This window comes from Ursus maritimus, unplaced genomic scaffold, assembly GCF_017311325.1.
Source record: "Ursus maritimus isolate PB19 unplaced genomic scaffold, ASM1731132v1 scaffold_13, whole genome shotgun sequence".
Taxonomy (NCBI): domain Eukaryota; kingdom Metazoa; phylum Chordata; class Mammalia; order Carnivora; family Ursidae; genus Ursus; species Ursus maritimus.
This window is the reverse complement of record NW_024423675.1, coordinates 43,731,804-43,875,982: the sequence shown is the minus strand read 5'-3', so window position 1 is coordinate 43,875,982 and position 144,179 is coordinate 43,731,804. Positions and strand designations below refer to the sequence as shown.

Here is a 144,179-nt window from a genome sequence, read left to right as displayed (position 1 = left end):
CTTCACTAAAAACGTCTGAAGTATGTTCTTTCAGAAGAAAAAAAATGATCTTGTTGCTGGGTGAACTGGAAAGACCTCAGGGCCTGAGGCCTGGACCCAGCTGGTTGCCAAAGGCTCTTGGTCTGGTCATGAGGAAGAATTCAGGGATAGACATGACTCAGCACACAAGTGAGATTTTATTAAAATGAAAGTGATGCAGTTTTTTTGGAGTAGTGCTGTTGGGGTCCAGAGCCCATGGCCAAGAAAGAATTCTTGAGATGTGTTCGGTGCAAAAAGGTGGATTTATTAAAGCATGGGGGCAGAAAGAGCTGCTGCTGAGGCTGCCTGCGGCCTCCTGGGGCCTAGGAATTGTGAGGAGCAACTGATTATATACCCTGGGGTTGGGGGACATAAAGATGAGGGAAATTTCAAAAGGACTTTCATGTGCTAAAGAAGGTTCTCAGGATCCTGGAGGAATGTTGTCATCTGCCAATCTCAAAAATTTGTCAATGAGCTGCAGGCTATAAGGACATTTAATTTTTTTAAAAGAATTTATTTATTTATATGTTGGAGAGAGAGAGAGAGCACAAGCAGGGGGAGTGGCAAGCCGGAGAAGCAGGCTCCCTGCTGAGCAGGGAGCCCCATGCGGAAATCAATCCCAAGACCTCAGATCATGACCTAAGCGGAAGGGAGACACTTAACCCACTGAGCCACCCAGGCGTCCCAGGACATTTAATTTTATCTACATTTCCTTCCGTCTTTGTTTCCCACATCAAAAGTACATTCTTGAAGTGGGAGAGTGGGTGAGTTCAAGAAAGAGAGCTGTGGCCCTGGGGTGTAGGTTTCTGTCTTTATTGACAGTTGTTAACCAGGGAGTGGACTGTTCATTACTTGGGGTGGGGATTTCTTGGAAGCAGGGTTTTGTGTCTTTGCTTCCTTATGTGATCAAGGATTTCCTGACTGGGCAGCGCCATCTTGGGTTTGTCTATTTTGATTTAGCTTCACGTGGAGTGCTGCCGGGACAGGCCTCTGACTTTCCCAGTCGCTGGCCATGACTTCCTTGTTGCTGGCCTCCCGGTATCCTGTTAGAACCTAACTAACTTCAGTTTCACAAGAAAGATCTCAGATGGAGGACGGAATGGTGAGTGAAGAAAATGATAGGTAGCTAAATCTAGAGACTCACTGATTACATAAAATAATAATATCAACAATGTCTGCTTTTCGCAAGTATAAAAATAAGGCCGAACCAAAATACTGGATAAAAATAGCATTGAAGTTGGGAAAGTGGTAATCAGGATAAGCATTCTAAGATGCTGGTGTTTAAAAGGAAGGTAAAGGTCTAAATTGAGATTTGTTAAGTTAAATAGGAATGTTAAAATTTCTAGACTAGCTATTAAACATATAAAAATAGGATGTATAAAAAAGAAACTTTTTCACACTGGAGCACATATGTTTAAGTCCCATTAATACTTAATACCTAAGGAGGGCACATGATGTGATGAGCACTGGGTGTTACATGCAATGGATGAATAACTGAACTCTACCTCTGAAACTAATGATACACTGTATGTTAATCAACTGAATTTAAATATAATAAAATTTTAAAAAATACTGAATACTTGGGGCGCCAGGGTAGTGCAGTGGTTAAGTATCTGCCTTCGGCTCAGGGCGTGATCCCAGTGTTCTGGGTTCGAGCCCCACATCAGGCTCCTCCACTAAGAGCCTGCTTCTTCCTCTCCCACTCCCCCTGCTTGTGTTCCCTCTCTCGCTGGCTGTCTCTCTCTGTCAAATAAATAAATAAAATCTTTTTTAAAAAAAATACTGAATACCTAACCTAATCGCACTTTCAGCCTCTTCCAAGAGTGGAATTTTAAATCAACCAATCTGGAATGTCTTCTGAGACCTAGTGAGATAATCTGCACGATAAGATCCCTCGCCTTTTCCCCAAAGAATGTGGCCTTGCTTGAAACAATCCTTCCTTTTCTTTTCTTTTTTTGCTAATAACTTTCTCATCCCACCCCATTTCTTCCTGTAAAATTCTTCCATTTTGAGCAACGTCTTGGAGTTTCTATTTACTTGCTAGGTAGTGTGCTGATGCATACATTGTTGAATAAAGCCAGTTAGACTTTAAAATTTACTCAGTTGAATTTTGTTGAACAAATGTATGATTTCCGAATTAGCAAAGGGCAAAAATGGAACATGGCAGGGGGAGACCTTAAATCAATGCATTTACAGGAGTTAAAAAGACAAAACTAAACAATATGTTTTAGCACACACACGTGGTCAAACTGCATATTTAAAAAACAAGGGAATGATGAACACAAATAGTTGGGTCCTTAAAGGAAACAGATGACACACTCAAATTAATTTGAGAGGAAGTTACTAATGGGATTACTTAGAAGGTAGGGGCAGTGTGTAGAAAAATAAGTTAATGCAATGTCCCATTGGCCAAAACCAACCAAAAATTGGAAGGCAGTGGAGACTAGGTTGAGGCCATGCAAGGCAGAGCACAGAGCGTGCTGGGCAGAGTGAACCAAGGAGGTCAAGGTGAAGGGCATATTGAAGATATCTACACAATAAGGCTTATTTCATTCTCCTCTTACATCAGTAAATGTGTTATTTATACCAGTTGATACACGTGATATATTTTACAGCTTAACAATGGGGAAAAATAGAATAAAAATAATGTGAGTTTTTTTTTTTCTCATCGAAAGATTACTTTAAAGATGTTTCAAAAGTAGAAATGGGGGAGGGGCACCTGGGTGGCACAGCGGTGAAGCGTCTGCCTTTGGCTCAGGGCGTGATCCCGACGTTGTGGGATCGAGCCCCACATCAGGCTCTTCCGCTATGAGCCTGCTTCTTCCTCCTCCACTCCCCCTGCTTGTGTTCCCTCTCTCGCTGGCTGTCTCTATCTCTGTTGAATAAATAAATAAAATCTTTAAAAAAAAAAAAAGTAGAAGTGGGGGCGTCTGGGGGCCCAGTTGGTTAATTGTCGGACTCTTGATTTCTGCTTGGGTCATGATCTCAGGGTCGTGAGAGGGAGCCCGGCCTCAGGCTCTGTGCTCAGTGCAGAGTTGGCTTGAGGTTCTTTCCCCCTCTCCCTCTGCCTCTTCCCATATAAATGAATAAATGCAATCTTTAAAAAAAACACAGAAGTGCGGAGCAAGGACAGTAAGAAGCATTGAAGTGACTAGCAGTAGGCATTATTTTTCCTTTGCTGTTAGCTAGCTCCTTTACTTCTATTTTTCCTCATTTGTAAAGAAGACAGCAAAATGTTTTAAGTTGTCGTGATCTCATTTATGAGATCAGCTGGCCAAGAAATACAGGTAATTTCCAAGTTTCCTACTGGGAAAACTCAGGGATAATGCTTTTCATTTTCAGGGAGGGCAGTGTCCTGGCTTAAAAGTGGCAGATTGGGAATAAATAAGATCCCGTTTACTGTGAAAATGATACATAACATAGATAAAAATTAAAAAAAACAGAAAGAGACAGTTTATTTTAATTTAATTTTATTTTTTTTAAAAGATTTTATTTATTTGATAGAGAGAGACAGCCACTGAGAGAGGGAACACAGGCAGGGGGAGTGGGAGAGGAAGAAGCAGTCTCCTAGCAGAGGAGCCTGATGTGGGGCTCGATCCCATAACGCCGGGATCACGCCCTGAGCCTTAGGCAGACTCTTAACGACTGTGCCACCCAGGTGCCCCCAGAAAGAGACAGTTTAAACATAAAGTTCAGCCATTGTAGAGAAAGTGCTTTCCAATTTTTTTTTAGTTTCAGCTGTCTTGACTATTAGAAAATTAGATGCAAAAGCATGATCAAGCAATAGTAATAACCAACAATTACGGAGTGTGTATTCTCTGTCGGGGAGTGTTATAAGAGCTGTGCACGTATTAAGCCATTTAATCATTACTGAAAACCCACCGGGTAGGATTATTAGTACCTTTTTACAGATGAGGATACTGATAAAAAAGGTTTTCTTGACAAAAAAGGTTTTTTTGATAAAAAAAATAATAAAATCACTGGACAGTGGAGTTGAGCTCACATTCTTCATGTCTGAGTCCCCAGCGCTGCCCCAGTTGAGATGTGGGGACGCCCAGCCAAAGTTCCATCCCTTCTGTCTTCTGTCCTAGCATCAGGGCACCCTTCGCAAGGGCCTACAGAGCTCCAAGTACTACAGAGAGTACAGTTTGAAACCTACCACCTTAAAGAGTGGGAAGCATATAAAAATATTTGAAGCTGTGTTAGAATTGAGTGTTTCATTTGATGCTAGGTTTCCTTAAAGTCAAGAAAAACTGGGAGATTAAGAAGGCTTATTGTGGGAGTTCTTAGCCTGTAGTTCATTGAAAGCTCTGACGTCAAAGGTTAACTCTTGGATCTGCATGTCATCTAAATATCCCAGACATCTGACCTATGAAATCAAGTTTCCCTTTAGCATCCAAGTCAGGAATAGTTGATCCCCAGCATGCTTGGTTGCAAAATCCAGTCTTTTTCTAGCTTTCTAGTAAAAGGATTTTCGGGATGTCCAGGCAAGCTTACAGGTGCCACAGATCATTCTAATCATACCTTGCCACCTCAAGCAAACTCCTAGCTCTGGAGTGTAGCTCATCCCATCTGCAGTTTATCTCTTACCAATTAATAAGGATACCTGATTGTTGGAATCCCTGCCTTAGGGAGACTGAGAAGCACAATAATATTGCAAAAACATAGGATAAGGGCTCAGACTTCAAGATCAAACAGGCCTGGAATTGAATCCTTTGTGCCGTGGACAAGTTGTTTAAGTTGGCCTTTGTTTTCTCATCTATACAAGGAAGATTCTAATACCCACTTAGCAAGTTTATAGTGAGAATTAAATTCACTAAAGCATGCACATAGAACATACAGTGTACTCTCTGAATGGTAGCTCTTGCTAGATTATTAATCCCTTGCAACAGAGACTTCTAAAAGTGTGCAAAAACCTTAATTCCACAGGACCATTTCTCATATCAACATTCAAGAATGCCAATGACAACAATCTTAAGTTACATTAGTAAAGGCAATTTTATAGAGAGTTACCCTAATTCAAACCAGATAATTTAATTTATAGTGATCTAATTGGATAAAGGGCTAGAACCAAATTCTTACAAAGAATATATGGTTACTATTTTATTTAAACTGATATATTCTCATGTATCAGGAACCTGAATGGTACTTTTTAAAAAATACTTATTTATTTATTTATTTGGGGGTTGTCGGGGGGAAGGGCAGAAGGAGAGGGAGAGAGAAATTCAAGCAGACTCTGAGCTGTGCATGGAGCCCGAGGCAGGGCTTGATACCAAGACCCATGAGATCATAACCTGATCAGAAACCAAGAGTCACACGCTTGACAGACTGGGCCATGCAGGGACCCCCTGAGTGGCACTTGTTGCATGAGTTAACTATGTCAACTCAAAACAAGTTTTCTGGTGAATTCATAGACACAGACCTTCTTTGTTCTTAACTGAGACTAGATCCCTAGACTTAAGTTATCAGATGTGTGCATGGCAAACTTTACTCCTTATTTGGAAATTATGGAGTACATTTTGCTTGCCAAATAAATGACTTGATCCACTCTCGCAAGGAGGTAAAAAACAAGGGTAAAGAAAATTCACTCCCACAGAGCACTTCTCCTTTTTCTTCCTAGAATATCACCAAGAAGAGCATGTGAACTTTCTTCAAAACAGGGTGACAGTTTTTGCCTCATGATCGAAACTTCTGCATTCAATTTTACAAAGCTCACTCACAAACAATTGGCATATTTTGGTCAGAATTGAGAAGTTGAAATGTTTTTGAAATCCCAAACTACAACTAAGTGTGTTCAAGGATTTGGTCAAAATTCACCTGATCTTTCTTCTCTCTGAACAAAGCATAACAGCCAAAGTACTAGGAAATAATGCTGTCACTGTGGCATGCAAACTACTCATGCCACTTATCCAAATTAATATTTATTTAGTGGTTATTTACTAAGTAGTTATTATGTGATAAATCATACTAATTTAAGTACAGTATATTATATTTTTATATTTATATTTTAAAACATACTTGTTCCTTGTCATGAACTTGGGAGTTAGGTGAGACAGGGCAGGTCAACGTTGCTACAAACATATCTTAAGCAGCTACTATCTATAAGGAAGCAAAGACACATAGGAATTCTAGTTCCTCAGAAGACGATGAATTAATGTTGAATGCCTTCACTCTACCCGGATTGAGCCCAGAAAGGCCATAGTGAAAAGAGAGTGGATGGATGAGAACAGAAAGACTTGGAACAGCCCCAGGCAAGCCAAAAGGGGCAGGATCCTAGTGTTGGAGCAGAAAAGACCAAGGGCCACAGAGCAGGGGACAGGCTCTGTGGCGCCTATTCTCTACCCTTCGAACCTTGGCTGGATCATTACCAGTCAGAATCCAGAGCACTTGTCAGGAGCTGTGGTGTCACATCAGGACAGCAGAGGAGCAGTTGCCATGGGGACAAATGGCAGCAGGCATTGGCAGACCAGCTGCCTCCAGATCATTTATCCTTCAGCCCTGCCCTGACACTCCTGGGGGGCAGGAGATAACAGCCCAGGCAAGGCAGCTTTGGGAAAAGGGCAGTGCTGGGCAGAGGCTGAAGGAAGTCCCCTGAGAGATGGGGTAATGGGAATTGGGGACACAATAAACGGGACCTCACATCAGTGCTCTCCAGGCTGAGGAAAGTGAGCGTGGGGACGTTCCCTCTTGAAATGTACTTGGAAGGGCAAAAGCTAGGAGCTGAGCCTTTGTCCCCTCCCCCAGGACACCAACCAGTAAAGGGCAACACTGTTAGCTTCCTGGGCAAGTAACAAGACTGTAAGCCCTAAGCATGTCTCCCAAATTGATCCATGGTTCCTTTATATATCTTGACACTAATTTGCATATGGCTGTCACATCTTCTTGATCTAAGGTTCTTTTTCCCCCATATTAATGTCTCTCTGACCTTTAGGATGTTTGTTGTCCTAAATTCTGTCTTAACCTAAAATTGTTATCTCAGCTTCCTTTAAATTCATGTTGTCCTGGTGTATCTTTTTCCATTCACTCCTTCCAACTTTTCTATATCCTTCTTTGCCACAGAATCTCTGGGCTTAGATCAATAAGTTTGAGTCTTTTGAATGTACTTACTATTGTACCAGAACTTTTTCTGTGGTTGTATTTTATACTTTCCATTGGCCATACTTTTTCTTTTTTATGCTTTTTTTCCCTTTTATGCTTTTTACTAGCTAGTTCAACCTTCTTGTTCAGAAATTTACACATTTTTTGTCTCTCCAGGGAGCACCCCTTATTCTCTAAGATGCCTATTTGTGTTTATTTTTCCTTGTTCAATTTCTTTATCAAGATCCATTTGTTTCTCTTGAACAAGGCACTTTTATCTTTTTCTGCTTCTACTCGTACATCCTATTACTTCTCACCACCTTGGTTTTATCTAACATTTGAATCAAGGATTGTTAGAGATTTGTCCAGGGAAGGGGTCATCTTTGCTGTTTTCTTTTAAGAGCTCAGGCATATTTAATCATGATATATTCTCATCACTTGATATGATCCTTTTCAGTTTTAAAATGTATATATCTGTATATTTACATTTTTAGAAATATAAAGAATACCCATGAACCATTACCCACGAATTAGAACATTGTAAATAATCTACGTCTTCGCATTTGCTCTGGCCATATCTTATCTCTATCTCCCGTCAGAGGGAATAGCTATCCTGAACTTTATGCTCATGCTTCCCTTGCTTTTTCTCTTTTACATTAGTATATGTGAACTAAAAGCATACAGGTGCATAAATATTATGCTATGCAATTTTAGCTACTTTTGAACTTTATACAAAGGGCATTATAGTATGTATTGTCTTTTTGGCTTTGAACTGTTGATTTAACACTATATTCTTAAAATTCATTCATATTGTTGCATCAATTGTACTTGATTCATTTCTAGTGTAATGTACTAGTCACAGTTTATTTATCTGTTGTCTGGCAGATGAACATTTGATTTGTTCACAAATTATTTGCTATTATAGCCCAAGTTTCTAGTAATGTTTTTTGTTTTCTCCCCAGATTCATATTGAACTTCGTATTGAAGTTTCTTATGTGCATACAACTAGGAGTGAAATGGCTGGAATGGGTTATACAAATGTTTAACTTTACATGATAAAGCTAAATTGTTTTCCAAGCTGTCACAAAAAATAGGACATAACGTAACCATAATTATGATAAATGAAAACAGCTTAAACTCACTTATCAGAAGATGGAATATCTCAAATTCAAGAAGCCAGAAGGGAGAAAAGGGAGTACAAGTGAATAAAAGTGAATAAAGGAACCATAGACATATTTAAAAAATCACAAAATACAGCAAAAAGGCAAAAAAATATTAACAAAATGAAAGTAAATGTTTATTTTTTAATGAATGCATAAGACAGACAACATCCCGCAAAGACTTTCAGAAAAACTCGCAGACAGGCAGGCACCTGGGGCCCTGCTCAAGGATGTACCACGGAGAAACGTTCTTGGTGTCATGGAGTCAGAGCCAGCCCAAGTATCCGTTACTGGTGGAACGGATGGAAAAGATATGCAGGAGGAATGCGATGTAAGGTTATACAGCAGAGGCAAAATAGATGCATCTTAAACATTCAACGCCTTATTATTTTTAAAAATCTCAAAAAATTAAGAATATAGAGAATTTTCTTAAGTGAAAAAAGACCAGCTAACAAAAATCTTTTACATATATCCTACCTAATGGAGAAACTTTGGACGCTTTCATGTTAAGATCGGGAACAACACCTTTGTCTTCTGTTGGAGTCAGGACTGAAGGCCTTAGCCAATGTGTCAAGGTAAGGATCCCTGGTTTAAGGACTGGAACAGAAGGGGTGAAACCGTTATTACTTGTAAGGGATATCATATTAAAAAAACCAAAAAATCTTACATAATCAACAGACGGACTCTAGGAAATAACAAGATTCAGTAAGGTTGCCAGAAATGAGGTCAATATACATTCCTTTACATGAGCAATTACCAAAGAGAAATATAATTGAAAATAATAGAGCAATAAAAAGAACAAAGGAAGTTTTATCTGGAGGAAAACGTAGCATTCTATTAAAGGACATCACAGAGAAGCCAATTTAACATTATTAAGATGTCCTTTCTCCACAAACGGACCTAATGCAATTCCAAAGTTCCAGCTGGATATTCTTGAAGGATGAAGCAAATGGATTTCTTTTTTTTTTTTTTAAGATTTTCTTTTTATTTATTTGAAAGAGAGAGAGAGAGAGAGCATTAGTGGGGTGGGGAGGCAGAGGGAGAGGGAGAAGCAGGCTCCCCACTGAGCAGGGACATGGGGCTGGATGTGGGGTTCGATCCCAGGACCCTGGGATCATGACCTGAGCTGAAGGCAGATGCTTAACTGACTGAGCTACCTAGGCGCCCCTACAAGAAACTGATTTCAAAAACTATATATGAAAGAATAAAAGATTGTGCACATCTAAAACAGTTTTGAGAAAGTAGAGCAAAGTGAGGGACTTCTCCCTAAGAGATAATAAGCATATTATAAAGCCATAGTAATGACTTTTTAAAAAGAACATAGCAGCAGAATAGAAAGCTCAGGAACAGACCTTTGTATACATTTAAATATTATAATGATGGATCATTTATTAGACGATGTTGGTAAGATTGGCTTTTTATGAGAAGAAGAAGAGACTCCTACTGTACGCCAAACATAAGGTTAGCTCCACGTGTTTTAAAGAACTATGAAAGGAAAACTGTAAAGGGAACAGAAAAAAATATATGAGAATATTTTTGCAGACTTAAAGTAGGAAGAAATATTTTAATGAGACCCACATACTCTAAGTCATAAGTACCACAGAGAGTACCACAGAGGAGATAAACTCATTGGTGATAGAATGGGAGAAAATATTTATGATACCTAAAGTCTAAAAGGGATTTATGTCTAGACCAGAGAAGGAATCTGTACAAATCAACAAGACAGGAAACAAAATAACAGACAAAGGATATGATGCAATTTACAGAAGGGGAAATACAAGAGGCTAACAAGTATATAGAAGCCAAAGCCTACTATTCCTTATGGACCTGCAAACTAAATGAGATCAAGCCCTAGGTAAATTTAGATAGATAAACTAAACAGCAGAAAGACAAAAATCAGGTAATCAGAAAATGCGAAGTTTTAGTAAAAATGGGGAAATAGGAATGATTATGCATCACAGGTGGAAATGTAGTGTTCTAGCCGTTCAGGAGAGCACACAACAGTACTCAGCAGACCCCATGAACAAGCAATCCTACTCCTGGGTGTAGTCCTACAGGTGCCTCCACACAGGCCCACAGACACGGGGCCTGCATGCAAGGACATCTCTAACAGAGCAGAAAGTTAAAAGCATTAAACATGTCCAATACTGGGGAAGAGATGGCTGAAATCTGGTATTTGTTATGAATGTCATGCTACAGTGAGAAAAAATATGGAATATTGAGTTTTAAATGTAAGAAAAAAGATCACTAGCACAATACTATTTAAATAAATTTTAAAAACATACCTATATGCAATCAGCAAGATATTTTGCAGATATATGTATCTGTACGTTTCTATTTGTGTGTTAAAAAAAAAAGCAACAACCAAGTTTGAGGACTAGTGAACCTAACTTGAGCTGCTACAAGTAAGAATCATGGTCTCACATCCAGCTCCCAGATCTGAGCCGGTCATAGATACAGAGTCCCTTCAATGAAGAGGTGTTAGAGTTCCCTTGAGGAAATATCTTTTATCATTGCCATAATTATACATTATATATCTCCTTTCTAAATCTTCAACAAAGAAGCATGTGGTCCTTTACCAGGGTGACTAAGCACTGGGAAATTGGAGCACATCTGACTGACCCCAGTCACTATGGAACCAGAATCCCTCTTTGGTCCGTCTGTCCAAGATGTCAAAGAGGCAGATGAAAATGAAGATTTGGCCTGAATTGCTCTTAAATAGTCTGCAAACTCAAACTGTGATGGTTTCTCCACTTCCTGAGTACCTAGTTCAAAGAGTTGTATCACATTCTCCAACCATGGAGTAAGGGATATTATGGTAGAAAAGACTAAACTAAGTGGGAACCCCTCTGACTGCCTCTTCCTTCCGAAATAACAACTGAAAACAATGGCATACGCCTAAGGAAATTACAGCGATCAGTTCCACCCACCATCATAAACTTGGAAAATGTAGGGTTTGGAGGCTGACTCCCCAACTTGATTCACTTGCCTGGCTTATATAAGAGTTACATGGGTCTTGGATTATCATAATTATCATAATTATTACATAGTATTACATAATTATCATAAATGTAATCACATGTGGAATGACTCTAAGTTAAGGTATTTTTACAAATGTGGTCTCTTTCCTGGAGTACATCAACTCAACTCAGCCCCTGCCAATTGCTGGGGGGCAGGAAGCAACTGTCAGGATTTTCATATTCAGTGACAAATTTTGTGGAAGACTGGAACAACTTGATAGAGATAGGACCACTAAGGGCTCAGACCCTTTAGGAACAATGGTAAAAAAAACACAACCAAATAAAAAAATCATTCAACCATACAAAGAATTCCAACCAGCTAAGGTGCTGGCTAAAGGCAAAGGGACATGAGTGGGTAAAGGAAGAAGAAAAGTATAAATATCACCTAGCCTTATGATAATTTGCAGAAAGAAGTATTAGACTACTCAGAATGTACTGGTTGCATGGTTGAGGAGGACACTCTTTCTCAGCTCTGAGTATCATCTGATCTATAGGATGTAGGCTGAGGATAATCCTATGTACTGTGCAAGGTGGTTCTCAGGTTTACAATCAATATACTAGTATTTTGCACTTGGTAGGAATTCAGCACTTGGTTGTCATCTGTTAGGGAGGCAATAGGAGCTAGTGTAAGGTGATTAAGAGCAGAGGCTTTGGAGTCAGAGTAGAGGTTAGAATCCCAGATGTTTACGGATCTGGAGCATGTTGATTAAGTTTTCAAAGTTTTAAATTTCCTCTTCTACAAAATGGAGTTAGATATACCTACTGAATGCTTTTCTTAAAAATATTCAATTAGGTAGAATAGGACACTTTATTTTTTTTATTTTTTATTTTTTTAAAGATTTTATTTATTTATTCGACAGAGATAGAGACAGCCAGCGAGAGAGGGAACACAAGCAGGGGGAGTGGGAGAGGAAGAAGCAGGCTCATAGCGGAGGAGCCTGATGTGGGGCTCGATCCCAGAACGCCGGGATCACGCCCTGAGCCGAAGGCAGACGCTTAACGACTGCGCCACCCAGGCGCCCCAGAATAGGACACTTTAAAGTACTAAAAAATAATAGCTATTATTTTTATGAAGTAGAGTCCACGTTTCCTAAATCTAGTGGGGAAAAAAACATACATAAGTAGATTTGTTCAATATAACGTGATAGGTGGGGAGAAACATAGATGTATGATGAGCGTGCAATGAGAACATAGCAAAGAGAAGACAGTGGAGGTATTTAATGCAGTCTGGTGGGCACGGTTAATGGATCTAAGTCCAGAAAGGTAAAAGTAACTTTGCTCGTGGTCACCGACATAATTAAGGAAAGAGCTGGGCCTAAAATCCAGAACTTCTAACTCTTGCACAGATTTATTTTTTTAAGGTTTTATTTATTTATTTGAGAGAGAGAGAGAGAGAGAGCAGGAGGGAGAGGGAGAGATAATCTGAAGCAGACTCCAAGCTGAGCACAGAGCCGGATCCCACGGGGCTCGATCCCACAGCCACGAGATCATGACCCGAGCCAAAACCAAGGGTTGGATGTTTGACTGAGCCATCCAGGCACCCTACATATTTCTTTTTTAGTGACAAAATGTGATATTCATATGACATATGAAATAAATATACCTTATTAACTTTCCTGTGCAGAATTCTCGGAACATAAGATATATCTACCACATAATTATATCTTTTTGTGAGTAATAGCTAAAGTGTATGAGTCTTTTATTGGGAACCTCTTACCTCTCATTCAAACCCATCTTTTAAACATAATACAGTATGGTATGACCACTAATATCTTTAGGAGGTACAAAGGAAGTAAAAGACATTAATTCACTCACTCAAGTCTTTTAACATCTTTCATGTGTCGTCATCTGTTCTAGGTGGTGAGAATACAGAAGCTGACAAAAACAGACAAAACTGGAGGGGAGAAAAGTAATAAATACCTAAGTGAAATATACAATACTGCATCTGCCTTCATGCGATAAAATGGGCCAGTATGGTGATATCCCTTATATATGTTTTCACATCTTACTGTTCAACAAAAAGTAGTGCTTAAATATACTTTTTTAAAAAGATTTTATTTATTTATTTGAGAGAGAGAGAGCATGGAGGGGGGGACGGGAGAAAGTGTCTCAAGCAGACTCCACGCTCAGCACAGAGCCCGACACGGGGGCTTGATCCCACGACCCTGAGATAGGACCCGAGCTGAAGTCAAGATTTGGGCACTCGACCAACTGCGCCACCCAGGCATCCCCAGGAGTGCTTAAATGTACTTTTTAAGGTGAGAATTTGTTATCACTGTGTTTTCTGTATCTCCCACCTCTGAGAGAAGTAGCCGGGAAGAGACTATTTGATGTGCATCAGGAAAATAATAAAGCAGGGGCTGAGGTTATGAGAAGAGAAAAAATATTTTTTGATTAGTTGGACATTATCTATAAGGTTTTATCCAGGCAACTGTAAAGCTCTTCATAGGCAGATAAAATCTCTCTTGTACTTCCCTGTGGGAACAAAGAAAAACAGAAATTTCCATAAGAGGGAATGAGAACCTCTAAAAATTACCTTAGAAGTAAACCTTGAGGGAGGGCTGGAAAAATAGGCAAGAATTTTAATACTCGGCAGCCAGAAAATTGCGAGAAAAATGTTAGGGATTTTGCCCCAAGGATTGGGTAGAATTTTCAAAGCCTGAAACTTCATAACATGTGGGAGTTTGGGGCATGGGAAGTATTGAGATTTAGAAAGAAATTTTTAAAGTATTTTTTCAATGAAGAAATGAAGAATGAATGAAAAAAGTACTTATGAAAGAAGGAAGAGAATGTTAATTATATCTAAGTATTTGTATACCTTTGATTCTTGTTCTAATTATATTTTTCAATCATAGTGACTAATAACTGTGCTCGTACTTAAAGTTTTATGATTTCCTTAGAAACATGTAACAAGAATAAGGCAGAGCTCTTATCTGAATCATAGTTCTAATAGGGCAACTGTTCATTTGGACCTTGAACCAAGGCACACTTGGTATATTCTCCTTTCAGTACGCGCTCCCAACACTGAGCTGGTAAATTGCAGCAACCATAGAGTGATAGCGATTATCACAGCCAGTCAAGAAAATCCACACGCAAAAAGAACTTCCAAGAAACCAACATAGTTCTATGATTTGTTCCCTCAAATATTTGACATTGCATACTAGGCATTGTAAGAATAAACAGTCCCACATTGTGATCTCCAGCTAGATGTGGAGCTCTTTCATAGCCAGTTACCATCCCTCTGGGTGGCTAGTTTGTGTCCCACATTCCGATCAGCCTCCTTTGGTGGTCGGTTTTCACAAGGATTACTAAGAAAAAGGATGGGTTAGTGAACATTCTTCTTCTTCTTCTTCTTCTTTTTTTAATCATGACCAGAAAAAAACCTCATATCCTGGGAATAATGAGTCAATAACAAAGACTTATTGGGGTGCCTAGGTGGCTCAATTGGTTAAGTGTCTAACTCTTGCTTTCAGTTTAGGTCATGATCTCAGGATCCTGAGATGGGCAGAGTGGGACTCTGTGTTCAGCATGGAGCCTGCTTGAGGTTCTCTCTCTCCCTCTCCCTGTGCCCCTCCCCCACTGCAAATAAATAAATAATTTTTTTAAAGACATCTTTAAAGAAAATTTATGTTGGATATCTTTCCAAAATCTGCACCTCATATCTTCTGAAATGAAAAGGTTCAAGAAGACTGAATAAGAGCATTTATCCTCTGTTTCTTGACAACCATGGCTAATAATAATAAAAAAAAGACTTCTCCCTGTATAGGACTTTCTGTCAAATAATAGATAACAAAACCATTCTCCAGTTTTTAATAAAGGGACATCCAGTGTCAGGATTAGAGGCCTCACTTTACAGGCAAAGGACACAAGAAAAATTGCATGTTCTAGTCTCTGAAATCAGAGGAATGGGCTGCCAACCCAAAGTATTTCTCACTGAATTCTAAAGAAAAAGAACAGCTCAACAACAATTGAGAAACATGCTAACTCTTCTCAATGCCCAGAAATTCCCATTTTTAAGCCATGCTTTAGGTTATTCAGAAATGTTCGACTCCTCATGACAACTTAGAAATTTCTTAAATGGTCAGCACAAATAAAGTAGGTTGTGCAACTTCCCCCTCAAACCACAATTACAGGATAAACAGTCATATCCTTAAAGGAGCAACTAAAAATAATAGATTCGATTTTGAGACTATGGAAGAGGGTCACTACTTCTGAAATGTAGCTTTATGTGTTTTTTTTGGATAAGGAATACTTTCTGTAAGGTATAGAAATAATAAATAACTGTTATTTACTATGTGCAAGATGTTGTACTGATTTACATGGGTTATCTCACAATTCTTCACACAATTCTATGAAAAAGTTACTAATTATTATCCCCTTTTTACAGGTGAGGAAAATAAGGCTTCTGGAGCAGGTGATGCGGCCCATGATGGTAGCAATAGGAGCAGATAGAAACGATCAGGTTCTGGGCCTATTTTAAAGGGAAAGCCAAAAGCATATGCTGATGAGTATGATGTGGACCTGAGAGGGAGAGAAGTCAAGGCTGAGCTCGTGATTTGGGGCCTGAGCATTTGGAATAAAAGAGGACAGAGCAGGAGACACAGGTTGGGGATTACAAAGACCAGGAGTCTGGCTGTGGATGTGCTAAGCTTGAGGTGCCTGTTAGACAGCAGAACGGAGGTCTTCAGTAGGTCCTTAGATCTGGGAGTCAGGTCCAAGGAAAAAGCACAGGCTCAAGATGTAAATACTCAGAGGTGGAGGTGCCAAGGAGGAGCCAACCAAGAAGTGAAGGAGAGGGCAGTATGACAGAAGACGCAACAGAGAGCGGCATCCCAAGGTTAAGAAAAGGACAAAGGGGCATCTGGTAGGTCAATTGATCTCTGTCTATTTTTCTAATAAGTCAGTGAAATGCATCTGGAGAACTGCCCAACCATTAGATTGAGCAAGATGGGGACTTCGTGAAATGATGTTTTTTGGCTACAAGGATCCTTCTCCTTATCATTTAAATGTGAAACGTCAAGCACATCAACTCGTTTATGTGCCCTCACACCAATCGTCAGCTACGAATTTATCCTATCTTTTTATGGTATCCATAACCATTCCTTTTTGGTGGGTTTTATTTTGTTTCATTTTGTTTTATTTTGTTTTGGTCATACTCAGCCTTTACTAATACTACAACCTACTTCAGACCTCTCTTAGCTCAGGGCTAGCTTACTATGTACCCTCTGAATCTGTCTCCCCGTTTCTGGTCTCCTCACCAGCAGTGCATCCTGATTAGTCATCCTGGAACAAAGCTTTCCTCAGGGATTCCCTAGGTTCTTTGGTTCTCATCAGAAATACACTAATGTGAGGCTTCTCTCACCTACTTCCCCAGCTCAATGCATGAGTATGCCCTCCTAAAACACAGTGTACCCCGACGTGCATGAGAACAGCAAAGCTCTGCCTAAACGCCACAGGAAAGAACCCACGATGAGAACCACCCGTCAGGATGATTGGGCCCCTCTATTTGTCATAACCTGATGGACTGATTCAGTCTCTTTCAATCTAAGGGGAAGTGTGGGAGACTGAAAAATACCAGCACTGATTAACTGGGCAAAAGACTGGTGCTTTCCAATACAATAGAAGCTCGCATACCTATTAGAGTGGTTAAAGTAAAATTAAAAAAACAAACTTCTACTGGGAAGGGCACTGGTGGGAATAAGGAGCAGCTGGAGCTCTCATTCACTGCTGGTGGGAATGCAAAATCATTTGGCCAACTGGGAAAATACTTTGGCAGTTTCTTATAAAGTTAAACAAATACTGAACATATGACGAGCAGTCCCATTCTTAGGTACTTACCCGAAAGAAACGACAACATATGTCCACACAAAATAACCTGTCAGTGGATGTTGCCAGCACCTTTATTCATAATAACCCCAAACTGGAAACAACGTAAATGGCCATCAAATGGCGAACAGCTAAACGCATTGTGGTGCATGCGTGAAATGGAATCCTACTCGAGAAGATAAAGGACAAATTCTCGACACATGCAACAACGTGGGTGAACCTCAAAGCATTATGCTAAGTGAGAAAAGCCAAACACCAAATGCTACCTACTGAATGTATCCAGGAAGAAGCTAAACTGTAGAGACAGAAAACAGATCAGTGTTTACCAAGGGCTGGGGGTGGGTAGAGGGTATGAGTATATAGGGCCTTTTGATTTTGATGATGAAAAATATACTATAACTTGATTGTGGTCGTAGTTACATAATTGTATAGGTTTGTCAAAATCATAGAACTGACACCTGAAAGGGGCAGATTTGACTGCATATAAATGATACTTCAATCAACCTGATTTCATAGAGAAAGTTCCACGGGGGCATGTATTTTTTTTTAAAGATGTATTTATTTATTTGAGAAAGAGAGAGAGCCCGAGGAGGGGGGGCAGAGGGAAAGAATCTTGAAGCAGACTCCCGGCTGAGTGCAGAGCCCAACATGGGGGGCTTGATTCCATGACCCTGAGATCATGACCTGAGGCAAACCAAGGGCGGGATGCTTAACCTACCTAGCCACTCAGGTACTGTGATTTTATTCACTGTTTTATCCCTAGCCACCAGAACAGTAACTGGAACATAGTAAGTGTGTACGGGAAGGAAGGAAAGAAGAAAGAAAGGAAGAAAGTGAGGGAGGAAAGAAGGGAGGGAGGGACAAAGGAATGGAGGAGGGAGAGAAAGAGGAAAAGAGGGAAAGGGAAAGAAAAGAGAAGAGGGGAAAGGAAAATCTAATTCTGAATTTTAGTCTGAACATTCTTTAGATTCTCTAATGCAAATACACCGGAAGTAATAGGTTACCCATCGTAAGAGCGCCAATTCATTAAACATTGGATTTCAAATTTCTTTTATAGCCTGAAGCAGAGGGTAAAGACTTATGGCTTGAATTTTGAAGCCCTTACAGCCTTCTTTCCAATGTCTAAAATACAAATAAGGATTAAGAAACTACATAAATTTCTGGATGAGATAAGACAGATATAAAACAAAAGAAGAAAATTTGCAATAAAACATTTTAAAAATTGATTTGGCATCAAGAAGAACATAGGACAAATTTACTTTTGCATAGAACTGTAGAATTTTCTCTTCAAATTATTTAAGTGAGGAGTTGAAAACCAGCCATTTAAATTTAGAATTCTCAGTACAGAATCATCAAAGTAAACATGAGTGAGTTCCAGTAGCAAAAAATAAAATCTGAAAGAGAACCTCCTTTAACCTCCCTTAATCTATCAGTGTGCTCTGTGTCAAACTTCCGGTATGTGAAGTTGAAGTGTAAAAGCAAGCTCTGTGTGGCCCCCAAGATATAGCGTATGGAGGACACCTCAGTTAGTAATAAGCTTTAAGAATAACAGCAGCCCGTACAGAGGGGAGGGGGGCTGGGGAATGGGATAGACCGGTGATGGGTAGTAAGGAGGGCACATATTGCATGGTGCACTGGGTGTTATACACAACTAATGAATCATCGAGCCTTACATCGAAAACCGGGGATGTACTGTATGGTGACTAACATAATATAATAAAAAATCATTATTAATAAAAAAAAAAAAAAAAAAAAAAAGAATAACAGCAGCCCGGCTTACCTGACATGAGATAAAGAACACACTGACAGGTGCTTGTGGCTTAATACTCTAAATAGCAATAAATGTGTTTAAAAATGATACCTTCCAAGATGTAGAAGGTTATATCACTATAGATTAAATCTTTGGTTAAAAATGGTATTAAGGGTGCCTGGGTGGCTCAGTCAGTTAAGCGTCTGCCTTCGGCTCAGGTCATGATCCCAGGGTCCCAGGGATCCCTGCTCCCACATCGGGCTCCCTGCTCAGCAAGGAGTCTGCTTCTCCCTCTGCCTCTCCCCCCTCTCATGCGCGCTCTCTCTCTCACTCTCTCTCTCTGAAATGAATAAATAAAAAATCTAAAAAAAAAAAAATGGTGTTCACTTCCTCTGATTCACTTCTCTTGGGTATCTTAGAATTTCTGAATGCCCCATCTTAGAATGGCTTATAATTACTAGCCTTTGTCTTTCAATGTCAACTACAGATCATCACTATGAAGTCTAGCCACCTCCCTTCCCTGGAAGCTACTTATTGTCTCCTATGCCAGACCCTTTCCCACAGTCTCTGAGGAGAGACAGCAACCCCCTCCTTTCTGAGATGAAGTAGTGAGAAAGAAATACACTAATCACGGTTAACAAATCCTACCATGGGACAAGAGAAATGTTTTGATTTTGCAACAGAAAAAATGCAAATGGCAAGTAAACAGGTGAGAAAATATTCAACTTCGCTTGAAGGTTGAATGGATTCAATTTTTTTCCCCCATTGAGCCAGAAACCTTTCTTAGTGATATAAGAAGCACCACTAAGAAGGACATACAGAAAAGGCACTTTCAGATGTTGCTTCTAGGAGTATAAGCAGGTACAATATTCCTGAAAATATTTTGGGAAATATTTATCAAGTACATCTAGAGCATTAGGACAGTTTGGCAAGTAACTTTACATCTAGATACCCACCTACAGTCAGAAGTGCCGGGAAAGACTCATGCATTAAAATGTCAACTGCCACCACATTTCATTGGTTGACAATTAAAAACAATCTAAAGATTCTCCCAGGAGAATGAGTAAGTACGTGATGGTTCATTTATGGAATAAGAGCATCTAGTCTTTAAAAATGATATTTATGAAGAGTCAGTAACAAAAAAAAATGCTAAAATACAATATTAAGCCAAAATAAGATAGATTACAAAGCTGAATACTCAGCACATCTTAGCTATGTCAATTTTTAGCACATTCTAGCTATTGATTTTTAAAACAGCTCATATAAAAAGGATTAGAAAGAGTAGCCAAAGTTTTTTTTTTTTTTTTAAGTTTTTGTTTATTTATTTGTCAGAGAGACAGAGAGAGCACAAGCAGGGGGAGCGGGCCAGCAGAGGGAGAAGCAGGCTCCCTGCTGCAGAAGGAGCCTGACCCGGGACTTAGTCCCAGAACCCTGGGATCATGACCTGAGCAGAAGGCAGACGCTTAATGGCAGAACCACCCAGACGCCCCAGTGATATAACCAAAGATTTAATCTAAAGTGATATAACCTTTTACATCTTGGAAGCTCCCATTTCTAAGCTCATTTCTAAACCATTTTTTTTTTCTTTCTCTTTCAGACAGGGAGCATGAGGGGAATTCGAGGGTGCTGTAACATTCTGTTCCTTCTAAGTCCTGGTTACTTAGTATATTCGATTTTTGAAAATGAATAATGTTGTAACATTGTCCAATTAATCTATTTTCTCAGTAGAGACCTTAATTCATCCCACTACAAAAAGCAATCAAGTAAAACATTGACAGTTCAGACCGTCTGGAGTTAAGAGTGAATGGAGGGCTCCATCCTTGCATTTTCCAGATTTATGTGGGGGTCCTCACTCCAATAAAGAGAACCAGAAGGAAAGTGGCAAGCACAAAACAGTTCATCAGAGCGAACAGACCCTCTCCAGGCGGGAGAGCAGATAGGTTCTGAAGCAGAACCAGCCTCTGGATTGTTTTGGGATTGGATATTATTGGGTCTTTCTGAGCTGGGAGGAGCTGGGAGGAACAGTGGGGTGGTCTCTAATGGAGGCTGCTTCCAATCATTTGGGAAACTCCTCCCACAGATTGGGAGGGGGAGTTTTTGGCTCTACAGTGTTTGTATTGTAACCATCACGGCAGCCTTTCTCAGTGGGGAAGGGGGGGAGCTGTGCCCGAGAGGCAAATGTATTGTAATGAGTCTAAAGGTTACCCTGGGGCAAATGTGGACAGGGAGCTTGTGTGCGTGTTCTGCACCTGTGACTCTTAATCTGTCAGGCCCAAGGTCTTGGAAGCCACAAGGTCAGGACGTTGTGCTTCCAGAGCTCTTAAGGTATAGCGTGTTTATCTATGTCCTTGCCTCCAGCTCATGTCTCTCTCATTCCCCTTTGAGGACTTGGGACTCTGCCTGGGGCGGTCCTTCCACTGTTCATATCTAGATTGTACCTAACAAGACCTTAATACTAACTAGTTCTCCAGATTCTCACAGATAGTGCTAAGTATCCCGCAAAACATTTAAAGGCTGGCAAGAAAATGTTTAAGAGGCATACATGCACAGAAAAAATTTAGGCTGTGAGTTTGACTCATCCGTGTGTGTCTACTGGTGAGAAATTTCATTGTTCTTTCCTTCCGGGCCAGCCAATAAGGACGCCTTTCAGAACTCTTTCTTGCAAGTGGGTAGAATACTGAAGAAGAATAAAAACGGCCAAGCAGAAAAGGAAGACAAAAGTGATAAACCTCAGTGAGGTTGTATTCAATTAAGGCCAGACCTGAATGTTGGTAGGAAAGGACTAGAAAAACTGCCTCCGTACAAGTACCACTCAAGAGGTCGTCTATGAAGGGTGTGCGTGCAAAGGAAACTACCACTTCGGGCATTTTTTAACAAGAAAGTGTTAAAATTAGTAAGAAGAGGGGCAGGTGGGAAATATAATAAGAATGTACCTCAAGAGGAAGAAGGGAAAATAAAAGCTTGAGGTCTGTTTTCCTCCCTCCCCTCGCTTATTTGTTTTTAACGTCAAGAAACTCATCCTCCTCCTGAAAAGTCCCCACGATACAATCTTTGCTTCCTCAATCCTGAAGCAATGACTCATCTGTTCAGTACAGCTCACCACTTTCCTCCTCCTGCCTCCAAAGCCCCTTTGATAAAAAGCAGACAAGATTTTTTGGCAACTTTTCAAGACAGGCTTTCAGCAAGATCAGAGCCAAGGGGGTTTTCCTGAGAAAAGAGAGTTGCCGGAAGCATGCAAGAGTGCAAAGCGTCCTGGACACCTGGCCAAGAGCCCAGCCTTCAGGATAAGTCCACCAAATCACCTGGCTTGGGACCTTGGGAGAGTCAGTTGGTCGGCACTTCTGTTACCGCATCTACAGAATGAAAACAAACAATATTGGTGCTCTCTAGAGCTGGCAGCTGGGAGAATTCAGTAATATAATGGCTGTTTAAAAGTGCTTCCTAAACCGTGAGGCAAACAAGTTCCTGTTCCTATTGTCATATGAGTCAGGATTGAGAGATGGCCCATATGCTCAGGCCTACGGCAATGTGAAAAATTAGAAGGATTATTAGATACAGTGCTAGACCAGAGCCCCAAGCTAGCCCTCTCCACTTTAGAATCAGACTGTGACAGGTGTCATTCTCCCTGTAGCTGAAAGGCCTCATGGGTAAAAATCAGAAGCCATCGAGGGGCCTCTTTAACCACGTGCGTGGAAACGGAAAAACAATGAAAGAACTCTCCCAAGTAGCCCAGGGTGCTCTCCTCGTCCCTGCCTCCTTTCCCAAGGCCCAGTCTTTGGACGTCTTGAGATGCCCTGGTATCGTTCCCAACAATTTCGATTTTTTGGACTAAAATAATAGATAATTTCGAAGCTTCACGGTATTGCAAAGGAAGAGCAGGCAGAAGACCTGAAAGCTCACACTTAGCAGGATGGAGTCATTATCAGTCTCAAGCACAGCAGGGACACGCTGACTGAAGAAGATCTGAGTAGGGAGGACTGCTGACAGAGTGAGGGAGGAACAACATGGCGGCAGATGGCAGGCTGTGGCAGGATCCAAGCAGGAGAGCCTGAGATCAACATGGTGACCCCGTGTGTGCAGAGAAGATGGCAGAAATGAACGACATCATTGTTTAGTCCCATAGATTTTAAAGTGAGCCACCTATGTGACTATAGCCACATTAAGGAAGTATAAAAAGGTATAAAGAAATAAGTATAATTTGTTTTGATAACCTATTTTATTTAACTCAGTATATTCAAAATATGACCCTTCAACAGCTAATCAATATTTTAAAAATATCAATGGTAGGTTTTACTTTTTTCTTTTGTATGGAGTCTTCCACAACCAGAATGGATTTCCTCTTACAGCGTATCTCTGTTTGGACGAGCCACGTTACAAGGGCCTGGTAGCCACATGGAGCTATTGGCAAGTCTAGACTCTTAAAACATCTTTTGATATTTCATAACCTCAAAACTGGACTGGGTTTACAGATTTTTAAATCCAAATCCTCATCTCTTAAAAATAGATTGCATGCCCAGTCCATTTTTTTTCAGACTCTTACAAGAGAAGTGTCTGCTGACAGTAATTTGGACTAAAGTGAGGTAAGGATTCTATCGACTATTCTAGCTAAGAACTACAATTGCGGTTCAGCAAGCTCCCCAGCTCCTCTTCGCTGCTGACTAATTAACACACACATTTTAAACCGCAGAGTTGAGAAAACAAATCTTTTGAAGTGATGATGAAGTAATGATTAGAATTTAACACCTTCTAGAAAGGAAACTCATCGCAATTAGCTGTTTAAATTTCCAGGCTCTGATTTAAAACCTCCCCAATTTTTTCCACAGAGAAAGTGAGAACCATGTTTACCATCCAAACATTGTTATTTCTGTATTTTCATTCCTTTCCCTAAAAGAAATACAAAAATAAATTTAATACCATCATCATGACAATAACCATTTTATAACGAAACTAATGAGTTGCTGAAAATTTTGAGACAGTGGTAAGAGATAAATTAGAAATCTGTTTCCCGTGAGCTTGAGCACCACCAACAAGGGCCTAAGGACTGGGGGGTGGGGGCTGTCTTCATCCTCACTCAGTCACATTCACCTCCTGAATGTCTCCTCTGATTTCCAGTTTTCCTGAGGTACTGTGCCTAGAATGTCTGCAAAAATTGTGCTGGACACCAACTGTCTTCTTCCTGAAGTGGATTTTACTAATTTGCCTTTTTCTGGATGTTTTGCTTCCCAGAAGTAGCTGGAGCCAAGTTCAACTGCGTGGCTAGGTAGTCAGGGCTGTTCTTACTCTCCCAGGCCTGCTTCTGGGAATTCGGTTTCGTGCCAGTCCCTACCTCCTTCCTTAGCCCACTCAGTGACAAGTACCCCCAAAAGGCATAGGAAGAACCAGTTCTGCCCATATCATAAGCCGGTACCTGACTAAGTGGGAAAATCCTATGTGCCAGTGGATGGTATTATCCTGAGAAAGTGCTTAGTCTACCTTCATATTTAGTATCTCTCTTGTCTAAAATGGGCATTTTTTTTGCTTTTGCAGAGCAAATACAGTAGTTGAGATGGTTAATTTGATGTATTAAGTTGGTTAGACCACAGTGTTCAGACAGTTGGTTAAATATTCTGGATGTTTCTGTGAGGGTGTTTTGGGATGAGATTTCCACTTAAATTTGAGTAGAGCATGGGCGATAGGTGGGTCTAGAGTGAGGCTGCAAGAATGCTGTGTAGCAGAGGAGGGCTGGTATGGATGCTGCAAGAGACAACTGTAATGTTCAGAGCAGGTCCTCACACTTTCCTAGCTTGGTCAGACAAGCTAGCCACATAGTCTATGAAATCACAAACTAAGCTTGGGAAACACCGAGCATGATTGTATAAATCAGGATTCTCCAGTAAAACAAAACCAGTAAGATGTGTGTGTGTGTGTTTGTATACATGTGTGTATACACAACATATGTGTATATAACAGATTATGTTCATATATGTTCATATTATGTATATATGGGGAGAGGGAGAGATTTATTTTAAGAAATTGGCTCACATGATTATGGAGGCTGATGAGTGTCAACTCTGCGGTGTGGGCTGGCAGCCTGGGGTCCCAAAGAAGAACTGATGTTGCAGTTCAAGTCCAAAAGCCATCTCCCAGCAGAATTCCTTTTTGCAGGGGGAGGTCAGTCATTGTTCTATGAGGACTTGCCACTGATTGAATGAGGCTCTCACTAATGGCCCAGGCCTGCTGCCTAGCATGGGTTCCTGTGCCATACTTCCCCCCAGAGTGATTTTCTCCCAGAGGTCTACTGCTTCTCTCTGTAGCACCTCATATCAGTGTCTATGTTTCTGAGTTCCAATGTCAGGCAGGGTTCAAGGTCATCAAGAGGTTCCTAGTCCTATGTAAATCAGAGATGTGGCTCTACCTGTTTAAGGTTCCTCAGCATTTCATGACAGTCAGCAAGTCCCCCATATTGTGTGACCATCGTCACCTTGTTTGTTCCATACACTCTGACGAGCTATAGTGTGTGGCTTCCTCTAACACCACCAGCCGGTGTCTCAGCTTCTGCCCCACTACATGACCAAAGTCAATGTCAGGAATGTCGGGATGGAGTAGGCTTGTGCCTAGAGTGTACTGGGACTGAAGGCCAGAGAAAAGAGGAGGAAAACTGTCGGTTCTGAGAAAAGAGAAAGGTGGCCTGTGATGTCTCACACACTGTCTCTGGGCCAAGTGCCACGCTACCCTGTCACATACATTCGCTGAATTCCCACATCTGCCCTGTCGAGGTGAGTATGACTCTTACCCACATTTCACCAATGAGGAAAGTGAGGCACACAGAGGGATAATAACTTGCCCAAGGTTCCACAGCTATTGGGTGGGACTGAGATTTGAACCCAGGCAGTCTGGCTTCCTAGCCCTGTTTTCTCCAGCAAAGGGACTGAATATGAGCATGATCAGGAAAGGACATCCTCTCTCTCCAAGACTCTATTGGAGACACACTGAATAATGTTGCCTCTCAGAATCCATGATTTTTCTGTGTTTCCATCATAACCATTCTTCTTCTTTGATGCGATTTTTAAAAATATACTAATGTCTCCACTTAGGTCATGATTAAAGTGTTCCTTCATCTTTTGGCTTAAGGGATAGTGTTGGCTTCATTATATTTTAATTTGAAAAAGCAAGCTCTTTAGTAGATGCAGATAACAGATTGGTAGTTGTGAGGGGAGCGTGGGGTGGGCAGAGGAAGTGAAATGGATGAAGGGGTTCAAAAAATACAAACTTTCAGCTATAAAATAAATGTCATGGGGACATAATATCCAGCACAGTGATGATAGTTAATAATACTGTATCTGAAAGTTGCTGAGACAGTAGATCTTAAAAGTTCTTATAAGAAAAAAACTGTAACTAGGTGTGGTGACAGATGTTAGCTAGATTTATTGCGGTGATTATTTCACAATATATACAAATATGGAATCATTACGCTGTACACCTGAAACTGATAAAATATTGTATACCAATTATACCTCGATTTAAAAAAAAAAAGCAAACTCTTGTTATGACCTTCTACCAACCTGCTGATGTACTTAAACCCGATACGAATGCCTAAGGAGTGGGGTGTGGTGGAGGTGCAGAGTTTGTGGGTCTGGATATGCTGGAGCTAGAAAGACAAAACAGGGGCAATGCAAGGTGATGATCTTACAGATTTGTTATTTGCAATCACTGAAATCTAAGCACTTTTTGTCAAAGATATAGTCATTTTCTATTAGTCTATAGAAAATAATACTTGTTGGGAAGGAAGAATTTCTTGTCCCCTTCAAGGTCCTTCCAGCCAACTAAGAATCAAATTGACATGAGACAGATAAACAGGAGAAAATCAAATTTAATTTTGTATGTATGAGGAATCCACACAGACACGGAAATTCCAAAGACATGGAGCACCTGGGAGGCTCAGTCGCTTAAGCTTCTGACTCTTGATTTCGGCTCAGATTGTGATCTCAAGGTCGTGAGATCAAGCCCCCTGTTGGGCTCTGCTTAATTAAGCATGGAGCTTGCTTAATTTCTCTCTCCTTCTCCCTCTGCACTCCACCCCACCAACGCACACTCACGCACACATTCACATGTGCACCCTCTAAAAAAAAAATTCCAAAGGCAGTCAGGCAAAATGAGGTATGTATGTCATTCCGAAGTAAGGAAAAGGAGGTAGAGATCTGGGGCTTCAAAGGGAAGGAATTCAGTTCGCAGGAATATGAGAAAGAGTAAACAGTAAGTTTGCTGGGCCTCTCAGAAACAAAGGGACATGAAAAACTAATCAAACATGTTCCTCCCTGTCTGCCACACCCAGTTCATGTCATGACATAGTTATTTATGGTGATAGCTCTCCTCCTGGAGCAGATCCTCTATCTCTATTCTTGTAGGCAGTTGTGCAGAGGTAAAGAGCTTTTCCTGAAACTGCTGGGTTTTGATTGCTTTTTAACTCAAAATTGTATTCATGCCAAAGTGGCATATCTTGGGACATCCCGCCTTTGACCACCATATACTGTTAAAAGTTGCTATTTTATTTTCTTCACCACTAGTTTTTGGTTGCTGGATTCCAAGGTGAGAATAGAAACTGGTTTCAAGATTTAGTTCAAAGGTCCACTCCTCTTGTAAGGAATTTCCAGGTCACTGGAATAGAACTAACATCCTTTCTGGGTTCTCACCACAGCTAAAACAAACTTCAATTACAAGACAAAGCTGTAATGCCATGTTTTAAAAAAATTTTATTTATTCATTTGCCAGAGAGAGCAAGTGAGAGAGAGAATACAAGCAGAGAGAGCAACAGGCAGAGGGAGAAGCAGTCTCCTTGCTGGCCCAATGCACGACTTGATCCCATTACCCTGGGATCATGACCTGAGCCAAAGGCAGATGCTTAACCCACTGAGCCAGCCAGGTGTCCCAATAATGCCATTTTTTATAAAGATTTTATTTATTTACTTATTATTTATTTAGAGTGTGAGAGGGGGTAGGGTGCGGCGGAAGGGCAGAGGGAGAGGGAGAGAATCTCAAGCAGATGCCATGCTGAGTGCAGGGAGCCAGCTACCAGCCTCCATCCCAGGACCCTGAGATCATGACCCGAGCCAAAACCAAGAGTCTGGTGCTTTAACTGACTGAGCCACCCAGGCCTCCCATGTAATAGCATTTTTTTGTTTATAATCCTCTGTCTCGTAGAATAAGTTCTGTCTGGAATTAATCATAGCTTATTCTTTAAATCACTGTGGCAGGGGCTAGCTAGAATATAATAATACACAGCTAATGTTTATCTACATATCTGTCAGGCATGGGGCTGAGCACTGTTCCAAATGATCTCATTTAACATTCACAATAATCCTACGTGGAATACATTATTCTACCTCCACTTTATAGGTAATGAAACTGAGGCACAGAGAGGTTTCCTTGTGTAGAGGGGTGCTTCCCAATATCAAGCAATTCTGTCAGTAGCAGGATGTGACAGTTCAACTAATTGATTCCATTTTGGGGTTGTGGTTTTAACAACCAAATACATAGTTTTCATAAATTGTAATATTGCAAGGTGACACTGTCATTCAGTGTATAGCAAGTAAAAAGAGATTATCCTTTCATTGGTTTGATTTCTAGTCTAAAAAAATCATAAATTCTTCACTTATGCAAACTTTTAATTCTCTTTTTAGAGGTCTGGATGATAGCACTTACACATTCTTTGATCAAACTATTGATTATGAGAGCTTGGCAAGGTATCATTCAAGGTTAATTAAATTAAAAGATGATATGAGGTAGAGGTTCCAAGATGGAGTTGCTTATGCTAGGTCAAGTCACCAAACTGGGGCTTAATACCTAACCTAATTGCAGTTTCAACCTCTGCCAGAAATGTAATTTTACTAATCAGTCAGCAATTTTCTGGTGAGTATCAATGAGGTAATCTTTCACATGGGCTCTCTTCATCCCTCCCAACCCCCCAAGGAAAAAGAGAGAATCCATCTAATAAGATCCCCTGCCCTTTCCCATAAGGGAACTTGACCTTGCCTGAAACAATCCTTTCTTTTCTTTTGCTAATAATTTCCTTGTCCACTCTCCTTCCTACAAAAACCTTCCATTTTATACAATTCCTTGGAGCTCCTCTCTGCTTCCTTGATTCGTGATGCTGCCCAATTCATGAATCACTTCATAGAGCCAATTAGATCTTCACATTTACTGAGTAGAGTGTGAGGTAATTAAGACAGGGGATCTGTGGTTCAACTGGGGAACAGCGGGCTGTAGAGAAAATTTGTATGTTTCTGTAGTTAATTTTCTGAGCAAATTTTATTGACCTTTGAGGTCTGAGCTAAAACAAGTCTGGAGGTAAATTTATGAATGTCTACTTAATGAGTATTCCAGAGAGATTTACCTCTCCAGAGCTTTTTTTCCCCTAATGTCAAAGAGTAGTAAACCCCTTCCAGGATCATGGAGACATCTCCTGGAGTAATCCTGGAGACTCCACTTTTATCCTCCCTGTGGAGGAATTTAGTTATATCCCAAAGGGTGAGAACCCAGGATTCTTTTTCTTTGTGTTCTAAGAGAGACTTAGCTCATAATGAGAAGCAAAAGAGTTCTCTTTGGGGCACCTGGGTGGCTCAATAGGTTAAGCATCAAACTCTTGATTTCAGATCAGGACCTGATCTCAGGGTCCTGAGATAGACCCCCATGTCAGCGGCAGGCTCAATGCTCAGTAGGGAGTCAGCTAGAGATTCTCTCCCGCTATCCCTGTCTCCCTCCCCTACTCATGGGCTCGAGCGCGCACTCTCTCTCTCTCTCAAGTAAATAAATAAACATTCCCCTTGTTTATCCCTCAGAAGGAGAGGAACATGCAGATTCATTTTGCAGAGAAACTTCCTTCCCTGCGGTAGTCCCTGTTATGACATATGGTTCTCATTACATTGTTCCAGGGGGAAGAATTAAGACAAAGGAGAGGGGCGCCTGGGTGGCGCAGTCGTTAAGCGTCTGCCTACGGCTCAGGGCATGATCCTGGGCGTTCTGGGATCAAGTCCCACAACAGGCTCCTCCGCCAGAAGCCTGCTTCTTCCTCTCCCACTCCCCCTGCTTGTGTTCCCTCTCTCACCGGCTGTCTCTCTCTGTCAAAAAAATAAATAAAATCTTTAAAAAAAAAAAAGAATTAAGACAAAAGAGAGATGGGATGACTGTTATATATAAATAATAATTTGCTCTGCTCTAGAAACTCTGTGTTGGCATACAGGATAATTTAATAAATATAGGTATTAAAAACTTAAAAGAAATGTATACTCTGCCTAGAGCCAATACAAATAAAACTCTCTGCTGACCAAACAAAACGGGTCCACTGGCTGAATTCAGTCCATGAGCTGCTAGTTTGCAGAAGCTAGTATCAGGTGTGCGCTGTGTTTGGGACGATGGAGTCACAAAGCCCTGAAAGAAGAGCTCTCAGGAACCTGAAGAATCAGTAGGGAAAAAAAAGATAAGAGTTATTTTGACAAGAGAAGACATTTTTCACATAGCTATTTTATGTCCTGCTTTTAAGAAGAAGAAGGGAGGTCCCTCCCTGCTCAGCGACAATGCGCAGACCACCGCTTGCAGCCAATGAGAAACCTTCACAACCTTGAACTCTTGTTCTTCTCCAGTGAACTTTTGTTCGAAACCCTCGCCAATTTCCTCCCAAATCCTAATAAAAGCTGCCCTTCCTTTTGTCTCTTTGGACTTGCCTATGGTTTACCCAAGCTTGCCATTGCAATTCCTTTGCTACTCCCAAATAAACCCGTTCTGCTAGTAAAATAACTGGCTATTTTATTTTTAAGGTTGACAGGAAAATATGCTGTTAGATCATAATTTGAAAGGTACCCAAAAGATCCCCTTTCCCAGAGCAAATATTGTGCTATGTACTTGTCAAGACCTCAAGACCTCCAACATCCCTGTTGCAAATGCATTGTTTTGCTGCTTAGGAACTGTTATAATGCTAAACTATCTAAGGGTGCTAACCCTAAAAAGAGTTGTCAAATACTGATATCTCTATATTAAGCTGTTCATCCATCTTTACCCAAAGGCAGCTAAGAGCATCTGCCTACATATTATCAAACAGTTTACCTAAATGTTGGTCAGAGATCAAGGTAGAGAGAAGCCTTGAGCCCAAACCTTATGAACCAGGGAAGTTCTAGGCAATTCTCAGGGTGGGAGGTCTCTTAGTATGGAAGGAGCAGCAAGAGCGCACTGGGCATTGGCGTGGTGAGGCAAAGCACTTCAAGAAGAAGAAGCACTGAAAGAGGAAGTGGGAGGAGGCCCTGGGGACAAATTGCATGCTTCTTTAAGTTGCTTGTTAGTTTTGTTTTGTTTTGTTTTGTTTTTTTCCAGCCCCAGTTATGAAGCTAGTGTTTTGTATGATATGGAGAAATGTTTTCTAAAAGAATATGGTAGCTGTTCTTTAAGAGGCTGACCACACATGCTGGGAATCATGGTAAGTGAGCTTTTTTAGTTGACAGGTACAGAGACACTCAGCTTACTTTCAGTGACGAGGGATTTTGGTGAGGATGTGCAGCAAAGTCAGAAGAGGAAACAGTCAGCTGCGAGCCAGTCCTCAGGGGCCACAGTAAGGGAGCAGCATTCAGGGTACACAGCCGTACACAGGGTACACAGAAGCGAGCATGCTTCTGGCTGCTGCTGCCGCTCTCAGACTGGCACCTCTTGTTCTCCCCTCCATGAGGGATCTTCTTTGCTTAGTAGTCTAAAGTTCGACTTTGTCTTTGAGTTTGTTGCTTTTTTTTTTTCTCTCCTTGCCCCCAGCCATTCTCCCTGCCATTGTGGTGTACATTCCAGCTCTCTGAAAGAGATTTAGGTTGGCCTGACAAAGAGTGAGAAAAAATTTCATGTCAGTTAACAGAAAACCAAACTGGCAGTTGCTTAAATACAATTGGGCTTTCTTTTTCCCCCTATAACAAGAGTCCAGAGGTAGATGGTTGCAGACATTGGTTCAGCTGCTCAATGCTTACATTGGCTCCTCAAGCTTTCTATTTTTCTATTCTTCCATTTTTAGCTGTGGGCTTCTTATCCTGGATCATGTTGCCTCATGGTTGCGAGGTCACTGCTGTATCATGCGCCCACATTTAAGGCAGGAAGAATGGGGGAGGGTCAAGGCTAGCAAGTTCTCCTGTTGCACCTATCACATGCTCACACACACACACACACACACACACACACACACACACACAGACTTCTGCTTATGTCTTATTGACCAGAGCTGTGTCATATGATGACGTGTAGCCACCAGGAAGGTTGGGAAAGTGCGTATTGAGTTTTGACAGCCTCTATTGTGGGAAGGCAGCAAGGCAGAATGATACTGAGAAAGTTGATTCGCAGTCAGGTAGTGAACAAGGTCTGCCACGGTCAACATCTTGCGTGTGGCATCTATCTTAGGCAATGCTCCAAGACAAGTCATCTACTAAAAGACTTCGCAGTCGATGAATCACTGTCCTTGAGTCACAGGTTGACTGATATGATCAGATGTCAGCACAACATCCATTTCCTTGAGAGGCGGCTGGGTTGCAGGGCAAAATTAATAGTCCTTTGGTACCAGTATAATATACAAATGTCTAAATTCTCATCAGTGACCCCATTATAGCTTAATCAACCATAAATTTAATTGTATCTGTCACAATCCCACATCTATTCACAAGCTTGCTTTCATTCATATATTTATTCAATAAATATTAGTGTAATGATAGTGCTTATCTAGATACAGGGGATGTGGCAATGAAGAAAATAAGGAGCTTACTTCCTAGTGGAAGAGAGAGAGAACTTATGCTCCAATAACCTCACTGTTCTCTTCGGTAAAGATTAGCACAATTTCAGTACTTATATATTTGTGGAGAGAGATACATATATCGCTACATATAGGTGGTAATAAGTGCTACGGTGAAAACATAAGTAAGAGGCAGTGTAGAGGCATGGGTAAAGTGTGAGAGGGTAGGGGAACATTAGCCATAACTTATAGAATAATTAGAATTCAGAACTAAATGCTTTGGCCACAGACTTTTCAATCTGCTGCCTTTAGAGGAAAATGAGCAGACATTTCTGCTCTAGTGAAAAAAGGAAGGAAACACACGGAGCCAGGAGCCAAGGTGCATAGCTTGTACTACACACTCAGTCTCTGTTCTCATTAGATCATTGTGTAATATCTTAAGTTATTTTATTTGGCCTATTAATTTCCTGTGTTGAGTGTGGCCTACAAAATGCAGCCTTAGCTCCTGAGTGGCACTTCAGCTTATACTTGGCTTCGGAATTATCCATCTGTTACTCTACATTGGTTTGTTGTTGTTGTTGTTGTTGTTTGTTTGTTTTTGATTTTAAAAACTCACCAGAGGATATAGAGGGACCACCATATACTTGGATATCCTCCGGTCCTTCGGCGCAAGATTTCTACCGAGGCAACTGCCATTGCTCAATTGGCTTCTGTGTGGCTATATAAAATTATATATTGGAGTTTAAACTATTTTTTATTGATAATCCTCCTACCCTTCTTACTAGCTTGTGAGCCCCAATCCTTCAGTTTTGTCCAGACTAATTCCTTCTTATCCTTCAGGTCATGGCATAATTCTAACTGCCTTGAGAAAGAATTTCCTTAAAACTTAGACTAAGTTTCTGTTTATTCTCCTATAAATCCGTTGTTCTCCTTGATAAGGATTACCACAATTTCAGTATTTATTTACGTAGTATTTTGATTAATGCTTGTTTAATCTCTCGTAGACTATAAGCACCACGAAGGCAGGGGCCATAGCTCTTATTCAGCTCTATAGCTCAATGTGTAACAGGGTTGTGTATACATAGTGGCACTCAATAATATTCAGTAAATTAATAAACATCCTTAGTCCCCAAGTGACTAGCAAGGTGCCTCAGAAGGGCAGGTGCTATCTTGAATGCTGATCGTGAAGTTCTGCCCATAATCCCCTTTAAGAATAGAACATTTAGCCCTATCCCCTCCTTGCTCTTGGGAGTACCCCTGGCAAAAACCCTTAACTGTCAGCATTCTTTGGATAATGCTTCAGTTAAAGAAATGGACAAGCCCAAATCATGTCCCTTTCCAGGGGTGCTATGTATCCAATGACCAATCAATGTTGGGAGATGAAGGGCCAGCCACTCATATCAACTCATGATACCTCTGAAAAACTATCCCAGTTCCAAGGGGTCAGCTGAAGCCTTTGTTAGGATGACGTCACAGATCTGTCTCTCCTTCTGCTCAATCCTGTTTCTTCCACCTCCTTTCATAGAGGTTAATCTCAAGAGTACACAACAGCATGTCCTCCATGCTAATCTCCCCTGCAGAGACTACATCATGGGTAACCCAACCTGTGATGGCTACTAAAAAATATTTACTGAACTGAATTGAATATTATGTTTTGTCCTTCTCCAGCAAAGATCAGTTCTTATTCATCCACGCATTCTTGCAATGATTGGGCGCCTTTCACATAGTGAGTGCTATTGTTTGAATGTTTGTGTCCCCCCAGAATTCATATGTTGAAATTCTAACTCCCACAGAGGATGGTATTAGGAAATGTGGCCTTTGGGAAATGCTTAAGTTATGATGGAAACCTCATGAATGGGATTAGTGCCCTTATAAAAGAGGCTCAGAGAGCTCACTCCCTCTCCCATCACGTGAGGGCACAACTAGAAGTCTCCAGCCCCCAAGACAGCCCTCACCTGATGATGCTGGCACTTTATCATTGACATCAAAGCCTCCAGACTTTGAGAAATGAAATTCTGTTGCTTATAAGCTTCTCAGTCTGTGGTATTTTGCTAAAGCAGCCTAAAGAGACTAAGACAGTGGGCATAATAAATACCAAAGTATCCCCAAAACTTGGTCTAGATAGAGGTAAACTATCCCTATCTGAAGTGTGGTCTTAGAGCCAATGGCACTGGCATTGTTACAAATTGTTACTGTATATTGTTACAAATGCAGTCTTGAGGCCCAACTGAATCAGACCAATTGAATTAGAATCTGCATTTTAACAAGATCCTCAAATGGTTCATATGTTCATTAAAGTTTCAGAAGTACTGAGCTAAGAGTTTTATTAATATAAATGAAATGATCCTGTTAATAATTCCTTTCTAGTTTGTACAGCATCTTAAGTTTTTTCTCTCTAAAATTTTGCTTAATGCTGGCGCAATCATGCATTCTTTTATTCAACAAGTACCAACCAAGTGCCAAAGATTTCGGGGTGATGGAGCTTACATTCCAGAAGGACGAGAAAATAAACATGGATAAGTGCATATCAGAGCATGTGAGGGAAGGAAAATGCCATGAAAAATAATAGAGCAGGGTATGATAAGGTGAGAAGCTGGGTTGTGATTTCAAATTTCTGCAGAGCATTGATAACAAGATACTTGAAACAGGTGAGGTAGTTAGCCATCTAGGTATCTGAGCATAAGCCTGGGGTGCTCTAGGAAGACAGAGGCCATGAGGCTGAAGAGGAATGTGAGAAATGCAGAGTAATACGGTCAGGGAGGAAGGAGGGCAGATCACATGATTAGAGGCTGCTTAATATATCGCTACGTGATATTTAAATTGCTGAAAAGATAACACAAGTTGCTTTTCCTCCAAGGACGTAGTCATTCTTGGCCAGGCCAATTCTATGCAGGCTGTGGAAATCTGCGCAAACCCTTTCCCCACTTAAGCTTTAGTTTCCTCGAACACAAATGCAGGGATTAGAGAAGGCATTTAGGGCTCTTCCTGTTCTAAACTCTTAGGCTTCCAGACGCCTTGATGGCGAAGTCTAACAGGGTTAAAGTAAGGATCGTGGTTGGGTTGTGGCCTCAGGAAAAGTTCTGCAACCCCAGAACACTGTAAAAACAGGAAGAAGAATCGCGGAAGGTGGTGCCAAATCGAAAGAACATAACCTTTGGATCCAAGTTCCCCATAAACCTGTGAACCCTTGTCACGACCACAGACTTCCACGCCCTTAACGCCCTGAGCCCTTGGAGCCGGCCTCTCCTGGCCTCCTCGTCCTACTCTTGCCTCCCAGCCCACACCCGGTGTGGCAGTCCCTATCCTGCCTTCGCGCTCGCGTCTCGGTTCTCAGCCTCTATCCAGCCGGGAGAGCAGGCCCTGGCCCCGCCTCACGGCCCTGGCCCCGCCTCACGGCCCTGGCCCCACCTCCCCGCCTTGGCCCCGCCTCTCCGTCCAGGCCCAGCCACTACGTGCATGCCCGGCCTCCCCTTGGAGCGCTGGTCCCCTGGTCCGGAAGTGACGCGACGCTCGGGCTGCGGGCTGAACGCCCGCATTCTCTCAAGGCCGCACCCCGAGTTAGCCCTGAGCGGCATGGCTCTGCAACTTCTACTCGTCCTCGTCTTGCAGGCCGGGAGCTGGGCTGAGATGAGCCCCGCGGATCTGGAGCTGTCTTCGGGTACGTCGCCTTTGGCGGGGCGGCGGCCGGGTGGGGATGGGACGGGGGAAGGAGTCGCTCGGGTGTGGAAACGCAGCCCTGCGGGGTCGCGTCCTCGTTGTCCCGGGACCTCGCGCGGGGTTCCCGGACGCCCCGAGATGTTTGCGTGGGCGGCCGCCGGGAAGGCCACTCCGGGGCTCCGCGGTAAGCGGACTTCAGTTCCCTTTCTCTTGCCTCTTCCGTTGTGCCTAAACGACAAAAGAGCCTCTCGGTCTTCCAGTTCTTTTAATTCGTTTTTAGCGAAGTGAGTTTCTCGGTCGGCATTTGGACAGTGTGGCCAGAGCTCGTGACTTAAATATTCTTAGAGTAAACCCAAAATCCTTAAGAAAGAGGTGGTTCTTCCCCCATAATGAGAATCCTTAAGTGGCAGTGATAGGTCATGCTGCGTCTAAGTCTGGCAGTCGTGTGGTGCGTGCACTCGGGAACAGATTTGTCAGGCTCTACGTCTCTTAGCTTAGTTCCTCGGAACATGTTATTTCTGCCTGCTCACTGAGATTTCCCTAGAAATAAATGCAGGGAATACGTTTTCCAAAGCTCGGTTGTCATGGTGATTAGGAGCTCCCGTGAAATCAGTGAATTTCTTCTGCAAGAGGGTTAAACCTAAAGTATCAGAAACCCCTCAGTCTTGAGTGTCTGGTCTGTATCCATAGTTAGCAGTTGCCTGGAAGGGGTCAGGGAAGCTCCGCCTTCTGCACCCTTGGCAAAATCCGGTCCGAATCTCTGTATTATGACTTCGTCTGTGATCTCCAGTTAGGGGTGCTGCATTCATATCCACCTGTCCTTTGGCTTGCTCTTTAAGAGGCAAGCAAACAAATAATCAGTCATTCCCCGGGACAGACATTGTTCCCGATGTTGGGAATACAAAAATGGGAGGCACAAGGAGGTCTGCCCAGTTTGTAGAGAGGTCACTGCTCCTCAGTGCAGAGCCTGCAGTTGGGCTTCAGAGTCCAAGTTCTTACCCACCCTGCAGAGACTGCCATTACCTACAGCAAGTTAGTCATCTACAAGGGCAATTACAGTACATTGTGATAAGAGCCTGGACTTTCACACAGGCTACTGGAAAAGCAAGGTAGGGGTACCTGTATGACCAGGGGAATCAGGAAGGACTTCACAGAGAAAGATAATAACCTAGAGGTACAGAGAGATTTGTGTGTGCAGAGGGAGAGTTGTGAAACAGTGTGGTGAGTTAGTGGAATACTTCATTATAGAATATGTGTGTGAGGTTACAAGTGGAGATAAGATAGGTAGAGAGGTAGGAACCCAGTAAATGAAATGCCTTGTCATGTGTATCAGACAACAAAGGATAGCAACATAGCATTGGCTAACTTAGGCAAATGGGGGGATTTATTGGCCTAGAGAATCCAACCAAAAGTTAGAAAGGTAGAGATGCCACATGGGCCTCAGAAAGCTGAACTAGTCACTCAGAAGTGCAAAGACTATTTCTTAATTACCTACTCTGGATGTGGACAGCTTTTCCTGCTTGGCAGGAATCATGGATGTGGACAGCTTTTGGGCTTTGCATCTTGTAGCTTCCGCCATCCTAACAAAATCCCAGGTGAAGGCTCTGATTTACTTGCTTGGGTCAGGCACCAGCTTGCAGGGGAAGGACCATGTTGCAGGGAGTGGCGGGAGGGGAGTTTCCAGAAGAGAAATATTCCTGAAGGAAGTACAGGTGCTAGGTCAACAAAGTAAATATGCTTACTATACCTTACTCTAGTCCGTGGGTGGTCACAGGATTGTTTAAAGAGGAGAAATGATTTTATGCAGGATCAGTTAGGCCATTTAGAAAGACCGTTCATCTTATATAATGGTTTGGAGGTAGACTCGAAGAAAGGAGGCCAGTTAGGCCCCTGCTTAAGTTGGGATGAGTCAATGAAAATGGCAGTTTAATGCAGAAGAGAGGGCAGTTTGAAGAACATTTAAAAGGCAGAGTCAGCAGGAGTTAGTGATTGGATGTGGGAAGAGGATGGCTTGGGTTCTTGGTTTAGGTAAAGCATTAAACCATGAGCCATGCCCTTCTGAGTACAGACAGGGTCCTCCTAAGCCAGGTACCCCGACCTTAACTTCCAGTAGCCTGTGCGAAAGTCCAGGCTCTTATCACAATGTACTGTAATTGCCCTTGTAGATGACTAACTTGCTGTAGGTAATGGCAGTCTCTGCAGAGTGGGTAAGAACTTGGACTCTGGAGCCCAACTGCAGGCTCTGCACTGAGTAGCAGTGACCTCTCTATTAACTGGGCAGGCTTCGATTTCTCATCCATTAATGCAGATACCGGTAGCACCTACTTTATATGGTTGTTGTGAAAATGAGATATGATAAGTTAATAGCGGTGCATAACACTTAGTAACTGTTAGCTCTATAATCATGATCCTTGAAAGCAGAAAGGGTACCTTCCATTTTTGTGTTCCCAACACCTGGAAAAGGTGGGGCCCCTTGTGATTACACAGTTTGCACCACCTTGAGGCCCGCTATGGGAGTATTGCCCCTCTGCTCTGATAGGAACATTTACTATGGCCTTCTGTACTCCAGCATTGTGTAGACACAAGTGCCAGTGACCACCCCCTCCTTCTTTCAGTGCATTTTTGATACATTTGTCTAGATTTTTCAGTGTATCTCTCTAGTTTGTGTTGTGTTCCCTATGCTTTTAAAGTTAGTTTAAAATGTAAAGTCTCCATAGTCTCTCATGGTTCATTCCCCCTTCTGTTTACACCCGCTTCATTCTTCCCTTCCTTCTCCTACCGATCTTCCTGCATTTCTTCTGTTCCATAAATGAGGGAAACCACATGATAATTGTCTTTCTCTGCTTGACTTATTTCACTTAGCATAATCTCCTCCAGTCTCGTCCATGTTGTTGCAAATGTTGGGTAATCGTTCTTTCTGATGGCTGAGTAATATTCCATTGTATATATGGACCACATCTTCTTAATCCAGTCATCTGTTGAAGGGCATCTCGGCTCCTTCCACAATTTAGCTATTGTGGACAGTGCTGCTATGAACATTGGGATGCATATGGCCCTTCTCTTCACTACGTCTGTATCTTTGGGGTAAATACCCAGTAGTGCAATTGCTGGGTCATAGGGTAGCTCAATTTTTAACTTTTTAAGGGACCTCCACACTGTTTTCCAAAGTGACTGTACCAACTTGCATTCCCATCAACAGTGTAAGAGCCATCTCCTTTCTCCACATCCTCTCCAACATTTGTTGTTTCTTGTCTTGTCAATTTTTGCCATTCTAACTGGCATAAGGTGGTATCTCAGTGTGGTTTTGATTTGAATTTCCCTGATGGCTAATGATTTTGAACATTTTTTCATGTGTCGGTTAGCCATTTGTATGTCTTCATTGGAAAACTGTCTGTTCATGTCTTCTGCCCATTTTTTTATTTGATTATTTGTTTCTCGTGTATTGAGTTTGAGAAGTTCTTTGTAGATCTTGGATACCAGTCCTTTATCTGTAGTGTCATTTGCAATTATCTTCTCCCATTCCATGGGCTGCCTCTTAGCTTTTTTGACTGTTTCCAAGAGAGACTGTGGACTGTGGGAAACAAACTGAGGGCTTAGAGGAGAGGGGGGTGGGGAATTGGGATAGGCCAGTGATGGGTATTAAGGAGGGCACATATTGCGTGGTGCACTGGGTGTTATATACAAATAATGAATCATGGAACATTACATCAAAAACTAAGGATATACTGTATGGTGACTCACATAACATAATAAAAAATTATTATAAAAAATAAAATATATGTTTGTGTATATGTATTTGACATAATGTGTAGAACTCCATTGTGAGTATGCCATAATTTATTCATTGTGGACATTCGGATCATTTCCAGCTTATGGCTATTATGAATAAAAGTATATGAATATTCTTTAAAAAATAGAAAAAAAAACGTAAAGTCTCCAGAGAGTAGGAGGAAAACCTACAAGGGCAACCTGCTTCTGGCTCTTGGCTCACTAGTGCCTGACATTTAATAGGCACCCAGTGTGTTACAGTGTGGGGTTTCACTGTATGCTTGATAGTTCGTCTTAGATGAGGGAACCTGTAGGAATAGGGAAGCAGGCAAGAGAAAATAGTCTCTGCAAAATCCAGGTGGTTGGGAATGTATTGTGCAATAGTGATGGGCTTTTGTTAGTATTTCTTAGTGAATGGATAGGGAAAATAAACCCACGTGTGCTGTCTAATAATCGAGTATTTCACTTTTCATCCAGTTTTACCTGTTAAAGCAGTATATATATTTTTAAGTGAAGCAGTGTCTGCCTTCTTGCTGTTTGCTCTTCCACTCTGGGTATTAGTAATACTCAAGAACACACTGTACTTTCTCACATAGACATGGGGCTCTTAATTTGCCTTCTCCACTGATAAAGTGGAGAAAGTCTCTTTTCTGACTTTAGGGTAATGCTCTGGGTATGCTTAAATTTTTCATTATTCTTTTTGGATTCTATTTTTATTTAGAGATTCAAAATACTTAAGACTGCATTTTAATTATATTTATTGAATAGGGTATTCATAATAATTTTTAAATTCTTTCTTTATTCTTTTTTTTCCATTTTATTCTCATTCATGATTCATATGGACTTTGGAAGGTCCTCATTTTAGTTCTATATAGAGGAAAACCTAAGAAAGAAAAATAACACTTGTAAAGAGCTATCTTATAAAATTTGGCAGCATACAGCAATAGAGCAGTTGTTGTATGAACTAGATGAATAATTAATGGTTCCATCTTAATTGGACAGAGAAACAAAATGAGAATTGAACCAGAATTAAATGTATTCCTGACAGGAAGTAATCAGTTTACTTGAAATTTCCTTACTAAGGGAGTCTCTTTATTTTAGATAATCCCAATGCATAGTAATCAGAATGCTGATATCCATTTCAGTCGTGTCCATTCCAAAGAAATGATTTCCTTTAATACATTGTTCAGATTTTGCAGTGGTCATCACATAATTGTGTTAATGTAATAAATCAGGCAAAACTAGTTGATTAGATGCTTGTGAAGTCATCAGAAAATAATCATTTCCAATTCCTATTAATATATGGAGGTCATTTTCTTATTTTGTTAAACTATCACAAAAATGATGCCTGAGAAGCTTTTGTTAACTAAAACCAACAAAACTTTATATATTGCCAAGTCTTTAAATAGTTTTTCTGAGCCTTTGTTCTTTCATTGCTAAAAATATGTATAATAATATCACCTCCCTCATAGAATGGTTTGTGTTGGTGCCTTGAGACAGTGCGTAACAATGTGGAACACATTGCTTGTCTTGTAGTAAATATTTAGTCTACACGTTAGTGATTACCATTCAATAATGTTCACTGTTATGTATTTTAACAAATATATTCTAAAATATTAAATTGTTGTGGTTATATATGAAAGATTGTGTTGCCTTAAAAAAAAAAACTCATCCAAATCAGCCTGAGAAATTTAAAGTAGTTCAGCATCTGACTTGTTCTTCTACCTTTTCCCTATTTCTCATAGACTGAAAAACACTCTAGTTTTTCAGTTCCTGTTTCTCAACCATTTCTCAACTTGGAGTGCATTAGTCCAAATGGGAATTAGTCTTGAGAAAGGACTCCTCTCGGAGTAGGTGGGTCTGGTCCAGTTAGAATTTATTGGCATGCCAAGCAAACCCAACTAGATAAAATTGAATAAATAGGAGCACACATAAAAATCCTGCATTTTAGGTCAGAAAGTTTGTTGGATAAGCTATAACTTGGTAGTGGTTTGAGTAAAAGATCTGGGGGATTTTAGTTAATTACAAATTCAGCATAAGCCACTATTTGGTATGTCCCTTCTCTTTAAGAAAGAGGAAGGAAAATATTTCATTCATGTCTGTTGTATTCTGGGCTCCACAACTTAAAAGAGAGAATGAATGATAAAATCAGAATAGACCCTGAAGACCAACAGGACGAAGAGAAGACAGACATATTAACAGTTTTGACCTAGCTAAGGAACTATTATATAGAGAGTAATAATTTTATTATTTGTGTTAATAATTTTATTATTTGAACCCTTAGCTCTGAATCTCTTCTAAAGGTATAAGAAAATAATAGAAGTAGGAAATAGACTTTTTGTATTCATCTCACAAAGTGATAGATGATTCAAAGCCTGAAAATATTGAAGTGTTTCAATGAAAAAACTTTCATGAACATTTTAAACATGTGCAAGAATTCTCAAAATGTCTTCATTCATCTTAAATCTAGAAGACACTGCTGCTTGCTAAGAGAAAAATTTGGAAGGCATTAAGAAAATAAAACCATTCAGAAGGTGTAGTTTGTGATCGTAAATATATTCTGAAAAAAATTGCACAAGTCTTGGTTTGATATCTCCCCCTTTTCCTCCGTGGATTTCTTATGCCTTTTCTCAGTTTGCAATGAAAGAAGAAACCTTTGTAAAAACACCCATGGCCCTGCCTGCATCTTTCACTAGGGGAAGGATGTTAGAGCTTTTCTCTGAGTTGTTCATTCACAAAAGCTTCTGGTTGCTTTAATTTGGAGTATTTGTTTTTGAGCTGTAGTGTCAGATGGCTTAAACTCCCCCAAAACAATTTGATTGCTGGCTCCTTTATCCTTACGTCTTTATGCGTCTCAGCTCATCCTTCCCACGGAGAGGTTGGTAAGCATATTGTTGGATGGTGTCCACAGACCCCAGAGCTCTGCTCTGCGGTAGATGTACCCATCTTTTAAGCCGTCTTTGTAGGCGATTATGTTAAAATTGGGGAAGAACTTCTGTGGCTGTCCCTTTTTCTGCAGAGGCACAGATGCCCTTGGTGGTTATGGGATGGAGGACATGTGGCAGCCCGTATCAGGTCATCATCCATGCAGAGGCAGTCTGGAGATGTCTGCAGTTCCTTGCTTCCCCAGCAGTTACAACAGAGCTGTTCTTTCTGGCTGAGGTTTTCTGGTGTTTTCTGACATCCCCGTTGCCCTGTCTTGTGGCACTGCTTCCTCACCTCACATACTGATCTTCATCAGTTGTTCTGTCCTCTTCCTTGCTTTTTTTTCATATCCTGTCTCTCCCAGTTTATCAAGAGGAAACAGTTGGTTGCAACCGGAACTCTCCTTTTTTCCCCCTGCATTGTAGAGTGTTATAAAAAAACTGATTGTTCTTTACTGTGTTTGGTTTTGTTAAATCCTCAGCTGTTCTAGAGGCATTCTCAGAAGCAGATTTGAAAACAGTGAATTTTATTCTAGGTAGCATGCACCAAATAACGGAACTCATTTCCAAACAACATGGGTTACAGAAAATGATCTGTATCGTTTTTAAGAGATGGAGAAATCTGTAAGATTATTTTATTTGATGAGATGCTCTACTAGGATCTTTCCTTAAACTCCACAGATAATCCTTTCTTGCTATTTCTACATATATTTTTGTTGACATAAGGTAAATTTAATTTGAATAGAAGTTTGCTGTAAGCCTTAATTATTTTAATTTGAATATAAAACAATTTAAACTTTAGGTCACAAAATTCGGAAACAATAGAAACGACTCCTGTCTATTTATCATGTGAGTTTGGCAAATAATGACAAAGGCAGATGTGTAATAACCACATGGTTTCTCTTCTGGTACATTAAAACCACAGGCTACATCCTTTGGTGTATATATTCAAAGTTTCTCCTTGAATAGAATGATAAAGTCTGTTAGTATCCATTGAAACCACCTCCTCCCACGACCTGTCTTGACTGCTTTGAAAGCTGTGGTTTAAGCCCTAGTTCTAGTCTAACCAGGTCAAGCTTTAACTTAAATTATGTGAAACATCCTTTGATTCACATTAAAGACTAATCTAATGTGCAGGTCGACTTTGTTTGTGGTTTTTATAACTATGATTCGGTAGCCTCTTCTTAAACGTGAACGCACTCTATTTAATTCTATGTGTCTTTCCTCAAGCACAGGAATCTCAGCCTGAGTCTCTACCGTTGAAAAGTTATTCCTGTTGGGAATAATTTTTTTTAGGAGACCGAAAAAGGCAGTGAAGAACTCCTCATTGTTGGAAACTGGAGGAAGGCAGGTCCTTGTTACCAGAGGCAGAAAGTTTAGCGACACTGTCGTCTTTTTTTTTTAAAAGATTTTATTTATTTATTCTACAGAGATAGAGACAGACAGTGAGAGAGGGAACACAAGCAGGGGGAGTGGGAGAGGAAGAAGCAGGCTCCTAGCGGAGGAGCCTGATGTGGGGCTCGATCCCATAACGCCGGGATCACGCCCTGAGCCAAAGGCAGACGCTTAACCGCTGTGCCACCCAGGCACCCCGACACTGTCGTCTTTGGTAACAGGAAGAGTAGGAAGTGCGCCTGGCGAGCTTCGCGACCTAGTCAGCGGGGTTGCCAAGCAGTGTGGGAGGTGCCACGTGGTCTCTTCTTGCTTCTTGTACTAAAATGCAAGACTAGAAAGAGTAACCAAGAAAAGGACTGTTAAACAGAAAGGAACCAGGACCAGAAGGTTTGAAAAATTCTCAGCCTCTGGAGAGGCAAAAAATGTGAAGTTAAGAGATGGCTTTTTAGAGAAGGTCACATTCATTGTGAGTTTTCTTAGCATCAGGTTCCTTTTTATCTGGTTGAAAGTAATGTTTATATGGTGATTATTATAATTTTTTTATAAAGATTTTATCAGAGAGAGCGTGTGCTCGCTCATGAGCAGTCATGAGCAGGGGGTGGGGCAGAGGGCCATGGGGCTTGATCCCAGGACCTTGGGATCATGACCTGAGCTGAAGGCAGAGGCTTAACAGACTGAGCCACCCAGGTGCCCTTGTGTGAACGTTATTTGATATTAATGTTGACCTGAACCTGGGGGATGAGGGGCTGCCTTGTGTTTCCTCCTCACAGACTGTAAGCTGTTGGAGACTAGGTCGTTTCATGAAGTTGAGGTACAAACATAGGAAAACATATCTAAAGAAACCTAGAAAAAGGAAGCCTCAGTACATCCTGCTATAAGTAAGACCACGGGAGCTCTACCGAAACAAAAAGAGAAGAACTAGGGCTAAATCTGCCAAGACCAATGCTTTCTGGCTCACCTGTAAGGAAATTGCTTAGAGAACCAAAGATGCTAGGTACCAACAGCTGTCAGCAGTATTTCAGGAAGAGGAAATAGAAAACTTGTAGGTGTCTGATCGCTGGCTGCAGAAAGAGCGTATTATAAGCATGTAGTGTTTGAATCTGTGAGACATCCTCCCAGCTTCATAATCTCAACCTTTTGGCACAAATCAGCGTCATATTGCTTTGATAAGTAGTTACAGAAGTCAGACAGTTGGGCAGTAACCAAAGGTATTCATTGTGGGGAAGCCATGAAATATATTGGTTTATTTAAAAAATCTGTTTTTAAGTTAGTTTTCCTCCTAAATAATAATAAAAAATTGCTGAAGTTATGAATATATGAAGCAGGGTTCCTCAGCTTCAGTGCTGTTGGCACTTTGGACTGCCAGAATGGGGAGAGCTGCCCTGTGCATTTACAGAATACGGAGCAACCTTGGCCTCTATTCTGGAGATGCCGGTAGCACTCTCCCACTACCACCCAGTTGTGAGAACCAAAAACGTCTCCAGACAGTGCCAAACGTCCCCTGCGAAACAAAAATCAAAACAACCTCCTGTTGAAAACCACTGATACAAAGGAAAAAAGTAACCGGAAAAGGGAGGGAAAAGGCAGTAGAATTTAGTTGTTCACAAGTCCATATTTTTTACCTAAATAATTCTGGTTCTGTGTTCTGCCTTAAAAAGATAATACAAGTGTTAAATAATTGTAAATTACAGCAACGTACCAGTTTGGGTTTGAATATTGGAATTTTTGCTTTGGGAAAAAATATAGTAGGTGTTTCCTTCAACAGTAAGCAAATACTGATATATGTGAAATTAACACCTCAGATATCCGATTAGGAAATCTGAAATGACTAGTTATATAGCCAGGAAAGAACCCACATTTCTTACTGTCCCACCCAGGGAATATTTTTCTTATTAGAGCAGTCCAGTTTATATGACCCTAAGTAATCATCATCTGGGGAACTTTTATTTTTATTTTTTACTTTTATGTATTTTGCATATTCATTTATTTGAGAGAGAGGGAGAGCACTAGGGAGAAGTGCAGAGGGGGAGAGAGAGAATCTCAAGCAAACTCCCCGCTGAGCACAGAGCCCGATGGAGGGCTCGATCCCAGGACCCTGAGATCATGACGGAGCCGAAATCAAGAGCCGGATGCCTAACCAACTGAGCCACCCAGGCACCCTGTGCTGGGGAGCTTAAAAAAATAATAATAATAAACTTTTGGCTCTCTCAGAGTTTTTGAGGCTGATGATATGTTTGGAAGCCCCATATACCTGACCACATTTCCACTCATTCATTTTAATTGTAATTGTAAATTATGTTTAATGGTTTTCAGATAGGTAGGATTGAATATTGTTAAAATTGGGGTCATATCGCCAACTCTGTATCCTCATGTTCATTCATAAAGAAGGGAAGGAAGGGATGGAAAGGAGGAAGGAGAGAGAGAGAAAAGGAGAAAGGGAGATGTATGTGTGTGATTGTTTTCCAAGGGGTGGTGGACAACAGCCTTTTACATTGAGCAGGGGAATAAATGGGTGCTTTTAATAACTAGTTACGAGATGTTAAAGTGACTTCTGCCTATTCTCTCATGTGACTCACATCTCAATAGACGTTTTCTGAAATGGGTTAAAAGAGCAAAGGCGAGAATATTGACTGTGTTTTGTAAAAAGCCCTGCACACCGCAAAGAGCAAAATGTTAATGAAACTGGCAAGGTGAATGGCCCCTGGAGGCAAGTTAGGCTTCTATTCATGTGTTACAGGAAAGGTGCTAAGGTGTGTGATGATACCAGGCAAAGGGCTGCAAGCCTACATGGTATTTTAGAATGAAACTGACTATCCCTAGGGTAGCCAGTTCTCCTCTAGCCTTTGAAGGCAATCTGTGGTATCAAATACAGGAAATTCTAGTGATTAAATGAATTGACGATTATTATTACAACAGGCAATACATTTATTTATAAAAACTCCTAAAACATAATAGGGATTTATTGCCTTTATTTGTATTTCCCTCATATTACAATGTTGTTTCAGGAATTTAAAATGAATCAGAATGCTATACATTTTCCAATAAAATTAATTTTTATTAGTCTCAATTTAAATAATTATATTATTTGCCCTGGTGAGTTCTACTTCAAAATACATATTTGGCTATCATTGCTTCTTGTAAGGTTTTCTAACGTTAATGTTAGTTTCTTACAATTATCCGTTTTACTTTTTAAATCTCTTACAGTGCCTGTACCAACCAATATTAGATTTGAGGCCCATAATTTTAATACTGTCCTACGCTGGGACTACCCAACCATGCCACAGACCCCTGTTTTTACTGTACAGGTAAAGAACTATGGGTAAGTGTTACTCTTTTATCTTTTTTATTCTGTTTTTGTCTTGGTCTCTGTATTTTCCATAACACTGTGTTTTTTCCCATCATCTTTCTTTCCCATGTAGCAGGACTTCTTAAACTGCTTGTAGACTTCCAGAAGTGCCAAGGATGCAAATCAGTTATTTTCAGAGTACTTCCTGCCTCTTAGGTCTTCTTCCTGTCAGAATTGAAGTAGAGGAGTCTCACTAACTTTCAAGACTTTTTTAAAGATTTATTTATTTGAGAGAGAGTGTGCATGTGTGCATGCTAGCAGGGTGGCGGGAAAGGGAAGGAGAGACAGAGAGTCCTCCAGCAGACTCCCCGCTAAGCGGAGAGCCTGACACAGGACTCTGTCCCAAGACCCTGAGATCACGACCTGCGTCCATGTCAAGAGTCGGACACTGAATCGACTTAGCCACCCAGGCACCCCAGGAATTAGAGAGTTTTTAAAAGCATGACAAATAAAGCTTACAGTTCTGTATTAAAAGTAATGATGACAGGGCTCCTGGGTGGCTCAGGCTGTTGGGCATCCGACTCTTGATTTCGGCTCAGGTCGTGGTTTTAGGGTCCCGGGATCCAGCTCAGCATGGAGTTTGATTGTCCTTCTTCCACTGTTCCTAACCCCCGCCCCCCATAACTAAATAAAAATCTTAAAAAAAAAAAAAAATGATGTCCTCTTACTTTCCATAGTGAATGTATTGTTGAGTAGAAAGATAAAAATTTCAAAAAAATTTTTGACAAATGTCAGGAGTCTTTGTAATGTGTTAGATTTTGTAGTCAAGTAATGATTATTTAAGTTAATAGAATCTAGAGTTATTTAAAGATCAGGTTTTTAAAAACTGTATGTGGAATATACTTTGTTCAGGTGTTGTATTTTGAATTGAGCCTCTTTATCGTAGAGGAATTTATAGTTCTTCTAACCAGAGGAAGCCCTTCCTACTTTGTCTGGCTTCTCCGTCCTATTCTTGTTCAGCTCTTTCTGCCAGCTCCATGCCGTAAGTGAAAAGCGAAGCAGAGACAGATGATTCAAGTTTATACATTAACAGTAAAAGTTACCATTGTGCTTCTTCATTCCTCTTCGTTTCAGGGAAGCAATATGGATTGATGCCTGCAATACCTCTCATCATAATTGTGATATCTTTTCCGTAATTAATGATCCGTCACTTTCTCTCTGGGCCAGAATTAAAGCTAGGCTTGGACAAAAAGAATCAGCCTATGTAGAGTCCAAAGAATTTATTTTATGTAAACAAGGTGAGTAGAATTTTTAAATTTGAAATTTTAAGTTTGAAAATATTTACACAAGTCTTCTGTATGTATTTGTTTTTCTTAGCACTTGCTAAGAATTATCACAATGCCCAAGAAACCTTTGGAGGAATTTAGGGAGTCTGTGTCTTCCTCTTTCCCCAAGCCCCACAAAATAGGGTAAGACGTGCCCATCACTTTGCGCCTTCTGAACCATTACAATTCCACTCCCTGCAAGCGCGGGTCAGTGCTGCCCAGGTGGGCTTTGTGCCCTCCCCCCCGCCCCCTGCTCCATCACTCCCTGCTGAGTACACTCACTGAGGACAGCTCTCCCTCTTCCACCCTGTGCCTCATCCCCAAGGCCTCTGGGATTTTTATATAGCAACTTAATACATGAACAAATTTTAGATTTCTGTAATCTCTCCAACCCCAGTGATGTTTTTAGCCCTTTCTCCTGCCTGCAGCGCATTCCTGCGGGATACCTTATCTTAGTTACCACCTCAGGCTCCAAAATCTTCATTGCCAGTTCCTCTTCTCTGACTGAAACCCTACCTTGTAGCTCTCACACCCTCACTCACGGGTAAAGAAGCGATTGATTAGTCACGTGACTCCTCCCTCGTGTTCCAAGCCTTGTGCCTTACCATGCACCTTCACTTCCTTCCTTGTTCGGCCTCCACGCGTGGTTTCCTCCCCCCCGCGGTTTCCTCCCCCCCCCCCGCGGCCTCGCTTCTGTTCCTGCTCTTCAGACCCTGCCTGCTCTCAGGCCCTTCCTCTGCTTGCCCTTGAAATAATTTTATGTCCCAGAGTCTGTGCCTTTGTCATCTGTTAACTGTGCCGTCTGTATAGCGGATTTTTCCCGTGCAGGTTTATCAAGGGCCTACTGTGTGCTAGAAAGTGTTCCAGGCCCTGAGGATAAATTAGCAAATAAAAACAGACCAGCCTAGCACGTAGTGAGTGTGCCGTAAATACGTGGAGACTAGGTAAATGGTTCACCAACGAAGTCTCAAGCATCAGTGACAACATAACAAATATTTGTTGAATGAATGAATATCTAGTTTTGATTTTCACCATAAAAATTCAGTGTATTTAGCAAACTTTCATAAGAGCCTCCATGCCAGGCATCCATAGGTATTGGCGATACGAGGAGTTTCAGTGGGTGTTCAAAGGTAACTAAAATGCCTTTTCTGAAACTTTTTTTTTGAGAATAGGTTTTCTTTTTAATCTGCAGACCCACAGAAAAAGGAAAAATAACTTAATAGACTTCTGTTATGTCAAGTTTTTTTTAACAGGATACATGACCCAGCTGTTTACCTTTAGCACTAGAAGTGAATTTAAGCTGTGAAAGAGGAGTTTAGATTAGATAAAAATGTTTCCTGCTTGAGATTAATATTTCTTTATTAAGGACATTTAGAATATCTTCTAGATCTTTGTGGAATGGTTTAAACATGGTTCTGCTTTAGAGCAACCAAAACAGTACGTTGATTTTGGCAGTTTTATGTAATGTACTATAAAGTCCCAGGGGCAGTACTAATTCTGCTTTTTTTGTGTCCCTTCCCCCTCACCACAGGGAACATTGGACCACCTGCAGTAGGTATCAGAAAGATGGAAAACCAAATCATCATTGACATATTTCACCCTTTAACTAATATAAGTGGAAGAGAGCCAGTACCCATATATGACGAAAATAATTGTCACATATTCATATACACGGTGAATTTGAGAATAAATGGAAGTGAGGTAGGTGTTTGTTTCCTTTGTGCTGTTCTGTCCTATTTTTCTGTTGCTAGCCTAAGTTGTCTTTATACGTAGTGTAATGAAAGTACAATGCTTATGAACACTCAGGCAGGACTTAGGGATCATAGGCTTTGGTGAGATAAACCACATAAATAAATGTTGTTGAAGGGAGTTGGTATTGGAGTTAATCACTCATGCTGGGCAAGTGTTAAGTTTTGTCTTGGCCTCATTTAATAGCACGGCTCTATTTTAGGATTTTAAACCTGTTTATTCCTGTCTCTCCTCTGGTACGACGAAGATCATTTTACGCTTCCTCACGAGTAGTGATGTAAGATAATAGGCGGCTATAATTGGAATCCTTGCTTTCCAAAGAGAAAGTTAGCGCTTCTGCTGTGGGGATATACTTACATTCTGGCGCTGGTGTGCAGACCACACTGGGGATGGGAATGATTCTAGTCCGTTCATTCTCCACAGCGCTGCAATTGCTTCATTTAATAGTATTTGCCAGGCGCGTGCTCTGTGTGTCCCTGGCACCAGCAGATAGTGGCGCACAGTACGGACAGTGCTCCAGGGCTTCGTGGGATGGAGAGAAACAGCGGGGGGCGGGGGGATGGGCAGCGGAGTTGGGGGCAGTGGTGATCTTCAGTTGGGTGGTCAGAGCAAGGAAGGTGGAGCCAGGTCTGGAGGAGGCTAGGAGGTGACCTTCATGGAACTAGACAGGAAGAGTGCTTCAGGCGAAGAATCTAGCAGAAGCACACTGGGCAGAGTGCAGATGCAGATGAGGTCAGAGGTCACCGGGGGCCACATCTCTTGGGGTGCTGGAGAGATTTGACGTTATTCTGATGAAGGCGTTACGTCTCTGGAAAGATCTTAGCAGGAAGAGTGACATCTGACTTAGATTTTAAAACATCACTCTGGGCGCTTAGCGGAGTCGTCCTTCTGAAGTGCACATCTAACCTTCCTTCACTCCTTAAACCCTTCGCAAAGCTCTGTGAGCTACGAAATAATACCGACATCCCTTCCACAGCGTGGCCTACCAGGCCTTCGTGATTTGGCCGCTTGTGTCCTTTCCAGCTTCCTCTCTCCCCGTTCTTTCCAGCCTCAGTCTTACTTGTGCTGTGCTGAACTGCTTTTGGTCTTCATTCCATGCAGGGGCTGTGCTGTTTCCCGGAACCCCCTCACCCCCTTCTCAGCCTGGGCGAATTTCTGCTCGTTCTTCAGTGTTCAGCTGCCATTTCATCTCCCCTTTGAATTCTCTTCTGACACTTAGACTGCTTGCACCGCTGTGGTTTGATCATTCCTAGCTCCATGTAACAGTCCCCTTGCAGGACTCGTGGCTCACATTTCTTTCTGCTCTGGGGGGTGTTGCGTGAGGTCCGGCCCCACCGTCCTGCCCTCGTGTGTTCGGGCGCTCGCTGGCACAGGGGATGCACATCCTTTGGCTGGTGGAACGAATGATGAACTGCCAGAGACTGCCTCCGTCCCTTCTGTGTACTGCTGCTGAGAGATGCCACAGTCTTCGCAGAACCCCTTCCCTGTTCTTCCTGCGGATGCTTTTCTCTCTCATCAGCTAAGTTTCTAGCACTGTTAGAACAGGACTAATGACCATCGGTTGCTTTAACAACTAACAGTGAACATTCCTGCTATTTGAGTTCTTAAATTTGTAATCCCTACAACGCACATTTTAATGGATACGTAGCGTGACGCTGTGTTGGAATAACAGGTTGACTGCTTATTTGATATCAACACTGTTTGCAGACCTGTTCAGCTTTCACCACATACGTTTCCTTCAGGTGTTTGATCAGGATCAATATGGTGCTTTTTCTCGGGTTTGGTTTTATTTTTGCAGAATAAAAGAAGCCATGCATTTTTGTCGTTGTTGTTTTCCCCATACAGACCATCTATAAAACGACAGTAGAGAATGAAGATGATTGCAATGAGACCCAGTGCCACCTTGTTATCCCGCTGTCCTCCCTGAACTCTGACTACTGTATTTCAGTAGATGGCGTCTCAAAAGATTGGCCCGTTACGACCGAGATGTCCAAAGAACTTTGTATTACCACTTCTGATGATCGCCGCATGGAAGGCAAGTTTCTGCTGTTTTTTTCCTAAATACAGGGAGGGACAACTGAAATAGGGTAATTGGAAAGAGGCAGTTTCAGTAAATCTCTTGTTCTTTTAAAAATATTCAGTGGTTCCATTTCTCAGAGAAGTCCAAAAGTAAAAATAAGCTCCTTTCTCAGGCATTAAGAGTTCTAAAACAACCAATTTGGAAAGCTGTGTGATGAACTTTTGACCCAGGGAAGAAAAAAAATATAATACCTAAAAGTGTGCATAAATGTCTGCATTTCAGGATTACATGTAGTGATGTAAAGCAGCTTACTTCCCTATAGCAAGATGTATGTATCCATTAGAATGTTCTCTGTAAGGGTGGCAAGTTTAAAAATTGAATAGCAAAAATGTTCATTGGCATGTGTGATGTGAACTGGACATTAGTATCCGAAAATAGATGTTGATAGGTTACAGGTCATTTTTATAACACTTAAAAACAATTTTGTGTCATTATCTTTCCTTTGTATGTGTAAGGGAGATAGAAATGATAGAACTTTAGAACTGATATTCTCAAGTGGCAGGTACCGTAACAAAAATTTGACCTGTTCTCTGCACTTAACAAAATTTAAATGTTCATTACAGATAATTTATAAAATATAAAAAGCCAGAAGAAAACAAAATTATCTGTAGTTCTGTCATCCAAATATTTAGTTACAGTTTGGGGTTTTTTCCCTCCTCCTGTTCTCTTTTTCTACATAGTCATGATCATATTGTATAATATATAAAATTTTATGTATTGCTTTAAGTATATATTATAAATATTTTTCCATTATAATTCATATACTTATTAATATTATTTTTCATCTCTGTAGACTGTTTCATCATGTAGAATTTATATTCTATTTAATGTTCCCCGATTTGGAACTTCTAGATTATTTATGATTTTCTCTATGATAGCATGGTTTGATAACTCTGTGTATATATATTTTTTCCAATTATTAGGCTGTTTTTAGAATATATTTTTTATTTATTTTAAAGATTTATTTATGTATTTTAGAGAGGGAGAAGAGAGCACGAGTGGGAGGGGCAGAGGGAGAGGGAGAGAGAGTCTCCAGCAGATTCCACGCTGACCATGGAGCCTCAAGTGGGGCTCGATCGCACAACCCTGAGATCACGACCTGAGCTAAAACCAAGAGTTGGATGCTTAACTGGCTGGACCACCCAGGCGCCCTCTCCCAAAATTTTATAATACAAAGATCTCCTTTTTTTTTTTTTTTTTTAAAGATTTTATTTATTTATTTATCAGAGAGAGAGCACAAGCAGGGGGAGTGGCAGGCAGAGGGAGAAGCAGGCTCCCTGCTAAGCAAGGAGCTGGACATGGGACTCGATCCTAGAACCCTGGGAACATGACCTGAGCCAAAGGCAGATGCTTAACCTGCTGAGCCACCCAGGCATCCCTACAAATATCCTCTTGAAGAATGGGAATCTAGGCTGAAGAATTAGACCAAATGCCTGAAACTTAGTAACTTTTAGGCTCTTACAACGAGGGTGTCAGATAGTATGTAACTTAAAATAATGTAGTGCGTTATTATGCTCTTATTATGCCAGCTTGCATTGGGTTACTTTGAAAAAATAAAATCCTAATTAATACACAAAATTTGAAATAATGCAAATGCCTCAGATTTATTTTTTTTTTAAGTCTGAATTATAAACTGGGCTGGTACTCTGGCCACATGGTGGCAGCACTGTGGCTCAGAAGCGGTATTCCCTGCCTGCCCGTGCCCTGCTTCTAATCACAGTGCTGGCCTTAGGAAGTGATTTTATCTTTACTGTTGAATTAACTTCATTTTTTCCACATCCTGTAGTAGGTGTTATACACCATTCATTTAGTCGTCATCTCCAGAGTGACTATTCCAAAAAGGTAACTTTGGAATAGAAATTAAAGGTAATAAAATGCCAGAAAGAGGCCAAACACCACCATGGCACGTCGAATAGTGTTAATTTGGAAGAGAGGACTGTGAAAATAGAACACTGAAGATTGTGCTTTGAAAATAAAAAGCAGCAGCATGAGAGCAAAATACCCAATAGTGATTATAGATGTATGTGCTCTGAAACGGATCTTTCCTATTTTAAGTTATTATCTCTGGTTTGCATTTAAGGGCACCTAATTCCTGTACAGCTTTCCTGTCCCTGTGTGCTGTGTGTATGTCTGCATATCTTTACAAATATTTGCGATCTTGAAGTAAATATAAAATGGAACAAAATTCTGAGGAATGGGATTAAATTAATTTAAGAGTTATAGACATTGTCAGAATTTATTTCCGAACGGATGGATTTTTTAAAATTTTCTTTTGCCTTTTTAATGGAGAGAAAAGTGTAACTCTGGAAACACCCCGTGTTGGGGGCTTGAAGGAAGTGGTTGTGAAAGCCTCTGTTAGCCTCTTCGTGTCATGGGGGTAGAGGTGCAGAAGGTTGATTGCAGAGCCGGGAAGAGCCGTCTTAGCATCTAGGGCAGGCATACCTGAGCTGCTTTCATCTTGCCCGACTTCTGTGGCACGTGCTCTTCGCAACTCTGACCGGATTAATTATTAGAGAGCAGCACTGAGACTTTAAAACTGTTTCATGGATACATAGCAGTATTCCATCTTAATTCTAACTTGCAGTTTTTCCCTCTTTTTAGATTCTGTTTGGATTCCGATTGTTGCTGCTCTCCTGTTTCTAGTGCTTATGCTGGTATTTGTATTTTGTTACACTAAGAAGATGAATCCATGTAAGAGAGAAAGCATCATGTTACCCAAGTCCTTGGTAACATATTTAATATTTTTCTTTAATCATATACACTAAAACGTTTATTTGGACCTTTTTGATAATTTTCTTAGATTTTTTTTTTTAAGTAGAATGATGTTCAGCAGCATGTCACCTGTCATAAATCACTCAGTCGACCACACATCCAAACCCATGTGATTTTTACTACACATCATGTACTTTTTATGCGCGGAACAAGAGCATAATTGGATAAGTCTGTTGAGGAGCTTAAAGTCTAGTGGGAGAAGAAGATAAGTATTCAGTGGATGTACAGTGTTCAAACATAGAGGTTCACGTCCGTGCCAGTGAGGAGTTTGTCCACCTTTGGAGGGTGGGGCTTCATTGTGGCCTTTCCAGAGGCAGTGATGTTTGAGCGTCTTGAGGGACAGACAGGAGTTTCTCCAGGTACTAAGGAACAGTATGTGCTAAAGGCCGGCATCGAGAAAGCATGGCTTTTGAAAATGTTAAAATACAGAAACACCATTATGGTTGGAGTGTAGAAGGAAAGATGGCCACAAGTGAGACCAGAAGTTTGACATTTTAAAAAAGGATTGATTTATTTGGGAAAGAGAGAGCATGAGCAGGGGGAGGAGCAGAGGGAGAGAAATCCTCACGCGGATTCCCCGCTGAGCGCAGAGCCTGATGCTGGGCTCGATCCCAGGATCCTAAGATCATGACCTGAGCCAAAATCAAGAGTTGGATGCTTAACTGACTGAGTCACCCAGGCGCCCCAGAAGTTTGAACGTTTTAATGTCTAACATTTAAAAGCCTTTGTATGATGAAAAGAACATTTACAGCTAACAAAATGGTAATTGTTTGAATGAAATAGGACGGGAATAATATCTATAACATACAAAGGACACATTGCAATTTGCTTTGAAAACACTACCTTTATGTAAAGTGAATAAGAACTATTAGCAGTAGATAATTCATGTATGAATTATAGCATTTGTCCTTACTAATTAAGGATAAGTAAGTAAGTAAGCACAAAGCAGCCTTGCAGTCTGCAACTTCATACCCACTAGAGAAGGGAAAATAAACCCGAACCCCATAGTACTACCCAGTAGTGCCAGTAGTAGTAAAGCTGGTGGATACTGGTAAAAGTAAGATAGCTGTGGTGGGAAGGTTAGCATATAATGGCTATAGGGTGTAGTAGTGCCGTAAACAGTGCCACAGCCCTTGACTTAGTAATTCTACTTTTAAGAATTTGAAAACAAATCTTCATAAATAAAAAGATGTGTAAAGATAATTCAGCATGTTCTATAAATAGTAAAAATTGGAAACACTTCAATATGCACTGTTAGAGAAATTACTTTAATCATCAGTATAAAGAAATTATATGAGGCGTGAAAATTCTAATAAAAATTATAATTATGAAGGCGAATGGTGCAAATATTACATAAGTAGGTGACTCCCATTACAACTGTAACGTGCATACATGTGGAGGTAATGGAGAAAAGCAACATATTGCTTAGATGGCGGAGGACTTTTTTAAAATTCTAAAAAAGCTTGTCTTAATATGGTATATTTTCATTAACAAGCAAGACAAGGCAACCACCGGATGCTATTATATTGTTACGATCAATCTGCCATTTAGCAGTATATTTCATTGCGCATTACCCTTAGACCGTGTCTTTTTAAGGATATGCACTTACGTTTAATAATTTATTGTTTTTAATCATTGGTTTCTCTTCCCTTAGCTGTCTGTGGTAAAAAATGCCTCCTCAGAGACAAAATCGGAATCCAAGTGTATATCACCCATCACCTACCAACCGATTGTCCCAGAAAATGAGAAGATGGTCTGGGAAGAGCAGTTGTCTCCAGCAACAGTTGCAGGGACACCCACTGAAGACAACCTAGGAAAAATGGAACACCGAGAAGACGTTTCCAGTGAAATAGAAGTGGTGACCATTGAAGAAAATACTTCTGACATGGCTCCTGGTAGCCCTCCGACCCCAGGAATGAGAGAGAATTCTGTCCATTCAAATAGTAACCAGTCTGAACCCTGTGTCGTCGCCTTCAACTCCTATCACTCCAGAAATGGTTCTGACAGTGGCGTTGTGGAATCTGATGGCTTCTTATCTGACTCAGAATTTCCCCCAAATAACAAAACTGAACAGAAGCCCGAAGTCCAGGAGTGCGTAGTGCTGAGAAACACCATCACCTCCTTTGGTTACGACAAGCCGCACGTGTTAGTGGAGCTGCCTGTGGATGAAGGTGGCAAGGAATCCTTGATTGGTTATAGACTGACGGCAGATTCCTGAGAGTCTTCCTAAGGTCACCGAAGATGTGCCAACTTTGAAAGGATCGGCTTTTCCCAGTTTTTCCGCTTTGATTTCATGAAAGGATCATTCTTGCAAAAATTGTATCTTTGTTGGTACCAACCAAATAGGGGTATCTGGGTTTACATAAAGTGCAACGAGGCTCTTTGGTGCTGTTACATTTGGTCTGAAAACTGCAAAAGCTTTGGAAAAAACAAACCATTGTCACATTTGAAATTTTCCATTTAGTGGACTGTTAGTAACAGTGAAAACTCTTAAGAACCCTGCTTCCTGTGATAGTAGGTGAGATACCCCAGGGTCCTTTCTAATCACTTCCAAGACCTAGAATAGATTTTTTTCTTTTCTGTGCCTCCGCATGGTATTTGTTTTTGGAAGTCTATGTATATAGTATATATAGATATGTATATATGTGTATATAGATATAGATATATATAGATATATATATATATTTTTTTTAATAGAGCATGAGAGTGTGAGTGGGGGGATGAGGGGCAGAGGGAGAGCAAGAAAGAATCTTAAGCAGGCTCCATGCCCAGCATCCAATCTGATGCGGGGCTTGATCTCATAACCTAAGCCGAAATCAAGAGTCAGATGCTTAACTCACTGAGCCCCCCAGGGGCCCCGATGTATATGGTGTTTTTTTTATATATAGTATTTTTAAATGCTCACTTTCAGAAGAAGTCCTGAAAGCTTTCCAAAACCGAATATAAAATCTAGTTCAAATCAATAGACTTAATAAAGAATATGTAAATAGAAACATGTATATATTTTTTATGGAACACTGCATTTAGAGACTTGTAAATAAAGTATGTTTAAAATTCATTTTTGTACTCATTTATTCAAGCACTCAGGCAGTTAATCTAGTATTTTTTACCCATTTCCTTGTTTCCATGCATTAAGACTATAGAATTATTTTCCAATTATTCATATCTAATCTTTAAAACAGTCCTAAAAACAATGTAATCTTTAAAAATAGTCCTTTTATGTCTGTATTTCATATTTAGCACTCGTTGTACAGAACACTATTCCAAGCTGTTTGGGGAGGGGAAAACCAGATTTTTCTGTAGAGCATGAGAATTGAGGGGTTCTCCAGCATAAAGACAGTGGTCAAAGCCGTTGGAGTAGGTGGGAGCCCTGAGAAGCATGTGGTGTGAGGAGAGAGTCCCCAAAGAGAGGCAAGCCAAGAGTTAATTTCTATAACACAAGGCATTCTTGGGGATTACTAAGAGGATAGTAGCTCTAAGATTCAACTGAATTCATTGATCAAAAAATTTTTTTAAAAATACAACTTCTGTAAGTTAGCCAGGGAGAAGCATTTCCCTTCACTTAAAAGTCCAAAGTGAGGTGCTCTTTTATTCTGTTAGTGGGCGGAAAATGTAGTAAATATTAGTGAGATTTTGGTGAACTAGTACACTCACTTATTTGGGGAACAATGTCTTCATGGCTTTTTTAACTAATATATGAGTACTTACAGTCCGTAAAAATACATATCCTTTTCAGATTATTGTATGAAAATTATAAAAAATAAATCCTTAAGACAAAAGCATACAAGTTAGAAAAGGAAAAAGCAAAAAAATGAAAATAATTGAAATAGACAAGTTACTGCTTTCCAAAAGGATTGCGCTAATAATAGACATTCCGGCCACATGTGAATAGAGTACACGGTTTTTGTGCCCTAGCTAATTAGGATAACAGTTGTTTTAATGTCCACAAATTGTATAGGTAAGCCATTTTAATACTTCTGTTAGCATTTCTTTAATAGTAAAGTTGAGCATGTTTTATATATTAGGTATTTATACGTAAATGATTGCCTAATCTTGTCCTTTGTGCATTTCTTTGGGGGCTGTTTATTTTTTTTTTATTGATTGTATCCTTTGCCAGGAGTTACACATTTATTTTTAAAATTTCTTATCTCTTACCCTGCAGATGTTTAAAATGTTTATAAAGTCAAATTTATTAATCTTTTCCTTCCATTTTAAAGAAACTCCCTAGAAGATACAAACTTTCCCCACATTTTCTTGTGTTATTTGGGGGTCATTGTTCATTTCTACACTTTATTCTTTATCCCTCTGGGTATTTTTCTTTTTGTATAAGCAGGAAGGTGGGGATCCAGCTTTATTATTTTGGTTTCTAGGGCGGCCATACTAAATTACCACAGCCTCGGGTGGCTTAAAACAATGGAAGTGTATGCTCTCACCTTTCAGATGCAGGTCCACAATATACTGGAAAGCTCTAGAGGGATCCTTTGCCTTTTCCAAGCCTCCGGTGGTAACTGGCAACCCTCAGCTTTCCTTGAATTTTAGCTGTGTTGTTCCACCCTCTGCCTCTTGTCACATGGCATTCTGTCCTGTGTGTCTCTGTGTCCAAATCTTTGTCTCTGTAAAGACACTAGTCATTGGATTGGAGCCTGCTCTAATTCAGTATGACTTCATCTTAATTTGATTAGATCTGCAAAGACACTATTTCCAAATAAGATCGCATTCATAGGTACCAGGGGTTAGGACTTCATATCTTCATATCAAGTCACTTGGCTTCTCTTTGCCTTGGTTTACATGAAGCGCGGATAACAATGGTACTTAGCACACACATGGTTATGAGGTCAGCTCATACGGCCCCTGGTTATGAGGTCAGCTCATACGGCCCCTGGTTATGAGGTCAGCTCATACGGCCCCTAGCTCAGTCCTTGCAAGGGCCCTATGCAAGCACTTTAAATCAGCTCCCCAAGTGTGGGAAGGAAACAAGGAACTCATCACATTCTTAATTACAAACAAGCTGACGAGTGTAGTGAAGGAAAAGCCCAGGGTGCAGTCGCAGCCTAACAAGGGGACCCAGTTGAGATCGGGGATCAGCCTCTTGAGTAAGTGACATTTAAGCATAAATTGGGTGGTGGGTGCAGGGAAAGCAGGTTGGGAAGAAACTTCCAAACCTAAGAAATAACAAATGTAGGCTCCTGAGCTGCAAATTTTATTTTTTTCATATTTTAATGTACATAAGGGTAGTATTTTAATTCAGCTTCTTTCCCATTTCAAGATGTCCTCTCATCCTCATAGCTGAGCAGTACCATCAAGCAGAGCCAGGACTCTCCCCAGGAAGTGTTGCCCCTTTGAGGCCAACAGTAAATGGCTTTGTGTTGCACTGACCCAAACAAGGAACAAGCAAACCGGGGGTCAGAGCTCCCCCATCTATGTTCCCAATCCACTACTTCAACATTGACGTTTTCTTGCTAGTCTCATTTCAGATGCTCTGTGCTTGAAACCTTCCAGTGGCTTCCCCTTCTCTCAGAAAGCATCCAGAATCCTTGCCATGGCTCCCAAGGCCTTTGGCCCCGATCCCTGGGCGCTCCTGACCTCATTGCCAATACTCTGCCCCTTGCTCCCTCCCCTCCAACCACATGCCTTCTCGCTCTTTCACGTGGACCTTGCTATTGCCTCTCTCAAGTTGTGCTTCCCCCATGTCTGCATGGCTCCCTACCTCCCCTAGCTCAGACCTCTGTGTACACAGCACCTGGTCAGCAAGGCCTTTCCTCACCCCTGCTCTGCAGCGGCATCTGTCTGGCTTTCTTGCTCCCCGCCCCCTGGTTTGTCTCCACAGCACTGATGGCCACTGACAAAATAGTCGTGTGACTATTCACTGTCTGCCCTCTCCCCTCCCTGATACACATGCTAGAATGTCAGCTGTCTGTGAACCAGAGCTTGCCTAACCGACCGTATATTTCCAGAATTTAGGACAGTGCCTGACACAGAGCAAGTTCTCAATAATACTTGCTGACTCACCGAATTGTCTAATTCTCTACATGGCCACTCCCATCTGGCTTATCACTGTGCCCACATCAGAGTTATTCTTTCTGCAACTGTGTGTGTGTGTGTGTGTGTGTGTGTGTGCGCGCGCGCATGGTGAGGAAGAGAGAATATGTCTGTTTCTGATATTCCAGAAAATTTGAAAACTTGCATAGAATTGCAGAACTTCTTGCAAACCAGAACTCACTCAACCAAATATATGAAATATATGAAATAAACGTGGGGGATTATAGGCAGATGATAAAAATTAGACAAGTTGCAAAGAAACCCCAAACCCAGCTCTTTGATTTTGAAGGGCATTAACCTCCCTGTCCTGCAACAGCTTGCCCAATTCAGCGAACTGGTTTTACCTCAATGATTCTACCCGTGTTATGCCATCGATAGAACTGTCTGTTCCCTTCATCTCCATAGCACTCGTGTAGGGCTAGCGTGGAAACTGATCCGACTCCCTCCCTCTCTGGACCTGCAGCCATCCTCTCTTCCCGCGGCAGGATTCCCGCTTGACTCCTGCTTGGATGTTTGGGGAACATTATGGCAGCTGTCCCAACTGACCAAGCCTGGAAGGATATTTGTTTATCACGGCTCCCCTGCAGGCAGATGTTTGGCAGATTTCTCTTAGTCTCCTTGTTATCTGGTGAGGCAGGCGTTACACATTTTTTCCAAGTGAGGAAACAAGGGCACAGAAAAGTAGTTGTGTCTTGGTAAACTAGAAAGCAAAGAGGTATATCTTGAGAATACAACAGAGCTGGAACTCAGAATGTATATAAAACCTGGAGGAGGGCAGGGCCCAGTGGAGCCAGGGCAGTAGGGGCGGGGGCGCAGAGCCTGGGGAAAGGTGCACCTCAGAGGCTGAGGAGTCAGCCAAGAGCTGTGACATGGGAAACTGCAGCCTGCAGCCTCGCCCAGGAAGCTCTGCTGGAGTCGTGTTTGGCGGACAGAAGGACAGGGGTGGGGAGCAGGGAGCACTCTGCGTATGAAGGTACAGCCCCCGCCTCGGGGAGTACGGGATTTTAGAAAATTGAAATGTTCTTGACATATAACATTATATTGGTTTCAGGTATGCAACAGAATAGTTTGAGGTTTGTACGTATTATGTAATAATCACCACAATACATCTAGTTAACACTCATCACCACACACAGAATTTTTTCCTTGTGGGGCGCCTGGGTGGCACAGCGGTTAAGCGTCTGTCTTCGGCTCAGGGCGTGATCCCGGCGTTCTGGGATCGAGCCCCACATCAGGCTCCTCCGCTATGAGCCTGCTTCTTCCTCTCCCACTCCCCCTGCTTGTGTTCCCTCTCTCGCTGGCTGTCTCTATCTCTGCCAAATAAATAAAAATAAAAAAATCTTTAAAAAAAAAAGAATTTTTTCCTTGTGATGAGAACTTTTAAGATCTATTCTCTTAGCAACTTTCACTTATACAGGATACTATTCTGAACTCCAGTCACCATGGTGTACATGACATCCCCCCCGACTTACTTATAACCTGAAGCTTGTACCTCTTAAATATGGGATGTTTAGATGGGTTCAGGTAAAGAATCTAGAGATCCTAGAAATCAAATGGGCTTAGTCTGTGCTCTAGGTTTGTCCGGGCTTTGGGGGGATAAGCACTGGGCCTTCGAGTACCAGGATGGGAAGCCCATTGCAAGTGGGTGAAGCTGAGACAGATCTGTTTCTAGGGATTCGAACTCAAGCTTTATCTATCTCCAAAGAGCAGGCTCTTCCCGCTGGTCTTTGAATATAAGTCATGCTTTAACTCTGATAACCAGGCAGCTTCCTCCAGAAATAGCTTTAGGTGAAGCTGGAAATACACTCAAATACTAGTACGTTACTTATGGTGGTTACTCACAATGCTACAATAAAATAAGACAAGAAGTCGTTATTTTATTTTATTTTTTAAGATTTTATTTATTTATTTGACAGAGATAGAGACAGCCAGCGAGAGAGGGAACACAGCAGGGGGAGTGGGAGAGGAAGAAGCAGGCTCCCAGCGGAGGAGCCTGATGTGGGCCTCGATCCCATAACGCCGGGATCATGCCCTGAGCCGAAGGCAGACGCCCAACCGCTGTGCCACCCAGGCGCCCCAAGAAGTCGTTATTTTAAAATGTGAAAGTTACTTTCCTTACTCTGAGGTTCATGAGGATTTCTAAATTTTGTTTAGGTGCTCAGTATACGTCTTGTTCAATAGATATTACACCTAAGCAGTTGTGAGGCCATATTTTATCTTTGTGTGTGGATAATAAATGAATACTAATCCATCCTTCTGCCCTTCAACTCCCAGAAAGCAAAGCAGTAAGAGGGGATTTCCAAACTGAACATGGTTGCGTAAGTCAGCATCTTCTTCTCTGGAAATCATGAAAAAAAACAATGAGAATTAAAATTAAAAAGTTATCCATGGGCCAGAAAAAGCGATCTAAATTGCACAATTGTTAAAGAAAAAGGTAAGGAAAATATCCCACTTCAGAGCAAAAGATGAAGCCCCTGGGATATCTTTCAGAGTTAATTTCTAGTGAATTACTAGAAATTAATTTCTAGTAAATTACTTGTATTGATATAAAATAAAGAATGAAACAAATACAACAGTACTTCAATAATAAAATTTTTTTAAAAGCAGAAAAAGTGATCATGTGAATAAATGTCGACTGAAACCTTTATAACCCTATTCAAATATTAGGTTTTTGTTATTGAAGTTTTGGGATCTTTCAAAAAAAAAAAAGAATAAGACAAATGAAATAAACATCTGACTCCAGGAGTTCTTATAAAAATAAATGACAAATGAAATAGAAGACAGTAGGAAGGAATTTTAAAAGGCAAAAGGAGATATGAATGAAACATGAAATTTTTTTTAAAAAGTAGGTACAACTCATTACAAAATCTGGTTCCTTGAAAAATTTTAAAGATAAATAACTAGCTGACTTAACTAAGAATACAATTTTAGAAAAGGGAGAAAATATCATTACTCAAAATAAGAAATTACAAAAGAGAAATCACAGAAACAAGGAAAATTGAATATGGATATCATTAAGGAATAATGTGCAAACTCTATGCAAATAAATTTAAAAGCATGAATGAAATGGACAGTCTTCTAAAGAAAATACAATTTGTAGAAACTGAACCTAAAAGAGATAGAACATCTGAACAGACTAATTAGGAGAATTCGAATTAGAAAATTGCCAAAGAAATGCACCCCCCCACCACGTACCCCATGTCCCACCCAGAGAAGCACCCAGACGACTGATCAGGGAAATCTCTCCAACCGTCAAGAAACAGCTACATCCCAGGTCACACAGATTACGCAGTCCCGCTGGAGAGCTGGCGGTGGTGCCGCATGGTGTTGCAAAGCCCGAGTTGTCTGTGTGTGTGTCTGGAGGAACCACAGTGCTCTCGCAGATCCGACAGTCTCAGCCCTGTCTCATCAGGACTCCCACCCTAGACCATAAGAAGCAGAGAAGCATCTTCATGTTCCTTTGGCTTAAATCTCATCAATTCCTGCCAGCTGCTAATACACATTCCTTTTCATTAATTCACTAGCTATGCCTTAAGGGCTTACTATGTGCCCAGCACTGTCCATAGTGAAACAGTGAACACATACGATGTCAGGAGGTCACTCCCGGAGTTTCTGTTCTAGTGGGGGAGATAGACAGCAAGAATAAAACAAACAGTCTATCAAATGATGATAAACGTTATGCAGAAAAATTAAGCAGACAAAGGAGATGCAGACAGATGGCGGGGGGGAGAAGTGCAGCCATGTTGGGTGGTCATGGAAGAATTCACTAAGGTAATATCTGAGTGGACACAGAAAGGAGGTGATGGGTGAGTCTCAACATCTCAGAAAGAGCATGCAAGCAGAGGGGACAGTGAGTAAAAGATCTTAGCATGGGGATGAGCCTGGCATGCCCAAGAAACAGCAAAAAGGCCATTAGGGCCAGAGCACTGTGGGTTAGGAGAAGTATAAGAGGTGAAGTTAGAGGTAATGGGGTCAGATTGCCCACAGCCTTGTAGGTGAATATAAAAATTTTGACTTTTATTTTGAAAGAGATGTGAAGACATTAGAAGGTTCTGAGCACAGGCTATGATTGAACATTTTAAAGGAACACTCCTGCTGGTACAGAGGACAGGGGCAGGGATGGGGAGAATGGACAGGAGTCTACGGCCATGACCTAGACAACAGATGGTAGTGGCAGGGACCCGAGTGGTTGCAGTGGAGGGGGTGGCAACTCGGTGGATCCTGGTTATGCCATGGAAATCTTTCTGGAGTTGAAACAATGTCCAGGTATATGCTAGTGGATGGGCTTAATGATTGGTTATATCCAGTAGGGTTTTCAGGGTCAGTAAAAGACCTTGGTCAAGAACAGTCAAAACAAAATCAATAGCATCTTTTACCCAGAGCAATAGGCATGAAGAGCAGAAAGTTACCCTAAAGAAGCCCTCAGTCCTATGAGTGGAGGTCTCAAATAATGTATTAGTGTTCATGGTCCAAAAATTAATCAAAACTGATCTTTATCAGATTGGTCATTGTGTTTATTGCATGTATTTGAACAATGAAGTTCCTTCTTTTTCTGGATTCAAGTCCATAAATTATTTTGAAATGCATGCCAATTATTTCCAGAATGCAGAAGTGCTTAAAGGTCAGGAGTATTATTCAGAGTTATTGAGGTCCCAGTGCACAGAAAGAACAAGTGGCTTCCCAGTTATTGGTACGACAAGTATACGGCCCTCTCTAGGTCTGAGGAGGAGAAGAGTGGACTTCAAGTTATCATTGTGCTCTGTTAAATTAACTTGAGAAAGAGGCCCTGCTGCTTACCAAATCATAGACTGAGGAAAGAACCTGGAGCAGAAACCCAGTCCATCTTAGATATAGCCCAGTGAGGCAGTTTTTAGACACTTTTCTGAAGGAGAATGAGGAACATGTGGCTGTTCTCTAGCAAGACCTGGCTGAAGAAAAGGAAGCTGGCCCCCTCAGGACCGGCTCTGCCCTCTGGCTCGTTACTGCGTGCCTGACACAGTGCCCGGGGATACGGCGCATGCTCAGTAAACATTCGTTTCAGTGAATCAACAATTAAAGGAACGAATGGCCAAATCTTCATTGGTATCGTTCCATCCCTTTATGGAATAAATATTACAAGTGAAGACCACCACATAGTGATTTTGTAATAGACGCCTCAGGTCAGCCAGACCGGCCTTCATCCCGTGCTTTGTCACTGCACGCCATAGAGCTGGTTAAGTCCTTTGAGTTTATGTCTCGTTTTCTTCATCTGTAATATCAGGATAATAATGCTGACCTCCTGGGCTTGTCCTGAGGATTAACTAAAATAACGCATGAAGAGAATTTAACACAGTGCCCCATAGTTATTAGTCCCTGTTACCAACACTAAAATGGCATTCAAATTACCAAAGACATTTTATAAAGATGGCATCTTGTAGGTAAACTTTTAAAGTCCTTTTCCTTTTGTTATGAGAAAGTTCAAATATATATAAAAGTAGAAAGTATAATGAGTATCCTTGTACACAATAGCCAGTTTCAATAATTATCAGCTTGTGGCCGGCTGGTCACCCTCTTCCTGACCCCTTGGATTATTTTGAAGCAAATCCCAGACATCGTGTCATGTTATCTGTAATACTTCAATATGTATTTCTAACAATAATAATAATGATAACCAAAATCCCACATCACACTTAAAAATAAGTAATAATGAGTTCTTAATTAGGTGAATTGTTGGTCTGCGGGAAGCCACAGGGAAAAAGAAGAGAATCCGGTCTGTCCAAGGTAGGGGCTTAGGCAAGTTTTTTCTAGACCCGACATGATGGAGGCACTCTTGTCACTCTCAAGGTGACTCTTCCTGCCAATGAGATGAGGGGGTGAGGGTGGCAGGTGGCAGGGGGCGGGCGGGGAAGGTGGGGAATGAGTTGGAAGCCAGCATTTCATGCTTGAAGCCCAGTAGAGCAGGCATCTCCAGTTACCTGTAATTTTCTTACTTCCCAAAGCAAATATATTTTCATTGGAAATAATTCTGTATAAATTCTTCTGCTTCCAAATTGGTAGGATTTTAGAATTTAATTTTACCTTCTCATCTACCTGAGGTGTTGTGGCAGGATTGGCTTTTAGGTTGATTATGATATTACACAACTAGAGAGCTCCTTGAATGCTTACAGGACTGGTTTGGTTTCTGCAATTTAACATAGCACAAAACTTCACACGTCTTTGAGAGAATTCAGTTCTTAGTATATTCTGTGCTCTTCTCCCTACCCCTCTAACTGTCCCTTCTTTGTTCTACAAAGTCAGTAACCCAGTGGAAACCCCAATTTCATGGTCTGCAGCACTACTTATTAAACCTTGAATTAAAATATTTTTCTTTTTTTCTTAACTGGAACTTGGGGCAATTGGGTTGCTTCAAAACGAGAGCCATTCGCGTGGAAGATATGGAACATCAGTAGTTCAAACACAAGTTTCACTCCTCCTCCCCCACATAAAAGCCAAGATTAATGTGGGTGGCTCAGTCAATTGGGCGTCTGACTCTTGATCTCAGCTCAGGTCTTGATCTCAGGGTTGTGAGTTCAAGCCCCGCATTGGGCTCCATGCTGGGCATGGAGCCTACTTAAAAAACAAACAAAAACAAGTGAATGCTAAGTCTAGAGCTCACTGGGTAGTGTCAGTAAGCAGGTGCTGCTGAGAAGCCTAGAGGACAAGGAACACCAAGAAGTTGCAAAGGGAGCCTAAGATCTGTGGCATGTTTCTTCCTTGAAAGCTTTTGTTCACTTCTGAGCAGTGGAAATCTCACCTGGAGGAGACAAGGGGTCTGGTTCAGAAGTCAGACACAGCGTGGAGGCGCTGGAAAGCCTGGCGTTATCTTCACAGACCCCTCCATACTGCTCTGGCAGTTACGTCTACTCCCCTTTACAAGTGGGCTTTGGAAGGCAGGGGCGATGTGTGTCTTTACCGCGGCTGCACCCTTGCTGCTGGGAGTCATCAGGCAGCCAATGTTTGTTCAATGTTACTGAACGAAGGGCTGAAGGAGAAGCGCTTAGCAGCCCTCCCTAGTACTTACTACAGAGGCTCTTCTACCAAGAACTTAAAAGAGACTACCGAGGTATTTCCTCTTTTGACCTAAAAATCCTCACTTAAAGAATCATGACTCTCTTCTTGTGCTTGAACGTACAATTTTAGTGCCTCTACAAACATGCGGTTAAAAAAATTGGTAAGAAAAATGAATATAATGAATCATAGGCGAAGAACAGATGACCTAGTTCGATCAGATTTCAAAGAAGATACCGAAAAGTCAGAATGTAGCTCAAAATGATTGTCCTCCACATTCAACCTTTTAAGGACTCCTGTAGTTTGACAGCTCAAAATCTTTCTCAGATGGCTGCAAATGGAGGGTGGGAATAGAAAAGGAAGAGCATTAGCTGAGTGGGGCCCTGGGCCACCATGGACTGGGAAGACGGATGAGTAGGGCAGAGAAGCCCTGTGGAGAGCCAGAGGGTATGGAGGGTATGAGGTATACCCAGGAAGTTACTCAGAGAGCTTCCAAGAAGGGAGGAAAAGGAAGAATCAACCAGAGACCCTACCAGCCTGAACCACAGCCAGGAGCCCGGGGATGCTGTAACTGCCAAGTACATTTCTCAGAATCACTCCGCCAGTCACATGCCGGTGGCTGGCAGCTCCTCTGTGTCCCAGGGCTAGACTCCCTGAGAGCCCCACGAGCTGTTTTATTCCCTCACCTTCTAGTGCCTTGCACAATTCCTGCCCTACCCTGCCCTGCAGTCTGCCAATCCTCAGTGTTTTGCCTTTTCAGAGCGAACAAAGTCCCAACAAAAACAAGCTTCCATATTGAAGTGACTTACGACAAATATTTTTTGAAGTGATTTTTATACTTTTATAATAACCCTAAAATAATAAACAACATAGTGTGTTAAAAAAGTGAAATTGTAGTTGCTTCAAGGAACCATGGTTAAACCCAGAGGGGATGTCCAGCATGAGGATTCTTCAGTTTCCTCTTCTGTCCAGAGCTGAGCTCTCAGTGAAGGGACCACTGGTTGCCTGGCCAGTCGCGATCCAACCATGACGCCTAAACATTGCTTTCTAGGCTTCCTCATCAGTTTCTTCCTGACTGGTGTAGTAGGTAAGTGCTTCACGTCTTTTTAATTGCTCACAACTTTGTCATCTGAGTTTGCTCAAGGGATTGTTGAAAACGGCTCTAGTGCTTTTCTGGGCTTTGTCAAATGTTCAGCTTTCTTCTGACATGAAATGATGAGAACAGATATGGGGTCAGTTTCTCTCCACAACTTGCATAACTCCAGGTAGACTTAATAAGTAGCTACTAAAGAGGAGACACTTGAGAAACTTCATATCCTGAGAAAGGAGAAACCGAGTGCTGGGCTGAGGGCCTGGAACCAAAATGGATCCCAGGCAAAATTTCGCCTCAGTGTGGCCAGTAATATAATGGCTCCTAGGAAAGTGGGTGAGTGGCCTTGGTGTGGGCTTTTCATCTTGATCATTACATTCCATCACCATCACAGAAGGGACTGAGGACACTATTTCTTCACTGCTATTTACTCCCTCTGGAGCTTGGGAATGGGGTGGGAGGATATCATTTACATTTTACAGTTGTTCTGTAACTTGAACGTGCACAAAAATCCTTCCATTCAAGATTGAAAATGTTGACTTCTGGGCTCCACCTTTCCTATCTGTACTTCTAGCAACTACTTTAGGAAATCCTTCTGCAGGCATCCCACTGCGAAGTACTGCTAAGCACAATGGTGACCATGTTAATGTTCAAAGTTTTTCCTTCTCTTTGTATTTTAGAAACTCAGTCAGCTCCTGAGTCTCTGAAGCCTCAGAGAGTACATTTCCAGTCTCGGAATTTCCACAATATTCTGCACTGGCAGCCTGGGAGAGCTTGCACCAGCAACAGCAGTGTCTATTTTGTGCAGTACAAAATGTAAGTAATTTGAGCTTCCTCCGGGGGATCAAGATGGCCACTGGAATCACATGCTCTAGAATGCGGGGCTCTAGAATGAAAAAGTTAGGCTCTTTTTTCAGTTTCATGGGATTGAGAAGAAGCAGAGGTAGGGATAGGAGTGTCTTGTCTCCTTGAAAGCTGCCTGGGGACACAAAATGCACGAGAATGAGCAGCCTGTTGGGGAGAAGCTTCAGGCCTCAGAGACCCAGTGCCCAGACCTCACCGGCCGAGCCTTTGGCTTCACAGCGGAGCCTGGCACGTGGTGGGATCCCTCCATGTTTATCTAGCGAATGTTGGAAGCGACTTGCTTAGCACATAGTACGTACTCAACCAAGCTGACGAAGCCCCTGTGGGACACATGGAGATGAGTGTACAACGTATATTTTTAATTCCAAAGTCATTTTTGAAAACTTAGAAAATTCTTTTCAAAAACAAATGGCTGCTTTTGTAACGTGCTGCAGCATGTCTGTGCTCTTCGGGCTGCTTCTGGGGGATCATTGCCAAAACTCAGATAGAATCAATTCCTTTCCTGGATCAAGGCCTGGAAACAGAAGCTCCCAATTTGCAAACGGCACGTTTTTCCCCCCATACATTTCTGGGAGGGGGGGGGTTTGAGTCTCCTCCTTCTCTTCCATAGTTTGAGATGCTGGCTGAGAGATACTGAGAGAGCAGATATTACAGTTTCACGTTCACGATTTTTCATTCGAAATTCAGAAAATCAGATGTAGCTGTGAACCAAAATAGCAATTTTTATTCCATACACTCATCCACGTCTCTCTAGCACGGGGGTAGGTTCAAAGTCTGATTTTCCCATTAATTAACCTCTTGTTAATGTCACAAGAAATATTTCCAGAAGTTTTTCAGTCTTTAACTGCTGCTGCATTTCTCAACATATTTTGTATAGCAACTGTAAAATTTTTATGCATCTTTACAATAAAGATTTCTCCATTCTAAAAATAGATTTGTGCGTAGTGGGAGATACTCCAGCATATAGAATGTAGGGATTGGTGGGTTGTTGTTGGGTTTTTTTTTTTAATATATTCCCCTTAGGCAATATAAATAGGGCCTATTAGTGGTCCAGTGTTAAAAGTGGATTAGAAGTTGTTTCAAGAAGATTAAACTTCTGGACCCCATGGGAGAATTTAATACTTGTAATTATTTTTCTTAAAGAGGGCTCCCAAACTTTGAGATTCAGAAGACTTGGATCCGTTCCTCTCTATACGGTATTTTCAAGAGCACAGTACAATTTTATATTTTTCAAACCTTTCACTTTGGTTCTATTCCATTCACATGGGTCTACCGTTAGTATCTGTCCCACTTAGGAGACGACAAAAGAAATGAGGTATCACATTACAAAGAGAAGCCAGCCACTATAGCTAAATTCAGCTAGCAAAGACCACGTCTCAACAATAAATAACAATTAAAAACATCAAATGGTGCTCCATGTTTGTAACTGGCTCTGCTGTCATGGTATCCTTTGATAAAATGCCACTGCTGCCATCATACAGTTTACAGAGTACAGACACCGAAGTACCCCTCATTATATGGCTGGAGAGCTAGATTTCAAGTCTTTCCACAAATATTTTGGGAAGACTTTTGCCCCAGCTTCTCATCTCTACTCTGTGCCCACATCGTCTTATTGCACCGTTTCTGATTTGTGAGGGAAAACGAAGGGAACAATTAATCTTCCCTTCTGCTGTTACACCATCTCATACTCTTGGGCTGAGTCAACTTATCTGTGTCTTTGCCCTTTTTTTCAAGGGCTGCCCTCCCTCACTCCTAGCTCCTGATTATAGGACTCCCTCACTACAACCCTTACTCCATTTTCAACAAAAAGATCGACCAGATGCGTTGGGTAAGCAATACCTGAGATGAAAAGTGGTAACGACTTCTCAGAATCAGCCACATTACTCAACAGCAGGCTGATGAGAAGTGAAGAAAACCACAGGGCTGAAACCTCAGAAACATTAAGGATGTGGGAAGCTAGTACTCAAAACTGGAAGTTGGTTCATATACCAGAAGAAAAACTTCACTAAGTATTAAAAACCCCAAAACCCTTTTGCTACAAATACAGAAGGTGTCAGGCTTGAGTTTATCTTTCAGCAACATAATGCTTTGATTAACAAGAGTAAAAATTTTTTTAAAGATATTTGAGAGTAGTCAGAAGCTTTCATAGGGGTACTGATGTTGGAGGACAAATCCCAACCAGGCTAAAAAATTAATAGACTGAAAAAAATGGAAGGCTCCTTCAATGGGGGGGGGAACCCAACAACCCTCAGACCTTTGTCTTTTCCCTTCTATAGATATGGACAGAGACAATGGAAAAATAAAGAGGACTGTTGGGGTATTCTAGAATTCTTTTGCGACCTTACCAACGAAACATCAGAAATACAGGAACCTTACTATGGGCGGGTGAGGACCACCTCGGCTGGGATCCACTCTGGCTGGACCATGACACAGCGCTTCACTCCCTGGTGGGAAAGTGAGTTCCATGGAGTTTCTTTGTATTTGCTCTTCCTGCCCCTGAGTAGCCCCACAGAGCAGGCCGTGTGCTTTGCTGAACTCTACGGCATCATCTCATTTGACCTAATTCTCAGAACAACCGTAGAAGATGGCTTTTACTGTCCTTATTTTATAGCCCATGAAATCAAGGCCCTGAGGCTCCCGTGGTTGGCCAGGGGTCCTGGCTTGCACAACCCAGGTCGGGATTCACATTCTGCTGCATCTGGCTGCAGAGCCCACAAGCTAGCCTGCTGCCAGACTGCTATCTCCTAGGAAGAAAAGTAGTTTCAGACAGCAGACAAGGAGTCCTAATGCTCTAGTCCTTTCCTGAGCATGGGAGTGAAGTTCCTATTGAGGAAATTAAGACTTTTTGTCATTCCCCTAAACGGGAGACCAAAAGTTTGCTCTTATATCCATTCTTCAATGACATATATTCTTTTTCTAATTTAGTCATAATCCTAGAATAATATAATCTAAAATGTAAATTATAAGATAAACCATTACCATGTAAAAGAGTAGACAAAAGGGGAAGAGAAAAAGAAGAGTGCTTAGTGTGTGTGTGTGTATATATATATATATATCAAAGCAAGAAAGAAAATCTGGATATTTACTGCAGTCCTCATAATCACCACTAGTCATGAAGGTAGTTAATATTTATAACTTCTCTCAGTGTTAACTCAATGTTCACTTTCTTTCCAGCCAGTACCTCAGCTCTTCACTCTCATGGAGTTGGGGTCCTTTTGGTCTTTCCTGTATCCGTTTAACAATCTTACATTAATTTTATTATTGAATATAGGAGCTCTAAGAGGCACCCCAGAGGATAGCCAGGAATACTTCTACCTGGTCCTATTGTCTATATAGCAACTCTTCCCCTTGATACTTGGAACCAGTTGCCTCAGACAACACACAAGGACCTCATTTTCTCCTTGTTGGTTAAATGGCATGAAGAGCTCCAAACAGTCAGGAGGCAGCTTCAAGTTCCAACAACCATTGTTAAAATCAAGTGTATGGGAAACAAACACTTTCATGAGTCGTTCACCGTATTTAATAGTGAGGATCAGCCCTCCCACTTCCACTTCTTACGTCCTAGGCCAGTGAATGCTATCTGTGACAGAAACGGCACCATATACTGGTCACAAGATTAGAGCATATACCAGCTCATATACCACCTCACAAGGTCCTGTCTCTCAAACTGAGTTTTCAGTTAGCTACTTTACCTTCCTACGAAGCCAGGGGTTTCTGAGTGATGGGCTATATCAGAAGACCAAATATTCCTGCGGGTATGAGACTGACTTGACCTCTTCCACATTAAGTTGGTTCTTCTCTCATCACCAATGTATCGTTGAGTATTATGCTCATGAATAAGACAGTTGCTACATTCACTGTGGGGTGGTCAGCGGGACTGCTGATAAAATCATTGAAGTAGAGAAGACAAATCTATCATCAGGAAAGTGTCCATTCCACTGCCTCTTGTCCCCTCACTGTTAGAAGGGATAAAAAAAATCTATATACAGTGAACTATACTAGGGGTTCAGCATTGGTCCTTACAGAGAAGTTGGACTGTCAGTTGTGTCAGCCTAGCCTTGGCCAAAGGAAGTCCATATTGTTGAGTCTATATATAGTCCCCATCCCTTTCACACAGCCATTTTGTTCATGAGCCTAAGGAGCAAGCATGAGACCCTGGAGAAATAAATTTTCACTGCCTCCACGTAGAGTTTTTAAAACAACTTTATTGAGATATAATTGGCACCCTTTTCAATTACCTATATAGTGTGTACAATTCAGTGGTTTTAGTATATTAATAGATATTACAACCATCATCCTCAGCCAATTTTAGAACATTTTCATTACCTCAAAAAGAAACACCATACCCCTTGGTTATCACCCTCCTAGTTTCTCATTTCTCCAGCCCCTTCGCCCAAGGCAACCACTAATCTACTTTCTGTATCTATAGAGTTAGGAACTCTAATATTCTTGACATTTCACATGAATGGAATATGTGGTCTTTTGTGACTGGCCACTTTCACTTAGCAAAATGTTTTTAAGGTTCATTTACGTAGCATGTATCAGTACTTCTTCCTGTGGCTGAATAATATTTCAGTACATGACTATATCACATTTTGTTTATCTATTACTCAGTTAATAGACATTTGAATTGTTTTTACATTTTGGCTATTATAAATAGTGCACCTATAAACATTCATGTACAAGTTTTGTGTAAACAAATGTTTTTATTTCTCTTAGGTATATACATAGAAGTGAAATCCCTAGGTCTCATGGCAACTCTATGTTTAATCATTTGAGGAACTGCCAGACTATTTTCCAAAGCAGCTGCACCATTGTACATTCCCTTCAGCAGTGTATGAGGGTTCCTATTTCTCCACATCCTTAGCAATACTTACCCGACTTTTTGATTATAGCTGTCTTAGTCGGTATGAAGTGGTATCTCATGTGGGTTGTTTTTTGTTTGTTTGTTTGTTTTTTGTTTGAGAGAAAGAAAGCACAACAGCAGGGTGAGAGGAAGAGGGGGAAGCAGACTCCCCACTGAGCAGGGAGCCTGACGCTAGGCTCGATCCCTGGACTCCGGGATCATGACCTGAGCCAAAGGCAGGCACTTAACTGACTGAGCCACTTAGGTGTCCTCCTCATGTGGTTTTTGATTTGCATTTCCCTGATGATTAATAGTGTTGAGTATCTTTTCATATGTTTATTGGCCATTTGTATTTCTCTCTTGGAGATTTATCTATTTAGATCATTCACCCATTTTTAAGTTGGATTATTTGTCTTTTTATTATTAAGTTGTAAGTGTTCTTGATATATTATGGATACCAGACCTTAGTCAGTTATGTGATTTTCAAATATTTTCTCCCATTCTGTGGTTTGTCTTTTCACTTTCTTGATGAAGTGATTTGAAGCACAAAAGTTTTTAATTTTGATGAAATCCAATCTGTTTTTTCCCTGTTGCTCATGCTTTTGGTAATATCTAAAAATCTTTTGCCAAATCTAAGGCTATGGAGGTTTATCTCAAGTTTTCTCAAAAAGAGTTTTATAGTTTTAGCTCTTACATTTAGGCATTTGATTCATTTTGAGTTTATTTTTGTGTATGGTGTGAGGTAAGGGTCCACCTTCATTCTTTCATAAATGGCTATCCAGTTGTCCAGTGTCATTTGTTGAAAAGGCTATTCTTTTACCCTTGAATGATCTTGGTGCTCTTGGTGAAAACAAGTTGATCATAGACCTGTGGGTTTACTTCTAAATTTTCAATTTGATTCCAATGATCTATGTCTTTCCTCATGCCAGTACCACGCTGTCTTTTGTTTTGTTTTGTTTACGATTTTATCTATTCATTTGAGAGAGAGAGAAAGAGTGGGGTAAAGTGGCAGAGGGAGAGGGAGAGACTTCCTGCTAAGCCGTGAGCCTGATGCCCGGCTCCATCCCAGGACCCGGGATCGTGACCTAAGCTGAAGGCAGGCACTTAACTGACTGAGCCACCCAGGCACCCCCACCCTGTCTTGATTACTGTTGCTTTGTAGCAAGTTTTGAAATTGGAAAGTGTGAGCCCTCATACTTTGTTCTTTTTCAAGATGGTTTTGGCTATTCTGGGCCCCTTGCAATTCTATATCCATCTAGATTTTTGAAAGCTTCCTTTTGGCAGGTGTATTTTGCTTTGCATTCACATGGACACAGAAATATTTGCTTAGGGGTCCATCAATATACTTTTTATCCAGATCTCCTGCAACCAACTGAGTGTGTATAACATTGTAACAGTCCACTTCTGGCCAGTACCATCATGTATGTCATGCAGAACCTTCTGGGAACCAGGCTGCTGCTGCTTTTTTTTTTTCTTCTTAAGTTAAATGGTCATAAGGGACTCTTCTAGATGCCATAACTATAGAGGAGGAAAAAGTAGTTGGTCGGTAGGTGTAGTTGCACTGAGAAGATAAACTAAATTGATGGTAAGACCTGCTAGAGGCTGGATTCCTATAATCTATTTCCACTTAATGTTGGCATGTTTTTGAGCACTTCGTGATGTTCTGTATCAGAGGACACCCAGTTCATGATCGGAAATTCAGGTCACATGTTTCCTTGATATCCCTTGATTCAAGTGTTCAGTTTATATCAGGGCTCAGGAAGTCTAGAACTTTTTCTCAAAAGAAAAATAGCTATTTTCTAAAGAGTGTATAGCTTTGTTCCAAAAATCCGAGGACTTAGAATTGCCACAGTCTCTAAATAGCATCCTGATCTGCCACAGATAATTTGAAGATTGTTGGATTTCCTGGACCATAAAAGACAAGTGGCCAAGCTGCTTGTTTGCAACAGAAACTAGTTGAGAAGTCTGTCATTTCGTCTGGGTCCTTTTCAAAGCTCAAAATCTTATGGGTTACTTTGCAAATGGGTAACACACCTAAATGTGGTATGTGTTTCCGACAAAATGCACAGTGGCCCAACAAACGCAGTGAATCTTTCTTAGTGGTAGAGGATGCAAAGTGAAGCAACTTGCCTTTCACTTGAGAGGAAATATCTCAACAAACCCCAGAGGAAATTTTGCTCCAACACTCTGCTTCAGTGTATCTTACTAAAACATCTACAGTGCGTAGGAATTTAGGTATACAAATTTCAATCAGTATCGTGTGAGCAGTTTAGTGGACCAACACGATACCTTGTGGTACAAAGATCAAGGACTCTGTGTATTATATGTGACAGAGACCCAGATGACAACGAAAGCCAAGTGAAAGGAAATTGTTCTGATGCTTTCTAATTATTGGACAGAGGAAAGAAAACACCCTCCAGTCCAGAGCTCTATTGATCGGCTCCAGCACAGAGACACTGTAACTGAATAGCAAGCACACCACGGTCACCACCTGAGTACACTTACAATGATCCCTTTGATTATTCAAGATTATTGTTATTTATCTTTCTGGAAGAGGAGGGTATACTTCAAATAAATGAGTCAAGTGGGGAAGTGATACATCCCACTACCCCTGCATTTTTCAAGGCGTTTTTGATGCACAAATTTTGTTCAAAAGAGAAACTCCGTTGGCTTCCACTTGGCCTTCCATCCCGTAATAACTTCCATGCCACAGATCAGGGAACCAGAATGGAAATGAATCCTGTCAGTTGTTGGGTATATCTCATTAAATTTACTTTCATTACCTGACCACTATAAGAATGCACTGTAAGAGGCATTCTGAGTCTGCGGAGATTATCATCAACTCAGAAACAGGGTCCCATTACTGGCCAGAGTTTGTACTTACTTTCTCCAATTCACAATTATCCTCTAGGGAAGGATGAAAGAAGATTTATCATAAAACTGGTAGCAGTGTTATTTGACTTGCCTTCCAAATCTCACCCTAGTGATCTAACTAGTGCCATATCCAATTAAATCCAAACTAATTAGATCATGTCCAGAATGGTAGATGCATTGGAATTTAGAAAAAGTCATCTTTAGTTTTGCAAGTCTTCAAGTAGTAGAAGAGTGGAATGGGGGTTAAGAAAACTATCCATGGCATCTAGAACAGTATTTCTTGGAACAACTTGAGATTCAAGCCCAATACACCCCACCAATTCTCTGGTTGAGGAAATGGAGACTGCATGACTATGCTGGTATACAGCAAAGAGGGAGTTTGCGGAGTAGTTTAATTACTGTATTTGAGCCTAGTAAAGGGGTCAAGTTCAAATTTGTTCCTCAAATAAGGCTTTCTTGAGTGTGATCCACTAGGTTGATAAGATTAGCCAAAGACATTGGCTGAGATGAGCTTCAACTCAATTACATCTTAATTTAGATAGTGTTGTGTCAAGAAGAGTTTGTGATCTCTCTGTGTGACCTTTCTATGAAGGAAAAACCCCCAAAAACTAAAAAAACCTTCTGCCAGGACCTCTTAAGAAGAAAGCAAAACTGGAGCTCTTCTTGTTGAAGAGATAATGAGAGCCCTTCTCACTTGCCTGTTTCCTTACCTCTAGCTTTGCCTCTCCTGTCACAGGTCCTGAGGCTTTCTGAAGATAATGTTTTGGGTTGTTTTTTTAAGATTTTATTTATTTACTTGACAGAGAGAGAGAGCCAACAAGAGAGGGAACACAAGCAGGGGGAGTGGGAGAGGAAGAAGCAGGCTCCCAGTGGAGGAGCCTGATGCGGGGCTCGATCCCGAAACTCCGGGATCACACCCTGAGCCGAAGGCAGATGCTTAAGGACTGAGCCACTCAGGCGCCCCTGAAGATAATGTTTTAAAAAACACGTTGCTAAGCTATTAGGACAGCTTGTTCCTAGAGTCTGTGATACAGGCCTAATGAATCAACTGGCTGCATTGACTCGCCTGAGACCTGTTTCTGAACATTGGGGTGTGGTTTTAGGTTAAGGGGTTCTGGCTCCTGGTATCTACCTAGGGAAAAAGCAACATCACAAAAAACACAAACAAACAAACAAACACGAAACACTTCTTAAGTTAAGCAGCATTTGAGGCTCAGTATGATTTCAGTTATCTAAAACCATATTTTCTTGAATTAAAAACAGCTGTGGAGTTTTAAACTAGGCCTGATTTTCTAATGGAGTGACTTAAAGTCAGATTAAATAATCACCTTGGCTCCATTCATTCCACAAGTATTTATGAAGCACTTACTATGTTCTGGGCATTATGCTAGGTCCTGGGGAGAAAATAGCAAGCACAGCAGACACAAAGAAGTTTCTTCCTTCATAGAGATTTCTGTTTAATGGAGAAGACAGACTTTAATAAAATAATAATACAAACAAACGTAACACGATACCAATGGCAGACGGTACAAAAGAGACCCACAGTGCTATGGGAGCCTAGTCAAGGAGGGACCTGACCAGGGATGTCAGGAAGAGCATCTCTGGGGAAATGACACTTGAGCTAATATCTAAGATGAATAGAGGTTAACTAGACAAAAATGTTGAAGGATTTCCAAGCAAAGGGAATAGCACTGGCAAAAGCCCTCTGGCAGGAGGAAGTAGGTCAAGTACAAGAGACTGAAAGACAAATGCATGGTGAAGAAGAGTGGGCAGGAGGAATGTGAAATAAGAGGGGACTGGAGAGATAGACCAGGAGTGAAATTTTTCTATTAAGGAGTTATGACTTCTTCCAGAAAAATATAAAGTAATTTTTTTAAAAAGATTTATTTATTTGGGCGCCTGGGTGGCTCAGTTGGTTAATCATCTGCCTTCGGCTCAGGTCATGATCCATGAGTCCCAGGATCGAGCCCTGAATCAGACTCCCTGCTCAGCGGGGAGTCTGCTTCTCCCTCTGCCCTTCACCCAACTTGTGCTCTCTCTAGCTCTCTCTCTGTCTCAAATAAATAAGTAAAATATTTTTAATTAATTAATTAATTAGTTAACTAATATTAGAGAGAGAGAGTGCATGAGGAGGGATAGAGGCCAAGGGAGAGAATCTCAAGCAGACTCCCCACTGAGCACAGAGATTGACATGGGGCTGGATCTTACCACCTGGAGATCATGACCTGAGACGAAATCAAGAGTCGGACACTTAATCGACTGAGCCACTCAGGTGCCCCTGGAAAAATATAAATTAATTTTAATCAGGGATGACATGATCAGATTTGTGTATTGAAAAGATGACTTTGGCTATATCTGGAAGTACAGATCAGAAAAAGAAGAGATTGGACACAGGTAATCAAGTCAGTTGAGTTCTTGTAATAGTCTGTAAGAGTTGGGATTTGGCTTGAATTAGGATAATGGAGAGGACTATAGAAAATTTTTCATTGAGGAGGCATTTGGCAGGAAAAAATGGCAAGGCTTGCATATAGAAATAAGGAAGAAGGACATATCAAAGATGACCTCCAAGCTTCCAGCTGGCAAAATTGGATGAATCGCTGAAATTTTTTTATGAGGTTTGATGGAAAAAGACCAACGTGATGGGGTACAGAGTATTGGAGATCATAAACCAATTTTGAATATGTTGAGTTTAACATGCTTTTCAGATATCCAAGGGAAATATCTATGCAGATCCCCAACTCTATTAGACACACATTTGCATGTAGTACAATGGGCATTGACAGGACTGCCTAGGCAGGAAGAAGTATTGAGAAGGAGTTTTGAGTAAGGCCAGGTATTGAAAGAATCTCCAGAAAGGATGCCTGAGTTGGGAAGATAAATCTCAAAAGGAGACTGAGAAGTAATAGCCAACAAGGTAGGAGAAACCCAGCGGACTGATATATTTGTGAATACTCTGGGAAGAGAATGTTTCAAGGAAAGAGCAGTTGAGTAAAATGGCCTTGTGAGGTCAAGTACTCTTAAACTGTCCATTGTAACACAATCACAATTCAGTGCATAGGTCAAGAATGGTCACTCAGTTGCAAAGCTCAGCATCCTAGATTATGCACCAGGAGCTCCTGTGATGTCTGCATCCAGGCTCACTGGCATTCTAGGCCAATACTTGAAATACATACTTCACCTGTATTTAAGATGAAGTATCACATTAAGCAACCAAATCTAAGATAATGAAGGTACACATTCAAAAGACAGGTTCTGCATGCATATGATTAAAAGAAAATTCTTCAATAATAATAACTTGGGCCAGAAGAGGCAAAGATTGATCAGCTTACACATAAATATTTTAATGAAAAAAAAAAAAAAACAACACAGTAGCATTTAACCTTGCCAGTATTCATCTTTAACTAATGTCTACCAATTGAAGTGAGTCTAAACTCTGAGTCACATTATTAGAAAAGGACAGGATTTTTTGGCTTTTGGGTTTGTTTTTTTTTTTTTTTTGGTACTAGATATGTGAAAAGAATGTTAGAAATACGTTTATCCAGGAGAAAATTAAATATACATCAAACTAGCCTACAAAACTAAGCAATAACTCATTCTTCTCAGTTTGCAAGGGATAGACAAGGGGTCTGTGGTCACTGGAATTTGGAGCATGGAAATCACAAAGAGGATTAAATACCAACCACTTCACAAAATTAAAGTGTAAACAAAGGGAAACTCCTTCACCAAGCAATTAGGCAAAATTTCTCATGTTTGAAAAGTGAATTAACAACTTTTGGTTTCAGATTAAATGGGGTAGGGCGGGAAGTTGTGAGGGTAGAAATCATCCTCTCCTAAAATGCTTATAAAGTCTGGATAAAACATTACACATTCTTTTAACTCTACGGAGGAACATGAAAGAAAGGAAGGGAAATCTCCGGGGGCCCGAAACAAAGTGGCTGGAAACCAGAAGGGAAACCAGAGGATAAACAAAGTGAAGCCTTATTGTCCTCAGGGCATTTTCCCAACTTGGTAACTAGACCCTGAGTGGTAACAGCCATTCCTGGAGCAGAAGACGACGTTTCAGGCCCACACAAGGTGGAGAGTTACAACTAGTACCCTCACAAAACCTTGGACATTTGGAGGGGTCCTATAGATTAAAGAGCAGACTAAGAAAAACCCTTCCAAGAAAGAGGAAACAGAAGAGGGCGTATGTTTCAGTTTCGGCTCTGTTAGCAATCAGGTGTTTCCTAAATTCATAAAGGCTTGAGATTCAAATGTACCCAACTTTTGTGTTTCAGAAAACACCAGCTTGCGGTTGAACAAGGTTGATGGTGCCTCAGGACAGCTTGCAGACACAAAACCAAATACCAGAGTTCAGAAGCAATGCGACACACACAGGGTCATTTGATTTGTGTCCACAATGTAGTTCAGTGGAGTCACTACGCTCTAAATGAGACTAAATAAAACAATAAATCTTGTTCCCCTACATGGCCCATTTACAAAATCAAGTCTGGCTGGCTGAAAACAATAAAACTCAGCAGCTGTGGCTTGTGGGCCAAAGTGCCTGCTTCTATTTTTGTAAATAAAATTCTATTGTAATATAATCACCCCCATTCATTTACATTTTGCCTGGAACTGCGTTCATACTACGTACAAGCAAAGGCAAAGTGGAGTAGTTACAACAGGTACACGTACCACCTGAAGGCTGAAGTATTTATTATCTGACCCTTTACAGAAACTGTTTGCGGACTACCATTCCATAAGATAACATGGGAGAATATTTTTCATGACTTTGGGATAAGCAGATCCCCTAAAGTACTAATGCTGTCGGAAATAAATGATAAATTGGACTACACTAAAATTAAGAATTTCTATTTATCAAAATAAACTATTAAAAAGATGAAAATGTAAATCACAGAAGATATTTGTACATTCTGAACATGAAGGACTATGTTCAGAATATACAAAGAACTCTTACAAATTAAGAAGAAGAAGACCAGACAGCCAATTAAAGAATGGTCAAAAGACTTGAACGTTTCTTTGCAAAAGAGGACACCCAAATGGCCAATAGACACATGAAATTCCATTAGTCCTCAGGAAAACGCAACTCAGAAACACAATGAATTGGTACTATACATTTACCAGAATGGCCAAAACTAAAATTTATAAAAATAATAATGTCAAGTGTTACAATGTAAAAAATAGGAACTTTCATATACCACTTAAGGGAATATAAATTGGTGTGTCCGCTGAAACATGGAAACGTCTATAAAAGCTAAACCTATATAAAATAACCTAAGCCTGTGAATAAATTGTGATATTCATACAATTAAATACTACATAGCAATCAAAAGAACAAACTCTTGATACATGCAATATGGATGGATATATATATATATGAATATATATAGATATATATGAATATATATCGTTTGCTAGGGCTGCCATGGAATACCACAGAATACCACAGAATACCACAGACTGCCTGTTTAAGCAACAGAAATTTCCTTTCCCACAGTTCTGAGGCTACAAGTCCAAGGCCAAAGGGCCGGCAGGTTTGGTTTCTTCTTGGCTTTCTCTCTGTGTCCTCACATAGTCACCTCTCTGTGCTCATGCATATCCATGTCTTCTTATAAGGACACCAGCCATATTGGATTAGGGCCCACTCATACCACCCATGAACTCAGTATGACTTCATTTTACCTTAACTACCTCTTTAAAGGGCCTGTCTCCAAATACAGTCATATTCTGAGGTACTAGGAATTAGAGTTTATGAATGTATATGGGGGAGCCTGGGTGGCTCAGTCAGTTAAGAATCCAGCTCTTGATTTTGGCTCAGGTCATGATCTTGGGGCCATGGGATCGAGCCCCACATTGAGCTCCACAGTCAGCATGGAGTCTGCTGAGGTTCTCTCTCTTTCTGCCCCTCCCCTGCTCATGTGCACATGCTTTCTCTCTCTCTCAATAAATGAATAAAATCTTAAAAAAAAAAAAAACTAATGTGTATGGTGATAGAAGTCAGAACAATTGTGGTTATCTTCTGGGGTTAAGTAATGGGAGAGAACATGAAGGAACTTGCTAATAATGTCCTGTTTTTAATCTGTATAATAGCTATTCAGGAGTGTTTATTTGTAAAGATTTGTTGAGCCATATGATTTATTTATTTATGATTTATTTACCTGTCAATATCTATCTTACAGGTCAACAAAAGTTTATTTAGAATTTAAAAATTCGTACTTACCTGGTGGGGGAGATAGCATGATCACGAAGGAGGTACTCTCAGGGTGAAGCTCGTCCATTCACTCAGGTCATCCTGAGCCCTCGATTTCCCCAAGCACGGGGAACTCGGCTGCACAATTTCTGTTGGTAGGGGACTGTGTACATGCTTTCCTCCGACTTAAAAAAATTTAAAAATTAAATTTAAAAAATTCAAACAAAAACAACAAAAAAGAAAGTATCAATTTAAACATGTGCTTACAACAAAAACACAAGGGAGCAGATCAGTATAAGCAAGTTTGGAACAAACAGTCCTCTCCGGGACTAGCCTTTCAAATATTTATAATAGTGGAAGCAAATAGCAAAGTAAATAAAGACATAACAGAGGAAATAAAAGCGTAATTAAAGTACAAAATATTATTTTTAAGGGCCAAATAGATTGAAAAAAACCCAAATAGAGCTCATCAAAATGAAAAAAAAAATCATTGAACTAAAAAAAATAATAATATGAGGACTTAAAGATCAGTTTAGACATGGCTGAATAGTAAATTGGTGCACTGGAAAACAGGTCTGAAAATAACAAATTCTAACAGATGGTGAATTGAAATTCTAGAAGTTAAGCATATATATCTTTCCATGCACCTATCTGTCCAGCTATCTGTCTAGCTATTATCTTTCTTATCTATCAAGAATGGTTAATTTTTGAGAATTATAAAAGATATGAATGTACAAACTGAAAATATATAATGAATACCAAACGAGAGAACAACAATATCCATCAAATAATTCATTACACCTAGGATTATTATAGTTAATCTGAGGAAAATTAAAGTGATGATTAATTTATCCAATTTTTTTTCTGAATTCATAATGATCTGGTTAATGATATCAAGATCCAAGGACCAAAAATTCTCACTCTGGATCGTTCCCATGCTATTCCATAGCATAAAACAGAATCCTGTTGAATGAATTTTATAGCAACATGTTCAAATGGTTTTAAAGCTACTTTGAAATTTTGCATCTTTAAGAACCTATGAAATATTTGCCCTACAGTCCTATGATTTCCACCCAAATAACTTTTTAAACTTCATTTCCCAAAACAGTTGCTATGGGCTGGGAAAATGATTGATAAATTTCTCCTTAAAGCTGAATCTGAAGGTATCAGTCTTTGCAAAGAAAAAATTATCTTTAAAGAAACCTCTCAGACATTCATATTTTAGGTGTCAGTAGTATCTCTTCATAATGATTTCTGCCAGATCTCTGAATTTAATCGTGACTTCTTGTTATTTATAATGTGTTCATGTGAAATATTGTTATTTTTTGAATGATTTGTCAAATTTTCCTATTCCTTCTCCAGCAAAAATAGATCCTCCAGTCCTGAATATAACCCAAGTTAATGGATCTTTGTGGGCGATTCTCCATGCTCCAAGTTTACCATACAGAGACCAAAAAGGAAAAAATGTATCAATAGAAAATTACTATGAGCTAGTATACCGAGTCTTTATAATTACTAATTCACTGGAAAAGGTAAGTTCAGGTGAATAGATAAGTTTAGTATTTTTCTTTTGTTTATTTTAGTAATATTTTAGCTCTAAAGTAGGTCCTCTTTTTTGCCACTAGATCCCCTCTTACTTTTCTTAACCTTTTTTAAAGTTCCTTCTCACTTCCACCCTCACTGATAAACAATTAGCTCTTGGCATCACTATTACAACTCTTGTGTTTGTGTATTTACGTTTGTGACTTTGCTCAGCTAGTGTTCACCTATCTTGCTTGTATATTCATAATTGGTGTTAATGATATTTAATTCCATTTAATGACCACACATACTCATTTTTATGGATTTTACACAAACTTTTTTTTTAGTGTTATTGATTCATTAGTTGCATATAACAACCAGTGCTCATCACAACACATGCCCTCCTTAATACGTATCACCCGACTACCCCATCCTCCCACCCCCCTCCCTTCTGTAACCCTTAGTTTGTTTCCCAGAGTCTAGAGTCTCTCATGGTTTGTCTCCTTCTCTGATTTCTTCCCATTCAGTTTTCCTTCCCTTCCTCTGTTGTCTTCCGAGCTATTCCTTATGTTCCACATGTGATGAAACCATATGATAATTATCTTTCTCTGATTGACTTATTTCACTTAGCATAATCCCCTTCAGTTCCATCCATGTCAAAGTAAATGGTAGGTATTCATCCTTTCTGATGGCTGAGTAATATTCTATTGTGTATATGAACCATATCTTCTTTATCCATTCATCTGTTGAAGGGCATCTTGGCTCCTTCCACAGTTTGGCTATTGTGGATGGTGCTGCTATGAACATTGGGGCACAATTTTTAAGTGGTTTTGGATCATGGCATTGTGTCTTTGTGGCAATTTTGCTAGAATATTTTAATCCACCATCAGTGCCTTTATCTTGTTTGATGCTTAATTGAATGTTGCTTTTCAGTGTCATCTAAGGCAGGGTTCCTTTGGTTCTAAGGAACAGAAACGTATTTGAACTGGTTCAAATAAAAAAAGGGGGAGGGGAGGAGTTTCATTAGGAGGTAACAAGTGATCTTAGTGACAGGTCGATGCAGGAAAGAAAGTGCTGCCAGGTTTTGAAGTGACTAGGAAGGACAAATGGAGACGTGGGTCTTGAAGGATCTGAGTTCATCTCTCTGGCCACAGGTTGTGTGTCTACAGTGGTCTCCATGTCTCCTCCATTCTCCTCACTGTACAGTGCAAATTCTTGGAAAAGAGACTCTGGCCACTGGGTCAGCCAGTCTACAGCCCTCATGTTGCACGTACACACCCATGACCTGCCCCGTTTATCAGGCTCTGAATGAGGACTCTGGAGGAGGATGTGTCTGGGAAGAAACCCTATAACCCAACTACTACTGAGACCATGGACAATTTATTAATTTTATCAAAAATAGAGCAAATTAGTGACTAACCAAAAACCATTTATCATCTTATTTTTCCCCTTTTTGTATAGGAGCAAAAGGTATATGAAGGAGCTGGCAGAGTTGTCAAAATTGGAACTCTGGCACCTCATGCTGGTTACTGTGTGGTGGCTGAAATGTACCAGCCCATGCTAGACCGAAGAAGTCAGAGAAGTAAAGAGCAATGTGTGGAACTTCCTTGAAGGGGTATGGAGTGCTCCACAACACGGAAATCAAAAGCTCTCTAAGAATGGGGGGCTCATGATTGAAGGATCTCACTGAAAGTTGTGTTTATATTTTCTTGATGCAGTGTTCACCATTACATCTTGGGGAGCTCTTTGTTTGTCCATTCTTTCTTCCTTTACATTTTACTTATAAACTAATTTAAGCACCACCTCTCAAAACATTGGAATTTATAGAGGAGGCAGAGAATAAAGGGCTCTCTGAAATGCAGAACTTTATTTCTTAATGTAACATCCCAACAACAATCTGCATTGCTCTAAGACAGCTAAGTAAACATTTGACAGCCAAGGTTAGAGTAGACATTTAATAAAATATTGTTGGATTAATTTTTTTAAGATAACGTTACAGACAGAAACAATTCTGAAGCAATCCTTTTCACTCTCTATTGAAACAGTTAACTTGACATAGATAGGCCAATTTTTACATAAATGGAACTTTTACTTGAATGAATATTTTCCTATATGTTTCCTAGTTCATATGAATATACTTTTTCATACATTTCTATTATAAAATACTTCTACTTAAGAACTGGTATTTTCTTTTAAATTCTATGTAAATAAATAGTATTTGAAAAAACTTCTCATGATCTCTGGATTAATATCTAGATTAATATTGACAATAACATCTAAATACCAAAGGAATCCTATGCAATACAATATCCCTCATTTAATACATACTCACATTAAGGTTCTCTTTTCTGTGTTTGTTTTGTTTTTTAATATTGCCCTAAAATAATTTATCCTTATTCTCAAAATCCAGTAAATATCTTTCAGCAACAAAGTGAAAAGAAACTTTGACTCCAATTAATACCATACTTACTACTCAGCCCCCCAGGCAAAGGGTCTCTTGCTGGGGGCACCTTCATATTCTCTATATGCAAGGATGTTTTGAGTGACATTTTGACTGGGGGACATGGGGGATGGTTGGGGAGCAGGTAGAGAGGTTTGCTTGGAGCTGAAAGCACACAGCGGGAGGTAGGTATATTTGGGAGAGGAACTGAAGTGGGCAGAGATTATAGAGCTAAAGAAAACCATCAGAGACTTCCCAGCAGCTCCGCTCCCCCCCGCCCAACAAAGGTCTGTGGCCTAAGGCTTAGTGTGGCAACAAAGAGCTGCTTTCTCCACTCTGGGCTTAGTCTTGTATATGTGTTTAAGGCTGTCTTTCTTGTGAAGAGATACATATCAGGGAATATTTGTACAGTTCCTCATGAAAACTGCCCCGAGATGTGATTAAAAATACAGTAAATGCTTCTGGTTATATACAATTACACACAATAATAGATGGATTAAAAATAACCCAGAATTGCTTGGAGGGAGAAAGTAAGAGACAGAGCAAGAGCTAGAGAATTAGTTTCACTGCTTTCCCATATGGTCAGAAAAAATGAATCTGGGCATAGATCTAGAGACAATCTCAGCCCAATACCAAAAACTGACCATAAAAATGGATGAAGGGATGGTCATGTCTCTGGGCACATCCCTCAGCAGGTCCAGGCTTCAGTCCGTACAAGTCTGCATTTGCACATACATTATATCTCTAACCCTCACACCTGCCCACAAGGCAGTCATGATTATCATGGAAGAGATGGTCACTTACTCTACAGGCGAGCCTCCGATAAGTTGTGATTTGACAAGGTCAGAGACCATAGCTATCTGCTACACAGCTTAAGCACTTTTATCAGACCCTCTAGAACTTTCTCTGGGATTTTGTACTTACAGATATCCCTTTAGTCTCCTAGTTAAAATTCCTTTAAAAAAAAAAGATTATCTATTTGAGAGAGAGAGTGTGAGTGGGGTGAGGGACAAAGGGAGAGAATCTTCAAGCGGACTCCCCACTGAGCACCTAGCCCAACACGGGGCTCAATTCCATGACCCATGAGATCACGACCTAAGCCTCAACCAACAGCTGGACACTTAACTGACAGAGCTACCCAGGCGCCCCTAAAATTCCTCTTTTAAATGTTGGTTTTACTCTGTCGAACTTTGGGACTTTTTCTTCTTTAATGTCAGTCGGTATATTAAAGGACAAGTATTGAGTTTTAGGACAAGAAAGGAACGGGGGCAGGAAGATCCAATGGGACAGCTGGGCAACTGGTGGTAGCCATCTGCTTTTAGGGACAAATAGAGCAGCCCAGTAGTACTTGTTTGTCCTGGATGGTTGGAAGGTATGTATTCACTGGAAAGATCTCTTAAGTCTATACAGTTACGGGAAAGATCTCTTAAGTCTATATAATTTTAACAAACATTCTCTAGCTGGTAAATTACATCTCCAAGTTGCCTTGAAGACTAGTATCAATAATTTCTATGGTATCTTGATTTTCAAGAAGAAATTCAGGAATTTATTTTGTAACAGAAGACCCAAAGTTTTCAAGACAAAAACCAAATCCAAAAAACCAAAAACCAAAACCAACAAAAATAGCAATAAAACAACCTGATGAGTTGAAAAAGCTGATTTGCAATAAACTCTAGACAAGCCTTTTAAAATTATAACCATAGCAATTCTTAAATCAAACTATATGATTCCCTTTAATTATATGCCATTTACCCAGAGACATAAGTGAACTTGGAGAGTAGAACATTTTTTATTGTTTCAGTGGATTTTCTTTTGCTTATCATGCTGGTTGGTATCACATTCTCCAGAAAGGAAAGTGGGCCTCTGTGTCTTAACAATAATAAAACTCACTACATAGCCCAGTGCTTGGTGTTGCCCAGACCGAACCACCAAAATTGATCTCCACAGAAGAAGAGTGATCCTGAGAGAGGGACCTTGACCCCAATGCCCCAAAGATGGATTTTTTTTTTCTTTTTAAAGCTAAAACCTCAATCCCTTTCAGCACTTCAATGATAGCTAGCCTCTCTTTATTTACCTCCTGGGCCTGCTGTGAGCAGGGCCTGGTCCACTGGGTATTCCTTCCCCTGTCTAGGCCTTCCTCCTGTCTGACCCCCCGTTGGTGATGGAAGCAACCATGAGCCAGTTCTGCCAGATATTTGCATTGGGGTTTTTATCTATCAAAGATGAATCTGGAGCAATATACTTTGCCTTGAGTAAAACTAATTCCAGACATACTGTGCAACTAGAAATATACATTTTAGGCAGAAAGGCCCTGTTCCCTGCCCTTGAAATCATACCGAGGCTCATGATTCTGGAGGCGGGTCTATTTAATCCTGTTCGAGGTCTAAGAAGAGGGAGGTGGTAAGAAGAGGCAGCACAGCAGCTGTGGCCATCACTGCAGAGCTGGTCCTATCTTCCCAGTCACCTGTCATGTCATCCACCGACTCCAAGATTGCCGCTTGATGGCCCCCACAGCTCTGCTCTTCTTTTTTGCCTCTGTTAGTCACCTTATCAAGGGGGTTTCCTCACCCCCCCCATATGCACAGCACCTCCCTCCACCTACCTAGTGACTTAGGTAGGTCAATCAGGGTTCTTCTCAAATATTGAGAGCAGAGGAGAGATGCCTGCTCTTTCCTCTGGGATCATGCACTGTGAGGATCAGTCAAATGTGGAACGGCCAGGGGCCAACTTTCCCACCGGACAGAGAAGCCATTAGTGACGGAAGTGAACACAAAAGGAAAGCAGAGCAGAGATGGAGAGAGAGATTTCTGACAGTATTCAAGTAAATCTGGCTGCACTTTGACTTGAGCGAGGAAATAATTTGCTTTTCCCCCTTACTTTACTTTCACTAAATTTCTATCACTTTCAACCCAGAGATCCTTGACTAGTAGAATAAAATAACAGTTTCTGTGTGGCATGAATTGTGTGCTGTACAACAAAAGTAGACTTTTGCTGTGTCTACTACAACCTTTAAATACTGAGAGGAACATTGCTAGAAAGTGTGTCTTTCTACAGATGATAAAATTAATGCAGTTTGGGCTCTGGAAAGGCATACAAATGTGTATTATTCTGGTCAGGGTGTTATCAAAGATGGGGTCAGCCACAGCCGTATGTGTTCAGCAAATTTTCAACTTGGTTATACCGCTTGGTTCAGTTTGCTAATACCTTGGCAGTCAATACATGTGACTTTCATTTCTACTCATTTTTAGAACAGCAAATCAAGGTCTCATGCGATAGTCTTCAGAAATCATATGGCTGTATGAATATTATAACCAAAGAGACAATATCTCCCTCTTGCTCTATTAATATAATCTTCAAGGTCAAAAGTTCCTTTTAGAAGGCTCCAGGTTCAGGCCACAAATATTTGTTGATGTCCCAGTATATGCCCCTCGCAGTACTAGTGACTATATTCCATATACCACACTTACAATATCTCCAGTATTTGTTTCAAACGCTTACAGCTCTCTTGTTCTTTGTCTTACACACACACACACACACACACACACACACACAGAGCAGCTGCCATTATAGGCTCCTAGCATGTCATCTCTACTGGTTTGAGAACAGGGCTTTGTAACTCTGTCTAAATTCCAGGCAAGACCTGACTTCACCACTATCTTCCATATTTGCTTAGAGAACAATATTTTGGGTTGTTTAAAATTAATCTGCTATTTTTGGTTTTTCTCAAAATAACTTTAGCAAAGAAGAATGTTTCTGGAACCATTGTTTGTCAACTCCTTAACATAACTCCAGCTTACAAGTGTATTTCTGTTCTTATTTTTGATGTTGTATGGCGCCCCAGGACACAGTCCTAGGCGTCGATAGTGTTGCCACAGTGGCAAGAATGGAGCTATGGAGATAAGACACTGAGAGTCTGCCAAAACCTCCACGGGCTGGGACCCACTGCCATTAATATATAGTGTTCCAGTGGTTCAAGTTCATTATGAAAAGTAATAAATCTCATTCTTTTAAGGAAAAGGTAGTTGAGATCATTATTCTTTTCATAAAAATATACAAAGAAAAGTGAGCTCACATTGTTCTGGAAAGAAAAGATCTACTACTAAGATCTGAACTTAATCTCTCAGCACCTTCACCCTGAATGGGTGCAAATTCCTTTTCTTTCCTGCCAATAGTGAGAAAAATAATCTAATAGGAAAACAGCCTAAGAACTTCCTTCACTAGCACAATAACTAGTACAACATAGGCACACTTTTAAGTGTTTGTTGACTAATTGAATTACGTCCCCTGCACAGACATTTGTTATTCTTTCAGGATGCTTTATATTGGAACTACTGTCTTATGTTTGAGGAATTCCCCCCTCCCCCAGTTTATGAAATAGTAGCAGATGTTCCCTTACAACTAAAGGCCAAGTACTGAGGCTCTGCCAATCTGACAGCCTGGCCCCAGGCTTTGAATCCCCAAATAGGTTTCAAACAAACAGTCTTGTGAGGAATCCATTCTGGCCAGCGTGGTGAGAGAGTGCACGGAGACGGCCGTGGCTGCAGGTTTGGTGGCAGCACCTGATGGCTAGTGTCTGAGCTTTAAGTGGTGTAAGTTGCACCCACTGGTAGCACAGGAAGCTTAGTGGACCAGTCTGCAAGACAACTTGGACATTGCTCCTGGCTGTGCAACCTCCAAACCAGGTTGTCTTCCCTGCCTCACTCCCACACTCCAGAGCCTGTGAGTTATCCAGAGTACACGTATTTCTTTCTATTAAAATCAAGTTATAACTTACATGCCAAAAAGAACACAAGTGTTAGGGATATAGGTCAGTAATTCTTACCTATATATTCTGTATGTATCTCAGACCAAGATATAGACTATTTCCAACATGCCGAAGGCTTCTTTGCATAGCTCTCCCACTTTGTATCCCCAAGGGGTACACACATCCTGATTTCTATCTCAGAGACAAGTTTTTCTGCTTTTGAACTTCATATAAATAGAATCGTACAGTATGTAGTATTGTGTGTCTGCTTTCATTTAATGTTAGTTATGTAAAATCCATCCATGTTGTAGCATGTATCAATAGCTCATTTCTTTAAATTAATGTGTAGACTTCTATTGTATATTTAAAACACAATTTATCTATTGCATCCATAGACATTGGGTTGCTTCTAGTTTGGGGCCATCACTAACAAAGTTTCTAAATTTTTCTTATGTATGTTTCTGGTAGACATACTCACAGATTTCTGTTGGATATATATACCTAGGAGTAGGTCATTAGGTTTAAGTATGTTTAGCTTTAGTGGATTCTACTAACAAACCCATTTTTTCAAAGTATTTTAATTTGTATTCCCACCAGTAATACAAGAGAATTTGAGTTGTTCTATGTCCTTGTAAATATTTGGTATTGTTAATATTTTAAATTTTAGCTATAATGGTGGGTATTTAGTCATATCTCAGCTGTGTGTGTGTGTCTTTAAGTGAGCATGTATTAGGGGGTGCCTGGGTGGCTCTGTCAGTTAAGGTTCTGCCTTTGGCTCAGGTCATGATCCCAGGGTCCTGGGATCGAGACCCACGTCAGGCTCCCTGCTCAGTAGGGAGTCTGCTTCTCCCTCTACCCCCTCCCTGCTTGTGTGTTCTCCCTCTCAGGCTCTCGCTCTCAAATAAATAAATAAATAAAATCTTTTTAAAAAATAAATGAGCACGTATTAGAGATTTAACTCATGAATCAGAGTCCTGGAAGAATGGTAAAGCTTATTCAAAGGACTACAGGAGGGAGAGAAATATTTATAGTCATTGAAAGAAAGAATGTTAGACACAAACCTGGTTAATGTCCTAGAGGTCAATGAAACTATAATCTTCAGGGTTATCTTCTGAAAATCATACACATCTCTACAGGAAGAAAAAGCAAAATAAAATCCCTTTTATCCCTTATTAATTGTTCCTTCATTGCTATCGTCAATAATCATGTATTTCAGCCTGATACACTTACATACATGCAACAAGAATTATTATTTAACATATAGAAGCCAACTGGTGGTATAATCAGCACATCTAGAGTTGCACCTGCTTAAAACCAGAAGATTAACTTCCATCTCAAAATTTTGCAGAAATTGTATTTTCAATAGTCTCCATCTCTCCAAAGATATTTTTTCAATTGTTCTTCTATTCCAAGTTTAGAAAACTAAGCCCAAGAAATTCATCTCCACCAGATTTTACCTACAGGTTCTATAAATGTGGGTGAGTTCTTCTCTCTTCAAGGTCCCCAAAATCTTTTAAAACACCAAGCAAGCTTGGGGATGCTGGCTGGTTCAGCTGGTAGAACATGTGAATTTTGATTTTGGGGCTGTGAGTTCAAACCTTATGTTGGGCATAAAGCCTACTTAAAAACAAACAAACAAACAAACAAACAAACAAATGCTAAGCCCATCAGGAATTGACCTTCCTTAGTATGTAAGAATGGATCTCTGTAAATCAAGGCAGGTACTAAACCATTTTACTAGCGGGCTTTTTAGGCATTGGTTCTACATGTGAAGTACCACCCTTGTTCCACAATGGTAGGTTTGTCATACTTATTTTAAGAAACTTATTGACCCTGGGGTGTCTGGGTGGCTCAGTTGAGGGTCTGACTCTTGATTTTGGTTTGGATCATGATCTGGGGGTCATGGGATTGAGCTTTGCATGGGGCTCTGCGCTCAGTATCTGCTTCAGATTCTTTCTCTTCCTCTCCTTCTGCCCCTCCCCCTCCTCACGCGTGTGTTCTCTTTCTCTCTCTGAATGCATAAATAAAATCTTTAAAAAAATTATTGACCCTTTAAAAAAAATTATGTTGTGCAATCAATTCATCAAATTATATTCTGGTTAAAAGGGCTATTATTGATTCCACGCAAGTAACTACATTGCCACTAAAGGGGGAAAGCTTCACTAGCAATCATTGTTTCTAAATTCCAAGGACTTAGTGAGAATGATAAACTTTCAAAAATATTCTACTTAGGGGCGCCTGGGTGGCTCAGTCGTTAAGCGTCTGCCTTCAGCTCAGGGCCCGATCCCAGGGTTCTGGGATCGAGCCCCGCATCAGGCTCCCTGCTCCGCTGGGAGCCTGCTTCTTCCTCTCCCATTCCCCCTGCTTGTGTTCCCTCTCTCGCTGGCTGTCTCTCTCTCTGTCAAATAAATAAATAAAATCTTTAAAAAAAAATGTTCTACTTAACTAGGATTAGAGATGAAAGAGTTTGAGATAGATTAAGTAGCAATATTTATCATATATCTATCAAAATACAACATTACAAATATACATTATTTCAATAAAAAATCAGTTAGATGTTTTTCATCAGTTCCTTGTGTTTTATTTGATTAATTCTGACATCCCTAGATATTGGGGGTGGGTAGTCTGTGCTACATGAGTTCATCTGTTTCTGGACTGAAGAGGGTTCTGGAAATCCTGACAAAGACTCATGGTATAATCTGAAAACTACCTAAACACTATTCACTCAGAAGCTCTGCTATTCTGAGTCTGGTCTTCAAAGTAACAATAGATGCAGAAGTATCTGGTAGAGTCCTTTCCACTAAGTCTCTGAAACCATTTTTTTCTGTTACAGATCCATTTCTAGAGTTTTAGCTTATGGCAGAACCTCTAGGCATATACGAGAGGAAGACTGAAATCATTTGTCTATGAGAAGACAGACTGGCTGCAGTTAATTTGTTATAATTGCTACTAATATTAGAATGGAGGAAACTGAAATTTTCTATCAGGGTATAATACATATTTAATTTGTGAGGATTTTTGTCAATATTTCTCCTGAAGGTAAGAATGGCCTATGGATAGCCAGGGCATTCACAAGTTTCCATGACCTTCCAATCTATCCTGTAAAGTTGTCCATGTTCGGAAACACATTTATCAGTAATACTTTATCAACACAGAATTAACCCATGAAAGGCTGAACCTTTCCTTTATTTGACAGCTTTCCCATGCAGCTCTTATAACAGTGTTGAACTAACTAAAAATAATATGGGCCGTACCATACCATACCTACCTACCTACATACACACTTACATCTCTTGCCTGGAGGACCTCCAGGGAACCACAGTTTGTAATAGGTTATTCGTAAAACATCTCGGAAAAAAATCTTTTTGCGCATCCAAGATCTGATCTTGGAAAGACAAAACCAATAGAATTAACACAGAAGGAACTCACTTGGCTCAATAAAGTAGGTGCTAGTGATCAGTGATCAGAGAATGACCATAGTGGGTAGTCTGGCCGCCTACTGTTAAGAGTGATCAGATAGCATTTAAAAATCAACATAACAAAAGGTAACACAATTGCAAGAAAACTTAACTCACCCAGCAGTAACTTTATGACTGACGTTCTTATAAAACTAGGCAAATTTAGACACAGACGCAGGAAAGGCAGCCACATGAAGATGGAAATAGAGTTTGGAGTTATGAAGCCACAAAACAAGGAATGCCTAGGATTGCCAGCAATCACCAAAAGCTTGAAGTGGCAAGGAAGGATCCTCCCCGAGGCCTTCAGAGACAGTATGCCCTTCCAATGCCTTCATTTCAGACATCAGAACAAAGTTCTTGTCTGGACGCAGGTTTTCAGACTGACAAAGTTCCTGCCTTGTAGGTTTGGCACACTTTTCCTCATTTAAATGGCAGGTACCTGGAAGCCACCTGAAAAAAAAAATCAGGTCGGATATGAAGGCAGCACTGTGAATGTGTTCTTTACCAGAGACTTCTCTTTGAGGAGTCTTGACAGGCTTTTGAGAAACGCTCTGAGCATTGGTTTATCTCCTACAGTTTGGGATGTAGAATCCGTTGGCTTTTCAAACGTGATAAGCCTCCACTCTCTGGATGCTATTTTCTTCCATCTGTGCTCGCAAACTTGCTGATTCTTACCTTAGTTCATTGCTTTTTTAAAAGCCTTTTTACAAGCAGCAAAAAGCAGTGAACACCATTCCCATTCTGACTCTTTCCAAGAGCTACCTCTGCAGAAACAGAGGAAGGGGTCTGCTCTCCCCATTACTGTAGATCATTTTTCCAAATGTGTGTGTCAACTAGAACAAGGGTCACCAACCTTTGAGCCTGAAATGCCGTGTGGACCCCACCACCTGCTGCTCTCCCATTACACCAAGGCCACATTTTATGCTTTAGTTATGACTGCACCATTTCCCATTTCTGTATTAGGGCAGGGGCTAAGCTGCTGTAAAGAGAATCCAAAACATCCTGGTTGAAGTATGATAGCTCTTAATTTCTTTCTCACATGCAGGGTTGAAAAGTAGGTTCTGCCCCAGGAAATCATTCAGGGACCCACTGGAATGAAGGGGGAGGGGGTAGCAGTAATCTGTAACACATAGCTTTCTAAGGCTGCCATAGAAATAGAAAAAGGAAGAGTGATTCAAAGAAAACATCTCTAAGAAAATGTACTGGCAATTACACACATCGATTGCATTCTATTTCCTATTGGTGAGGACTTAGGCACATGGCTACACCCAGTTGCAAGGGAGTTGGACGAATGTCTCAAAGAGCATGGCCCCATTCAATGAAAAGGGAGAGAACGATTTGGGAGGATAATCAATAGTCTGCCACGGTCAGCATACTGCTGTACCTTAGTCTTCATAATGTTTATATAGTATAAGACTGAACAGACAGGGATGTGTGGGTGGCTCAGTTGGGTAAGCGTCTGCCTTCAGCTCAGGTCCTAATCTCAGGGTCCTGAGATCAAGTCCCTCATTGGGCTCCCTGCTCAGTGGGGAGTCTCCTTCTCCCTCTGCCTCTGCCCCTCTCTCCACTTGAGTGCTCGCTCTCTCTCTCTCTCTAATAAATAAAATCTTTAAAAAAAAAAAAAAAAGAACAGACATACCAGAATTTTTCAACCATGTCCTTCTTGGTGGGTTTTTACATGGTTCTCAATTTATTGCTATCGTAAACCCTCTTTATACATAATTTCAATAGTTGTGCTTCAACTGCCTTCTGAAGATGGGCTAATTTACCCTCCTACTGAGGGCACTGAGTATACTTGCTCTCCCACAGCCTGACAGAAGTGCATCTTACCTAATCTTTTAGTCTTTGCTAATTTAGTGGGTAAAAGGTGGTGTTCTGTTTCATTCTGCATTTCTTTAATTATATTGCTTTTTTCCTTTATAAAATCATTTTATTTCTTTTTCTTTTTTGTAACTACCTGTTCTAAATTTTTACCAGTTTTCTGTTGGGTTTTAGGAATTTTTTTTTATAAATTTTTACAAGCACTTTATAAAAACATAATGCTTTTCTGAATACAGTATACTTGGGCCAGGCTCTACATCAGAGATGGGCAAAAAACAGGCTTGTGGACCCAATCCACCCTGTACCTGACGTTTTACTGGAATTCAGCAGTGCTCACTTTCTAACATACTGTCTCCGGCTGGTCGTGCACTGGAATGGCCCTGTTAAGTAGTTGTGATTGTTGGTCAGGAAAACTTCACCTCTGCCCCAGTTTAGGCTTTCAGCTGGCACTCGATAACAAAAAGATTAGCAAGAGAAAAACGAGAAAAAAAAAAGAGAGAAAAAAAGAGAAAAACATTCATTAACACATGCAGCACCTATCAAGAGGGAGGAACCTAAGCAAAGAGTTACTCAGATGGTGGCTTAGTGTTCCTGCTTATCTGGCATCTTCAACAAAGAGCAATACATTTATGGGGAACTGATGGGACACAGGAAGGCGGTTTCAGGCTTCCAAGGGTGGCAAACTGTGCTAAGGTCAATATATGGGAGGAAACGAATGAAAGAAGGTTTGTTTGCAGACTCCTCTGATGCCCCCCTGGGCTGAGAAGTCTGTCTCCAGTTAGGAGAACTAAATCCTACCTTTACGCAGAAAAGGGGGAGAGTATCGAGACTTTTCCTGTGTTTGTTCCTTCTTCATTGCCTTCAGCTAACACTATTTTTTTATGTCAAGGAGGCCTGTTTTGGAGTGACATATTCTAGTTTCCTTCATGACAAATTATTTTATGGCCTAGAGTCTAAAATGTTTATTTTCCAACCCTTTACAGAAACAGTTTGTCAATCCTTGCCCTAGGCTCACTGAAAGAATCTCCAGTGTTGGGGGCTATCCCCATGTATTTGGGAAAAGCTTCGCATGGAATTTTAAGTTCACCAAAATTTGAGAAACATGAGTTAGTTAGTAGTAAAATACAGAAAGGCAGAGTTTCTGAGCAGACTTTTTCTTTTTTTTTTTTATTCGACAGAGATAGAGACAGCCAGCGAGAGAGGGAACACAAGCAGGGGGAGTGGGAGAGGAAGAAGCAGGCTGATGGCGGAGGAGCCTGATGTGGGGCTCGATCCCATAACACCGGGATCACGCCCTGAGCCAAAGGCAGACACTTAACCGCTGTGCCACCCAGGTGCCCCTCTGAGCAGACTTCTTTTAACCTCTCCTGTATTTCATTTCCTTTTCCTTCCACATTCAACTATCCACAAACCAGTCTTAAGAGAAACATACTGGGATTTCCAAGTGCGTACAACTGATAATAGTCTACGTCTGGTTATTCGGGTACTGTAAAATTCTTTCAAAGTAGTAAAACTTTAAAAAAAAAATAGTTAAATTTGGGGGGAAAGCAAAAAATAAAGATTTCTTGAATGTCAAAGAAGAAAACAATTTTTTTTAGGAAATGATTCCAACATGCACGTTTATGTGTATGTATATGCATAGATATGCGTATATTTGCATATGGATTAGTTTATGGGTTAGAATGATGTGGAAGTGTGTGCGTGTACATATAGATCAGAAGCGCCACTTTGGATCAACCCGTGATTCAGCCAACCCAATGTTTTGTTCTCTCTCTCTTTTTAAAGATTTATTTTATTTTATTTTATTTTATTTTATTTTATTTTTGGTTAGCAAACATGGCTTTTATTAGAGGGTACACTCAGAATCAACTTCTACAGAAAAGAGAGGAAGGAAGCAGGGGTCAGTTGAGGGAAAAGTTGAGCTATGATGCAGGCTGGGCAATGGGATCAGCCAGCCCCAGGAGGAGCTCTGGAGCTGAGATAGCCCTCCAGAGTTCTCCCAATAGCTGAGCAAAAGCCCTTCATTCCTGAAGGGGTATCTGGGTAGTGCATCACAGCAATCATCGCACTCAACATTTCATAAGGGTCAGAAGAACCCCAGCAAGAAGCTTATGAGATATCTTGGTTGTTGTGACTAAGGCAGACTACAGAAAATGACTGCCAAGATGAATTCATTCTTTCAGTCACAGAATCATAGAGAACGAATTTGTACAGCATCATAATGAATATGTAATTAACATTAGCTAATATCATCAACTTATATTGATATTGACAAAATAGATGAACCAACTATCATCACGGAAGCCACATCTGTCAATGTGGATTTTTACAAATTTTTTTTTATTTTGTTCAATTAGCCAATATATAGTACATCATTAGTTGTTGATGTAGTGTTCAACGATTCTTTAACTGCATGTAACACCCAGTGCTCATCTACAGAGAGAGAGAGAGCACAGTAGGGAGTGGCAGAGGGAGAGAGAGTCTTTCAAATAGACACTGAGCATGGAGCCCAATGTGGGACTCTACCCCATGCCCTGAGATCACAACCTGAGCTGAAACCAAGAGTCGGATGTTTAACCGACTGTGCCACCCAAGCACCCCAAAATTTTGTTTCTAATGTATGTCCCAAAGTAGAAGACCACTCTAAAACACTTTTTAAACAATGAAATAATCACTCAGACAAGTGAAGTTTTCACCTTGTTGTCATTCTCAACATTGAAAGATAACCAGACATACCTTAACTTCTCTTAGCATTCCATTTGACTCTGTTATCCATGACTTCATTAGATCCTCTTTGGAAGGTATTTTAATTTTTGTCCTACCCTCACTCCACCTCACAAAATGTTCTGCAATAAGGTTCTTCTCCTAAAAACAGAAAACTCTTTGGGTGATGGTGTTCAATTATTTCATAAGTCACTAAGATCAGCATTTATTTTCTGTACTCTTTTCTCTTTTATTACAAGTAATCTGTTTCAGTACCACACTAAATTTTAGGTAAATGCTAACATGAATTAAAAGTTTCCTCCTTAAATGTATTTCCTCTCAATGAGGAAAGAAATTCTTTACATGCTACATCTATGGCCTTGAACCGTCTTATATTTCAGTTGTTGTAAATTAGAATTCCAAACTCTTCATAACTTATAAAAATAGAATTAAAACATACCAAAAGATGTATATCTACTGCATCTACTCCTTGGGCTTGGGGTTTGAAGTTGATATTTATTTTTAGATAGTACTTTTAGTGCCAAAGTTTTAAGGGACTAAATAGTATTAAATAAGGGCTGTGTTAGAAATAGTACTTTGGATTATGGAATTAATGTATTTTTCCAGGAAAGAAGTTGTTTTGCTGTCATTATTCAGAAAAAGAAATTATGTTCTTCATAAGATTTCTGGACTCTGAACACATCAAATGTGGAAGTTAATGGCCTGGCCAAGGGCCCCTCTGTTTCAAATAGCCTAAATTCACTCTGTAGGAATTAGCTACTCAACGCCCAGTTTCAAAAGGGCCTGGGACCCACGTGCAGAGCCGTAGATGACCCTATATGAAGACATCCATTAAAAACAATATGAGAACTACATTTGGATTTTATGAAATGGGTATTAGCATCTTCTAGATCTTTAAGATTTTAAGATTCACATTACTCGTTCAGTTCAATATAGATTTAGTTCGTCTGGTCATTCTATCCTTAGGTTTGAACAACTTTCATTTCTTCACTGATGACTTTTTTTCTCTTAGTGTCTCTTTCTTTGTTCCTATATGTCATGTAGATCAAAGGTTGGTAAACTACTGTCCAATGGCTAAATCCAGCCCTTGTCCTGAATTTTGTATTTTTGTACAACCCATGAGCTGAGTGTATTTACATTTGCTAAGAGTATTTTTTTTAAGACTGTGAAACAGAGACGATATGTGGCCCACAAAACCTAAAACATTATCTAGATCTTTACAGAAAAGATTGCCTACCTCGTCTCTACATCATAGGAAACACTACACATAAACATCCACCCAGCTCGTTTCTGTTGTATTGAATGGGCTGACCTAATGGGGGATATACACAGGAAATGGCTTTAATTGTTTCTTATCATAGCTTCCATTCATGCTGTGTTGAATCTCCCTTCCCTAAGTCTTGGCATCTCAGGCAAACTAACTTTCCAGACAATATCAGCTATTAAAAACTCTAGTCTAGGCTAAACCAAAGCCATAATACCAAGGCCAATTCGAAGCTTCTACTCTCCTGCCATGTACACCCCCCTCCCCGGTGTGAGGACGAGCTGTCACCTGGGATACAGTCATCTCAAGCCTAATCTGAGGCCGGAGAATGTAGACAGAAACCGAAACTCATTCAGGTGGCTGTTGGCAGAAGGCTTCACTCAGTTCATTGCCATATGGATTTCTCCAGCACGTTGCTCATGACATGGCAGCTGGCTACCCCCAAAGCATATGATCGGACAGAAAGAGAGAGAGAGAGAGGGAAAAGGAGATGGAACCAGCAGTGTCTTTTATAACTCAGTCTCAAAAGTGACATCCCCTCACTTCTGCCATAATGGTCGGGTCAGGTACAGTCTGGAAGAGGATGACACAAGGCTGTAAATACCAGGATGCAGGGATCATTGGGGGCCATTTTGAAATCTGGTCACTACAACTGCTGATCTTTTATGAGCCCCTCAGTTTTTGGTCCTCAGCGGGCCACCCCATAGCATGTTACTCCTTGAGTCCTTTGTTCCAGCAGCCCTCTGGTGTTGGGTCCCAAGACAGCTCAAACCCAGCTACCTTACTCGTCTGTGGGAAATCACCGTCCTTGCCATACTGAATGGGAGAAATGCACTTCTACTACTACTTCCCTCCTGCCTTGTGCAGCCATTCAGGTCTACTCTAGCCAGCTTTCTGCTTTCAGAATTCTTCAGGAGGAGGGCAGGCACCAGTATGTATGTTCACAAACCTGAGGAACACATTTATCTCTCCTGTGAGTCAAGAACTCTCAGCCACCATGCTCCCCACCAGAGCTCTCTCATCAGCCTTCTCTCCGGAGCACTCAGGGGAGCCTATAAGTGGTGGCAGGTCAGCAAGCACCAGATGGGGGTGAGACACCAGTCTCCCCTTCAAGCAGGATTTGTCCTCTTGGACTTCCCCTCGGATGTCAGTGTGGGGAAAGCACCAAGCCTCCTATGAATTCCTCTTTTTTCTTTTTCCTTTTTTTTTTCCTAAAGATTTTATTTATTTATTTGACAGAGAAAGAGAATGAGAGAGCAGGAGCAGGGGGAGCCACAGAGAGAGGAGAAGCAGCCTTCCTGGGATCAGGGAGCCAGACAGACAGCTCCATCCCAGGACCCTGGGATCATGACTGGAGCTGAAGGCAGGCAGTTAACTGAGCCACCCAGGCACCACTGAATTCCTCTCTTTTTAATAAACTTTCATAGTTGCTTATATAAACTGGCAGAGGGACTACGAATGAGGATTAAAGGACCAGTTTGGCCTCCGCTTTGCGCTGTAGGAGAAAAATAAGACAGGAGTTGGCAGTACTCTAACTTTTGCCGGTACTCACCCTATGTGGGCCTCAACTCTGTGCATTCGCAGCAATTCTAAGATAAAGGGAGAAGTCCCTTTCACTTCCTGTTAGGTGTGTGGTAGGGGGAGAAGCAAGGGTCAGCCTTGGGGAGGCCCTGTGTGCGGGAGGCCCAATCCTTTGTGAAGAGCAGAACTGTTCCCAACATTTACAGGAACTAAGGGAAGGGTGAAACAAATGAGGCTCACATTTCAGAAACTACATGTTTAAAAGCAAATAAGCTGTTAAATGAAATACATCCTATCCTGCAATCTTGACAAATGTGCCTTCATAAGCACAACACTGAGAAGGGTGAAAAACTATGGTTTTTATGTCACTTAAAGTTGGTCAAATATCCACAATGACCGAATTTAGTTGTTATTACTTATGTCTGGATGGCCAGTGACATTCAGATGAGTAACAGACTAAAGAGGTATGTGATTCATACATTGGTATCTATTATTATCATTATCTATTTACTTCATAATATTAATTATTCATGCCTTTACTTCTATTCACTTCATTTTACAATTACTAATTACGTTGTTTGAATCAAGATTTTCACGTATCTTGTGTCTTGCTCACAGTAGTGCAAAGTAAACCACCTTCCTACAGACACTGTAGTTCTGTATAGTTTTTACTGATTTCAATTTGGAGAAATTTTCTTCTACCGAGCAAGGCCCATAGACTGTTTGGAACAGTGAAATAGCCAAACTTTGGAACAGTGAAATAGTCTTTATTTTTTTTTAGGAGGTTTTGCTTATTTTGTTAGTAGCAAATAATGGCTCACGGCAAACAACTGTAGAGAACAAAAATTCAAAATTAATTTGATATTCCAACAAAGACCATGATTTTCTTTTTGGAGAACAGGTATTTCACGCTACCCTTTGAAGGTACCTTGTATCTTGTCTGAATTGAAAACCAACCTATTTAACAGCACTTACCCAGCATGCTCATCCTTTGAGAGTGTCTGTAAGGCCAAATTTATTTATTTAGTTTATTTAGTTACTTACTTACTTACTTGAGAGCAAGAGCAGGGGGAAGGGGCAGAAGGAAAGCAGACCCCCTGCTAAGCAGATAGCCCAATGCAAGGCTCGATCCCAGGACTCCAGGATCACAACCTGGGCCGAAAGCAGACCCTTAACCAACTGAGCCACACTTGTAAGGTCAAATTTTATATGTGCTTCATCTTTAGGTAGATGAAAATATTTATATAATCTCTGCACTGTTCCAAAGAATTTCGTTACTCTTGGCCTTGTTTCTTGGTAACATATTCTAACTGTACCATACATGGCACAAAGAATGCTTCTGGATTTGGGGCTAAAATTCTGGGTATATATCATTTTCATTACCACCCATGCTAATGCCATTATCATAGGTTTGCTTTGGATAATCTTTTAAATCAATGACTAAAATTTCAAGATTGAAATTATTTTTTCAGTTCAAACCTGTACCTTTTTAAATGAGGTATAAGGTAGTGAAATAATCATTAATTTCAACTTCCTTGTTTACTTTTTATGTTAGCTCAGCAATATGTATGATAAATATTTGTTGTTAAAACATTGACCTTTGTCCTTGGTCTAGGTAAACTTAAAATGTTTGCCTTTTCGATTATATATGATTCATTCTTTCTTTTTATTATATATTTAGTTAAATGATCTCAGTTTGAATTCTCTATCCTAGGAAGGGACTCTTTTTGCATTTAGAAAGTCTTACATGTTGGCCCATTACTGTATCAAATTTCAGAATAATTTCTACAGAACCTAGAAATTTTACATAGTTTTCCTTAACTACTTTGCTCTTATTACCAGAAAAGCATCACTATGTTTGGTTAAATATTGTACATATAGTATTATTCTATACAAACATGACATCAGTGTTTTCTGTTGGGGTCGATTTGCCTTTCTTAAATACTGTTGATTATTTGCTATCTGTTCCATCTTTCTTTCCAGCTGAATGATTGTGTCTATGCTTTTTGTATATACAATTTTATGATCTGTAATTAAATCTTCATTTAATAAAGAATATGAAGTCACAAGGACTCCATGGGAAATGATTGAACCATGTATTTGAGACTGATTTTCTTATTCATTTTCATTGTTTTGAGCAGTAATTAAAATTTCATTAAATAGTTTGTGAAGAGTAGTTTCTATCATTGTTTCCAGATTTTAAGTTTAGCTGGCCATTTATTTCAAGATTTTCTATATCTTTTTCTTTTCACCTTTTTTTTCTTGACATGTCTTTCACCAAACTGTTCCATCTGTAGGCAGATGAAGAAATTATATTATGCTATATTATGAAATTCAATTCCTACCACCTTCTTGACTAATAGCCATTCTTAATGATCTAGGATTAAAAATAAAATATAATTGTGTATGGACTTGAGCTTGAATATATTTTTAAAATAAATGTTAAGATGAAATATAAATATTATTATTGTATTGTTTTCAAAAAGCTGTTTTCCATTAAAATATTCAGGATATCTTCTTTTAAAAAGGCAAAATAGGGGTGTCTGGGTGGCTCAGCTGGCTAAGCATCTGACTCTTGATTTCAGCTCAGGTCATGATTTTAGGGTTGTGAGATTGAGCCCCATGCTCGATTAGGCTTCATGCCCCAGCTTGAGATTCTCTCTCCCTCACCCTCTGCCCCTCCTTTCCTCTCTCTCCGTCTCAAAAAAAAAAAAAATTAAAAATTAAAAAAGGCAAAATAAAGGGATAATTAATGACCACTTAATAATTAATAAAATTATATCTATCATTAATGAGATTTAAATATCAAAATTATTTAAGTTGAAAATTTAATGTTTTGGGATTTCAATGAAATCATATTATATATTCTATAACAATAACTCAACTCACATTTCTAAGGTGCCATTTCCTTCTGATTGTCTAGAGAAGCAATGGTATCCCTTTCATGATATTCCATCCACACCTCGAGATACAATATTAAGGGAAAAAAAGAAGTGTTCAGTCCTGCACAATGTGCCTTAACTACTACGACACGCAACTAATTTGTGAACTCTTCTGGAAAGATGTTTTGGAGCATGAACAAAGGAAGAAAATGAATGATTTTGGAAAATGATGCTTTGGATGCAAACATTTCTTAGTTTAATTAGTGTAATGAAAGGAAGAGTGGCAAATCGATTTGTCTTCTCGCTTACTAAGTAGGTCTACTTTTCAAATCCTCCTAGTGTAACCTGAAGCTGTCTGCTCTGGCATACTGAGAACAGAGCTTAGCACTCCACACACTATTTTGCTTCCATCCAGAGAGCAGGAAGTGTAATTAGTGCAGGAAGTGTAATTAAGTGTCATCCCATGGCCTCAACTGTATCTGTCAAGAGAACAGGTGTTTAGGGCTATGAGTGGGACTGTGTCAGCACATTGGGTGTGGTATGCAGAATATTTTCGATATATTTGTATTGAACCAAAGAACCTATGGTTAGTTAGGTCACCTTAACAGAGTGGATCTCGTGCTGCTGAGGTCACAGAACCCAGAGCAGAAAGGGATGGATAGATGCTTTCATGTTCAAGGAGTTTTAGCCTATGAAGGAAATATGTTCTTAATAGTAGTACATTGTTTAATGCTCCATTTATAAATCTGTTTAAGTTATTAACCAAGTGACATTCTTTAAAAAAGCATTTCCTTAACTAACCATATATTACTTATACAAGTAATTAAAAAATGAGTATAACAAATTAGATGTATTCAAACATTTAAACACTTAATAAAAATTTAATCAAAGACCTTTTAAAATTTAAAGACTCAGAAATGCTCTAAATCCCTTAAGAAACACACAGAAGACAAACTATTGCAAAGTTTATAAAACCGATTAAAACTATGATACCAAAATGATCATATAATGTAGATTAAACTTGTTATTCTTATCCCTCACATTCCCAGGCTTTCATTTTTTTTTAATTTTTCATTTTTTTAAATTTTTTAATTTTTTCACATTTATGTATTCATTCATTCATTTGAGAGAGCAGAGGGAGGAGCAGAGGGAGGGGAACAGCAGACACTGCCTTGAGCACAGCCCCATGTGGGGTTCAATGTCATGACGCTAGGATCATGACCCAAGCTAAAATTAAGAGTCGGACATTTAACTGACTGATCCACCCGGATACCCCTGAGACTTTCATTTTTCATGTTTTCTTGGGGTTTCAATAATCCTGCCAATTACTGTTTTATGACTTACTTAGGATTTTAGCAATCCTACTGGACCCAAAGAAAACAAAGGAATGGGCGCCTGGGTGGTGCAGTCGGTTAAGTGATCAACTTTTGGTTTTGGCTCAGGTTGAGATCTCAGGGTCTTGAGATGGAGCCCCCTGTTGGGCTCCAAGTTTAGCAGGAAATCTGCTTAAGACTTTCTCCCTCTTCTTCTGCGCCTCCACCCTCTGTGTGCGTGCTCTCTCTCGTGTGCCCTCTCTCTACTCAAATAAATAAATAGATGTTAAGAGAAAAAGAAAGAAAGAAAGAAAGAAAGAAAGGAAAGAAAGAAAGAAAGAAAGAAAGAAAGAAAGAAAGAATCGCATCACAGACCAGCTGATCCTGCAGGTTCTGGGGTAGAGCCCACAAGTTCTTGGGTTACACAGTCCATGACCATTTAAACCTGAGTTTCTATTGCAAGCTGAGTACACTTAATAAAGCCATTTTCACTCATATCCCTGCCTTTTACAAAGATTCTCAATTTTTGAGACATCATGGCAATGCAACAAGTCCTTGGGGATCCAGGCTCATTTTGTTCTTCCACTTTGCCATCCTTTTGTAGGCTTTTGTCTGCATTTGTGCTCCCTTATGGTTCCAAGATACTTTCTGCACCTCCTGGGCTCCTATCCACTCTGCCATCAGGAATAAGGAAGCAGAAGCAAGGGCAAAAGCTGTGGTAGTCTTTATTTAATAACATAATGAAAAGTCTTCTTGACAGCTCCATCCAGCATGGATGGTAAAAGTGGAGAGAAGTAGATGAATTTAAGAAATGTCTAGAAGGCAAACATAAGACACGAGATTAGATATGAAGGAGGAAAGAGGAGGAGGTGCTAGCCATGACACTTAGGCTTCCAATTTCGGTACCCGGGTAGACGGCAGTGCCAGTCACTCAGAAACTGGTCGAAGAGCACTGGCTTGTGGGAAAAGATCATGAGTTCAGTTTTGGATATGCTGAGCATAAAGTGCCTTTAAAATATCACAAAGAGATGCCAAGTAGGTAGTTGGATATATTTGCTCTACTTCTTTTCCTATGAAGAGACTACTTTTGTGAGAAGCAATGTTGTGTGACAAAACATGATGGATGATAAGACACTCAGTAAGTCCACAGATGCTGCCCCAAACAGAAGCATGGTGGGCTAGAAAAGCAAATCTAGATGTGTCTATGCCAATGGAGACAAATCACTGCCCCCTCCAAGATATGGTAATGGAAAAAGTGTACATGGGATGCTTGCTACTTTTGCCAATAGGGGCACACAGAAGGGCAGAAGCCAGGCCAGCTTCAGTGAGAGGAAGCTCATGCTTTTGAGCTATGTGTAATAGCCTCCATCTCTACCGCAAGGATACTTGCTCATGAGAAGACCGAGAAAGCTGGTGTATCTGGGAAAGAGGTTGAGTAGGTCACATATGCACAGAATGGGTTATTTTATCTGTTGATTCTCAAGGTCCTGCAGCTTATTTGTGCCCTAAGAACATGTTTGGGTCCAGTCTTGATTATGCCCCTCCCGCCTTCCAGCTTGATGGTCCAAGAGAACAGCCATTAATGATGGGAAGCTTAGGTCACATGGTCACACAGCTACACTTGGTCAGGCTTTTGGCTTTCCTAAGGGTCTGGTAACAGCCAATAGCTGTTTTCCCGAACCAGACTAGTTATTTGCTGAAGAGGGTAAAATTTGCTCCAAAACCTTAGAAGTCTCGGCTGTCTACTAGCAAATTCACTGGCCACTTCCTTTTTGATCTTCTATTTAGAGTTGCCTCCTCCCATCTAATCTTCATGCAATAGCCAGAATAACCTTTCCAAAACTAAAATCTGATCATGGCTTTCTCTTGCTTAAAATAGTTAATTAGTTCAATCACAATGCTTTAACACATGTTTAATGAGCACAAATGATGTACTTGTTCTAGGTCATGAAGATTAAGCACAGATCAAGATAGGAGGTCTTTGCTCCATCCTTTGAATCTGCAAAATAAGTCCTTGCCTCATAATATGACTTGAGGAATGTCAGTCCCACACTGGTCTACCATTAGAGATTCATTCTTTGGATTAAAGCTCTTTGTCATATGCTAATTGCCCTTGAGGCAGTAAAGCTTTTCATTCGTGGCTATCAACACTCTGGGTAAGTTCATATGACAGCAACCCAAGATCAGACAGTCCAGTAGAGTATTATCTATAGAAGTTTTATGGCATCCTTTTTTTTTTTTTAAGAATTTATTCATTTATTTGACAGAGATAGAGACAGCCAGTGAGAGAGGGAACACAAGCAGGGGGAGTGGGAGAGGAAGAAGCAGGCTCACAGCGGAGGAGCCCGATGTGGGGCTCAATCCCACAACGTCGGGATCACGCCCCGAGCCGTAGGCAGAAGCCCAACCGCTGTGCCACCCAGGCGCCCCTATGGCATCCTTAACAGTGGCTTTCATGACAGAAAACTTACTCCAGGAATGTTGCGGTGTTTTTAAATAAATATTTTAATTTATGAAAACTACAAAATCAAATCCCTTGATATTCTTTGAGTTTTTCAGTTCAACTCATAAATCTTATTACTCTTTATAAACCTGGCAACTTTTACCTATCACTTTTTAAGAGGGCTTTCACAGCTTAATTGAATTATTATGATTTTTAAAGATTTTATTTATTTGAGGGAGAGCATACATGGGGAGGAGCAGAGGGGGAGGGAGAGGGAGAAAGAATCTGAAGCAGACTCTGCACTGAGTGTGGGGCCCTACTCGGGTCTTGATCTCATGACCACCAAATCATGACCTGAGCTGAAACCAAGAGTTCAATGCTCAACTGACTGAGCCACCCAGGTGTCCCCACTTCAGTTGTACAACAAACTGTCAGGAACTCTAACAGATCTGGTATTATAAGCTGAAAGTTAGCTTGTGAAAGTTTCTTCGATGCTGACAGTAGACAGGAGACTCTCAGGTCAGAGACAAAGGGCTTTTATACTCAGAGCACAAGCAGCAGCCAGAGTAGCATCGTTTTGAATTAGTTCACTGTTCAATAGGTCTGGGTTAAAAGCCAAATATAACATGAGTAATAAATTTAATTTAGTGATATCCTAGATGGAATCAAGAAACAGAAAAAAAGGGCAGTAGGTAAAATCTAAGGAAATCTGGAATAAGGTATGGACTTCAGTAATAATAATGCATCAATATTAATTCATTAATTATGAGAAGTATACCCTACTAAAGTAAGATGTTAATAATAAGGGAAACTGAGTGAGGGGTGTATATATATGGGAAATCTCTGTACTATCTTCATAAGTCTTTTGGAAATTTAAAACTATTCTAAAATAGTTTTTTTAAGTAGAATAAATGAAAAATAGTAAATAAATAATAGCACATATTGTACTTGAACATTGAAAACATTGTGAAACTGTAGTCAATAACTGAATGCTGGTTTTGAGCATATGAGGGATACTCATTCTTTCAGTGTGACAGGGGAAAATATGTAATTAAACCACAGCAACAGTTGCCTATAGGTTACAATCTCAGATGTTCTTCTGCAGCACTAATTAGAAGAGTCTTTCATCCATCACCCTGAGAATAAACAGAGACTAACCACCAAAAGCAGAGCTGAAACTTCACCAAGAGTGAAACACATCTTTTCCTGTAAGGAACTGGGGCTTCTTGGTGTCTGGGTTCTCAGGGGATTTCTTAGGTGGGGAGTCACTATTAACACCCAGGCTCTGGTTTACCACAGGCGTGTGTCTCTTCAGAAACCTGGGTCTTTTAGCAGTTCTTTGGCAAACACGAGTCTTTAGCTATACATACAAGACCCCTCACTCTGGGAGTAGAGAGACAGAATGAAGGGCCGTGACCATCCTCAAGAGCCCCCTACTATCTGTCTTCTACTTTCTTCCCAATCATCTGGGGATTATAGGTTTCTCTCTCAACACCCACGATCACAGAGTGAGAGAAGAGCATGCCAACATTCCTAATCTATAAAATGGAGGACAAGAAAAAAAGCTTGGTCCAAATCAGGGTCTGGAACTTTAGCCTACATGACAGTCATCTGGAGGGTCTGTTACAACACAGGCCACTTCCCTCCACCCTCCAGACTTCCTACTCAATATAGCACCAATAATTTGTATTTCTAACAAGTCCCTAGGTGATGTTGATGCTGCTGGTTGGAAAGCCACACTTTAATAACCACTGGTTCAAAAGATCTGGGAGGCATATTTCTTCTCTCAAATTTATTAAATCCATATATCTCAGACTCAGGTGATCACAAAAATCACCCAGGAACTTGGTTAAATATGTAGATCAGCAGACCCTATCTCAAGTCTACTGACTCAGAATCACCAGGAGAGCACCCCAGGTGATTCTTATGATCAGAGGATTTGGGGAAACTTTATTATATCAAACACAGAGCACCATCAGTGTGTTTGGTCTTAGGTTGGAGCAGGACATGGTGGGGAGATCACAGGCATTCAAGGACAGCATGCAGGCCCCAGGAGAAATGGGTAAAGCTGAAGGAGGGAGTGAGAAAGAACCATCAGGATCACAGTTTTCCTTGACCCTTGCCCACTGCGTGCAAAGCACTGCAGAAATCATCTCAACCACTTGACATGCTTCTTTACTATTCTATCAACACTATTGGATGGGGAGTGCAGGAGGCTCCTGGGAGTACAAATAGCCAAGGTGATACTGGGTCAAAAGGCAACACTGGAGGGTCATCACATATAACATCATTGAGTGTCTTGAATGTGCTGTTTCCCCTAACACATAACAACATATCCGTGGAAAGGCTTTTATTTGTTTATTTTTCTATCCTCTCTTATGTGTATAGTGTCCAGGGACAAAGCTGGTCTTATGAGTAATTAGAGCATACGGCTTCTAGAGCCTCTTATGGCCAAGGAGACCATATGTCCAGGTTTACCCAGGACAGTTTACTATTATCATAGCTTCCTGTGCAGTTCTCACCCCCATTCTGTTTCAAAGTATCCTGGTTTGGATGATAAATTATATTACTTATATAAATTAGAAAAATTCATGTAGCTCTAATATTCCACACGTCCACGGATTTAATCATAGTCACTTCTATTTGTCTCATGTCTTTTACCTTAAAAGGTATTTTTGTAAAATGAATTGGAGTATTTATTATGCCCATTGTTAAGTTCTGGAAACACAGCCTCAGAGAGGCTAAGTGACAGGACCAACATCACAATACTAGGAGGGGCAGAATAAGGACTAAAGACGCTTCTAAGCCCTAGACCAATGAGTCTCTTTCAAAATAGTCTTATTTGAAGGTAAAGTATTCCTTCTCTTTAAACTATATTATCTATGTGTCCCCCAAAAAACAAAATTCCATCAAGATGTTCATTTCTTTGAATCTTTTAATACCAGTAGAAGTCCCTTTTGAAATAGAAACATTCTAAGTTCCTACACCTATGACATCAGTGGGGTTGAACAGAAGCAGTGGAAAGCTGGATCTCCTTTAGTGGGTAATGAAAGGCATGTCACCACTACCACAACCCCACCCTGCCCTGGCAGGAAGCAAAAAAAAAAAAAAATAGTAACAGAAGGAAAGAACAATGAGTAGGGAGATAGTCCATCTCAAAGGCTTTTTGGGTTTTTTTGAGAGGGTTTTTTTTTTTTTTTTTTTGTACTTTTTTGTTTTTTGAGGTGAGTTGTATGGTGAGAATGACGTCTTGGCTCTTGCCTCCCAATTTCGCCTGTGTAGTCTCCTGGGCCACTAGTTGATCCAAATTAAACAGAAAGTGATACTAACTCTGACTGGAAGCAATGTGAGGCTATAATTTGGCCTCAATCTCCTCTAATTGATTAAGGGGCAGAGAGAAATTTCTCCTTATAACAACCTGGCCCAATGATGGCAACCCAAGATGCTCCATTTAAGACCATTTTCAAGATGCCATTGGATAACAAAGAAATCTTATTCAGAATGAGACCAAGAATCTTTCTGGAGGTATTTTTCCCTTTCTTCTCTGAAAGGCAGATTCAGGGCCCTGTCATTTTTCCCTGCTGCTGACTCCCACCTTCTTACCCACAGCATGGGGGAGCTGCTCCATTAAACAAGAGACTCAAGGAGAGGGGCCGTTAGAAAATTGGAAAGAGTGGCAGCTAGAGAACAGATGCTCCTGCTTATAAATTAGGAGAAGATTATGCACAGCCAGCTGTACCATATAAATGCCCGGTTTTTATACCACACCACGACCCTCTGTGTCTATCATATGGTCCGGCATCTGGTCAATTCTGTCCCCAGCTCCCATATATCTATTCAAATCAAGCATTGGCTGGGGATTTATTTATGTATATGCTTCAATCTCAATCAGGATACCCTCCTGAGGTCTCAACTTGCAGTGTGGCAGAGAATTAATCCAGCAAGTCCTTTGTACCAAACTACAAGTTCTCATTCACCTGGAGGATCATTTCATTTTCACGAGGTTTCGGGAGCTGAGTAGTGGCCACATGAGGAATGTATGCATGTATGTACATAGATAGACATAGAGACAGAGACAGAGAAGACTCAACGTTTTTATATAGCAAGAGAAACAGATATGAGTACTCTAGAATAAGGGAAAAACAATGTTTTGTATGCATTGAATAATTAAGATAGAAAGAGATTTTTCTTGTGTTTAAAAAATCTTGGGCTAAACCTGAGCTTACATAACAGTTTTCTAAGTTTCTTTTGTAAAGACAGTTTTCCAAGAAAAAAAAAATCCATTAATTGATTTTTTGGCTTTGGGTGTTTTGCTTTAGTTGTCTTTGTTCATTTGATTTTAATGGGGCCCAAGTTATGTGGGTCTACCTTTGTGGTACAGTAGAAAGAATACTTTGATATTTTTTCCGACACCACACATCAAAACAAATTCTAAACGAGAGAATTAAGTTGAAAAAACTCAAACTAAAAATAAACTTAGAAGAAAACCCTTCAACATTTTTTTCTGATCTCTGGAAGGTGAAAAGTTTTAGATTATAAAAACAATGGAAGAAACTTTAATACAAAAAGATTGATAGGGGCGCCTGGGTGGCTCAGTTGGTTAAGTGTCTGCCTTCCGCTCAGATCATGATCCCAGGGTTCTGGGATTGAGCCCTGAGTCGGGCTCCCTCTCCATGGGAAGCCTGCTCCCTCCTCTCCTCCCTGTTCATGCCCTCTTTTGCTATCTCTCTTTCTCTCAAATAAATAAAATTATTTAAAAAAAAGCAACTTAAAAAAAAAAGTTGATAGATTTTTACCCCATAAAACCTCAAATTTTACTAATTCTTAAAATTTAACATAAGCTGAATTAAAAGACAAACAGCAAGGTTTGTTGTTGTTGCTGTTGGTATTTTGTGTGTTTTTTTTAAACAGATAATGAACAAAGCTTAATCTTATATTTGATCTTAAGATATCTTAATATATGAAAAGCTCTTAGGGATCAATAAGAAAAACATCAAAACAGATAAATAGGAAAGGGACATAAACAAACAGTTCTCAATAGAGGAAATACAAAATGCCAGTAAATATTTTTATTATTTAAGTCATTAATGGTGTTAAAATGTTAAAGTAAAACAAAGTACTATTCTACAACCATCAACCACAAAAAGATAAAATTATAATAGCAAGGATGAGATGAGATTGATAAATTAGGGTAACCAATTTGAAAAGCAAATTTGCTTTAAAGTGTTCATATCCCTTGACTCAGTAATTATATTTCTGGGCCTCTGTACTAAGGGTGAAAAATTCAAAATACAAATATAAATTCAGGCTTGGTAATATTCATTGCTGTGGAAGGTTTTTTTTTTTTAAGATTGATTGATTGATTTGACACAGAGAGAAAGAGAGAGCATAGACAGGCAGAGCAGCGGGCAGAGGGCAGAGAGAGAGGGAAAAGCAGGCTCTGCTCTGAGCAGAGAGCCAGACTCGGGACTTGATGCCAGGACCCTGAGATGATGACCTGAGCCGAAAGCAGATGCTTAACCAACTGAGCTACCCAGGCACCCCCACTGCTGTGTAAGTTTAAATAACAAAACAAAGAGTACAAACAATTAAATGCTTTTCAACTATAGGGAAATGGTAAAGTATATTAATATGTGTCCATTAAGCTATTATGTCTACTATGTAAAAATTTCTTACAAAAATCTATAATGACTTAGAAAGAGGGAATAAATTCACATTTCTCTGGTCTAATCAATGTGGCATCTTTTCCATGTGCACTTGATCTGCATGAATTATCAAGTCAATGTAAAGCTCTTAGTACGATATTGAAAGCATCAGGTTATGCCACCTCAAAATATGCCACTTCAGCATAAAGATTTTTTTAAAGATTTATTTATTCATTTTAGAGAAAGAGAGAGAGAGAAGGAGAGAGGGAGTGGTGGGGAGTGGCAGAGAGAGAGGGAGAGAGAGACTCAAGCAGACTCTGTGCTAAGCCTGGAGCGCAATGCAGGGCTTGATCTCAGGACCCTGAGACAAGGGCCTGAGCCAAAACCAGGAGTTGGATGTTTAACTGACTGTGCCACCCAGACACCCAGCATAAAGATTATTTTGAACTAAAGGCCATTAAGAATCAACAGATACAGGAAGGGTTCTCTGCCTTCCCCTTTCCTGTCTATGTGCAAGGCATGCATTTCCCTTTGTAAAGCTGAAATAAGATTTCCCCACTCTCCTGTAATAGAATGAAGAAAGCAACCTGTATTGCAAGAGACAGAGAGTCAGCACCAAAATGAATCTGCACAAACAAAACTTACCAAAATAACCTTTCATTAGTTCTGCCATGTATTTCCTGTTAATTCCCCACAATTTAGAGTTCCTTGAAGCCTCTTTCCTTTGTTAAAATGGTATATAAGATCCCAAGTTTAACCACTCCTGTGGGTTTCACTTCTTCTCTGTGAATTCCTGTGCGTGCAAACATCTTAATAAATTTGTATTCCTTCTCTCGTTTTAATCTGTATTTTGTCAATTAAATTCAGAGGCTCCCAGACAATGAACCTGGGAGTGGAGGAAAAGTGTTTTCCTCCCCAACAGTTTCTAGGACAGAAATTCCTTCATGAATCTTAGCTATTATTGACACTCATTCAATCCTTGAAACAACTCTGTAAAGTTAGCAATATTTTATCCATTTCAACAAAGAGTGAAGACAAGTGCAGGGGTTCTAAATGAATAGGTATATGAAAACGGATCAGTCAGCCTCCACAGACCATGTATTTTTTGTTTTATGTTTTTTCAAAATATCATGCTCCAAAGACTGGAGAATTCAACAAGACTCGTTCATAAGTTTCAACATTCCAAGTTAAAAAGTTGTTTTCAATTGTTTGGGCATTACATTTTTGTACTGCAGGGTAGGTATGGGAAGAGGCTACTGAGTATGACTCTGATGGAAGGGGAATGGTTTCAGATCTTAAGATGATTCAAAACCAAAGCAATATAAGAAAAACCTATCATACTAATGATGGTGCTCCCATAAAGAGTTTAAAAAGATATGCAGTATCATGATCTGTCCTCTCCTCAATGATTTTAGATAATTTCAAATTGTCTTCTGATATCTGGAGGCAAGTATGCCTTGTAAATTGCAAATATGAAATTCCAAACCTGGACTCTGAAGCCTGTTATTAAGTGGAATGTTATAAATGGGACTCAGCTGTTGACTTTGCACACTGTAAACAGAGGTGTCTCAAAATGGCTTATCAAGTGACTTATAAATATCAGTGATGCTAAAAACGAAACTTGCTTGTTTCTACAATACCATGGTGTTACATGCATTCTCTTTATTGGATTTGGTTATCTACATTTTTCTTTTGTCTATCTTTGAAAGGGAACATCCCTTTTACCATTTCCCAGACATACGTCAGGACGTTGGTTTGTGTGTTAAAGTTGGTAAGAGAAGGAAATATGTGATGTAGGTCCCTGCTTGGCACAGAAAGGAGACATTGAAGACTTGAACATGATTTTGAAAATATTTAAGAATTAGAGGGAAAGGACCATCATGCAAAAAGCATTAGTTAAAGAGAGGGCTTGTAAAAGGCAAAAGAAGGGAGGAAAATTAGTTTCTGTGATTTTACCTCATTTTTTAGGTACTCTGGATGCAGAGATGCTTGTAAACATTACAAATTTGAAATAACATCTTGAATTGGAAGCATCTTATCCAATAGATTCCTATAAATGTGATCACAGATGTTTCCTCACATGCTTCAAAACATAGGTGTCCCAACATAGCTTACCAAGTGGCTTTTAAATATCAAACATGCAAGGAAAATTAACTTGGTTTTATGTAATTGGGCCCTATCGAGATTTTGCAAGGCTTCATATTTTACTGTGGTAAAAGCTATAAATTAAGTCTTCCCTTACCACTACTGTCTTTATCTTGGATTTTCCCCCAAACCCGACTTTTCTAACGTGATAAACCATTGAACCCCAGCATAATTAACCAATTTTATAAGATGGTTTCATCATCAACCTAGAATATAAATGATACAAATGTCTTTCCATAGTATGGGACGGCAAACCTATTTTCCCCAGACATTTATGAGGAGATCATTCTATCTGACCTCTTCATTCCCAGGGTAAGGGTGACAGCACGGAAGAGGGAGAAAAAATTCACCCTCCAAGTGCATTAAGAGCATTTAAACCAAACATTATACATTTCCCACAAGAAAGAAAGAGAAAAAGAGAAGGAGAAAGGGGGAGAGAGGAAGGGAAGCAGGAAGGAAGAAAATGAAAATTTCCTGTCAAGAAAATTGTCTGGTGAGTTTTCACATTGGGTGATAAGCACAGTTTGTGGAGACAAATAGCAGCGGTTTGGGGTTTATTTTGTTTTGTTGGTTTATTTTTAGTTACCAGCTTACAATCACAATGAAAATTTAAAAGACTGTTGACATTTAACTTTAAAAACTGAACAAACGATCCTCAATATCATCTGAAGGGAAGATACTTACCTTCTGACACAACGGCTGGTGGCCATATGGTATTGTTACGTGACTTACACACACGAGTCTATGTTTTAATACAGAAGCACGTCTGCGTGCACATGCATACGTGATGTTTCTGCTGCTCTCTTACCAGTGGATTTCAGAGGTATTTCCATTTAGTCTCTTTGAGGTCTAGTGGGGATTGGAAATGAGAGAGGAAGTCACTAGTCCCATGGGAAACTGAGGTTGGGTGCAGCCTCTTAAACAGGAAGAAGGAGAAGCCACTCAGGACCCAGACAGTCCAGGACGGTGAGTACCCGCAGCATTTCTCAGACACTGGCTAACAACTTCTTGGCTTACAACCACAGTACGGTTGAAAACCTGCTTTCTGTGCCTAGGGAATATTATTTATACTGGAATATCAAGACACCAACCTTCTTTTGAATTTTCTTGGTTTTCTGTAACAATCATTGACTGTATTATGGAGTAAAACTCAGGAGAAACTCAACCATCCACCAGCCATAATCCTTCTTTAACTAGTCATTTTGCACATTTACTATAAAATTAAAGTTGAAGCTTGCACTCCTCAGTGATTTTGGTTACAAACAACAAGCAGATTTTCTGGCTAATTTAAATAAAACGTGAATTTGTTTGAAGGATAGAAATTAGTTCCCAGGATCCCTGGGGGAGCTATGTTTAGGCAGAAACTAACGTCAGCAAAGACCAGTCAATATTCTGTGGGGCTCTGTTGATCCTGGGTCCTTGCTGCTGTGCCACCAGATTCACAGCTGCCACCACATATATCTAAGTGGTCCTGAGCCCTTGAATGCTTCCACTGGGAGCATCTGACTGGCCACCCTTTGGCCACCCATCCATGCTCTAGCAGCCAGGGGTCAAGAGTAGAAAAACCATCTGCTTCCCTTTGATTTCCCCTGGGTTAAGTCAAGCCCTACTTCCCATCACTTTTTTAATTCTCCCCAAATAGGAAGAACACTAGGCATCCAGAACCATAAATTTTAGGGTTTTATAATAGGCTCTATGTCTACACCGTCCCATTTAATTATTATAATAACTGCATCATCCCCATTTTAAAGATGAAGAATTGAGGCTTGTAAAAGAAATGGAAGTTCCAAAATGACAAAATCCAAGATACTGAAGTGCCATCCCAAATATCAAAGAAATCTGAAATTATGCTTACTATAATTCTATTATAGATGTGTTTGAGTCTCCTCTCTTTGAAAAGTTGTGATTCAAATGTGATATATGTGGTAATACCCTTAACTCAAATATAGGTTTAATATAAATACCATTTCTTCAAATATTTCAAGCACATGGATCTTTAAGAAGAGGTTAATGCCTATTCTATTCTATAAGCTGCAAACATGCTTTCTTCAAGCTAACTTGTCAATATATATAAAAGGAATAAGAAACTCCTAGTTTAGAATAAGGAATTTATGAATTAAAGATAGCAGAGAAGGCTGAGTTTTTTGCCTCTTTGTAGACCCTCAGCACACCACTGATCCCCTGTGGCTGTATTTCAAGGTGCCCTGTTCAACTTAGAACCAGCTGCCAGGTGTCCAACAGTGACTGCAGGAGGGGTCCCTGAGTAGGGTGGTCCCTGTGCTCCTGTATCATCATTGGGGAACTGTCTGTCATTGTACTCCAGTGTGGAATTATCTTTATTTGTTTATATTCATTGAGAACCTATTATGTTTGGGGCATCTGACAGGCACATTAGCTACATTGTCTCATTTAATCATTGCAATAATTATGCTTTCCATTTTATAAATGAGACATTGAAGTCTGAAGATCAGTAATTTCCCCCCAAATCTGAAGCATAAAATTGATCTTGGAAAAAAGTATTCAAATCTTCCTCCCTGTCTTCAAAGTCTGCTAACATCTCCATGAAGGTCCCTGTGACAACCCAGCACATGGAATTATCACCCCCTCAGGACCTCTGTACTTGGCACATTCTGCTTTGTATTATTTTTATATGTGCTGGTAAAAACTTTGGATGGTGACTGGCTGGGAGGAGATGTAGACTTGTGAATCCACAACAGAAATGCTTTGCAGGATCAAAATCTGCATATGCAGCAGGAGAGAACCACAGTGATGTTGACACTTCCCAATTGCTCACAGTGTGTCAGGGAGCAGGGGTCTCAAAGTGCTTCATGTGTTCCGATGATGGACTCTTTATTCCAACCCCACGATGTAGGGATTGTTAATAACCCTATTTTACAGGCAGAGAAACTAAGGCACTGACAAGTTAAAGAAGTTGTCATGAATTGCATTGCAGCTCCTGAAAATTCATATGTCGAAGTCCTAAGTACCCAGTACCTCAGAATGTGATCTTATTAGGAAAGAGGGCAATTGCAGATGCAATTAGTTAAGATAGGATCATACTGCAGAAGGGTGGGTCCCTAATCCAGTATGACAATGTCCTTTTATTTTTTTTTTAAAGATTTTATTTATTTATTTAACAGAGATAGCCAGCGAGAGAGGGAACACAAGCAAGGGGAGTGGAAGAGGAAGAAGCAGGCTCATAGTGGAGGAGCCTGATGTGGGGCTCGATCCCAGAACGCTGGGATCACGCCCTGAGCCAAAGGCAGGCACTTAACCACTGTGCCACCCAGGCGCCCCATGACGATGTCCTTTTAAAAAGAGACATATACACACACACAGGGAGAATGCCAAATAAAGACTAGAGTTTTCCTGCCTCAAGCCAAAGGCCAAAGATTGCTAGCAAACCACCAGAAGCTAGAGGAGAGGCTTGGAAAAGACCCTCCCTCCCAGTCCTCAGAAGAAACCAATGCACTCACACTTGATTTTGGACTTGTAGCTTCCAGAACTGTGAGATAATACGTTTCTGTTGTTCCAAGCACCCCTGTTTGTGGTATTTTGTTAGGTAGACCTAGGAAAATGATACAATTGTCTAAGGTCACACAGCTACTAACGAGTGAAGCCTTAACATGAACCTGGCCAGTGGGGCTTGGGAGTCTGTGCACAGTTCTGGAGAGAGGTGGGGAAGAGGAAGAAAGTAAGTGATGACAGAAGTTCCTCCAGGCCCTTGGGAGAGTTGCCAGCATCTAGAACCAGCTGGGAAAGAGGGAGTTGGTACAGAATTCCCATAGTGCAGATGCTTCTGTCTCTCTCTGTCCTCTCTCTCATTTGCACTTCGTATCACCCAGGATACCCATGTGGTCCAGGGAGCCACGCCATCAGCAAACATCAGTGGCACCAGTGATGGCTGCCCACACCACATTTGACCTTTAAGTGAGGCCTGCTTACCAGCTGTCAGTCACCAACTGCAGTGAACAGGGTATCCCAAAAATGTTAACAAGAATTTTTAAACTTAATGGTTTTATTGACATATAATTGTACATATAAATGTACATAAACTGTACATATTTATGGTACACAATTTGATACCTTATGATAAAAGCATACATCCATGAAGCCATCACCACAGTCAAGTTACTGAGCACACCCATCTTTGCAAAAGTCTCATCTCTTCCTGCCCTTTCATGTTCCTCCCTCCACACCTCCCTTCCCATCTCTCAACAGCAATCTGCTCTGCTTTCTTTCACTATACATTGGCTTGCATTGTATAGAACTTTACATAAATAAAATCCTATAGTATATACTATTTTTGTCTGGCTTCTTTCACTAAGCACGATTATTCATCCACAGAATTGTGTGTATCAGTAGACCATTCCTGTTCACTACAGAGTAGAATTCCATTGCATGGGTATACCTCAATTTGTTTATCCATTCACCTAGATTCTTTTCCCAATTTTCTTCTTATTGTGGTAAAACAAACATAAGATCAAGTTTACATCTTAACCATTTCTAAGCATCTAGTTCAGTAGTATTAAATGCATTCATATGTTGTGCAACCATCCATCTTCATAACACTTTCATCTTATAACACTGAAACTCTATACCCACTAAACAATATCCTTCTATTTCCGCCTTCCCCCAGCCCCTGGCAACTACCATTCTATTTTCTGTCTTAATGATTTTGACTAAGTACCTCATATAAGTGGAGTCATGCAGTATTTGTCTTTTTGTGACTGGCTTATTTCACTTAACGTTAACGTTCTCAAGGTTTATCCATGTGGTAGCATATGCAGAATTTACTTCCTTTTTAAAGCTGAGTAATATTTTATCGTATGTATGTATGTACCATATTTTGCTTATCCACAGATGGACACATGGGTTGCTTCCAGGTGTACCTAGCATGAATAATTCTGCTCAGAACATGGGTTTACAAATATTTATTTGAAATCCTGCTTTCAGTTCTTTTGGGTATATACTCGGAAGTGAAATTGCTGGATCACATGGTAATTCTATTTTTAAATTTTTTGAGGAACTGCTGTACTGTTTTTCACACTGGCTATACCATTTTACATCCCCATTAGCAGGGCACAACAGTTCCAATGTCTCCAAATCCTCACCAATATTTGCTATTTTTTGATTTTTTTTATACCAACCATCCTAATGGCTGCGAGGTGGTATCTTATTGTGGTTTTGATTTGTATGTCCCTAATGGTCAGTGATGTTGAGCATCTTTTCAAGTGCTTACTGGCCATTTGTATATCTTCTTTGAAGAAATGTTTATTCAAGTCCTTTGTCCATTTTTGAATTGGGTTGTAAGTTTTTGTTTTTATTGAGTCTGAGAAGTTCTCTATATATTCTGGACATTAATACCTTGTAAGAGATGATTTGCAAATATTATCTTCCATTCTGAGGGTTGCCTTTTTATTATGTTAAGACTGTTTTCTGGGGCGCCTGGGTGGCACAGCGGTTAAGCGTCTGCCTTCGGCTCAGGGAGTGATCCCAGTGTTATGGGATCGAGCCCCACATCAGGCTCCTCTGCTATGAGCCTGCTTCTTCCTCTCCCACTCCCCCTGCTTGTGTTCCCTCTCTCGCTGGCTGTCTCTATCTCTGTCAAATAAATAAATAAAATCTTTAAAAACAAAAAGACTGTTTTCTGATGGACAAAGTTTTTAAATTTTCATGAAGTCCAGTTTGTCTATTTTTTCTTTTGTATATGCCTTTGGTGTCTTATCCAAGAAATCATTGCTATGGTTTTTACCCTATGTTTTCTTCTAAGAGTGCTAGAGTTTTAGGTCTTATATTTAGGTCTTTGATCCATTTTTATTTATTTTTTTTTATATTTTATTTATTTATTTGAGAGACAGTGAGAAAGAGCATGAGTGGGGAGAGGGGCAGACGGAGAGGGAGAAGCAGACTACCCACTGAGCAGGGAGCCCTACATGGGGCTTGATCCCAGGACCCCAAGATCATGACCTGAGCCAAAGGCAGGAGTTTAAATGACTGAGCCACCCAGGCACCCCTGCTCCATTTTTAATTATTGTAAGTGATGTTAGGTAAGGGTCAAATTTCATTCTTTTGCATGTGAATATCCAGTTTCCCCAGAACCATTTGTTGAAAAAACTGTGCTTTCTCCACTGAAAGGCCATGGCATCCTTGTCAAAAGTCATTTGGCCATATATGTAAGGTTTTATTTCTGTGTTCTCTATTCTATTCCATTGCTCTATATGTCTTTTTTTTTTAATGCCCTAACACACTGTTTTGGTCATTGTAGCTTTGCTGTAAGTTTTGAAATCAGCAAGTGCAAGTCCTCCAGCTTTGTGCTTCTTTTTCAGTATTATTTTGACTATACAGGCTCCCTTGAGATTCCATATGAATTTTTAGATGTATTTTCTATTTCTATAAAAAACATCATTGGGGTTTTGATAGGGATTGCATTGACTCTGTAGATCACTTCAGTATTAATATCTTAGGAATATTAATTGTTCCAACCCACAAACATGGGATATGTTTCCATTTACTTATGTCTTTTTAAATTTCTTTCACCCATATTCTGTAGTTTTCATTGTACAAATCTTTTACTTCCTTCGTTAATTCCTAAGGTGTTTTTTTTTTTTTTGATGCTATTGTATATGCAACTGTTTTTTAACCACCTTTTCATATTGTTCATTGTTAGTGTAGAGATGTAAAACAGACTTTTGGTCTGTTGACTGTATCTTACTACTTTGGTGAATTTATTCATTAGTTTTACCAATTTTTTGTGGAATCTTTAAGGTTTTGTACATAAATGATCATATGCGTGAACAGAAATCATTTTACTTTTTCTTTCCAATTTGGATAACTTTTCTTTCTTTTTGTTGGCTAATTTCTCTGACTAGGACTTCCAATCCAATGCTGAATAAAAATGGTGAGAGTGAACATCCTTGTCTTGTTCTTGATCTTAGAGAAAAAGTTTCTGGTCTTTTACTATTGAGTATAATGTATGCTATGGGTTTTTTTCATGTATGGCTTTTATTACGTTGAAGTAGTTTCCTTCTATTTCTAGTTTGTTGAGTGATTTTACCATTAAAGGGTGTTGAATTTTGTCAAATGATTTTTCTGCTTTAATTGAGATGATCATATGGGTTTTTTTCTTCATCTGTTAATATGGTGTATTATATTGATAAATTACCATATATTGGAACACCCTTGCATTTCAGAATAAATCCCACTTAATCTTGGTGTTTAATCCTTGTAATATGCTGCTAAATTAAGTTTACTAGTATTTTGTAGAGGATTTTTACATCAGTGCTCATAAAAGATATTAGTCTATAGTTTTCTTTCTTGGAGTATCTTTGACTTTTTCATTAGCGTATTACTGGCCTCATAGAATGCGTTGGTAAGTTTTCCCACCTCTACAATTTTTGGGTAAGTATGAGAATGACTGATCTTCCTTCTTTAAATGTTTGGTGGAATTCATCAGTGAAGCCATCAAGTCCAGGGCTTTTTTTGTCAGGAGATTTTTGATTACTGACCCAATCTCCTTAGTAGTTATATGTCTACTCAGATTTTCTATTTCTTTGTAATTTAGGCTTGAAAGGTTTTGTGTTTTTAGGAATTTGTCCATTTCATCTAGGTTATCCAATTTATTGGCATATAATTGTTCATAGTACTCTCTTATAATCCTTTTTTCTTTCTGTAAGAATTGGCAGTAATGTTCCCATTTCCTGATTTTAATGATTTGAGTCTTCTTTCATTTTTTTTTAGTCCATCTAGCTAAAGTTTGTCAATTTTGCTGACCTTTTCAAAGAACCAACTTTTTTTTTTTAGTTTTTGTTGTAGTGTTCCATGATTCTTTTGATTTCATTTATTCTATTGTTTTTCTTATACTCTATTTCCTTTATCTCTACTCTAAACTTGAATATTTCCTTCCTTCTGCTGACTTTGGGTTGAGTTTGTTCTTCTTTTTCTAGTTCCCTAAATTATAAAGTTATGTTGTTGATTTGAGATCTGTTTTTAATGTAAGCACTAATAGCTATAAATGTCCCAACAGCACTGCTTTTGCTGTGTGCCGTAAGCTTTGGTATGTTGTGTGTTCATTTTCATTCATCCCAAAGTATTTTCTAATTCTTTTGTGATTGCTTCTTTGGTCCATTACTGGTTTAAAAGCAAGTTGTTTAATTTCCACAAGGTTTTGAATTTTCCAGTTTTACTTCTGTTATTGATTTTTAACTCAATTCTGCTACAAAGAGAAGATACTTTGTATGATATCTATCTTTTAAAATATTTTGAGGCTTAATTTGTGGCCTAAAATATGGTCTATCCCAGAAAATATCTCATGTGCACTTAAGAAGAATGTATATGCTGTTGTTGGGTATGCGTTCTGGATATGTCTGTTAGACCTAGTTGTCTTATTGTGTTGCTTAAATCCTCTGCCATTACTTATTGTCTGTTTGGCAGTACCATCCATTATTAATAGTAGGGTATTTAAATCTCCAACTATTAATGTAGAACTTTTTGTGTGGTTACCAACACAAACACAAACACAAAATGTATGGGGATTACATTTAACATCCTAAAGGTATAACATTCTATTTTAAATTTACACGAGCTTAACTTCAATAACATTAAAAACTCTGTTCCTTTACAGTTCCATTCCCAATTTTTTTGATTGTTGATATCACAAAATTATATCTTTCATTGTGTACCCAAAAATATAAACATTTCAAATACATTAGTCTCTTAAATATCCATTTGCCCTTTTAAAAATTATTTATTTATTTGAGAGGGAGAGAGCACACAAACTCCCTGCTGAGCACGGAGCCCCAAGCAGGGCTTGATCTCACAACCCATGAGATCATGACCTGAGCCAAAACCAAGAGCTGGACACTTAACCAACTGAGCTACCCAGGTGTCCCTTCGTTTGCCTTTTGATGGACACTTAATTGTTGCCAGTTTGGAGCTATCACAAATAAATCTGCAATGAACACGAATCTGCCGTGACCATGTTTTTGTATGGACATATGCTTTCCTTTCTCTTGGGTAAATACTTAGAAGTGGAATGTCTGAATCCTATGGTAGGTGTATTCTTAACTTTTTAAGGAACTGCTAAGCATTTTTCCATAGTGATGACATTGTTTTACATTTCAACCAAGAGCTTGTAAGAGAGTTCTGTTTGCCCCATCCTCCTCAGCAACAGCTGGTGTTGTCATTCTTTTGAGATTTTGGCCATTCTAATAGATGTGTAGTGGTATCTCCTGGTTTAAATTTGCATCTCCCTAATGATTAATGATGTGGAGCACATTTTTCCATGCTTATTTGCCATATCTTCTTTGATATATCTAACTTTTTATCTCTGATCTATCAATTGCATTTAATTCTGGTGACCCTCCAAACATTTTTTTGGATTTTTGCCCATAATTCTTGTCTTCTTGATGTGGATTTAGGCTCTACTTCTTACCTTGATGTTTTCTGTCCACTATCTATATGGCATTGAGAAGTAGGGCATCTAGTAGAGGCAGTGAGTCTGGAAGAAACCTTTGAAGTGCTTCCCTTGCTCTCCCCACATTGTCCTGTGGCAATTCCTGCCTGCCTTTTTGCTGTGCAACTAACTGCAGCTGGTCTCCAGTATTGGCCTCCAAGGGGTTCTATCTGGGCAGCACAAAAGCACAGTTCAGGCGAAAATACTGATGAAAACGGGTGCAGAGTGCCCCCCAAACCCCTAAGGTTACTGATGATTCCTGGGGAGTGTGCCTTCTTCCAAGGCATTTTCTCCCTAAGGGTTAAAGATGGAGACACTGCTGATCTACAGCTGCCTGGATCAAAGGCAGCAGCTGGCACGGGAACTGCTCCTTTTGCCCTCCCAATGTTTACTTCCTATGAAGGTCTCTAACTTTAAGTACCTGATTGGTCTTAGGAAGAATAACCAGACATTCTCACCCCTGCTCTGGCTTCTTCCTCTGGGGAGTGAGCTAGGTCAAAAGAGCATGAACTTTTCTCTCCTAGGACACTGCCTCAGTCCAGTGCTGCTGGGGAGGTGGGTAATTTGACATGCCATGGTCCAGAATAAGCCCATGTGGCTCTCATGTGAAGCTACATTCTTTAGACTTCTATCAGTAATAAAGGTGTTACTTTTGCTTCAATATTTACCTTTTTGTTTCATTTTCCAACTAGTTTAAAACTTATGCAAAAAGAGGGGCATTATCTCTTGAGGACCTCAACTGGCAGCTGGAATAGAATCTGCAGTCAATCAACAGAAGATCAAAAACTCTTTTTCCTCCATTAAATACTGCATAGCCTCTACTTCTACTCAGAGTGTAGAAGTCTATTGCAATAGTCTGCAGAAGACTATTGGATATTACCTGAGTGATTGTGAAAAATGTGCTATACACAGGGTTCCACCCCACACTTTCTGCAATGGGATCTGCATTTTAACAGGATCCCAAGATGATTCATACATTAAAGTTTGAGTAGCAAGATTCCAGAGAGCTAGTAGTAAATATTAAGAAGAGTAATTATTGCTCTCTCCCAACTCAATTGTACACTGTGAGCTTAATTTGTAGTTACTTTATCTATTTTTTATCATTTTAATTATATTATTTTTAGGATGGCTTCTTACAACAAATTTCTTCACAAACTTTTGTAATAGTGGTAAAATTATATCAATGTAAAACCACTTTTGCGAGTGCATAACACAACTAACAATTTAAAAGGATGAATAAAAATTTTGATAAAAATTATATTTCACATAATAGAAAAATAAATGAACTATACTGAATGGAGTCACGTTTCTTTTCTACCATAGGAGAGTTCAATATCTTGGTTTTTAGTCAATAGGCTAATTTTACTCTAATACAGAGTGCCGTCAGAGCTCCTCTAAATGGAATAAAAACTTTCATATGAGTCTGTATGACAGTCTCATTTACATTTTTGGCCAGTGATTCATCACTTTTGACATAAGACGGTAAGAGGCAAAGGAAAATGTGACTCATTTATTTCTTCTTTTCAAGAGAATGTCAGCCTGAGTCTTAACCACACACATTTCAAGATCTTATTGTTGTAAGATAATAATACCTTATGTTTGTGTGATGTGCTACCATTAGCAAAGTGCCTTCCCATCTATTATCTTGTCTCATCCTCCCACTAACTGGCAAGGCTGGTGACGTTAAGCTCTTTATGCAGATGAGTAGAGCCAGCCATACTGAAGTTGACTTTCCTGAGATGCAAAGCAGTAAAGAGCAGGACAGGATGGATAGTCTATTCTGACTCCAAGCCCAAAGTTATCTCCACATGGGCCATAGATGGGATTTGTCTGCATAAGCTCTGTTCTATAGAGCTGGAATCTGGATTTGGATATATGAAGACTAACACTGATAGAATAACTAGCATGTGTTGGCACTGCTTTAAATGTTTTACCTTTGAAAGCTTACTGAATATTTACCAGTCTTAGCGTATTTAATTCTCACAACAATCCAATAATTTAATTGTATTACTCCCCTTATATAGATGATTTCTATCTGTATATGCCCTTGACCTTGGGTTCTACGAAAATTTATCAGTACCATGTCAAAAATATAGCTTCTATGAAATTAAAACACTCAAATCTCTTTATTACTAGAATAACTACATCAGCTTGGGTTATAAATGACTTCAGACATCAAATGACATATATTTAGTGGTGTACTGGTTAATGTCTCAAAACCAGCTTTCTGGGAAGAAAAGTCCCCAAATTGTAGATCTTGACAATTTCCATGGTGGAATTACTTCCATCACAGCCATTTCAAGCTACCAAGTTGATTTGGAGCTGTGAACAGATGTGCACAATCAGCTCTTGCAAGCTGGTTCTGACACATTACTGGTCCAGGGCCAGGTGTAATCCATTTTTAGCCTGCTATTCTTCATACTCTCGAGTAAGCCCAAACTGTTTGGTTTTAAGAATATGTTACAAGAATTTTGACAAGTTTTTGAATTACTATTAATTTTTCCAAATTTTTTTCAGAGTGAATTATACTAATAGTCTCTAGAGAGCATGAAGACCCATGTATAAGCCACTAAGCCAAAAGCTGGCAAACCTTTTAAATAAAGGGTCAGTGATATATGGTCTGAATGTTTGTCTCCTCTCCAAAATTCATTTGTTGAAATTATAACATCCAAGGTCACGTTATTAGGAGGTGGGACCTTTGGGAGGATCGTGGAATACTCATGCATGAGATTAGTGCCCTTATAAAAAGGCTCTGAGAGCTTAGCTTGCCACTACCATCCCGTGAGGACAAGGGAGACATCTGTGACTGAGAAAAGAGCCCTCACCTGACTGTGCTGGCTCCCTGATCTTGGACTCCCAGCCTCCAGAACTGTGAGAAATAAATCTCTCTTGTTTATAAGCTACCCAGGCTGTGGGATGTTGTTACGGCAGCCTGAGTGGACTAAGACAGCCAGAGAGTGAATAGTTTTGGTTTTTCAGGCAACACACTGTTTCTGTTTCATATTTTTCTTCTTTTTTTAAGATTTATTTATTTATTTGAGAGAGAAAGAAAGAGAGAGAGAGTGCCCAGAAGGAGAGAGAGAATCTCAAGCAGACTCCCCGCTGAGCATGGAGCCTGACGCAGGGCTTGATTCCAGGACCCTGAGACTATGACCTGAGCTGAAATCAAGAGTCAGACACTTAACTAACTGAGCCACCCAAGCACCCAATTCTTCTTTATTTTTACAATCCTTTTAATTATTATTCTTAGTGCTTGGGCTATTTGAAAATAGCTCGATTTGGCCCAGAGACTAGATTTGGTCCACAGGCTATCGTTTGCTAACCCCTTCTCTAAGCCTTGGGAAGGCAAGTTGGAGGAAGAAATGAGAACATTCATGTAGTCAGACACTCCTGATCTTTAGTGCGTATGTGATATTGACAGGTCACAGCCTTCTACCTTACAGAATTACAATGGTTAAATTAATTAATTCCTATGAGAGCTCTTCCTGAAGTATAATGTTTCCTTAACTGTAGGAAATTGTTAGCATGATCCTCAAATGCCCATGAATTACTGCAACTATAATCCCAGTTGAATTAAAACCTCTACCCAGACCATGAAGCACCAGCTCTTTAAATACCTGGAAGCCTCAGCCTCAGGGGAGAACTAAAATGGGTTTGGGCCCTTATTATAAAACCCTCTACCTGTTCTAAGTCATTCCGGAGGCAATGTCTAGGCCTCCTGGCACTGGATAGCAATTTCAACATCAGCCTGACTTCAAATTGTTCAGGGATCTAACCTTGCAAGTATATTTCTTGGCAAGCAGTAGATGTTCAATCTATACTGAATGAATAACCGAATTAATGAATGATCATATCGAACTAGCTGAGCTCTCACCTTGTGTGAACCTTAGTCCTCCCAAGCCACAGTCCTAAACCATGTGTTCAGTCATCCTCCTGTCATCCCAATACCAAGAGGATGCCCGCCCTATGTGCTGAGATGTTTCCCTGGCTCAGGTGATAGGAGAAAAAAAGAAAAGACGACACTGTGGATATCAGATATCCAACCACCAATAATCATTGAATAAATGTCTGGCTTTCTTTACATTTTAAAAATCAACATGTTATAATCATAATTATATCATGGTGATAGATAATTATTTTTTTAAAAAAGAAAGGAAAGAAAGAAATCCCACTTTTGAACTGACTATGAAATCCAATCTGATGGGGACTCCCGGGTGGCTCAGTCTAAGCGTCTGCTTTTGGCTCAGGTCATGATCCCACCGTCTTGGGATCAAGCCCCGCATCAGGATACTTGCTCAGCGGGAAGCCTGCTTCTCCCTCTGCCTGCTGCTCCCCTGCTTGTGCTCTCCCTTTCTCTCTCTCTGTCTCTCTGACAAATAAATAAATAAAATCTTAAAAAAAAAGAAAAGAAATCCAATCTGACAATTAAGAGTGTCCCATGAGCTGGATTGATAGGAGGACAAACTAGGCCAGAGGTGATCTTAAGCTCCACTTCTCTCCCATCATTATTTCATGTTAGACAATGTCTCATTATGTCCAAATGCATTATAACAATGTATTAATCTGGTACACTTTCTGAGCAAAGATTTTAGAACATTTTAATTTTTGAAACAAGATTTCTATTTGAACACACTGGTGGAATTTAAAGTTTTGATGTCTAAATCAAAACCCATTCCTCAAATTTGTTGCCTCAGAAACTCCCATCTTCACACTGCAATACAAGCTGGGATCCTCTTTTTAACCTGAAATAGGGACAGTTCCAGCTAGCTGAAATATGTTTCTACTTTATCTGTTAAGTTTCTTACTATATGGCCAATGAATTAAAGGATGATAAAGAAAGACAGATTTAAGAATCTAATTTCAGAAAAGAAGGCAAATTTCTTTTCAGATGCCTGAAAGCAAAAAGCACAACTGTCGTTTTTACCTCTATCAAATAAATTAGGAAATGGAATTTGGAATTTAGAATCCAAAGAGAGACCATAAAATCCCACTGAACGCAGGAGCTAGAGTAATTAGGAAAACTGGTATTGAAATAAACAGAAAAAGATCTTCATAGACCAATTCAAACTGGTCGGTCTGTTTTTACAGAGTTATGAAATCATGCAGCGTTCAGTTACGTTTGCCTTTTATTCATCTCCAGTGAAGCCATATCCTAACCAGGAAATTCATTTCCAATAAAGAAGAATGGAAATACTACAAACCAGTGCTACTTAAATCAAATGAGTGAATCTAGAATTTTTAAAAGTCAACTCTGGTGGATTGAAAGAAATGAAATAAAAATGATTCTAACTTTACATAATTGATCCTAAAATACCTAGGGACAATTTTCTATTGCCACATTTCACAGTATATATAAAATTACACTAGTGGGGCGCCTGGGTCGCACAGTTGGTTATGCGACCGACTCTTGGTTTGGGCTCAGCTGGTGATCTCAAGGTCCCGAGATGGAGCCCTGCGTCAGGCTCCACCACCAGTATGGAGTCAGCTTGAGTTTCTCTCTCCTTCTCCACCTGCTCCTCCCTGCCCCCGCTCGTGCATGTGCACATGCTCTCTCTAAAATAAATAAATCTTTTTTTTTTTAAAGATTTTATTTAGAGAGAGAGAGAGAGAGCACAAGCAGGGGGAGCAGCAGGCAGAGGGAGAGGGAGAAGCAGACTCCCTGCTGAGCAAGGAGCCCAATGTGGAGCTCGGTCCCAGGACTCTGGGATCATGCCCTGAGCAGAAGGCAGACTCTTAATTGATGAGCCACCCAGGTGCTCCAATAAATAAATCTTTTTTAAAAATTACACTAGTGCCCATCTTCCTCATTCCTTTACGAAATTAAATCATAGTAACTCTGAATCCTCAATGATTTTATCCCTGTGAATTAGCTGTTTTGTAAGTTATCTATAACAACACTTTAAGCCCAGACTTCTTTTATTCTCTACTCTTCTATATGTTATGAAAGCTCTTCCCTGCCACCCACTGGTATCCTCAAGAGAACAGATTTATTCAGAAAGTAATCTAAGCCTTTATTTCCCAAACTTCATTCTAAGCAATACTATTCTTTTTTTTAAAATTTTTTTTATTATATTATGTTAGTCACCATACAGTACATTCCCGGTTTCCGATGTAAAGTTCGATGATTCATTAGTTGCATATAACACCCAGTGCACCATGCAATACGTGCCCTCCTTACTACCCATCACCAGCCTATCCCATTCTCCCACCCCCTTCTCCTCTGAGGCCCTCAGTTTGTTTCTCATAGTCCATAGTCTCTCATGCTTCATTCCCCCTTCTGATTACCCCCCTTTCTTTATCCCTTTCTTCCCCTACCGATCTTCCTAGTTCTTATGTTCCATAGATGAGAGAAATCATATGATAATTGTCTTTCTCTGCTTGACTTATTTCACTTAGCATTATCTCCTCCAGTGCCATCCATGTTGCAGCAAATGTTGAGAATTCTTATAAGATGTTCTGTACAAATGAAGTTCATCATCAAATAAATTTGAATATATACTGCCTATGTTCCTCTCTTGATAATTCACAATGTGCCTTGGATTTTAAAATTTCTGAGAAGTCTGGCAGTAAAGAAACGTATTTGACCATGGACAGTTTTTTTTTTTTTCCCATGTTAACATTTGTTAATATCTCATGGAATAAGTATTCACAGGCACATTTTGGGAAAACTTCTATAAATAAACCAAGAGGGAGCTAAAACAACTGATAATAAATTCCATAGCTACACTTCAAAGCCAAAGTCTAGAGAATCAGAATCACACACACAACTCTGGGCCCTAGGGTTTGTGCCAACCCATTTCCTACTTTTATGTGCTCTGTCCAAACACCGAAACTCCCCTCCCTTCAGTTCTCACCACAGCCACCCTAGTTATCTATCAGCATTGTTTTAAGGACAAAACTCTTTGAAGTACTTTGAGCCTCAGTAAAAAACAGACCTCTGTCTTTAGAAGGAAGCTAGCAATATTTGAAAAAATACACATAAGAGAAGAATAGAAAAGAAAGTGATGAGAAATGGTCTGTTGGATTCCAGAATGTTTCTTCTTGACAGTAAAATAACGAAGCAAATAATCTCACTTCAGAAAATACTACATGTGGTGATGGATGTTAACAAGATGTTAACTAGATAGTGATGAAAATTTTGCAATATATACATATATCAAATCATTATGTTGAACACCTGAAACTAATCTATTGGTACATGTCAATGATACTTCAATTTCAAGAAGTAAAAGAAAATTCTAATAAAAAGAAAATAAAATACTAATACCACATTTTCCCCCAGAGCATCCAGGAATTTCCAGACATAGCACTTACCACAATTGTAATGCCAAGGGTGGGATGAAGTGGTCTGTTTAAGGTCTGTCTCACCCACTAGTGTGATATCTTCTTAAGGAAAAGTACTGTGTCTCCTTGTTCATCTCTGTGTCCTCAAGGGTAGTACAGCGCCAGCACTTAGAACGTACCGATAAAATATCTGTGGAAGTTCGGAAAGGAGGAGGAAGTGAGGGAGGGCAGGAGGGAAGGAGAGAAGAGTGGGATCTTTTTGAAGTTTGATTGTTTTCCCAGAGTGATCATGGGTTTACACTATTTTGCCTGGTTCTTTCAGTGGCCCCATAGGTTAAGTGTATAATCTACGGCCATGAAATAGGAGATAATAAACCCACATAGGCATTAAATCATGACATCACTTTCGTGTGTACTTATATTCTGATCAGTCAGCCATGTGCATAAAAAGTTAATATTTGATTATCAGAGGTGAAGGGAAATAAAGAGAATGTGGTCATTCTGACACATTTTTCCTTTTTTCCACTAAAACTATGACTAGCTGTCATATATTTTTCCCTGTGATTTAGCTAAATCTACAAATGGAAATTAGGGGGACACCTTTACTGAATACAAGGCAGCAAGCATTTAAATATCGCTAATTTATAGGCATGCTGGATGACAGCATTGATATAGTCTCATAAAAAAACAAGAGGGGGCAAGACAACTTTATTTTCTTACTCTAATCAGTGTGAAGCAAGAAAAATCACAAATTAACACACTTTTTATTATTATGCTGGGCAGAGTAAAAAAAAAAAATAGTGCTGCTTCAACAAAACAAAAAGACTCAGGTATGCTCATAATTCTTTTCTGAGCCTAAATTTGAGCGGGGCCATTCCATCTGATTGTAATTCCTGTAGGTAAGCAGATGGTCAGGCAGCATACCAAGAATTATAATAATCTATGTGGGGTGTTCCTAAGACATGAGTTAATGCTTTCAAACCCATAAAGCTTGGGATTTTATGGAGATGAACCACATTACAGACCCACATGCAAGCATGTGCTCATCAAAATTACTTCAACTGAATCAACAGCTCAGCTCATTTGCACCTCCTGACCTTCTGGAACTGACCTGTGAGAGGCATCCTCTAACCAGTTTCTGCCCTCTAAGGGCTGAAATTAGATATAGAAAGATACACGTAACTAGCAGTGATAATCAGGTTCAGATTTCTTGATCTGAAAACAAAGATGAAAAACAAGGTAAGCTGCAATGCCAAAAGCAAGAGATTTTAAATCATAATCCACTGCCTCCCTAAGATTTCCAGGACCACTACCAAGGATGACTAGGATGGGAGGGAGAAAAAATGGGAAAATTCACAATAGCAAACCGGTCTCCACAGATTATGCACAATTAATTAAAAGCCAGCTTTGGTAAAGTGAACAGAAGGCAGGGCTTGGAATCCAAAAGAAGTAAGTGTTAATCATAGCTCAGATACTCACTAGTCAGTGGCCTTAAGAGGTTATTTCACTCCTGCTGCCTCAGTGTCCTCATCCTTAAGATGGGGATAGTAACACCTGCCTCGTAGCATCATGGTGAAATAGCCCGTAGAAAGTTCCTGGAACACAGTACACAGCCAGTTAATGTGTTTGACAATTCTTTCTCCGTCTTTTCTTTTCAGTAATAATGCTTTCATTTTAAAAACATCTCACTGCTTTCAAAGCTCTTCTACACAGATTTTCTTAACTGATCTCACAGCGGTATCTGACAGAAACACGAGCTCTTTTTCACATATGAGAACACGGAGGCTCATTCTAGAACCCACACTAGATTCTAGTCACCCAGGCTACATCTCAGCCTGTGCTAATCCCACTAGATTGAATATTGGAATAGATGAGTCATATGAAAACACAGCTGAAAATAGTGAACAGACTCTAAGATCAAAATATAATGATCGAAGGTTTTTAAAGCTATTGTCAGTAGACAAAAGAATATTATGGCGACCCAAGTGATATACATTTCAGTTTTCACTACAGAGTTGGGACTACAGAGGGCTAGAAATACATCTCTCATTAAATATTACAGAATGCATGGTATAGGATTTAGCACGCTTTTGGAGAGCTGTGGAATAATTCATTTAAAAATCAATTCTTGTGGGGCGCCTGGGTGGCTCAGTCGTTAAGCATCTGCCTTCGGCCCAGGGCGTAATCCCAGCGTTCTGGGATTGAGCCCCACATCAGGCTCCTCTGCTAGGAGCCTGCTTCTTCCTCTCCCACTCCCCCTGCTTGTGTTCCCTCTCTCACTGGCTGTCTCTGTCAAATGAATAAATAAAATCTTCAAAAATAAATAAATAAATAAATAAATAAATAAATAAATAAATATAAAAATCAACTCTTGTTTGCAATGATTGTAGAAATCTACAGATAAAATACATACATCAATGTATAAGGCAGTTATTAAAAGTTTTTGCTCTGGCAAAGTTCATGCTGAAGAGTAAGGTTGCATCAGATTTAGCAACTTAGAAGATAATAAAGTAATTCATAGTATAGTTAAGTATACTGGTAAAATATCTTTTTCACATTTGTCTATTTTTCATTTTATTACTGTAACTAGCATGCACACTACCCCTAGAAGTCTTCATTTAAAAATGAAATTTTAGAACAACTTTATGAAAATCTCAGAAATAAAATGGTGAAACAAAGAGGTCATCTAAGGGTTCAACAAATTTTGGAAGAAAATACAAATAAAGCTTAATATTTGAAGAGGACATACATAAAATACCCAGCACTGTGTCTGGTGGAAAGCTTTCTAGTCAAGTTTTCCTTTTCTGCCAGGGGAACATGTGCTCTAGGTTCAAACGAATAAAAAACAGAGATAATGTGTCAACAAACATGAAACCTGAAAGCAGAGAGAGTAGCAAAGTAGGATCAGTAGTGGCAGATTCATGTTTTACAGAAATAAAAGAGCCCATTGATAAGCCCCATGTGTGAACAGCCTGGCTGTGTTGCCATAACAGACACTGAACTGTACCAACCAGATGCCCACTTCAGACTGACATCATCCTTTTCCAGCTGCTAGAAGTATTGGCTGGTACGGGTATCTCCTTCCCCAGGAACTGCCCTTGGCTGAAGGGAGCTGCCTCACCCAAGTTTATGCTCCCCTCTCCTAGAGCAGCTGGCCCCCAGTGACTGAGGGATGCGGGTTATAAGGCCCAGCAGCCCCTTGCCTCAATTGAGACAACTCTGAAGCCTGCCCCCAGCCCCAGCTCCAGAGCCCCTTATGTGACTGGCTGAAGCTTCTGTTACAACTACATCACAGCTCAACCTCACTCTACCCATACTGCTTCCCTCCGTCCATCACCCATGGTGATCCTTGGAGCACTCACCAATAAACGACCGACCATAAATCTCCATTTCAGAGCTGTTGCCAGGGGACCCAGCCAGTGATACTTGGTTACAGAAATAGCCCTAGGAAGTAGACTGTAATGTGGGGTTTGGGAGATAGATTGCCCACTGGTCAGCTGGCAATGAGGAGCCCACCAAGGGCGGGAAGTGCAGAACTGATATCCTGGCACATGGTAGGGGTCAATTGTCCAAGCGTTCAGCTGATGTTGAACCGGGACGAGATGACAGGAAAGGCAGTGCATGGGCTCAGCCATCTGAGAAGTGCAGTGGGCATCGCTGTCATCAGGACGATGGAATAGGGGAAACCTGATTACTCAGGGAGAAAGATTTCACTGCAGAAGTGCCTGGAGCCCAAGCCAACACTAAAGGGTGAGTGTGTGAGGGGGAGGAATGATTACAAAAGAGCCTCCCCCCCCCCAAAGGAAACAGGAGTGACAGAACCTTTGATACAGAAATGTGCCTGGCGATGAGAGCAACTGAGAGTGAGGGACAAATCTCTGGAGAGTGGAAATGAAACAGGGGAAGTAGGGTGCCTCGAGAGGCTGGAAGAATAGGGCAGGGCCCAAATCACAGTATGGTGGAGACTGTTGTTGTTATCTTCACAGCCATGAAGAATCACTGAAGGGTTTGGAGTAAGAAAGCTACAAGGTAAGATCTGCCTTAAGAAAGAGCTCTTCGGCTATTTCCGAACTGGTGGAAGAAAACAAAAATGTGCACAAGGAAAGCCTTTTTGCATCGCTCAGAACCACAGATCAGTGTTACGTGGGAATAGTAAGTGATCCCATATTGAAGAGGCCTGGCCAGGTGAGTCTCGTCCTCTTACAGGCTGTTGGAGTGGCCCATACTAGAGGGGGTGACTCTCACCAGAGCCTTGTTTACTCACTGAGCTCTCAAATGCCATCTCGGTGATGGGAAGTCCAGTGACTCTCCACTTACTGGCTGACGTCTACAGAAGCAATCTGGGCCATTTCCCTTTCGTTGAAGACTTTAATCTCTATTTGACTAGAATGTGGTCTCCACTGTTAACAGGGACTTTATCTGTTACGTCACTGCTGTGTCCCCAGCTCTTAAAAGAGTGCTCAATACTTAGAAGGTGGTACTCAATAAATAGTCATTGAATATTGGATACATGATTTTTAAAGGAAATATTCCTAATGAGAGGGTAGGAAATTCCTACACTTATACCTTGATATGAATGATAAATGTGAGCACAGGCTTAAAGGTATGGGAGAGAAGCAATGGGTAAGGAGACTGTAGCAACTTGGCTACTGATTGATTATATGTATAGGTGTGGATAACTATGGGAGGCAAACAGGTAATGCCTGTGGGTTGAAACTCTTAATGGGACTGGCTGAAGATACACTTCTGAGTCAAGCTGTAACCTTTTGCTATGAAGAAGTTCTTCTAATGGGAGAGCAACTGTCATGTTGCGACATGAACTGGTCATTCAGCCTTGCTTTTCATTTCCGGTTTTGTTTTGTTTTGGTGGAAGGATTGTAGTGTTATCTTCGAAGGTAATCTCACCTAGCTATGAAACCCAAAGGACGTCCGGTCCTTGTTTCCAAGATGGGGCCTGTAGAAAAATCCGTCATTCTTTTTTTTTTGGTACTCCATCTGTTACAGCGTCTGTGGTACTCCGTCACAGCAGAGGAGCCTGATGTGGGGCTCGATCCCACAACGCCGGGATCACGCCCTGAGCTGAAGGCAGACGCTTAAGCGCTGTGCCACCCAGGCGCCCTAAAATCCGTCATTCTTGACTGCAGGATAAAACGGCAGCTCTGTTCCTTAAGGCCTTGGTGTCTTCTCCTGAGCGTTTTTAGGGCTGTGCCTGAGGCTGAGAGCAGCACTTGAGATCACTCCTGTCTTCTCAACCTTTCTGTGCAGCTCAGACAGAAAAATCAATTTTATGTAGGAACAGTAAGTGGTCCCATATCGAGGCGGCCTGTACAGGTGAGTCCGCGCCCTCTGTCGGTTTACCAGGTCGTTGCGTATTCATACACGGAGAGACTGGCTAGGACGCCCAGACTCAGGCGCGTGAGAGGAGAGTGCCATCCAGTGGCCAGCTGGGGACATTGCTGACGTGCGGTGCGCTCCAGACGCTGACTTCTGCTTTGTCCTTCCAACCCCGGAACTGAGGTCAGACCAACCAGGTTCTGCCAGTGATATTTATCCTTCCACATTTCTGGGTTTTTCTTTTGGAATAATCATTCATCTCTCTCCAGAATTGCCGTGTTTTAAATTGCATCAAAAATTTAGTAACTGTTACTGTTCAACACTTGAGAAAATGCCAAATTCCAAAATTACATTTGTTCTTAGTTTTGAAAATAAGGTGTGCCATTCATCCAGCAGGTGTATATTGTTAATCCACTAGGTGCCAAGAATTCTTACCCTCTTGGAGGTTATATTCTTACTGGGGAAGACAGACAGTAACGTATATAAACTGTACATACACACATATAGACACGTCCAGTCATGGTACATGCAAGAAAGAAAGAAAGAAAGAAAGAAAGAAAGAAAGAAAGAAAGAAAGAAAGAAAGAAAGAAAGAAAGAAAGAGGGAGGGAGGGAGGGAGGGAGGGAGGAAGAAAGAAAGAAAGAAAGAAAGAAAGAAAGAAAGAAAGAAAGAAAGAGAAAGAAAGAAACAAGGTTAAAAACATAGAATCTGACAAGGTGATTGGTACCTTTTGGGATGGTGATCATACAAGGTCTCTCTGAGCACATTTGAGCAGCAACCTGAAATGAAGGGTCAGATAATGTGAATATCAGAGGAAGAGCATCCTAAACATAGGAAAAAAGCAAATGATAAAAATGACTGTCATATGAAATCAAGATTCTAGAGAAAATTTAAAATGATATCGTCAGTGTCAAAATAACAATAATTATACATAAAAGCCTAAGCTGTGAGTCTAAGCTCAACTTTTATACTTTAGACAGAAGAGTGCCAAAGTTAATTACAGTCAATCTTTGAATTAGGAATTCAGCCCTAAAATAACAAAATGCTACTATTTACAATTTATTTCATGAAAAGGAAAGGGTTGGAAATGTAGATACACACCTGCTTCCTTCAGTCCCCTCCCTACCCAAGTACACTCAAAAAGAACATAACTGTACAGGCCACCCAGTGGTAGCTAAGGGCACTACTTCTGTCTGTCTCTACACACACACACACACACACACACACACACACACACACGGAGAAAGTTTCACATTCATCATGGTATATAGTAAAGATACAACTTTGGGAAAGATAACTTGTTTCTTTTCCTTCTTTTTTTGAGGTGTGATATACACAAATCTTTAAGGGTACAACTGGCGTAATTTTTACATCTGTTACATATGTATAAATTTAACTACCACCCAGATTAATATGTAAAACATTCCCAGATCCTCAGACTCTCCTTTGCTTGTTGTAATCATTATTCTGACTCTGTCACTATGCATTTATTTAGTTTAGTCTGCTCTTTGAACTTATACATGAAATCGCAGAGCGTATATTCTTTTTATATCTAGGTTCTTTTGTTCAACATCACAACTGTCAAATTCATTCATGTTGTTATATGTAGCAATAATGTTTTCACTGTTGTCTAGTATTCTAGTATAAATATATACATATACAGTTGATATGTTGCACTGTTGAGAATCTTCTGGGTTATTTCTTGATTGGGGTTATTATGAATAAATCTGTTATTAGCATTTTTGTACACGTCTTTTGGCAAAAATAAACATTCATCTTTGTTGAGTATGTCTCCAGGATTAAAATTATTGATTCATAAACTGGGCCAGCTACATAATTTGTAGGGCCCAGTGCAAAATGAAAATGCAAGGACTCTTGCTTAAAAAGTAAAAGAAAAGTGCCACCCACAATACTAAAATATGAAACTCCCCTTTTTCCCAGGATCTCTCTCAACTTCTCAAAGTGTTCTTTCATTTGCTATTTAATGTCACTTTCAAGAAAAATTAAAATGTTTAGATATTAGCATGAATTTGACCATTCACCTTCATATTGTGCATTGGCAGGGTTTTGGGATTTTTTTTTTTAAGATTTATTTATTTATTACTTGAGTGGCAGAAGGGGCAGAGGGAGAAAGAGAATCTCAAGCAAAGATTCCCAGCTGAATGTGGATCCCCATGCGGGGCTCAATCCCACCACCCCAAGATCATGACCTGAGCTGAAACCAAGAGTCAGTCTCTCAACCAACTGAGCCACCCAGGCGCCGGGCAGTGGCAGGGTGTCTAATCTGTATGTGGAATCACTGCAATTAAACAATTTATATTTCATAGCTTGTACATGCATATGGATTCCATTCTTTTTTTTTTAAGGTTTATTTATTTATTCATTTGAGAGGGTGGAGGGGCAGAGGGAAAGAATCTCAAGCCAACTCCCCGCTGAGCAGGGGCCCACAGTGGGAGGTAGGGCTCCATCCTGACATCCTAACCTAAGCCAAAGTCGAGTCAGCCCTCACCCACCGAGCCCTCCAGGCACCCTATGGATTCCTTTCTTAACAGAACAGTGAAAATGCTGCATTGAACTAAACCAATATTTTTATTTTATTTCCAGGTACCTGCACATTATACCAACCCTTCCTACCTCCAGCTTACCAGTGAGAAAGAAGGACTAAAAGGAAAAAGAACTATAGGTTGCGCTCTCCTTTCCTTTCCTTCCATGTTCTCATTTCAAGCATATGTGTTTGGCTAACGCAGGGAGGTAACATAAGTAAGAAATGATAGGATAGGATTCTTTGGTTTTTCACGTTTCCTAAAACAGCACTGCTTTCTTTCTACATGCAATGCAAGTTCTGGCTCAATGGAAATGAGATGCTCAGAGATGTCAGCGGCCCCCATGCACCTTGTACTCCTCGGAGTCTCACTGACCTCTGAGGCAGTAGCTTGCACAGAATTTGGTGCTGGGGCATGGCACCCGCCGTACGTGAATGGGGCAGCAGAACTATGGCAGGCACACAAGGGACGCCTGGCTCCCGGCTCAGGTCCCTGCTCCACGGTCTCAACAAGACTGCACTTACAAAAAAACAAGTTCAAAGAGAAAATGATTAAAAATTTCAAGATGTGGCCAGCCGGGCATTCGGCCATGCACAGAGCCCTGCTGAGTTTCGGGCCCTGAGTGACTACACAGGTCATCTCTCCCTGAATCAGGCCCTGTTTGGAAGCAGTTTTGTTAAACATTTTTCCAAAGGAGCTTTCCCAGTCTAACACTCCCACCAGCAAGACACGACAGTCCTGGTCGCTCTAACTCCTCACCAACCCTTGGTATCATTTTGCCGTCCTATTGGGAGAGGATCGGTAGCTCCTGGTGGTTTTAGTTCGCATTTCCCTGATGGCTGATGGTGCTGATGTGGGGAGGCCTGTCCTCTACTTGGATAGCTGCTTTTGCTAAGGTACCTGTTACAACTTTTGTCCCTTTTTATATTGGGTGGTCTATCTCTTTGTCATCGGTTTATAGGGGTTATTCATATTTTCTGCATTCTTTCCATGTGCATATATGTTGCAAATATCTTCCGCTCTGTACTCTTTCACTCTCTTAAGAGTGTTTTTTTATAAACAGCAGTTATTAATTTTAATGAAGTCTAATTTATCAATTTATAGCTTTATAATAAGCTTTGATATCTTGGTCTCAGTAGTCCGATTTCGTTCTTCTTCACTATTATCTTGACCATTTCTTTTGA

At 40.3% G+C, this 144,179-nt stretch overlaps 2 protein-coding genes, 1 long non-coding RNA gene and 1 other non-coding gene across 4 annotated transcripts; 3 read left to right on the top strand and 1 right to left on the bottom strand.

Moving 5' to 3' along the window:
* Positions 1 to 35,757: 35,757 nt before the first annotated feature.
* Positions 35,758 to 58,200, top strand: IFNGR1 (interferon gamma receptor 1). Its single transcript, XM_008691054.2, has 7 exons — positions 35,758 to 36,232; positions 47,523 to 47,637; positions 48,739 to 48,902; positions 50,461 to 50,630; positions 52,524 to 52,713; positions 55,360 to 55,484; positions 57,185 to 58,200. Exons 1-7 carry the CDS (start codon positions 36,031 to 36,033, stop codon positions 57,746 to 57,748), a joined length of 1,530 nt encoding a protein of 509 aa, XP_008689276.1. The 5' UTR covers positions 35,758 to 36,030; the 3' UTR covers positions 57,749 to 58,200.
* Positions 58,201 to 69,388: 11,188 nt separating this feature from the next.
* IL22RA2 (interleukin 22 receptor subunit alpha 2) lies at positions 69,389 to 88,127 on the top strand. The gene is made up of 5 exons (XM_008691055.2): positions 69,389 to 69,682; positions 70,366 to 70,501; positions 72,826 to 73,004; positions 85,822 to 85,991; positions 87,442 to 88,127. Exons 1-5 carry the CDS (start codon positions 69,622 to 69,624, stop codon positions 87,589 to 87,591), a joined length of 696 nt encoding a protein of 231 aa, XP_008689277.1. The 5' UTR covers positions 69,389 to 69,621; the 3' UTR covers positions 87,592 to 88,127.
* Positions 84,210 to 96,993, bottom strand: LOC103663372. Its single transcript, XR_568758.2, has 3 exons — positions 96,740 to 96,993; positions 94,226 to 94,294; positions 84,210 to 84,644 (listed from the first exon to the last, which is right to left on the bottom strand). It is a non-coding gene; the product is annotated as an uncharacterized LOC103663372 (long non-coding RNA).
* Positions 84,482 to 84,643, top strand: LOC121102343. The gene has a single exon (XR_005834461.1). It is a non-coding gene; the product is annotated as a U1 spliceosomal RNA (small nuclear RNA).
* Positions 96,994 to 144,179: the final 47,186 nt, after the last annotated feature.

Excerpts from the sequence above, each read along its gene's own strand:
- IL22RA2 (XM_008691055.2), top strand. The coding sequence starts at position 69,622 with ATGACGCCTAAACATTGCTTTCTAGGCTTCCTCATCAGTTTCTTCCTG. Across the intron at positions 69,683-70,365 it reads CTTCCTGACTGGTGTAGTAG|AAACTCAGTCAGCTCCTGAG; the intron begins GTAAGTGCTTCA and ends TTTGTATTTTAG. Across the intron at positions 73,005-85,821 it reads CTTCACTCCCTGGTGGGAAA|CAAAAATAGATCCTCCAGTC; the intron begins GTGAGTTCCATG and ends TTCCTTCTCCAG.
- IFNGR1 (XM_008691054.2), top strand. The coding sequence starts at position 36,031 with ATGCCCGGCCTCCCCTTGGAGCGCTGGTCCCCTGGTCCGGAAGTGACG. Across the intron at positions 48,903-50,460 it reads ATTTATTTTATGTAAACAAG|GGAACATTGGACCACCTGCA; the intron begins GTGAGTAGAATT and ends CCCTCACCACAG. Across the intron at positions 55,485-57,184 it reads TCATGTTACCCAAGTCCTTG|CTGTCTGTGGTAAAAAATGC; the intron begins GTAACATATTTA and ends CTCTTCCCTTAG.